The following is a 114,002-nucleotide window of genomic DNA, read 5'->3' on the forward strand; positions in this document are numbered from 1 at the left end:
AACCAATAAGAATTATTATAACACTCGTTATAGAGGTCTGGTTTCCCAATGACCGTGAGGAGCTTGTCCTAGGCAAATCTTTTGGGCCAAGAATAGCTTAGGAGAAATATTCAGTAACTGACTCATTATTCAAGCACTTATTAAGCTCCAGCTGTATGCAGGGAAGATTTGTGTGGCAACAAGAGCATAGACTCTGCTGTACGAAGAGCCCGGTTTGCATCTCCAAGGCTCCTTCCTGCTCTAGCATTCCAGAATGTGTCAACTTGCAGTGTAAGGAAGGAGAAAAGGGTACCCTAGAGCAGGAGCAATTCTGAGTGTCATAAACCAGGTAGGATTGTTCCTTTGCTGAGGGGAAAAGATATGACTGGGGGCAACAGGGATGAAAGGGGAGGGCATAGCAGAGAGCCCCACTTCACAGGGAGTCAGAGATAATCCGACCTCCAGAACAGAGCCCATAGGGTAGTCCCCCAACCTAAACCAGAGTAATGTTTGATTTTTTATTCTTTGAGCAGCTTGGAACATACTGGAAGTTAATGCTGTAGAGCAGCAATTCTCAAACTTACATGTGCCTCAGTGTCACCCAGAGAGCTTGTTAAATATATAGATTAGTGGGCTATAGCCCCAGAAAATCTAATTCAGTAGGGCTTGGCATCCACACATTTAACAGATGTTTCTGATGCAGGTGAAAGAAATTCTGCCTTAGGGACTGAAACACACTTCTTCTGACTCTAAATTCTGTTCTTTTTCTATCATCCTAAGCTCCCCTGGAAGGATGGGTAGACACATGGATGGATGGAAGGACAGATGGACAAAGTGAATGACAGTTTCCCCCACATAGGTCCACAAGGCTGTGGGTGCATAACAGAAACTGGGGCCCTAAACTTGTTTGTCATTACTGTCTCCTTAGCATGGTTCTGGGAAGAACCACTGAGCTCTGGAGCGCTGGCCAGAGGATTCTGGGACACTGATCAAAGCCAACTTGTGTGATAGAAAGGGTGTGAGCTATGGAGTTAGAATACGTGTCCAAGTAAGTCTAAGCCCTTGTACTCCCTGGTGTATGATCACATGGAATTCACACCTTTACTGAACCTTGATTTTCTCATTTATAAAAAGACGATAAAAGTGCCCAACCCACAAGAGTGTTAACTACTAAAGTATAATAAATGCTAGCTAATTTATCCAGGTAAGGACACAACTGCCAGTCTTCACTTCTTTTTCCTACCTGATCTGAAATCCTTAAGGGGGATCTAATTACCTCTCGCGTTTATGTACACACCACTTTCAGGTCCTATTTGAGTCCCGCAACAGCGTGTGGCTCTTGTGAGGTGGTTGCTGGTTGTAATTCCCACCTGAGAGATAGTTGAGGCAATCAGAATGCAGAGAAGTCAAGCCACTTATCCAAGGTTACCCTGGCAACGGTTGGAGAACTACAGATCTCAAGCGCATCTTTGGGTTTGAAGTCCAGTGGCTTTTAACTACTCCCCAGTGCCTCCTCCAGAAGAGGGTGCTCTCACATGCAACCTGAAAATCGCCTTTGACATGGCTTGGGAGTATGGCGGGGTCACAGCTAAAATTAAGTTGGTCCCTTACATTTATTACTAAATTATAATTGGAAGTATTTGAATATTCAACTCCTGTGTGTCTACATCTTGCTGTCTAAGACTGGTTGGGCTGGGAGAGTTCCTGGGAACTCTCTTGAAATCCTTTCTTCAAGTCTGTTTCGTGGACTCTTTGCCCCTCTGGCCTTCAGAAGGCATTTGCATCCTGGTTTCTGAGAGAGGAGGCTCTGTGAGGGGACAGAGTCTATTTATTCTAACTTGCTCTGTCGCCTCTAATGTACTGTCACACAAGTGACTTGCTGTGCAATGCTAGAAACAATAAAATGCACGATTAAGAGTGTGGCTAATGCCTCCCAGGGAGTCGGACTCTCTGGAGGTCACATTTCCCTGTGAATTCATCGTCCATGGACAGTTTCCCCACGGCCTTCAGAGGGGCTCTGCTGTGGGGTGCCTATCTTGCCCTTTTTTCCTCTTTTCCATATGGAGTTGGGGGTTAGGTGGAAAGTGGGGAGGGGAGAATAGAGAAGGTAGAGGGACCCACTCCACCCAGTGACCCTCTAGGTGAGAATGGACCTGTCTCACCCTTTCCGTGGGGTTGTCTCTCCTCATCCTGAGTTCAACACTTGCTTCAAAGAGGCAAGCTCTGGCTTTTATGACTCAAATGACCTAGAACAAATAGATCCCACTGTGCTGTTATTGCTCTGATCTTTTTAGTAAGTCCAAGTCTTCCTGGTTCTTTCCTTTTTTGGAGAGACTAAAGGATTCAGGTCTTCTTGGATTCTTTTAACAAACACAATTGACTTAACAAGAATGTCACTTCCCTCCAACCACACAGTCCCAGATATTAGGGCAATATTACCCCCCTATTGTCAAGAGATGGGGGTGGCAGGGACCCAGGAGAAAACTACAAGAAGGGAACCAGCATGCATTGCATATAATCACGTGCTGGGCATTTATATGGCTATCTCCAACCTCACCCAGCCAGATGGGTGGTGGAGCCCCGGTCCGGCTGACTCTAAAGCAGTTTTCTTCCCACTGTACCTGCCCTTGGATGACCCTAAGTGGCCTTCTCTGAGGAGACCCAGCAGGTAAGAGAAAGTCCAACAGCACCACTGGCAATAGGAGCGCGGGACACAGCCCTGCTGGGGACTGTAATCGGGAAACTAGATCTTGCTCAAGAAGCTGCATCTAAGTACCTGCCCAGGTGTCCCTGCCCTGACTCTTGGAGGAGCCCCTACACAGAATCCCAAGTCAAGGGCACATAAGGAAAAATCAGGTACTGGGTAAACTGTGAAGAGAAAGTTGGTTTTTAGTTCTTCTGTTCTCTCGAGGCTGGTTGTCTCATGCTCCCTCCTGCCTCACGTGTACCCTGTTGGCACACCTGTCCTGATCCTCAGGACACCAGGTACCACATAGTCCATCTGATAAACTTACCTGAGGTCCTGGGGGTCAGCAGGAGAGCCAGGGAAGCAGCGTTAACTGGGGCCTTCTGGAGCTGAGATCAGCGTCTGGCATGCACCCTCACTGTCCCCTACTTGGGAACTTCAAGACAAGGGGAAACCAGCCCACAGGGAGAAGGGGCTCTTTGGCACCCTTCACATCACATCCTGGCAGCTCAGGGAATGCCACTTCCGGCTCCTGTGACTCCTACCTGTCGGCTTATGCCCTAAGGGATTCCCTTACTGTCTCTCGGCCTCTGACACAGGCTCCTCCGAGGTTTGAACAGAGTGCTGGGGTCTTTATCTCCACCAACAGCCAGCGACAGCTGTGCAGGATGCTGGGGCAATCACCTCCAAGATTCTCTGTCTTCTGTGGACTCCCCTTCTCTCTCATCCACAGCCCTTGCTACTCCCAACCATATCCAGCCCTGGGGAGAGGGGGTGCAAACTCAGCCCTGCCCATCTCCCGCCCTCCCAGCCAAAGAAGGTCTCCTTCAGGAGCTCATCTGGCCCCAATCCTTGAACGCTGGGTTGTAAAGGGGGCCCATCCCTGAGGAGGGCTGATTTTGAGCAAAGCCAAGCCCAGCCCACTTGCAGGATGAAAGAGGCTTGGATCTGGGGGTAAAAAGAATTCCAGCAGAGCTGCTGCTCAGCCCTGGGCTGGAGAAGCGGTCAGAAGGAGGGGGCAGGGCTTCAGAACGGAGGCACAGTCCCCCTGGACGTTGCAGCTATCCCGTGCTTTCAGAGAGATCACTTAGGGGCTGTCTTACTCATAATAAAAAGAAACTGCACTTGATAAAAGAAAAAAATGGAAAGAGTGACCACAGGGTTCTCTGAGTAGCGACTACCCGCACTCTTTCCAGACCCGCTTCCAGTGAAAGCAAACTCAAGTTTGGGGTCAGTTCTCTCAGCCTTGTTTCCAGGCCCACGCCTATGGCATTGGTGCACCCACACTGCTGGGGCTCCCAGGAATCCGAAGACACCCAGAAGGTTTCAGGGCAAACCAGGCTGGGTGGATTTCAAGACACGAGCTCTACGAAACAAACCCAGAAGGCGCTTTCCGGAGGTGACGGCAGAAATGCCACAATGCAAATTGTGAAAAATCAGACTAGCGAGTGTAAGACAAGGCACAGCGTATTATTCTCCCCTTTATGTGCTTAATTTGGGGGCATCTCAGTCAGCGCTGGGTGGGCTGGAGCGGAGCAGGGTTACGGGGAGATGGACTCATGGCTCAGAGCAAAAGGTAGAAAGACCAGAGAAAGAAGCAGAAGAAACAGCCAGGGGGAAACAAAAAAGCAGGGGGGACTCCGTGGGGCTTGCCGCTGCAGAGCCAAACTTGCAGCTCCGACAAAGCTGACTTTAAGCCGACCTTCAGCAGCGCTTCTTAGCAATGTACACCCGGCAATCGCTGGTAAATCTTTATTAATTTTAATTGGCGGTACCCATTTATAAGAACCATTAAAAAGGATAAATTGAGCCCATCCGGCGTAATGTCTTTTGTTAATTAGTTTGTCAGCACTGTTTTAATAGCCCCTAATGACTTCATATTTCAGACCTGACATTAAAGGAGACGCTGTGAGAAAGGAAATGGTCTTATCACCGTGTACTGTAACGTTTTTCTTTTTTGAACAAAAAGTGTCCTTCCAAATGCTGACCAAGGTTAGATGTCATGTAATTCTCAAAGGTAGGTGCCCGAGGACTTCTGAGGCCCCCAAGTCCTGCCACCCAATCATTTCTCAACTTGCCTCTTTCCTCCAACCATCTCCCATAGGCATTCCCCAAACACCCATTCATTTCTTCCTTCCTCTCTTCATTTATTCAACAAACAGTTATTGAGCCCCTCAGAATCAAGGAAGTATTTGGGGATGAAGTCAAGTGAGACACAGATACTTTCTAGGAAAAAAGACTTAAACGCTTTGCATTCTCCATCCCACTGAAGGGCTTTACTCTCAAGTTCAAGTCCATCATTTTGGGGGGGCAAGAAACAAAATATGGGAGGGAAGAGAAAGAAAGACACATACTTCAGATGGGCCTTGACTCCTGGTTGCAAAGAGTTTTGCTCTAAAATCAAAACTCACACACAGGTAATCTCCCAAGGAAGGAGCACGGGGAGAGAGAGAGAGAGAGAGAGAACTACGTTTGGGTCTTAGCACCTTTTGCCGTGGGGTTCAAAGGAGAGGGTATAGGATGAAGCACTGAAATGTTGGAAGCTTTTAGAATTATTTACACATTTCTAAAATCTAAACCAAAAAATAGGAAATTAAGCTTTGCTAATGTGTAGTGAAAGTTTCACACCTTCACTCTGCCTTGGTCTGCGTGTCCAAGGGCCCCTGTGACTCAGAGTAAGGGGTGAGGGAGGAAAGTCAGCAGCCGTGTCCACTCGGCTTTCTGTGTGTTGTCCGCTCAGTTTACCTTTGCCTCGTTCAGTGAAGTTACGGGAATATAATCCAGGTTTACCTGAATTACTCTCACAAAAACCACAGTGAGAAACTGTAGCTTAAACTGCAAGTTGACATGAAAAATGACAGAGCTGAAACTTCTCCCAGTCCCGGTACAAGCTCTTTGTCAACCATATTATGAGGTAAAAATAATGTTGCCCTAATCACATTTGACAAGCAATTGGCCAAAAAAAAAAATGTGTGAAAAATTATCAGGAAGACTATTTGAAGTGTGGATTTACATCCACTATTATTCACAGTAAACTTTGCCCTGGGCATATTCTGTGCCTTGAGATATTAACTAATTAGTCCCATAAATGGGACTAATTTATGCTTTATGGATAAATAAATAGACATCAGTGGAGGTGCATGCAAGTTCAAAAACATTCTTATTGGTAGGGTATGCAACCATAAAAGTCTGGAGACCACCCAAGTGTGGGACTCTCGGCAAGTACTTAACCTGCTGGATCCTCAGTTTTCTCATCTGTAACCTTGTAGGTTGTTCTAATGACTAGAGATAAAGCATTTAAAGTGCCCATCCCAGGAGCCTGGCACTGGGTGGAGCTTTCATCCTCATCCTCTTCATCACATCAACCAGCAATAAGTTATGATCCCTTCCAACAGAGTCTACAGCAATTATGGAATCACTGAAGATTAGAAACAAACAAACAAAACCAAAGTCTCCTTAAAAGAGACAATAAGAGTTTCTTGCAGGGCTTAAAGCTCTCTGGATGCACTTTCTCAGAACTTTCTCCTCTCTCCTACATTGTATGGATGCTGTAGAGCTGGGCCTCAGCGGCTCCAGCAGACAGGTCATGCACAGGGATGAAGAGGGCCTCAGGTGGACCACCTGTCTAGAGGAGTGGCTACTTCTCAGCGCCCTGCAGTAGTAGCCTTGTAGGAAGGTGGGAAGATCAGAAAGGCAGCTACCCTTAGGTGAAATCTTTCCATGTTTTAATCTTGTATCTGTCTGTTATAGTGCCTAAAATAGCACTTTGGAGGTGCATTTTTGGGGTTCTTGCAGGGTTTTCAACTTAAGGTGTCCCCTATTGAAAAACAAATATTCATGAGTGCATTTGGTCTCAACTAACATCTAAAAAGAGATTTACAAGTCAGTCTTTTGAGAGTGAAATCAAAGCCAAGAGGGGGAGTGGGGAGCAGGGATAGAGTGGGAGAGGAAGAGGAAAAAGGGCTAAAAGACAAAGTGGGGGACCCTGAGAGTGTTTAACATTACCCACACCCCCGCTTTGCTGAGGCTGACCCTTAGTCTTGGAGAGGGGATTATTTGCTTTTGCATATCTACACCTCCTTTTCCTCCCTATATCTTCTCACTTCCCAACCCTGTCCAATCTCCTCTCCCCCAAACACACACACACACACACACACACACACACACACACACCTCAAAGCTTCTAGACCTCCAAATTTAAAAAAGCAAAAAGCAAAAAAGCAAAGGTTATGATGTAATAAACAAGATTTGAAAAACCACTAGATTCGAATACAGGACAAATTTGAATGGAAAAACATTGTGTGTACATGTATGCATGTGATGTGTACTGTTTACAACTTTCAGCAACAACTAATCCTCTCATTCTCCAAAAACAAACCTCTATTAGCTCACACTATGAACTAGACCTCATGCTAAGTGCCAAAGGTACTATGACAAATAACTAATAACCCTTGTCCTTAAGGAGCTCACCATTTAGGTAGCAACGTCAACAAGCACATCAGGACAGAAAAATCGTCATACGTTTTAACAGAGGTAAATCTATAGGAACATAGATAAGAAGGGTCCCCACCTGTTCCACTGGGGAAGTTGGTTTGGGGAAGGCCTCATAATAGGAGTGTCCCATAAAATAGATCATTCCTAAAACTTTTTTTTTACTGTGTGATGCATCATAGAGAAATGAATATAAATGATGCACGTGTTCCTTTTAAAAATAATAAATGAACATCTGTGAACCCATGACCCAGCCTAAGAAATAGAACAGCTTCCATACCTTTGAAGTCCCTCTGCATGCCCCTTTCTGATATAATACTTATGTTTTATTAATCAGTCCTTTGGTTTTTACTTATAATTTTACCATATATATATCTCACTAACCTATATACTTTTTTGGTTTGCTTGGTTTTGAATTTTATATAAATGAAATGATGCAGTATTATGAGTTTTTTTATTCAACCTTTTGTGGGTTTTTTGAGAATTATCTACATTCATATATGTAGCTACAGTTAATTAGTTTTTATTGATGTATAGTAGTCTGCTGTATGAACAATACCCTAATTTATTGATCCATTTCACCATTAGTAACTATTGATATTTGGTTGTTTCCAGTATTTTGCTATTATAAACAAGGACACTATGAACATTCTTCTATAAGTCCCCTGGTACATATGTCCTCTGCAGGAGGAATTATTACGTTGTCACTGGTATGTACGAATGCAGTTGGCTTAAACTTTGATTTTGTATCCAATAACTTTGCTAGATGTTCTCATTAATTGGAGAATTTTACCTGTAAATTATTTGGTACTTTTTTATAGACAACTATATCATCTGAAAATGATGTTTGTTTCTTTCTTTCAAATCCTTATATATATTCTTTCTTATTTTACTACAATTGTTAAGACTTCTAATATGAACTTGTATGGAAGTGATGATAGCTGACATCTATGTCTAGCTCCTGATCTTAAAGAGAATGCTTTCAACATTTTACAATTAATTATGCTATTGTAGGTTTTAAAGAATACATTATTAAGATTCCTTTATTAGGTTAAAGAATATTTCTTCTATTCATAATTTGCTAAGAGGTTTCTTTATCATGATTGAATTTTTAATTTGCCAAAAGTTCCTCTGCTTAAAAAAAAAGCTGTATGATTTTTTCACCTTGAATCTGTTAATTCCTTAAGGTGAATTACCTTATTCAGTTGTCTAACATTAAACCAACCTTGCATTCATAGGAAAAACCCAACAGTTATTATCTATGTTAATGTGTGTAGCTACAATTAATCAGTTTTTATTAATGTAGAGTATAGTGAACTTAGTGCCTTTTAGTCCTAGCTGGCAGTGCTTTTGCCAATAAAACTCTCATAAAGACTTTGTGGGTTTCCAGTTTATTTGATTCTGGTTTGCTTCATGCCATAGAGCTACATTCACAATTCTTTTTTAGATAGGGCTCTCCCTATTTTTGGAAAATTAAAACCTTTTTGTCTAGCTGAGGAGGTCTAATAAAATCATCATAAACTTCAGAAGTCTTATCTAAGGGTCCTATAGCCACACTCTTGACTCAATCTTTACCCTGAGGCCATTACTTTGAAAATAATTTACTGGCTTCAGGGACTGGAATTAAGATGTAGTTTTGGTTCCCAGCCCATTAAGTCCTGGCTTCTCTATAGTCACTCTAAACTCTTCTTGCAAACTGAATAATTCTTTCTTCAGCTTATCTCCCTCTTCTCATACCTTATCATAGGCAACCAAAAGAAACTAATCAAGACTGTCCACATTCTGCCTGGAGATCATCTTATCAAAGTCCACTTTCTCTGCATCCTCACCAGCTTTTGATATTGTCACTAATTTGTATTTCAGCTGTTCTGATACATGTGCAAAAGTTTCTCATTGTGGTTTTAATTTACAGTTCCTTGTGGTTAGTGCTATTGAATATCTTTTCATGTACTTATTTTCCATCTGTATATAATTATCAGTGGAATGTCTCTTTGTATATTTAGCCCATTTTCTAATTGAACTGTTGGCTTTTCTACTGTTGAGTTTTGAGATATATATATATATATATATATATATATATATATATATATATATTTTATCCTCGTGAAGTCTAGCTTATTGACTATTTCTTTTATGGGTTATGCTTTTGGTGTCATATGTAAGAACCCTGACCAAGCCCTAGGTCCCAAAGATTTTCTCCCATGTTATCTTCTAAAAGTTTTGTGACTTTACATTAAAATATATGATCCATTTTGAATTAATTATGTAAGTTATGAAACAAGGTGAGCTTCATTTTTTGGCCTATGGATGTCCAATTGCTCCAGCATCATTTTTTTTTCAATGTTAAGAGACTCTGAATCTTGCACACTATTATATACAGAATGGATAAACAACAAGGTTCTACTGTATAGCACAGGGAACTATATTCAATATCCTGTAATAAGTCATAATGGAAAAGATATCAAAAAATATATACATGTATAACTGAATCACTTTGCTGTGCACCAGAAAGTAACACTAACTAAACTAACATTAATATTGTAAATCAACTATACTTCAATAAAATAAATTTAAAGAGAAAAGAGAGTCTCTAAATCGTATTTAACTCCTCTGTTTTTGAAGACAATGCTTCAGTGGGAAAAATGGGGTACTACCTCAATACTGCCAGGTGTGAGTGGAAGTTTGGATTTCTCATCTCATTTGACATCTGGGGGACCCTGGGAAACATAGCAGGAATCAGCCCCCAGTGTAAAGAGCAGAGTAATAGATCACAGAGCTTGCGGGCCCAAGATCAGTTCAAGAAAATACTTAGAAATATTAATGCCTTGTACAAATGTTAGCTATGATACATGGATATGTGGTGTGAGGTGCACATTCATCACCCCTTAAGAGATCATCCATTCTAAAATCCCTGTTTTACAGATGAGCCCACTGAGGCTCAGAGAGAGACTCAAATGAATGCCAGATATACTCATAAAACCTCAAAAAAATTTAAAGTATGCAGTCATGACTAGAATTATTGCAGGGAGGAACAAGGTGTAATGGTAACTGAGCCAATCACCAGTGAACAGTGTGATTCTGAAACTGGGGTCTTAAAAGACATTGGGATTCCCTTCTTGTTTTCTCTCTCAGTTCACTCACTCTGAGAGAAACCAGCTACCATGTTGTGAAGATACATCAGGTGGCCGTGAGGAGAGGCCCACATGGCCAGGAACTGAAGTATCCTACCAACAGCCAGCAAGGAACAGAGACTTCCAGTCAATGGCCCTGAGTGAACCATCTTGGAAGCAGCTCCTCCCTCCCCGTTCAGGCCTTCAGACAATACAGCCCCACTTGACATCTTGAACACAGCCTCATGAGAGACCGTAAGCCAAAACCACCCAGCTAAGTGGATGGTTCCTCACCCACAGAATCTAAGGTAATAAATATTTGCTGTCTTCAGTCACTAAGTTTTGGATACAATTTGTTATGCATCACTAGATAATAGCACAGTGAATTATTATCATAAGACCTTTTAAAACCTGTTCCCATTTCCATTTCTTGCCACCTCAGCGATCATGGCTGCCCCAGTCAATTCCAACCCGTGTCAAAATCTCAAAGTAAAGAGGGCTGAGTCGTGATCCCTTCCTTTCCAACTTTGCCACGTCTCAGGCAGCAACTGCTAAGCTCCACCCACCAATGCATATATGGGAGTGGCAATAGGGTCCCACACCTGCACAGCTGGACCTCAGGAACTGACAACTACCTTCCAGTAACAGAAGACTGCCTGCAAATTTTAGAGATCAGCTCTCCGATTTCAAAAACTAAAAAACTTTTTTGGAAGAAGTGTTTCTATTAGGTCACACTTGTGAAAATGTTTCCATTGAACTACCCCCTCAGTAACAGAGCAGAAAGTTTTAACTGGCCCTTCTGAGAGATGACCAATTTACACATCCACTGCTCCCCGACCCAACACACAGACACACAGAGGTAACAGGTAATGCACCACTCGCCACTGAATAATGGGGCGTCTGCCATGGGTATCTGATAGTTATTCTTGGGGGAAGCCAGGCTCACCTCCCACCATGGAAGCTGGAATGAGGACGTGCGACCTAATCTCTGGCCCGTGAGGATACAGAGAAGTCAGAACCATGGAGATCCTGCCTTGGTGGCAACATCCAGTTTCCAGGGCCAGCAGATGGCCGTGCCCACAGCCCCACACCCGTGTCTGGCAGTGAGGCCAGGCAAACAGGGCGCCCAGTGTTTAACAGTGGTGGTGACAGCTCTGTCATCATTGGGCTTGTCCATGGTGCTATCTCTGCACTTCTGGGCGCCTGGTCTCCATATATGCCCAAAATGACTGCCCAGCCTTCCCAGACAGCCAGGGGTTTCCCAACATCCCTTCCAAAAGAGCCACTTTCTGTAGCTTGCAACTAAAACCTCAGATGAGAATACATTTCTTCCCTAAATCAGACCAAGAAAACTTCGATGTAAATTCAGGGCTGAGTAAGTGAATTCATGAAAACCAAAAAGCCTAAATTAACTGTCATCATCACCAATTAATAGTTGTTTTCCATGAACTGCGTATTGTTTTAGGCAATGCATTACCCTAGAAATGACTTTTTTTTTTAAGTGTAACCTTCTTTTTCAGAAGAAAAAAAAGGTACATGGGTGACGACTTGGGAAGACAAAATCCAGAAAACCAAAGCAAAAAATGACACGTGATTTATGAACTTGAGTACATAAAAGGCACAGAAAAACAGTCTTCAAAGATAGTGCAAGAAAGAGGAGAATAAAGGAAAATGTTGCTTCTTTATTAGATGGGGACAGAGAGGAATGAGTAGCAGATGATAGGAAAAAAATATGAAATAATATTTTGATCTGGTATGAGCTTGATCCATATCAAAAAAAATGATAAGGTGCAGAAAAGCAGAGTTAACACAGGAACCTGGAGAAAGGAAGGACAAAGTTGCAGGCTTGAAGCTAGGGCAGAAGCTAAGAAAATTCATTTGAATGAGCTGAGACATGAATCTTAGGAAACTAAGTGCAGTCGTTGCCGGCAACTGCAAACTCAACAAACATGTATGAATTATTATGTTTGCAGTGCTGGCAACTGCAGACGTATTCCACTCACAACAATGTTTTCCAGTAAAAATTCTTATCCCTTAATCTGCAGGTAAAGAAACTGGGTCCAAAAGTCATGTGATAGGAGTGGCATGGTCCTAGTGCATCTTTCCCACAGCTACCTTCCTAGGTGGGGAGATGAGGAAAGAGACAAAGACCCCGGAAGAACCAGCCTAGACCCTGGGCCAGATTCAGGGTAGCAGGTATTGGAGGTAGGTAGTGTGCTAACTGTTGGCAGAGACAGAGAAACCAAAAGTGCCCTGGAAATCAGCTCTAGAGCCTGCCTACTAGCTGTGTGACCTCGGGAAAGTTAATCTCCCGTTCTGGGCCTCAGTTTCCTAGTGAAATGAGGAGACGGGTCCGAGGGATCTTTGCCGTTGCTTCATATTCAAAGTCTATGATCCTGGCTAGGATTCGAAAATTCATAGAGGGATTCTAGGAAAGCTCGTGAAGCCTAAGAAAGACTATAGTTTTCCATTTACAGAGCACATAGATATTTGTCTGGATTTCTGCTGCGTTACCAACACCGCTTGTGTCCTGAGTTTAGCACCCTGCTCCTACCCCCCGTCTTTCCTTTGATGCATTATTGTTCCCACATTCCATGGAATTCTGATGGGGCTGCCAATCACAGTAGTGACCCCACCCCTGGCCTAAGTGATTGGCCCAAAGGTTGGGCACATGACTCAAGAAAACCAATCAGAATCTTTCCCTGAATGTTTATGGGTGGATACAGGGGGAAGAAATGAACTGACTCCTGGGGTTGTAGGACTGAGAAATATATACTGGAAATATTCTCTCATCACCCTCATCCCTACTACCACCACCCTTCCATATAGATATTTCCTCAATTTTCCACCTCACTGAGGAGGTTTATCTAGGGTAGAAGAGAAGCAGAGGCAGGAGGTAATGGGAGGAAGGGAGAACAGGCACTGTGGGACCACATTGCATGAGGACCTTAAAGTCAGCTCCACTCAAGGCTTCTTAGCATGGGAAGCCCCAAAGTCTACATATTTGGGGGTATCATCTTCCTATGGCTGCTATAAAAATTACCACAGACTTAATGGTTTAAAACAACTGAAATTTATTCTCTCATAATTCAGTAGTCCCAAAGTTTGAAATCAGTATCACTGGACCAAAATCAGGCTGTCAACAGGGCAGTGCTCCCACCAGAGGCTCCAGGGGAGAGTCTGCTCCTTGCTGCTTCTAGCTTCTGATGGCTGCTGGCATTCCTTGGCTGGTGGTAACATCACTCCAATCTCAGCCTCTGTGCTCACATTGCCCCCTCTTCAGCCTGCATCAAATCTCCCCCTGCCTTCCTCTTAGAAGGCCACTTGTGATAACAACTAGAACCCACCTGGATAATCCAGGATAATCTCCCCATCACAACATCCTTAATTCACTAGCACCTGCAAAGGCCCTTTTCCCAAATAAGTAATGTTTACAGGTTCTAGGGATCAGGACCTGATATCTTTGGGTGGCCATTATTCAGTCCATTATGGGGTGTTGTTAACCAGCTGGAATTCCATTTCTACTATTTGCTGCAGAAAGTGTTGTAACATAATGTTGATTGCGTAAAATTAGGGAAATAACAGATATAAAGAAGAAAATTAAATCCCACCCCATTTAATCATTCAACTATTAACAAATGCCTAATATAGAACAAGATGCTGGTTAACAGGAACAAAAGTGGCCTGATTTCTAACCACTGGGGCCTCATAGTCTGATGAAAGAAAAAGAAGCAAGTAAACAAGCAAATATAAACTGCTCTGATGGAAACTATGACAATGCTTCATTGCCTTCCATTATTTTCCTATGCACATTTTTTGCTATTGCTATATGCAGTTTTATTATCTCACTTTCTTCACTTGATTTTATATATGTAATTAGCATTGCCCATGTAATTAGGCATTCTCCTAAAGCAAAATTCTTATATTGAAATATTCCTTTATCTGAACATGCTGTGGTATGGTTAGTCATTCTCTAATATTGTTTTAAATTCTTTTTACTCTCACAAACAATATGATGAACATCTTCACTGGAATGACTAATTGCTTCCTTAGAAAACATTCTGAGAAAGGGAGGGAGTTACTAGGTCGGAAACCATTTTTTAAATAGCTCTGGATGAATTCTGCCAGGAGTCTCTCCAGAAAGAACAGCAGTACACACTCCTACAAAATTGTTTCACAGCGTCTTTCTCTACATTTCATTTTTTATTTTTAAAAATTTATTTAGTTAATTTATTTATTATTTTTGGCTGCGTTGGGACTTCGTTGCTGCATGCGGGCTTTCTTTAGTTGCGGCGAGTGGAGCTACTCTTTGTTGCGGTGCGCAGGCTCTCATTGTGATGGCTTCTCTTGTTGCAGAGCACGGGCTCTAGGCACTTGGGCTTCAGTAGTTGTGGCACGCAGGCTCAGTAGTTGTGGCTTGCAGGCTCTAGAGCACAGGCTCAGTAGTTGTGGCGCATGGGCTTAGTTGCTCCATGGCATGTGGGATCTTCCTGGACCAGGGCTCAAACCCGTGTCCCCTGCATTGGCAGGCGGATTCTTAACCACTGCGCTACCCGAGAAGCCTGTCTACATTTTATTTTAAATTTCTGTCAAGTTGATGGATAAAAATTATGTCTTTTTTAAATATGTATTTTTCTAATTATTAGAGTGAATCTTTTTTTAATCTCAGCAATCAACTTTATTCCTTCTATGAATTTTTTTCATGTCCTTTGCCATTTTTGCCCTTAGATTATTAGGGTTTTTTTTCATGAATTGGTAACCAAATTGTCATGTCTGTGGCAAATAGTTTTTTTCTGGTTTGCCATCTACCTTTTTATTCTGTTTGTGATACTGATTTTAGACTTGTGGCATCCAGAATTATGAGAGGCCACCAAGTTTGTGGTAATTTGTTACAAGGGTCACAGGAAATGAATACCCCCCAAAGGGGACCCCAAATGTGAACTTTTTAGCTGAAAGAGCTCTGGCTTTGCCTCTGGAGTTACCTCCATGGCTGACAGTGGGCTTACTGTGAGGAGAGGGTCAGCACTCCAGAGGTCTTGACTCAGCCTCACAAAACACAGAACTGAAATGTGACGATGTTCTTTTGGAGACAAAAATGCAAATTGCTCTTTGGACTGGCCTTCACCTTCATTTTACGATTTATCTGTTTTTGGTACACATATGGTTCATTCTCAAGATCTACAAGGTCTAAAAACCAGTTTTGTAAAAAAATTCCCATAAGTACAGTAAGTTCTCCTCTAAGTTGACACACTTCCGACAAACCTACCCCACATGGTGAGAAAGATCTTGCCAGTTGGAGTGCAAGGCCCAGCTGGGAGCATGCATAGATATAGGACAGTATGTCGCTACTCTCCATCCCCACCCCTGGAAGAGCATGAGGGTTTTGTCATCACTATTGCTGTTCATCTGCCTTTCTGTGTGTTTTGGAAATCATTTAATATGACACATGGCTGAGTGTACAAAGACAGTCAAAGGGTACCCAACGGCACCCAAGCTGAGAGCCAGAGTTCAATTGCTCAGGATAAGAAAAAAGATTTGAGAGGCCATAAAAGCGTAAAGAGAGAAAGAGAGGAAACAGGTGCCTGGCACCTGGAAGGAAACTGAAGGAGGAATGGAGATGTTTGAAAGATTTCATGAGTTTTATCACGAGGAATGTGACGCAAGCCTTCTTCCTTCAGGGAAATATACACACCCCACAGGTGCACTTGGAATGGAGCCATAGGGTGAGAAGTGAAATGGTGAGAACAGCCTTGAACTGGATGCTGGTTGAGCACCAAGATGGAGGGAGAGGGCCAGCCAAGCCCGGATCACAGAGGCCCGGGGCACTCGCTGGCAGAGGGACGGTCACTCTCCGTGATGTGGTCCAGGGCAAGGCAGCACTCTGGCTCATCAGCTCACACTGGGCTGGTTGGCAGGATGACACTCTTTGTGCCTCTTTTGGCTACACTGACCAGAGTAAGCTCGTGCCTCCATCCCTTCCCACCCGGAAATTCCCAGCAGCCTCTCACCTGTCCCACCCCCAGCCACCAGTGTGATCTCTAAGTCACAGGTCTGATGCATTTCTCCTGGATTATAACCTTTGATGACTCCCACTTGCCAGCCCTCTCCTGTGCACGCAAAGGCTGGAGACATCGTCCCGTCCAAGTTTCCATCCTCGTCCCCTCTTCCCTGTGCACAGAGCCTCTGTTTCACCACGCACGCACGCTCCAACCTCCACACTCTGACACGTGCCCTTCCCCACCTGAATGCCATCCGGACTCCTAGGTTGCTCTGACAGATTTATGCACCCCCTTCTCTGGGCTCTCAAAGCACATCAAACCTACATGGATTCTTGTAAAAAACAAGTTAAGCCTCCGAGTACCTATTACACACCAGAACTTCTGCTAAGTACTTTACTGTATTAGCTCACTGACCCTACAACCTTGTGAGCTCAGTCCTACGGTTAGCTCATCTGAGGAAACTGAGGCCCAGAGAGGTTACATGCCTTGACCAAGGGTATATAGCTAGTGAGTAGCAGTTCTGACGTTTAAGCCCTGGCCTCTTAACCATCACTTTATATGGCTCGAAGCACTTCCCATATTGTTTTTTAATTGTGTGTCTACAACAGGAGCTCCCAACCCTGGCTAGCCTCAGGATAACTTACTCTTAGCCTAATGAATTGGAATGTCTTGGGGTAGGGCCCAGGAGTCTGTCATTTTTTAAAACCTGTCCAGCTGGTACGGGTGCTCAGCCGGGCTTAGGAGTAGAGTGACCAACCATCCTGATTTGTCTGGCACTAAGAAGCTTCCCAGGATGTGGGAAAATCCTGGGCAAACTGGGACGAGTTGACCACCCACTCGGAAGGTAAGTTGTGCCCTTCAGTCTCCTCGCAAGGACTGTGGGCTCCCTGTGGCTGAGAACCACGTGTTACTCACCCTGTATCACTCTGGCACCCAGCAGTGTCTGGCTCAGAGTAGGAGCTTGATAAATGGAGAGACATGTGTCGTGTGTCGAGAACTTATCAACAAGCCAGAACAATTAGCTTCAGGCTCCGCTGGAAAATCATCTTCAGGGGCCCTGAGCAGGGTGGGAGGTCAAGTCAGAGACAGTCACCCGGGTACAGCCCTCGTCTTGTTCACGCCACACTGCCCCACTTTACCTTCCCATGAGAAGCCACTCTGGCTTGGGGATAACCAGGTGGCAAGGGTCAACTGGAAGACTACCCCCAGGAGACCTCAAAGGGAATCCTCCTTTTCCAAGCCATGTGTGAGCAACATGGGGCTCCCAGGAAGACTCAGAGGGTGAAGGCAGAGGCCTTGGTGAACACTGGCCCAATCCCCTGCGTCACAGATGAGGAAACTGAGTCCCAGCCTAGTGGATTTGTGTTTGCTCCTTGTGAAAGAAGGAAACTAGCTCTTTGCCCACGATATATTTGCAAGTGTATTTCCTCAGTTTGCCCCTGGTCTTTGAGGTATGTTTATGGTATTTTTTTCCCAGAGTGATGTTTTTTAATTTTTATGTAATCATGTACTATTAATGTCTTTCCTTTATGGCTTTGGGGTTTTATGCCCTACTGAGAATGGCTCCCCTACTACTTACTTTCTTCTAGAACTTTTATAAAATATTTTGAGTGTGAAGACTGTTAGGGATCCAGCATTTTCCCCCAAAATTAAACCCAGACAGGAGAAATAACTCTTTCAAAGTCACAAAGTGGGTCTGAGGTCTGCTGAGATTAGGGTGTCCCATTCTGAGCTCACCACACTGTCATTATCCCCAAATTGCATAGAGATCTTGTCTTTAACCACTCTTTCTGTGGTTAAAGAGAAGCCCCAAAAGAATAACTTTTCACAACTTGTTTTCATTGTATTCTGTCTTGAATTATAGTCATTTGTGAGTTTGGATTTCCTCATACTCATTCTGTAACTACATTCTGTTCATCTGTGGCTCCCACCAACCCTCAATACCTTGCCCAGTGCTTCGCATAAATAATTGGGAATTAAACTGAGTTGTATGCTGCAACTGGCTGTGTGGAGTGAAGGGCCCTTGGATCTCCTCAATGCAGAAACAAGGGAGCTGGTTGGGTCACTGACCTGTAGACCCTTCTATTCCTAAGGCTCCATGACCTTGGCAGGGGTTGCCAAAGAAAGAGATGCACCCAAGTGTGACCTCTGTCTTCTCTTCCCATTTGTCATGATCGGGAGCCTGCCTGCCAGAGGGCTCTGGAGCAGGTGCTGGGTTCACAGGATAAAGGGGCTTGATCTATGGGGAAACACAAAGAAGGGATTAGACAGGAAGAGAAACTGCAGCTCCTCTGCCTGATCTTGGGTCTTCTCTTGTCAGCCCACCTCTCAGATGGGAGTATTTCTTAGACCACAAGGGACAGAATGGCAGAAATTGAAGAAAAGTGAGAACTGAATAGGCAAGAGGGTGCTCTGTGTTTCTCGAGCCTTCAGAAACTAGAATCTGCCCAGTGTCCTTTGTGGTCAGCATATCCCACAATTCAAGGCCAATACAAGCATGTCCCAATTCTTTAGAATGCTCAAGGAATGCAGTGTCCTGACATGTTGCAGACCCTTATGCGTAGAATGGCCACCATTACTGAAGGTGCCTTGTTCGCTTACCCACTCAACAGTTACAGGATGCCTGCTGCGTGCCTGACTCCATGCGCTGTTCTAGGTGCTCGGAGACAGCAGTGAAAGAGAGAGAGAGTTGCCTGTTCTCATGGAACTTACTTTTCAGTAGAAGGAGACAGAGAGCAAACAAGTAGACCCAAAATGCACAAGAAAAGATCAGATACTGATAAATGTTACTGGGAAATGCTATGCCAGGCAGTGTGTTAGTGGGGAGTCAGGAAAGGAGGGGTCATGTCACCTGAGACCTGAGGGATGAGAAGGACCCACCCACCTTGTAAAGACAGAGAGGAAGAGTATTTCAGGCAAAGGCACAAGTGGAGATCCTGAGGCAGGACCTAGTGAACTGGAAGAAGGCCAGCTGGAGCATGGTGAGTGGGGAGGAGACGGGACAAAATCGAGAGTACTAGATAACAATAAAGTACACTTCGCGTGCACTGACAATGGCTGAACTTGTCAACAGCGATTCCGAAAGATCTTTATCACCTATGCCTAGAGGGACTTCCCATGTCACAGGTGACAGGGTCTTCAGCCAGCCTCTGGTCCAGTGTGTCTCAAACTCAGGAACTCTCTCTGACAAAGGAGAATAACAGCATATCCCCAGAGTTTCTAGAAGTTTTGCTTTTTGAAGATGTGTGTTCTAGCTTTGAAACAAAAGCAGATTTTGCATTCAATTCCCCGAGATATCCATATTTGCTTTCATGTTTAAAATGACGTTCCGAATAATCACATTAAATGAATGCTCCAAAAGGTTGGCCATGTATGTGCTCTGTGGCCTTACGGACCCCCTGGCATGCCATCAGGTACCCCAGTTTGAGAAACACCAATCACTTGGCAGATGAGAGAACAAAAGCCCAGAAGGACAGGATGAGGTGATTTTCCCAAGTTCACCCAAGTTGTTGGAGAAACATAAAGTGCTGGTGTCTTGTGCTTTCTGAATATTAGGATTCTAATGGACAGCTGTTTCCTGCTCATTTGAATATATTTTGAGGGCTTGTTTTATTTCTTTTTTAATTTTAATTGGAGTACAGTTGATTTAGAATGTTGTGTTAGCTTCAGGTGGACAGCAAAGTGGATCAGTTACACATATACATATATCCACTTTTTTTAGATTCTTTTCCCATATAGGTCATTACAGAGTATTGAGTAGAGTTCCCTGTGCTATACAATAGTTCCTTATTAGTTATCTATCTTAGATATAGTAGTTGTATATGTCAATCCCAAGCTTCCAATTTATCCTTCTTCCCTTTCCTCCCTGGTAACCATAAATTTGTTTTCTACATCTGTGACTCTATTTCTGTTTTGTAAATAAGTTCATTGGTACTATTTTTTTTTGAGATTTTCTTTTCTTTTTTGTAAAACTCTTTATTTTATATTGGAGCATAGTTGATTAACAGTGTTGTGTTAGTTTCAGGTGTACAGCAAAGTGATTCAGTTATACATATACATGTATCTATTCTTTTTCAAATTATTTTCCCATTTAGGTTATTACAGAATATTGAACAGAGTTCCCTGTGCTGTACAGTAGGTCCTTGTTGGTTATCTATTTTAAATACAGTAGTGTGTACATGTCAATCCCAAACTCCCAATCTATGCCTCCCCCCAACCCTTCCCCCCATAACTTCATTCCCTAAGTCTGTGAGTCTGTTTTGTAAATAAGTTCATTTGTATCATTTTTTCAGATTCTGCTTATAAGCAATATCATATGATATTTGTCTTTCTCTGTCTGACTTACTTCACTTAGTATGATAATCTCCAGGTCCATCCATGTTGCTGCAAGTGTCATTATTTCATTCTTTTTTATGGCTGAGTAATATTCCATTGTATATATGTACCACATCTTCTTTATCCATTCCTCTGTTGATGAGCATTTAGGTTGTTTCCATGTCTTGGTTATTGTAAACAGTGCTGCAACGAACATTGGGGTGCGTGTATCCTTTCGAATTAAGGTTTTCTCCAGATATGTGCCCAGGAGTGGGATTGCTGGATCGTATGGTAGCTTTATTTTTAGTTTTTTAAGGAACCTCCATACCATTCTCCACAGTGGCTGCACAAATTTACATTCCCACTAACAGTGTACAAGGATTCCCTTTTCTCCACTCCCTCTCCAGCAAGAGCTTGTGTTATACCCGGCTTGACAGGCTCCTCTCTGTTCCCAAGCTAGTCCTATTGGCTTCATCCTAGTCACTGCATTGTCCTTTCAGGCTGTGGGAGATGAAGGGCATGCCAGCCCTGTGAAGGGGATGCTGGGGGCCAGAGACACTCCTTGTGCAAAGCTGCCTTCCCAGGATCAGCTTCCCCCACGGACCAAGGGAAGCATCCTCAAAATTCTTCTGGGCCCCCACTCACGAGGTAAGAGAAGCCATCTCTCCAGCAAAGATGAAACTGTCTTCCCATGGCTTTAAAATCCTTGCACTGGCCGCATGCAATGTATTGTGCCACTGTTTAGCATGAGACTTACAAAGAGGTTGACGTGAAGGGAGAAAAACTTATGTTTTAACGTTAGTTAAAGCAACAGATGACAAAATTAAATATGCAGGGTAAACTCAACTAAACTTGCGGGGGAAAGCATAGCAAAAAGGAAAGACTTGAAAGAATTAGGCCAAAAGGTTAACAATAGTAGTCACAGGAAAATGAGATTGTGGAGAATGTGGGGATGTGGGATTTGGGCTATTTTTATGATTTTTACATTTTCCAAATTTTCTCTGTGTGATGGGGTAGAGAGGATTGAACAGAAGGTGTCTTTCTCAAATTCCAAGCTCAAGAAAATATCAATATGAACATAGAATATTTTTTAAGTCTTGAAGGTGAGTATTCAATGTGTTTATAGAGAAAGCCGTGTGGAACTTACTGGGCTATTGTAGCTGCCAATTAATTAATGGTGATAAAATAGATACGAATAATTTATGATCAGCAAGTTGATTGTTCTGAAAAGAGTGCTTCTAAAATTCTGGAACTACTTTCAAATGGACTAAACATTTTCCATATAATCCTGTTCATATTCCTTACCATTTGGGGAAATCCTTTGATAGTTTAAAAGGGAAAGCAGCTTAACCCTTATCTAAGTTATCACAAATTCATGGAACCCATGTACTACGATTCCAGGGCACATCTGGCTTGACCTGTCCACCCCAGCCTGTGGCAGAGGGGAGAGTGTCCTGGAGAAAATGGCCAGGAGGCTCTCACCCCTGCTGTCCCGGTTCCCTGGGACCTCGTAAGGGGTCAGCCCCCATCCGTCCCCCCTGGACTGAATTTCTTGACCTGTAAGATGAGGAGCATGGCCCAGGCATATCAAATGTCTCTCCAAGTTATTCATTTATTCACTTTTACTTATTGAGCACCCACAGGGGCCAGGCATGTCTCCAGGCACTGGGGACAGCATTGAATGAAGCAAAATCCCCATTTTCTTGGCATTTCACCTTCTTCCCAAACATGTGGAGCTCTGACCTTCTCTAACACCTGTTATAGACAGGGCTGCTTTCTGCACGTAATCACACACCGCCTGTCATGTGAGTTTAACTGACCTGCCAATGTAATATGGAAGAACCTTTTGTATTCTATTACAAGTTAATCACTAAAGGGATGTTGCCTATAAGCTTAAATTATACATAATGGCCCATCTCTGGAAACCCTGCCTTTCAGGCAATGAGCATTAAGCTAAAATACCTTTGTTCAGTTCACAGGAAACATCCAGACCAGGCTCACCTGTGAACGACTGCAGGGAGGAAGAAATTAATACATGGCCTCTGGAGGCTAACCGGAACCGGGAAATGTTTGACTTTACTCCCTTTCCTTTTAGTATAGAAGAAGCCTGGATTCTAACTCAGGCAAGATGGTCCTTTGGGGCACGAGTCCACCATCTTCTCAGGCTGCTGGCTTTCCGAATAAAGTCGCTACTCCTTGCCCCACCCACTCATCTCTCCATTTACTGGCCTGTCGTGAGGCGAGCAGTACGAAGCTCGGTAATGCCAACTCGATTATAAACCCCAGGGGAGCAGAGACCAGGATCTCTTTCACTGTGTTTCCACAGTCCTTAACACAACCCCAGCACCCTAATTTTTCAATTAGGAAAGCACAGTATCTGCACACTGTAAGGACTTGATAAATGTTTGTTGGGTGAATAATAAGGATCATACAACATGTTGGACATTTACAGACATTAGCTCCTACAGTCCTCATGAAAGCCCTAAAAGGTGCAATTTATGATGGGGAAAGAGAGGTTAAGTGACTTGTTAAGACACACAGTAGGTGGTGGATCCTGGATACAAGCCCAGGTCTCAACCTTCATAAAATAAAATGTAACACGAAACAAGGCAGTTTCTGAAACATATCACATGCATAGTGGGAACAGTAAGTTCTTCAGAGAAGGGAAAGATTTGTGAGGCCAGAATGGGCAGGGAAGAAATTATGGCAGAAGTGGGGCTTTGGCTGGACTTTGAAGGATGGAGGAGGGGAGAAGGATGGCAAAAATGACAGTGAATGAATCCATGAGGTCCAGAGCACCCAGGCAAAGACCTGAGATTGGCCTCAGCTGACTCAGGGCACCTTAGCCAACTGAAGGGTCTGGTGCACGTTTCTCTAACAGCTGGAAAGTGATGAGAAAATAATTGTTCAATATGTGCAAAAGATCACTAGCCTAACTAAGCATGTGGATGAGCTTGAAATGAAGCCAGACACCCTCCCCGCTGTGAACACCAGGCTGCAGAGCAGACCTGTTGCTGCTGCAGCACCTGAGCCTGACCCTGAGCAAAGCAGTGGGGGTTGGGAGCAGGTGCCCCTACAAGGCCTTCAGTGAGGTAATGGGGGCCCTTCATACACTGCTTGTTTCTGCAGAGGCTTGACCTCTGCCATATGCACTCTGACTCAGTGACCTCTCAGGAAGAGGTTATTTCACACCCACAAGATGCACTCGCAGGCCTTCCAAAATGATGCAGGGAAAGCACCCTGGCCTTTGATCCTGGTGACCAGAGTTCTTGACCTAGCTCTGCCATTTCTGGGTATGTGACTTTGAACAATTCATGACAAGACTTGTGGTCTCTGAATAGTAGTACGGGACAGTACAGTGACTTCCTCACATCGTGTGGCACTCTCAAACCAGTTGAGATCAATATAGTGCATCAAGACCAGGACTTCTTAGAATGATATGAAATGGAATAGCATCAAAAACTCAACATGCCCAAAGATGACACGCAGGTGGACAATGGGCACATGAAAAGATGCTCAACAACGTTAATCATCAGGGAAATGCAAATCAAAATCACAATGAGATATCACCTCACACCTGTCAGAATGGCTGTCATCCAAAAGAACATAAATAACAAACGTTGGCAAGGATGTGGAAAAAGGGAACCCTCGTACACTGTTGGTGGAAATGCAAATGGGTGCAGCCACTGTGGAAAACAGTATGGAGGTTTCTCAAAAAACTAAAAATAGAACTACCATATGACCCAGCAATTCCACTCCTGGATATATATCCGAAAAAAACAAAAACACTAATTCGAAAAGATACATGCACCCCAATGTTCATAGCAGCATTACTACAATTGCCAAGATATGGAAGCAACCTAAGTGTCCATCAACAGATAAATGGATAAAGATGTGGTGTATATATACAATGGAATACTGCTCAACCATTAAAAAAAATGAAATTTTGCCATTTCCTGCAACATGGATGGACTTGGAGGGTATTATGCTAAGTGAAATGTCAGAAAAAGACAAGCTCTGTATGATACCACTTATATGTGGAATCTAAAAATAAAACAAATGTCCCTATTGGCAATCTGTATGTCTTCTTTGCAGAAATGTCTATTTAGGTCTTCTGCCCATTTTTTGATTGGGTTGTTTGTTTATTTGTTATTGAATTATATGACCTGTTTGTATATTTTGGAAGTTAAGCCCTCATCAGTTGCATTGTTTGCAAATATTTTCTCCCAGTCCATAGGTTGTCTTTTTGTTCTGTTTATGGTTTCCTTTGCTGTACAAAAGCTTATGTTTGATTAGGTCCCATTTGTTTATTTTTGCTTTTATTTCTATTGCCTTGAGAGACTGACCTAAGAATACGTTGGTATGATTTATGTCGGAGAACGTTTTGGCTATGTTTTCTTCTGGGAGTTTTATGGTGTCATGTTTTATATTTAAGAGTTTAAGCCTTTTTTAGTTTATTCTTGTGTATGGTGTGCATGTTCTAACTTCATTGATTTACATGTGGCTGTCCAGCTTTACCAACACCATTTGTTGAAGAACCTGTCTTTTCCCCATTATATATTCTTGTCTCCTTTGTTGAAAATTAATTGACCATAGGCATGTGGGTTTATTTCTGGGCTCACTATTCTGTTCCATTGATCCATATGTCTGTTTTTTTGCCAATACCACACTGTTTTGATTACTGTAACTCTGTAGTACTGTCTGAAGTCTGGGAGGTTATGCCTCCAGCTTTGTTCTTTTTCCTCAGGATTGCTTTGGCAATTCTGGGTCTTTTATGGTTCCATAGACATTTTAGGATTATCTATTCCAGTTTTGTGGAAAATGTCATGGGTAATTTGATAGGGATAACATTAAATCTATAGATTGCTTTGGGTAGTATGGCCATTTTAACAATATTAATTCTTCCAATCCAAGAGCATTGGGATATCTTTCCATCTCCTTGAATCATCTACAATTTCCTTCTTTTTTTTTTTGGTTTTTTTTTTTTTTGCCTCACCACATGGCTTGTGGGATTTTAGTTCCCTGACCAGGGATTGAACCTGGGCCCTTGGCAGTGAGAGCATGGAGTCCTAACCAATGGACCACCAGGGAATTCCCTACAACTTCCTTTATCAATTTTTTATAGTTCTCAGCATACAAGTCTTTCACCTCCTTGGTCAGGTTTATTCCTAAGTATTTTTTGGATGCTATTTTAAAAGGGATTGTTTTTTATTTTCCCTTTCTGATACTTCATTGTTAGTGTAAAGAAGTGCAGGACTTCCCTGGTGGTCCAGTGTTTAAGACTCTGCACTTCCATTGCAGGGGGCACGGGTTCGATCCCTGGTCAGGGAAGTAAGATCCTACATGCTGCGCAGTGTGGCCAGAAAGAAAAATAATTGTAGATCAAGTACACTTCAATTAAAAAACAAAACACCAAAAACAAAACAAAACTGATTTCTGCATGTTAATCTTGTATCCTGCTACCTTGCTGAATTTGTTTATCAGTTCTAGTAGTTTTTGTGCAGAGTCTTTAGGGTTTCCTATATATAGCATCATGTCATCTGCATATAATGACAATTTTACCTCTTCCAATTTGGATACCTTTTATTTCTTTTTCTTGTCTGATTGCTGTGGCTAGTACTTCCAATATTATGTTGAATAGAAGTGGTGAGAGTGGGTATCCTTGTCTTGTTCCAGATTTTAGTGAGAAGGCTTTCAGCTTTTCACCATTGAGTATTATGTTGGCTGTGGGTTTGTCATAAATAGTTTTTATTACGTTGAGATATGTTCCCTCTATACCCACTTTGGTAAAAGTTTTGATCATGAATGGATGTTGAATTTTACCAAATGCTTTTTCTGCATCTATTGAGATGATCATGGACATTACATCAAAAAAAAAAAAAAAAAAGCATAATACACATTCTTTTCAGGTGCACATGGAATATTCTCTAGGATTAACCACATACTAGGACACAAAACAAGCCTCAACAAATTTAAGAGGATAGAAATTATTTAAAGCTTCTTTTCTGACCACAACAGCATAAATCTAGAAATCAACCACAAATAGAGAAATGAGAAAAAAAACAATTATATGGAGCCTAAATAACTTGCTACCATTGTACATCAACTACACTTTAATAATAAAAAAAAATGTGCATCTCATGTTTGATGAAACTTATATTCATAGAAGGTGATCACCTTAAAATGATTCCCATTGTGCACCATGCTCAGAAAAGTCTGAAAGCTCCTGGCCTAGTGGCTGAGGGTGAAGGGTGTGGAGTCAGATGGCCTCAGTTTGAATTGGGCTCTGCCACTTGCTAGCTGTGTGATTTGGGGGCAAGTTATTTCACCTCTCAGTTTCAACATCTATAAAATCTGGAAGATAATATTACTAACCTCATAATGTTGTTGAGAGAATTCAATCATTCAATCAATAAATCAATATATATAAAGCCCCTAGGACCACACCTGGCATTCAGTAAGGAATCTGCTGCTGCTGTTTCCGTGTTGGTTGTTGAGGCAGCTGGACCAGAAACAACTGAAGTCCAGGAGGTCCCAAGACTAACTCAAGATCCCTTGGTTTTCGCTCAGTTCAAAGAGCCCAGTATCATTTTTCTGAAGCTTTAGCTTGGGTCCAGGCAGGCCTGGGGGCCAGTGACAAAGCAGGGCATGGAGAGGGCCCTGGTTCCCTCTGCCCAGGCCCTGAGATTCCCCCCGGAACTGTCCTTCACTCAGAGGCAAGAAGCACCAGAATACTCTGACAGCAAGCATGTCTTGGAGCTCCAAAATGAACGCACCAAACTGCAACAGAAACTGCAAAGACACCCCTCACCCCCTTCACACACACCCCAGGGCCGGGAGAGCCAATGTCAGTAAGAGAGACAGCTGGCAAACTGGTTTTGCTTTTGCTTGTTTGTTCCTGCAAAGTAACTCACAATTTGACAGAAAAATAAGATAGAGGTCACAGTCTGTTAACGGTCTTAGAGCATGTGCTAAACATTGTTAAATTGTTCTCCTCAAGGATAACACTGAGTTACAATATGAACAGTTATATACATACATATAGTCAGCACATATACGATACAACAATAATGTGTAAGTATTGTGAGTAAACCTATTTCCTCACAGCTTTCCAGCATTGGATTTTACTACTTTATATTTGCAAATTTAATAAGTATATAGGGACACCTATTCTAACTTACTTATCTTTAAATAATGAGGCTGACCTTTTTTTCCAGGTGTTCACTTCCTACATCATTTTCTCCTAACATGCAACCCCCGGCCTTTCAGTCAGCAATGTGTATTATGTAATTGCTAGGGGTTGAGTTTTACATTAGGTGGTAGAAAAGCAATGTTTATAAAAGCTGCAGATAAACTTCCTGTTCTCAAGGACATGGCTCCGGAATGGTCATGACAAGAACCAGCTTCACTATAACTGTATGTGCCGGCGAATGTCACTTCTAACAAGGTCCAAGCCAGCCTACTGCCAAATGCAGTTTTATAACAATCACTTTGCCTATGATTCTTCCTGCTATCCAGAACTGAACATCTCTGTCTATAAGTCAAGCCTCTGGGTCATACATGCAACTGAAGAAGCCAGAGGTGACACCATCACAGCCAAAATCAATGAGACCATTTTCTAACCATCCCTGTTCTGGGAAAACAACCTGCGGCCAGCAATGCCTTCATGATATGTGGTGTGCTGTCTATGACCAGGATGGTGTCCACCAAAACTGAAGAAATAGTCTAAGTATATGCCACCGAAACCCAAAAGGAACAGTACATCACCTCCAGTTCCAAAAGAAGTGGTGAAATGTGACCAACCTGCACTATGGTCCAACTGTCCAAAAACTGTACATGGGCAGTGATGGCTACTGGACCCACTACCATGTTGATTTTTATCATGTGTGAGGAAGACAACAGGAGGGTCAGGCCATGCCAGAGGATAAAACCTCTGGGGCTGGAGATAGAAAAACTAGACACATTTGTATTTATTGGTTGGTTTGCTGCATGTGTGTTTGCTTGTGTCTTCCTTACACAGGAGGCTTTCCTCAAATGTTTGCTGACCTTGGCTGTCTGTTCCCATTTAGGAGCAAGACATTAAAAGTCAGTTAGTACCCTGAAACCTAGAAACTCCACTCCACAGACCTGCACACAAACATGCACCAAAAGATACATATGAGAATGTCCATACCAATTCTATTTGCAATAGCCCGAAGTCTGAAACTACCCAGAAGTCCACCAAGAGTAGAAAGGATAAATAAGTTGTGGCATGTCAACGTAATGGGAAAAAATGCCTCAATGAGAATGAACAATCTACAACTATGTGCAAAAATATAGATGAATCGTACAAACATAATTCCAAGTTAAAAAACAAAACAGAAACCAAAAGGCTCCCATGCTATATGAGTCCATTTATTTAAGAACAGAACAGGGGAAATTATTAATCTATGGTGTCAAAAGTAAAGATGGCAGTTATCCTTGGATGGGGATAGTGAATGTTCCTCCTATGTAAAGCAGAAAAGAAAAAGGGAGAGAAATACACCGTAGGGAGAATTTAACACACCATTCTCAGTATAAGACAGATCAAATGGACAAAAATTGAGCAAAGACATGGAAATCTAAACACCTAATCAACAATGTAGGCCTTTAAAGCCATTTAATCCTGATTTGAGCACACACATGTGCACACAAACACACACATATCGGCACTCTGATTAGAAGGGCATTAAACTTATATATTAATTTTAGAAGGAGTTATATTTTTATAATAAGCTGTTTCATCTATGAGTATGGAGCGAATCTCTCCCTTTGTTAATATAGAGAAAAGCTACGGATTTTTGTATATTTATCTTGTATATAGCCCCCTTTCAAAATTCTATTGGTAATTTTAATAGTTATTCATTTTAATCATTTGCTATGAGACTAGGTTTGCAATCTGGCCTGACAAAAAGATAATTTTCCCTTCTTTAATAATGTTCATATGGACTATTTCATTTCCTGTCTTATTTCATTAGTGAAAATCTCTAAAACTGTTCATCATTAGCAGTGATAACAGACAAACTTGTCCTGTTACTGATATTACATGGATGACTCTCTCAGGCACTGCTCAGAATCAGAAGGAGCCTGTGTCCTGTAGCCCCCTACCCAGGAGGTTACCAAGGTCCTGATGCAATAGAGAAGGACAAATCTGACTCCATATTGGATGTTTCTTTTACTTTAACCTTTGTATTCTATTGCTTTTGCTACAAGTTAAGAATGTTGCCTGTAGCCTGAAATATATAGGATAGCCATTCTCAAGACTCTGACCTATAAAGGTATAACACTTTTCCATTCACATAGAGATAAAAAGTTACAGAACAGAGAATAATAATTGTCTTGTTGGAGGTGTATAGGAACACTGTGACCAGACCTACATAGACAGCTGCAAGAACGAAGGATTCAGCACCAAGAAGCTTGCAACAATCAACCGCACCCCCTCCCCTTTTAGTATAAAAGCTTGAATTCTTTTTTTTTTTAACATCTTTATTGGAGTATAATTGCTTTACAATGGTGTGTTAGTTTCTGCTTTATAACAAAGTGAATCAGCTACACATATACATATATCCCCATATCTCCTCCCTCTTGCGTCTCCCTCCCACCCTCCCTATCCCACCCTCTAGGTGGTCACAAAGCACCTAGCTGATCTCCCTGTGCTATGCGGCTGCTTCCCACTAGCTATCTATTTTACGTTTGGTAGTGTATATATGTCCATGCCACTCTCTCACTTCGTGCCAGCTTACCCTTCCCCCTCCCCGTGTCCTCAAGTCCATTCTCTACGCCTGCGTCTTTATTCCTGTCCTGCCCCTAGGTTTTTCAGAACCATTTTTTTTTTAGATTCCATATATATGTGTTAGCATATGGTCTTTATTTTTCCTACAAACAGCTCAATTTTGTTTCTTTTTATGGCTGAGTAATATTCCATTGTATATATGCGCCACATCTTCTTTATCCATTCATAAAAAGCCTGAATTCTTAACTCAGGTAAGATGGTTCTTTGGGACAGTAGTCCTCCATCTTTTCCGTCTGCTGGTTTTCCAAATAAAGTCACTATTTCTTGCCCCGACAACTCGTCTCTCGATTTATTGGCCCATCAGGCAGCGAGCAGTACCAGCTTAGACTCAGTAACGCTGACCATCACAACCCTTCACTCCAGGAGCCTACAATAGCCCGGAGCTGCAGTCCCTGGGGAGGCCTCTCTCCACTCCTTTCTCTTCTATGTCCCTAGCTCAGGCCCCCGTGACCTTGTTCCCAGGCTATTACAGTGGCCTCCCAATTGGCTTCCCTTCCTCTCCTCCTTCCCCTCCTGTGCCCTCCTGCAGTCTGTCCAGCACACTACAGCCAGCGTGAGCTTTCAAGATGCAAATCTGATCATGCCCTTCTTCTTCATCCCATTCTTCTGAGAATAAAGTGGTACAAGCCTGTGTGAGCACAGCACCCCCTCCAGCTTCATCTCCTCCACTCTCCCACCCCCTCAGGAAGAACCTACTGTCTTTCAGTTCCCTGAATGCACCCTGCCCCTTCCTGTGTCACCACCTTACACCTGCTTTTATTACTTCCTGTACCACTCACACACACACACACACATACACACTCCCTAACTCACACATATCACCAGTGTCATCAACTCCACAGATGTATACATACAATTATCCATTCAATGTCTTCACCTCTAGACCATAAATTCCACCACAGTAGAGACTGTGCGTTTCTGCCACCCTTAACCCCAGGACCCGGTACAGGGCCTGGCCCCTAGGAAATGTCCAATAATTATTTTAAATTAATAATTAGTAGGCCAGTGGTTATTAGCCTTTCATATTTCATAACCCACCGATTCCTGTTTTATCCCCCTAAGAGATAGGTAGACATAAAAGCATCTTTTATCCTTATTTTAAAAAATAGTTTTTGGGAATTCCCCGGCAGTCCACTGGTTAGGACTTGGCGCTCTCACTGCCGTGGCCCGGGTTCAATCCCTGGTGGGGGAACTAAGATCCCACAAACCAGTCAGCGTGGCCAAAAAATAAATAAATTGGGGCCAGGCACATGATATTATATAGGCTGGTTTCTTTCGAGTCTCAAGGCTGGGTACCACAACTCCAGTTTCCCCTGCCGAACCTTGGTCATGCCGTGCAGTTTCTTTACCAACCAGGAATGGATTATCTGTTGAGATTTCATCCCTCTGTGATTCACCACAAGGCCCCGAGCAGGGACACATGAAGGAGGTATAACTCTCAAGAACCTACAGAATGTGTGTTTGTTCCGCAGTCACTGCACACACTCACCTGCAGCACCCGGCCGCTTCTTCCACTGAAACCCAGCTCTCAGTGCTACTCCCCAGCTCAGACCTCTTCCATGCCCAGGTCCTCTGCCCAGAGTTTTGTTCTTTGCTACGTCGATGGGCAGGGGGAGAGCTCCGACAGTCCCACTTTTTTTTTTTTTTTTTTTTTTTTTTTTGCGGTACGCGGGCCTCTCACTGTTGTGGCCTCTCCCGTTGCGGAGCACAGGCTCCGGACGCGCAGGCTCAGCGTCCATGGCTCACAGACCCAGCCGCTCCGCGGCATGTGGCATCCTCCCGGACCGGGGCATGAACCCATGTCCCCTGCCTCGGCAGGCGGACAGTCCCACTTTTAAAGATATGCTGTAGGAAGGAACTCCAGCTGGCGTCCCTCCCTGGAAGCTGAAGCCTTGCGGCACAGACAGAATCTTACGGATACTTATAATTTCGGCTTCCTGTTGGTCTGCTGCAAGTGCACCCTGAGGGCATGCCTGAGCCTGAAGGCAGAGTTTTGGAGCACTTAACTATGAACGCAAGAGACCTCCCCTCCCATGTGGTCAGCCAAACCGCAAGTGTATTCCCTTCACTCATTATAATGTAGCTAAGACAGTTAAGTATGGTGACTGTGGCACAATTAAAACTCATGTAATTAAGGAAAGTGGGGGTGAGAAGAAAAGGACTGGTTCTGAAAGCTCAGCCCAAGAGTTGAGGAAGAGAGCAATATTTATTTTCACCACTAGATGGCAGGCTTCCTGCTTTATTACCCCGCTAGTCCAATTAAATTGAGAAATGATCCGCAATCAGCCCTGCCACAAAACAATCCTCCAAAGTACCCTCATAGAGACTCAGAATGTTACGGGCCGACAGTTTGGTGAGGTTTTTTTAGCCAGACCTTACATTAACAGAAGAAGAGAGAGCCCAAGAGATCAGTAGATCCCAGGTTTACAAATTCTCCCGGGCCACCCTGCCTCTTGACAAAAGCCATCCAAAAATTGACTTAAAAAGAGATATGATATGGATATGCTCAGTTTCTGAAAAATTCGTAGAGCCGTGTTATGATTTGTGCACTTTTCTGTGTGTACGTAATACTGACAGAGAGAGAGAGAGTAACTCTTCCACAAATGGAGTGGGATGTTTGCCTAGATTTGGTCTTGTTTATTTGTGAGCTTGGCTAGCCCTTGGCTGGTGAGCAACTTGAAGTCTGGGATCCTTTATGCAGCTCTGTGCTCCCACAAGCCTTATGCAACAACTGACAAAAGGACAGATGAGGCATCTGAATTGTTTGGAATAAATTAAAGTGACTGCAACCAGCTGGGTGACTTTAGCCAAGGGACTTGCTCCTCGGGACCTCAATTTCAAAAATTCAGCGCTGAATTACACTATCATCTAATCTCTGAGTACAGAATAAATCCGAGAAATACCTAGTAGAGTGCTGCAAATGTTATAAGACAGTGTTTCTCAAAGTGTGGTCCAAGGACCCCTAAGGGTTCCCCTTCCCTTTCCCAACCCTTTAGGAAAAGGGCTGTTTGTAAGAATAGCAGTAACGCCAAGGAAAATGATAACTTTCCATCGTGGCTGTAGCTATTCAACCATGTAAACTTTTTTTTTTTTCTCTTCAAAAGACATCCTTAAGGAATCCTAAGTATTTAGCTGGAATCTTGTGCTGGTGGCCAATTTTCTCCTTGTGTGTGTTTGGGAGAATAAAAGGAAATGAACTGGTTTTCTTTCAACACTGTCCTCACAGATCCTCATGGATTTTTGCTGCTGGCGGTAGATAAAACAATCAGGGTGGGAGGATGGTTTTCTTCATATACTTCCATCAAAACAATATATCACAAGACATTCAATGCAGAAGTGGATATGAGAATGTATAAACTAAAATTAAAGAGATTTGCAAAAATGTAAAACAATGTCATTTTTATAAATTTCTTTAATTTGGAAAAATATATTGTTCATAAAAATTATGTAATTTATGTTAACATGCAATGGAGTCTTATTGTTATTTTAAAATATATTAAGTATTTAGATTTTTCTCAGTTATAATTTATAATAAAGTATGGGAAATATCAGAATATAGAAACAAAAGCTGTTTGGGGTTCTCAATTGCTTTTACGAGTGTAAAGGGGCCCTGAGAACAAAAGATTTGAGAACTGCTGTTGTAGGAGCTTAATTAATCCCTTTATTAGCTCTCGGTTATTTATGTTTCATTCTTCAAAAACAGAAAGTTATATCTCACAATGTTAATTTCAGCATTATCAACACTAGCAAAGAAAAAGAAAAAAGACAAGCTGAATGTCTAATATGATAACATATGCTCCATTAAGGCAATGGAATTATATCATATAGTATTGCACAATAAAATGATTATATGACATCATGTTAAGAGTGTAAAAACATAAATCGGTATTGCCACTAACTGTAAAAATATGAGATTGGAATCTGATATATAAAATGAAAACAGTAAACACCTATTATATTATGTTGGGATGTTGAGACTATAGGTGCTGTCTTTCTTTAATTAAACTATTGGCTATTAGCATTTCACTGCATATTTTTTAAAACAGCATTTTTAAGTGAGCACTTTAAGACCTGGCTTCCCCAGGTCTCCCACACTAGGGCCAAAGAGGCCATCGCCTCTTTCCATTTAACAAGCCAAAAAGGTTCCTGATTTTGAAAAGCCAACTTCCTCCAGCGGACCCCCAACAAAAGTCCTTGTCTCGCAGGCCTCTGGGAACAACCTCTGACAAATGGCAAATCTGTACAAAACACAACTGCCCTGGCCGTAGCAACACTTGAAGAGAACCAGTACTGAATGGGAAGTGGTCTGGCGTTCAGCGCGTCAGCAAGCAAACAGGAGTCTTTGTGAAGGGAACAAAATTGCATCTGCCCCTCACCAAGAGGGTCTCCGGCACCCCTCCTCTCCTGCGCTGCCACCCCCACACACTCACAGTGTGCATTTATGTTTTGCTTCATAGGCATACTATAAACTCCCTCTTAAGCCAACTGCTTCTGAGGTTTTGAAGTGAAAAACATGGCCAGAAGGAGGATGCATGCTTCAAGGAACCCTTACCTCCAGTCCATTAACTGGGTGCTGTTCACATCTTTCCCAAGACCAGCTGGGGTTATTCCCCTTCCTAACTCCAAATGTGCTTATGGTTCTATTTCAGACTCCCAGGATGGGCAGCACAGTGTGAAAGAAATACACTGGATAATTAAAGAGATGATCTTATTCAGGCTCTAGCAAGAGGGAGGTCATTCATTAATGCAGAATATCTCCGAGAAAAGGCAGGAGGGGTTTTACAGAGGCAAGAGAGTGGGGAGGAGAGTGGACAGCAGGTCTCATCTGAAGGCTGGAATGGATCTCATCTGTAGTGGGGTGGGTCTCATCTGAAGAGTGGGATGGGAATAAGCTGAATACGTGAGGGCAGGGTTGTCCTTTGCAGTTTCTCCACTGTCCCAGCTCCCCGGCTCTCTGGGAGCACAGGGCTCAGATAAACTTCAACATGGTCAACAGATTACTAAAAATCTGGACTCGCTTGTAGCAGAGAGGGGAGGAGGTAAGTGGTGAGAGTGAGGTCCCAGATGCCTCCGGGGAGGTGGTGAGGGGAGAGAAGGAAGGGCGGGAGAAGCGGACACCCCTCTAGACAGTCTCTGGGCAGCTGAAATTTTGTTTCTCAAATTCAGAAAGCTTCTCCTTTTCCCCTCCTGTTCCTCTCTCCCTCTTTCTTTCTCAGGTGCCAGGTGAGTGAGGACAGTGTTGAAAGAAAACCAGTTCATTTCCTTTTATTCTCCCAAGCACACACATGGAGACAATTGACCACCAGCACAAGATTCCAGCTAAATACTTAGGGTTCCTCAAGGATGTCTTCTGAAGAAAAAAAAAAAAGTTTACATGGTTGAATAGCTACAGCCACGATGGAAAGTTATCATTTTCCTTGGCGTTACTGCTATTCTTAACAAACAGCACTTTTCCTAACATCTTCTTTGACGAAAGCAAGCCCTACCCTGCTTCTTTGCCCTAAAGCCCCTCTTTTCAACCAATCCAGCCAGATGTGTGATTTTTTCCATTCACACAGCACAGGGTTTAAGGATGGAAGAAGGGATGAGCTGTTTCCCTCATTAGTGGCTCTTTCCACCCCTACAGAGACTGTTTGTGGAGGATTTGTGTTGCTGGCTGTAGATAAAACAATCAGGGTAGGGGCCGCTTTGGAAATAGGGGGAGGGATGGGGATTTTTCCATCTGGAATCACAAGGCTGTCGGTGGCAGGGCCAGATGGAACCACAGTCTGTCTGTGGAAACAAAGCTTCTCTATAAACTGGTCATGCAAACAAGAATATGAGGTTTTTGACAACACGATGGCCAAGAGATAGGAAACTGAGACTGGTTATGAAATGCCAAGGACAGATCCCTCCAACTTGGGTGAATTAAGCCCTGGATGTAATTCAGCAAGGAGCTTCCTTGGGCTGATGAAAGCAAGGACTGTAAAGCTTTGAATTCAAACTGGGACACTAGAAGAACAACTCACGGTCAGCCAGTCTCCATCCTCTGAATTTAAGTCATCTTTCAGCTGGGAGCGAACATGCTTCCTTAACGCACCAGAACAATGTTGGGACTTAGATTACCGTAAAGAATTTTATAAATGCTGAGTGTCCCTGTCAGCACTATTAATGAACATGCTCTAAGCTGCACTTGAGCCAAATTCCAAGGTATAATTAGGGGTTCTAAGCAATGATAGAACATAGATGGCAAGTTTGAAGCTTCCAACATCCAATTAGAGGGATGGGAGCAGATTTCCCAGAGCACAGGAGATGAAAACCACCTGTTTCAGCCTGCTTCCTAAGTCCTTCCTTCCAGGAGAGTTCTTTGTGTCACCTAATAATGCCAAAAGGAATGCTTCTTGGCCCTCAAACCCCATCTTGCAACCAGAGGTCAATTAACAAGCTGTGTGCCCTAGAGCAGGTCACTTACCCCCTTCGAGCCTTAATTCTGTCTTCTACAAAATGCAGCCATTGGACAAGGATCCGTGTTCTCAAGCTTTTTAAAGCAGTGGAAACTTTCGTTTTTCCCCTGAGGAAACCTTTATGATGGAACTCAATTTGTAAATATCCTATGTCACTTGGAGGAACTATAGTCAATATGTCACAAATCAGAATGATGAAGGGAAATAGCTCAAGTCTTTGTAACTTAAATCTCCAGATAGACTATCAGTTCCAATGTATTCAATCACTCCTTGCAAATATTAAGTGCTTTATAAATATTGCGTAGGGAAAAAAATGTGCTTCAGTGGAAAACTATTCATCATTTAGAGTATACACTTCCAGGTTACCTGAATGTGATGCTACAGGGACTCTTTCACTGTCTTTGAGCTATTTTACAACTCTGTAAATTGTAGATAAGTGATAGCAATGCAAATAATTCTTGTTTATAGACATACAAATAAATTCTGTCCTATGGAAATGCCATTGACTTCCCTCCCAATCCCCCAAGGGAAAAGCCAGTTTTCATCTATTTGTAAATGTATTTCAACATTCCTTTACTCCATATACATTGAGGCTTCTTTAACTTCTCATTTGAACTGGTTGTAACATCTCACTAGCTCTCATTAATAACGAGCTAAATAAAGACTTTAACATGTGTTCATTTATATTTGTATGAGTGTCATGATTTTTAGCTTTATTTGAAAATTACCATATTTTGAAAATTTTCTAATGTTATATCACAATTCTTACCAATCCTGATCAAATGTGTAACCTCCACGTTGAAAGAGCCACCCAAAGCCAGTCTTCAAAGTCTCAGTAAATCCTCCAACTTGGCCCTCCCTCTGTGGCTGTGGTTCTCCCCGTCACTGTGAGCAATTTCCCTATCAACAGCTTGTTTCCGTGATTTTGGGGAAATGGGAAAATATATGTGGAGGCAATTGTGCACTAGGCCTAAATCCCTCAGGAGGGCTTCTGCCCGGGGTCAAGTTCAGTGGGATGGTGGCATTTGTTTTCCCATGTGGATACAAAATCTAGAGTTTAGGGGGCTGGAAAGGGGATGAGCTCATCCCTTCCTTCCTTCCTTTATGGATGAGGTCACTGGGACCCACAGAAATAGGTCAGCTAGGGGCTGGGATATGAATTCGACCCTGCAACTCCAGGCCAGGTGCCCTGCATTCATTTATTCTCTCACTCGTTCGTTTTTTCAACAACCATTTCCTGAAGGCTGGGCACTGTGCCATCTGATGAACGCTCGGAAGTGGGGTCCCATTTCTGAGATATCTGCCCCTGTGGCCCTCTGTCCCTTTTAGGCAAATCTTGGACTCCATGTTCTTTTTCTCAAGAAACTAGTGAGAGGGGAGGAAGCTGAGAACTGCCTCTGTGAGAACATTCAGCTTCCAATCCCCGAAGTCTAAACACTTGGGAAGAACAGAGAAGCCTATAGGTAACGACTGAAAAGTCCAGTAAAGGTTTTCCCTGAGCTAGTATCAGAGGGGAGAAGAAAGGAGTGGCTGTGCCCTGGTCTGGGGCAAAGCCCCAGGGATGCCCACAGCAGAGCCGCAGGAGGGAGTGCCTGTGTGGACAGGGCCCCAAGGAGGGCTCCGAGTCTCTGCGACACAAAGCGGTGGAGAGCCCCACCCTCCCCAAGGCCATGCGGACAAGACTGAGGGACAGCTCAGGAGTGACCTGGGGAACCAATACCAGGACTGGATGACCTGGCACCATTAGGGTCTTGGCTCCATTAAGACTCTGAAATTTAAAAAAAAGGGGGGGAAGGGGGAGTTGGTGTTGCAGACAGAGGGATGGGCGCTCAGAGCCAAGGAGGCTCCAGGATTTCTCCCCAGATCCGGGTCAAGAGGACAGTGTTTCCTCACTCTCCGCCCAGACTAATCAAACTCCCAACCAGCACTGGGGGTGGCCACTCCCGAAGTGGGGGCCACCCACCCTCCAACCCACTCTGGTCATAGGAGAAAGAAAAAAATTCTTCCTGAGTTGAGGTTGTAAGGAACTCCTCAACAAAGAGAAATCCTGGGCAGAACGATGCTGGGATGGTGGACACTGTCAGTGCTTTTATGTCAGTGTTTGCTGACTGTTGCCACAGCCAGGAATTGGGACCAGAGGGGATCAGGGGGGAGGCGCAAGGAAGCACACACAGCCTCACTTCCTCTCTTCCCACGCAGCAGCGGATGGGACCCCGGTGTGGCCCCCCCGGTGCTCCCCTCTCCCCTGCTGGCCTCCAGCCAGATCCCAGATTCCAGTCCTTTCCAGTGCCCAAGAGGACCCAACTTTCAAAAGGGGGAAGGAAGGAAGGAAAGAAGGGGAGGGGAAGAAGGGCTCATAAGAGAATGGAGGGTTTAGGCGAGGAGGAAAGCAGGCATTGGTGGGGAAGGGGAAATCAGACAGGAGGAAACAAAATGAGTAACTAATTGTGAAATGGTGGCACCTGAGGCCTTGGGCCCTTTTGGTCAACTCTCGCCCAGGGTCCTATCACAGGGAGCTCAGGAGGGCTGTTTCCGGTGTCGCTCATTCATGTAGTAGCTCAAATTTAGATTTACAAAGACCTCCAAATGAAATACTGAGAAGCACAGACCTGCGTTTTAAGAAGATGCTGCTCAACCTTCAGCTTGAAGCTTGTCTTCATCCTGGTCACCCCAGATGTCGTGTGCCATGAGTCAGTACTGCTTACCGATACAATGGTCCTCCTGTCCAGTTTCACTGCAATGTTTTCTTTGTATTTAACGGGCTAATCTGTTGAAGGCAAACATTTAAAATAAATCGCAAATTTTATAATGCTGTTAAGGTTCTGCTCTTTGTTTTTTAATTTACAGGGAGGCTTTAAAACCAGAAGTGATCCAAGTCTCCCTCAGTCCCTGAGAGGCTGTGGTACCACCTCTCACAGCCTTAAGCCTCTATGGGGCCTGAGTTTCCCCTGGAGGTCGCCCACGAGAACAAGGACAGCCCCTCCAAACGCTCAGGAAGGAAGCAGTCAGGGCACCATAACTGTTGAAGAAAAAATTATTCTGACACCTGTTAAATGGGAAGGAGTGTTTTATTTAGGACTATCATAGTAGGTGTCAAGACTATTGCAAGAGGGAAGAGCGATTGGGCTCAACTCCTAATACAACAAGAACAAGTGGGGATTTATAGCCAAGGAGCCGGGAGGGGGAGGGGGTATCAGTGGATGGAGAATTACTAAGAGGAGACATGGGGTGCTGATCAGGAATTCTTGCTAAACCAACTTAAACAGGATTCTTGCTCAAGGCAGCCAGGGTGATAGGCCCTCAAGGGTGGCGGTATTCTCCCTAAACTGACTTAGCAGGATCCTTGCTACTGCAACTGGGCTCTGCAGGCCCAGCAAGGACAGGCTGAGGTCGAGGCATAGTTGTGAAGTGGGCTCAGAGGAGCCTGACTCAAGTTTGGTCAAGGAGTCTTTGTCAGTCACAGCCTCTTTATCCCAGAGGGTCCCACAGCTATTGTGACACCACGTGAATTAGTTCTTCATGAGAGACTAAGAGGAGGGGAGAAAAGACATTCTCTGGGATGCCAACTCAGAGAAGATTTGAGCCCTGACAAAGTGCCCCCATTTGTTGGTGACCCACACAACAGCCTTTCCCTGACTCCCTCCTCTCATAGGAGGAGTTGCAAACACCAAAGACTCACTTTCCCAGCCTCCTTGGTAGCTAGAAGGAGCCTTGCAACCCAGTTCTGGGCAAAAAGGGAGAAGGGAAATTCTCCTGAGTGGCTTTTAGGAAATATTTTCCTCTCTGAATGAGGGAGTGGGAAGATAACACGCCTGGTGCTGGGGCAAGCATCCCCCATGGCGAGATGCAAGCCCAAGGATGTAGTGTCCTTGGAGCGTGCTGAAGATGGAGGGAAAAAGGAGCCTGGGTCCTTGGTGACATTGCTGAGCTGTTGCACCAACCCCTACTTGTCTATGCCCAGACTTCTAACTATGGGAGATTTAACTAAGCAGCTTTTTGATTTAAGCTACTCTTATGCTGGTGTTCTATAACTTGCAGCCAAAAGTACTGCCAACCCCCAGGGCTGTGCTAGGATTTGTAAAGGACACAGAGACATCCAAACATCAGTCTCTTCCTTCTATTCTAGAAGTTTACAGTCAAGGTGCGGAAACTAGACATATGTACACATGTACCATGTCCTTAAAAATTAAACAATTTAGAATATAATCAAGATTTAAACTGAAGTCACAGCAATTCCACTCCCAGGAATTTTTCCCCAAAAGTATATTAAAAGATATCCACTGAACTTTAACATATAATAGAGAAAATATGGACATACCCTAAATGTTCAACAATAGAGGTTGAAATTACAGCCCATACATAATACATTAAAGATGATGATGTTGATCTATACTTAATGATAGGCATTCTCCAAACAAAAATTGGGTAAAAAAAAAAACCAGGTTATTAACTGTGCATTAAATAAATCCACTCTTGTGCAGAAAAACACCTCTGAGTCTAGGTTAAATGTGAAGCTGTCAGCAGTGCTTATTGTTATATAGTGCAATTATGATTGAGTTTTATTTTCTTTATGCCTTTCTGTACCTTTTGCATTCGTTGCAATAAACACATATTTATTTTATAATAAGTCCACTCAGAATGTTTAGAAATGCAACTGATTAGTAAGTCTCTATATACTAATAGAACACCATGGAGAGCTTTACAAAATCTACCAACAATTTGCGGAACAATATGGTATATGAGGAGGGAAGTTTAGAATAACAAAGATGATTCACAGTCCCAGACACAGTTCATGGCTTTAAAGAACCAGGTCCCAACTTGGGGGCACTAAGGACCCAACCTTGGGTTCACTCACCCATATGCAGTAAAGACAATCTACTGACACCAGGTGGTGGTAAAGAAAAGTAGAGTATTTACTGCAGGGCTCCAAACAAGGAGAATGGGCAGCTCACGCTCAAAAGAGCAGAACTCCCCAATGGCTTTCAGGGAAAGGATTTTAAAGGCAGTGTGAGGGAGGGGTTGCAGGGTGTGGGATCAGCTCATGAACAATTCTCCGACTGGTTGGCATCAATGTGGTTCCAAGTATCATCAACCTTCTGGCTTCAGCTGGTCTAGGGTCTATGTGCTTGCAGTCAGCAGTTTTCATATGGTAGGGGTTGGCTTCCTGTAAAAACAACTTAGGAGTGTGTGCCAGGCCTGTATATCTATATCCTTCAGGGAACTGGGAGTTCAGTGATTCTGCTGTGTGGCAGATTTATAGTCTAAATACCAGTTTCCCAGCCCAGGAGCTATTCTTTGTTTCTACATCTTTACATTTCCTAATTATTAACTCTTGAGTCACCCTTTTGAGACTCATGGGAGGCCTGGGAGACTAAAGCCTTTTACTTCAAAAGACAGGGACATGGGATTGTATATGGTTTCAGACAGTTTCTGAAATGGTTCTGTCCAGTTCTATGAGCTGTAGAATATTCATCACATATCTCACCCTCCCCAATGATAGGATGTATACTGAAGCAAAACACTGAGTGGTAACTATTTGACATTGTGGAGAATAACTCTAAACAAAACTTTTTGTATTGTACGTGGTATAGACAGAGTATGTAATTCAGGCATTGTGAAATACTTCTAGGAAATGCTTTCAGGCTCTTTTCCAGGCTTTTGCCTAGGAATTGTTTGAAAAGTCTGATTTAACATTCCGTCTATAATATAGAAACCTAGTTCACACCAAAACACTTTGTATTTCTTAGAGGCACAAATACATCAAAGGCTCTCTCAATAACTAAAATACTTTCAAATCATAAAAAGTGTTATCAGTTGAAACTCTGTGATATTCTGATTGGCTTATTGCTCACTTGGTGTGACTCTGATGCTGCCCGCGGCACAACTTAATTCCGGAGGTTGACCTTCTTTCCCTGTTTCCCAGTATATTCTAGCAAAATAGGTAGCATCCCATCACTCCTTAGACAGCGTTAAAATAATTGTGATTGCATTTAACATTTGAGTACAGAAAAAGATGGTGAAAGGTGGCAGAATGTGTCACCTCAAAATACGCCACATTGTGGCACAGTGGTTGAGAGTCCGCCTGCCGATGCAGGAGACGTGGGTTCGTGCCCTGGTCCAGGGGGATCCCACATGCCGCGAAACGGCTGGGCCCGTGAGCCTGCGCGTCCGGAGCCTGTGCTCCGCAACGGGAGAGGCCACAACAGTGAGAGGCCTGCGTACCGCAAAAAAAAAAAAAAAAAAAAAAAATGCCACCTTGGCATAAGGGCTGTTTTGAGCTAAAGAACAGCAGATGCAAGAATGTCATTCTGACCTCCCTTTTTTCCCTGAAGGCAGGCGTTAACACTCCCATGTGAAAGATGCCCTCCTGTAACAGAGCGGAATAAACCTGCCTCCATATTGGATCTATTCCTTTAGCTCTAACCTTTGTGCTCTGTTGCCTATGCTTAGTCATGCTGGCTCTGCAGCTTTTGTAAAAGAATGTTGCCTATAGACGGAAATACACAGGATATACACAGGATAGCCCATTCTCAAGGCTCTGACCTTTAAATGTATAACACTCTTCCATTCACAGAGAGATAAAAAGTTGCAGAACAGGGAATAATATTTGTCTTATTGGAGGTTTATAGGAACATTGTGACCAGACCTACATAGACAGCTGCAAGAAAGAAGGATTCAGCACCAAGAAGTTTGCAACAATCGGCCACACTCCTGCCCCTTTTAGTGTAAAAGAAGTCTGAATTCTAACTTGGGTAAGATAAATTGTTGGGACACTAGTCCACCATCTTCTCAGTCTGCTGGCTTTCTGAATAAAGTCACTATTCCTCGCCCCACCAACTCACCTCTCAATTTATTGGCCTGTCTTGCAGCAAGCAGTATGAGTTTGGACTTGGTAACACTCCCTATACCAGGAGGAAAGAAATATTATCACCAGAGATGGGGAGTCAAAGCAGAGAGAAATCCATACAAACAGACCTTGTTAGGATTACTCTTATCTCCTTTTAGTATCCCCATATATTTTAGTAAACTTGTCCACAATTGCTACTCTTTGTTCAACCTAGTATATGAGCACTTGGGCCTATCAGCTTTCTTGGGTCTTCCTTTTCCTCTGGCGGCTCCCATGTACATGCAAAAATCTATATGCTTGTCTCCTCTTATTCTGTCTTATGTCAATTTAATTCTCAGGACCAGCAGAGACCCTAGAAGGGTAGAGATAAAGTTATGCCTCCCCTACAATGATCTACGTTTATTTACCAAACCGAGCCACCCAAGATTTGGGTGACATTCATCCATCCCACGTTCTTGTGGTCACTCGCCTCTGGGATGCTTCAGCTGCGTTACTTGACTTTCGGAATAATCTGGCTGTCCTGTTCATATTGCCATTGCCCTGCATACCACTGACCCAGGCACTGGACTTGCTGGGACTCATAACAGGCTGCCCCAAGACATGCCACATTGATTATTTTGAGTTAAAGTTACTTAAGAAACAGCCCGTGGGAAAAATGATATAAAAACACACAATGACACCCCCTCTTTCCCCTTGAAAGTAGGAAATAAATCTCCCATGTAAAAGTAACCTCCCTACATCAGGAGGGTAGAAAGTATCCTCATCACCCGAGTTAGGGAATTCAAGGCTGAGAAAACTGTATAAACAAACGTTGTTACTTCTTCATTAGTCTGCTATCCCAAGCACAAGGCCCTTTGTTAAATCTTCACACAAAAAATTGTTTCCTTGTCGAAAAATGATATAGAAACAGCCTGCTTTGGTCGCTTCAAGGGTCCTATTTCTATGAGACCTCCATGCATACAAATTAAATTGGTTTTGTTCTCCTGTTAATCTGTCTTGTGTCCATTTAATTATATGACCAGGCCAAAGAACTGCAAGAGGGGTAAGGGAGAAATTTCCCCCTCCCACATACTCAAACTACTTTCCCAGTTTGGGGTGTGTGTGCGTGTGTTGAAGGCTCTACTAAAAATCAGTGCATGTGTCACATGTATAATTCCTTTTTCATTTTGATTTGTAGAATAGCTTTACAGTAGAAACACCAGCAAACAACTTTTAGACTATTCAAAGGCTTTCTTCCCTTCCTAAATGTTTTAATTGTGCCAAGAAGCTTTTTGTGGACCTTGCAACTTTGTTGCTAGCTTCAGGTTGATTATTGTGATTGTATTGTTCACTGTGCGTAGAAATAGTATGAATACGATTTACATAGATTGTTCAGTTTTTAATATTAGCCATAGAACTGGTTAGTATCTCAGTAGTTCAATGAAACGTTTCCTGTATTCTCATGTATTTTGAGAAATTCTGTGGGGTTTTTTTTAATTGTGTCTTATGGTTCAAGTTTGTAGATTTTAATAAGCAAAAATGTTTAAAGATGTGGTAATCTTCCAACTAATACTTATCTGTCTTTCATGACCGCACAAACTGCATCTTTAAATCCATAAATAAGTTTCCTTAAGTATCATACTTTTCTGGTCTTTCATGCTTAGTGATAAGGGGGAAGCACAAGAAAAAATTCAGTAGAATACAGTTTTTATTTTGTAAACACTAATGTATTAAACTTGCTATACATTGAAGCAAGTAATATCTATTTTTATTTGAATTGTATATATGAACTGGATGTTATAACTAGTTGATTTTTTTCATTGCGTTAGAGGTATTTTCACTGAGCAAGGTCAATTGGTTACCTCAGTATTACAACCAATATAGTCCAAGGGACCACTTCAAAATAAATAAATTAATTAATTAAAATAAATCCGTGCGTGGCCTCTTGCTTCCTCTTTCCTCCCACCCCCCCAGATACAGGAAGTGGTTTGTCTCTCTTTTGTTGCTTACTGGCCAGGGCCTTCAGCATCTCAACTTCTTTATTCAGTCAGTCAATAAATATTTATTGAAGGCCTGCTATGTGCCAGGCACTGTGCTAGGTGCTGGGGGAGAGGCAGTCACGTAGCTTAACTTCAGAGAGCTTACTGCCTCATGTCAAAGACAAACCTTATTCAAAGAATCACACAATCAAATATAGTTCCCTAAGTGCTTTTTTCTTAACTTCTTATTCTGAAATAATTTTAGATTCACCTAGAAATGCTATAGAATTCCTGTGTACCCTTTGCTCAGCTTGCTTCAATGACAGTACCCTATGTAATCACAGTACAATGATCAAAACCAAGAAATTAACATGGATACAATACTAAGCTACGGCCCTTATTGGATTTCTCTAAGGGCTTTTTATTACATCAATTCTTTAGTAATTATAACAATCTTGGGAAGTAAATATTGGGTTGGCCAAAAGGTTCATTTGGATTTTTCCCTAAGATGTTATGGAAAATCCTGAACTAACTTTTTGGCCAACCCAATACTACCATCACCCTCCATTTTATAGATGCAGAAACTGAGTTTCAGAACAATTACATAACTTGGGCAAGATTCCAGCTTGAAAGTGGCACAGTGAGGACTGCAGACCCAGGCAGCCTGGCTGTGAGGGGTCTGCTCCCCACCACTGAACTACACCTCCTCTTAACATCAGCCAAGTAAGTTTCCTTGTTCAAACTCAAAGAATCTTACTATCACAGCACTACAATAAACGGCTGGGGAGCTATTAGAACGAGTTGTAACTCTTGGATGCCACCTTTAAAGTCAAAATATTTGCTTCCAAAATCAAAGTTTGTTTCAATGGCAAAGGCTTCCCAAAGGAAATTACTGTTTCAATCACTATGGATGAAACAATGTTCTTTGGGTTAACAAAGGCTGAGCTCTCAAACATTTCCCTCTGGTTGAAAATAACTTTAGTTGAAACATTTTGACTCACAAAAGGAAGTTTCTTTGTAAGAAACTGCAAGAAATCCAGGTGCAGTTAAGGCTCACCCCGAACCGAAGCCTTCGGAAAAGCCAGCTTCCTCTCAAAATCATACCGTTTCCAACTGTCTCACCCCTGCATAACTCAAAGCCAAAGGAAATCTGCAAGAATAGAGGTATGTTGATTTGCTTTGCATAGGAGAATATCAATCCCAAAATGCGAGCGAGGGGGAGATCAAAAATAAACTGAACAAGGAAAAATACCTTTCTTGCTTAACTATGCATCTGTGGAATTTGTACTTGTTACCAAAATGCAGAAGTTACTTAAATGACCGCAGAGTTCCACTTCTCCCTTCTCCAGCACTGAGATGCAGTACTACTGAGCATGTCCCAAAGGCAGTTCAGTTACTATAAAGAGGAGTCTCTTTTTTAAGATATCGCTGTTAACAGTAACATCTCGTGATTCCGTCTACAATGGATTATAGCTCGGGTTTGCTCTCCGCTATTTTGTCCTTCCTCTGATTTCGAGCCAGTCGCCAGGCCCTTTGGAATGGCTTACTTTCTGGATTTTGCCGAGCAGAAAGCAAGGAAGCTGCAAATCAATGACTCCTTTACATTTTGGGGAGGTGGAGGGTTGGGGAGGGGAGAGACAAGAGCTAAGGAAATGTAGTGAAGAGGTGTGTCCTCAGAGTGGAGTAAGAGTAGCAAGAGAGAATCTTCCAGCCTGCACTGGGGAGCCATGCATTGCTTTCCAGCAAGATCTGAAGGGATAGCCAGCTATCTGGTGCACCTAGGGGTGCTGAGCCCCAGACACCAAGGTTTCAAGTCTTCTCAAGAGTCCCTTACCCCAAATGTGGCACAGACACAGCAAGTGCCTAAAGGAACATGCAACAGGGACATAGGGGTCCCAGAGTAGCCAGTGGGACTCAGGACAAGCAGAGTATTTCAGATGAGGCTTTAGAGCTTAAGGTTTCAAGGTCTTCGTATAACCTGGAGAAGGTGGGACACTGTGGGGAAGACCCAGTTATCACTGAAACTTAACTTCCCACCAGTTCAACACGTGGGATAAACCCAAGATGACTTAATACAAAGAAGTTTAATATTTTTGAACATCTGAGTTTGTGAGCTGACATACACACCAACTATACATTCATTTATACATCTATACATACATTCAACTATACATTTGTTCATCTGAAAAATACATCATACACTGAGATGGGACCTGAGGACATGGTGGTTCCCCAGGCTCCCCGTGACCAACAGTCAGACGTGTCCATCCTAAAGCAAGGAGAGGCTGCTACACGGTCACTAACGGTAAGATAAAGTCCTGGGGTGACTTACAGGTGTCATTATAACCTTCCAGGGACTTTAAAGCATCCCCGTTGGACACAGCCTGGCACCCACAGCACTGCTGGTCTAGCCCAGCAGGATGGCTTCCTGCTATAACCAACCAACAAGACAGAACCTCTGGTTTTCAGAAAATGTCACTCTCCTGCTTACCAAAGAGAATGGGTCCACGCCCTGTCCTTCACCCACAAAGATGACACCACCAATGCACACTGGCTTTATTTCTCCAGGGGTGGAGATGGTTAGCCATGTTCTAGCCACACTCTCTGACCCGGTCTGACAAGCATATAGGCAAAGAGGGCAGGCTTTGGTAACTCTGGAAAGGCACTAACCAGCTCTTTTAGAGTTTCACTCGTGGCACGAACGTGTCATAAACCGGTGATGTTTGCCCAACTGTGAAGCTTGTCAAGAGGTTCTATTTTACAAAGTCAGCCTTTCAAGTATGGATTTTTAATTTATACATTCACGTATTTATTTCTGTGTTTGATATATATGGATTAAGCATCTCCTCAGTGCCAGGCACTGTTTTAGGAGCAGGAGACATGGTGGTGAACAAGACAGACACTGGCCCTGTTCTCATGTTGCTGGAAGGAGAGACACTGAACAAGGGTTCAGAGGGCTTTGAAGAGGGAGAAGCAATGGGTGCATTGTGTGTGTGAAAAGGAGGCTGCACCCAGTCTAAGGAGGCAAGGATCCATGCTCCCCAAAGAGTCAGAGTTTAAACCCAAACATGGAAGGTAAGTAGGAGTGAGCCAAAAAGGGCGGGGGGTGGGGGGCGGATCAGGAGGAAGAAGAATGCATCAGGCAGAAGGATGTGCTAATGGCCAGAACCTAGGACTGCAGTCTGTGCGTAGCTAAGGAACTGAAGGCGTCCGAAAGGGTTGGTGAGTATGGACGAAAGTCAAGCTGGAAAGGCAGGCAGGGGCCAGAATGTGAAGGGTTATTTTAAGTCCAGTTAAGAAACTGAGGCTGTCCTTACTCCAATGGGAAAGCATCACAGAGTTTTAAGCAAAGGGGTGCTTTGCTCCCAGGTGGAGAATGGATTGCCTGAATCTCCAGTAGTGGCCCTGAGTCATGAGTGATGGTTGTTGTGTAGCATAAACCCTATGGAAAGGCTTACTGCAGCCTGGTTTAGACAACTGAAAGAAAGCAGAGATGCCCACCGGGACTTCTATGCTTCCCACACTCCCCATCACAGCTTTCAGAACCATACAAACAAGGACATCTTAAAACAAAATGGAGTAGAGGCAGGAATACCACACTGTCCTAAGTACTACAGATTTATAATACCTCTTGATCCTGCTGGCATACATCTTCCAGCTTTCTTTTTTTTTTTTTTTTTTTTTGCTCCGGACACGCAGGCTCAGCGGCCACAGCTCATGGGCCCAGCCGCTCCACATGTGGGATCTTCCCGGACCGGGGCACGAACCCGTGTCCCCTGCATCGGCAGGCGGACTCTCAACCACTGCGCCACCAGGGAAGTCCTCCAGCTTTCTTTTTCTTCTTCAAGATTATCTTTACTCTTCTTGGCCATTTGAATTTCCATATGAATTTTAGAATCAGCATGTCTATTTCCACAATGTAAAACCTGCTAGTATATCGATTGGGATTGCATTGAATCTAAAGATGAATTTGGAAAGAACTGACCTCTTTGAAGTATTAAGCCTTCCAATCTATGAACATGGCCTAGACCTCCATTTATTTAGGTTTTCTGTAATTTCTTTCAATAATGATATGATGTTTCCAGTGATGAGGTCTTGCATATGTTTTGTTAGATCTATTCCTAGATAGGCGATGTTTTAGGTGATTGTAATGGGCAAATATTAGAGATGCTAATTAAAGGAAGTAATGTCTGGGGAAAGTACTTTGCAAAATGTAAAACTTTATACAAATCCAAGATATACTTTCTCACCGACACTACTGAGCACATCACTTTGGAAAGCCAGTCTACACACCCATAAGGCATCTTTCCCAGTAGCTATGGATTAACCAAGACGCTAAGGCTCTAGAACCAGGAACTGCCAAAAAGTGACATCAGAGGCCGAAGAAGAGAATTACTGGCCTGGAATAAACTCTTAGAAAAAAACAACTTCTCAGTCTGAGTCTGAATTTTACCCAACAGCCATCAGATGGCCTCAGGGGGGAAAAGAGCTCAAAAAGCACATCCTTCATTCAAAACTCAGGGCCTTGATACAAGATCTTATTCAGTCTATGAGCTCCTGACACTGTTGCTGAAAATTAGCATAGACCAGCCCTCAGTGGGAGCTGAGGTCCTGCTTCAGCTTCTCATCTTCACAGGAATTCTGCGCAGAACCAACGAAGGGCAGATCTAGCTTCTTCCTGGGAACAGTCCCTGGCAATGCTGATGCTCTCACTTTCAGCTGCCTCTGAGTCTGAACTAGTGACTCACAGCCGCTTCTCTGAGCCCAGCCTCACAGGCACCCTCCCCCTCCTGCCAAGCGCTGCCTGCCACAGACACAGCTCGGGTTCTCACCTCCTTCCTCCTTCCACCAGTCTGGAGGAGACAGTGGCCAAGCATGAAATCTTCAGGATATTAAGAGTACTTATAAAATACAAAAAGGAGACAGACTTTGCTGTTATTTACCCCCAAATCATTCCATTCCAGTTTCTCGGACTCCTCTCTCCATTCATCAGTGTAGCAATAATCATTATTCACTGAATCAACAAATATTTTTTGAGCATGTGCCACATGCCAGGCAGTATTTTAAGCACCCAGCAGTGAACAGCACAACTAAAGTCCCTTCCTTCGTGCAGATTATACCACTGCGGGAAGGGGTGACCGCGTCCCCAGGGAAGGAGGAGAGGGGCAGGGAACAGGGCCATCAGTTGCAAATCGAAAGGATTTTAGAAGCCCGAGGTCTTAGTTTGGGTTCCCCCCAAAGCAGACGCTAAGATAAGGATTTGAGAGCAGGTTGCTTATTGAGGGAGTGATCCCAGGAAGTATAGGTGAGCAAATGGGGAAGTGACAGGAAAGAAGGAAAGCCATAGTTTGTTAATGAGGGGGGTAAAGCTGTGGGCAACTGAGGCCCAGTCCTGGGTGTCCCTCATAGAGATGATATAAAATGTGCCTCAAAAGTATCCCTCTGCAGGACAAGGAAGCTCAGGGGTTTATCCACCAACTCCCACCCTTGATTAGTCGAGGGTCACTCCTAGGATCTTAACTCCCTGGCATCTCTGGCAGAGAGAGGCTGGAGGCCACGAGCATGTACAGGAGCTGTCTGCAGGTCACCTCTGAGATGCGCTCTGGGGATGTGGGTGGCACCGTTGGCATCCGCTACTCCCAGTCATCTTGTTCCATGACATGCCCAGCACCTAGTGTGGTTTCAGGTGCACGGCAGGCACTCAATAAATATATGTGGAGTAACTGGGTGTCTTATCACCTGAAGATGCCTTTAAAGCTGTCCCAGAGTCAGCAGGAGAAAGGGCCCTGAACGTGAACTTGTCAACAGTGGGCTCCAGGCACATTAAGCTAATGATCTTGGGCAAGTCCCTAACCCTTTCCAATCTCAATCTTCACAGCCATAAAAAGGAGACTCTAGCAACTTCCTTGCCTGCCTCATTGGACTGTGATGAGACGCCAATAAAAGAAACGCACTGAAAGTGCTTTGGAACACCAGAACATGCTAGAACTATCTTTCTTGTGGAAAAAGCCTGGAATATGGAATGTGGTCTGAAAAAGTAGATTCTTGGTCAAGTCAATTGTGTGTGTGTTTCCTCAATTATAAAACAGGCACAATGATAATCAGGCCACGACACGTCTCAGAGTGCTGTGATGGGGCTCACGAGGCAAGATAATGGATGTAGCGTGCGCCACTTCCTTCTGAAACTCTACAAAAATGACAAAAAGGGATGTGGATTTTTAAAGGGGGGGGGATCATAAACCCATGATGACACGGCAACAGGAGAGGAAACGATAGCAACAAAACTTGGGAAGCCGGAAAGTAAACGGCCAATTAGCAAATGGCTTAGCCAGCAGAGCAAATTAAATACTAAAATAGTGCTAGGGAATGAAGGAACGTAGCTTGCCCCAAACTTTAGGCACCAGACACCTCTGGCAGTGAGGGTGAAGGTGGGGCAAAGAACAGGAAGATTGGCCGAAAGTCTTTTTAAGAAGTCAGAGCTTCAAACCCCTCCTCAACCCTGGCAGAAACTCTGGGGGCGGCCCCCAGCCAGCTGTTTCTACAAGCCCTCCAAATGATCGAGGGGCTCTCTGGAGATTATCTAATTCCACAAGGGTGCACATTTACAGTTGTCTTTCTATGGCCTTGGCTAGTTTACAACCCTGTAAGGATAAAAGTTTAGTTGTAGAAAAACTGAGAGCAATGCAAATGTTTCTTGGCCATAGAAATGCAAATTAATTTTTCCAGTAGAGATACATTGGTTTTTAGAAAAAAAATAACCCCATTCCAGTTCATTGCCCTATAGAATATTAACTAGATTTACATCCATTGGCAAATTCGTTTCAGTATTACTGATTATATAGGTCTGTTCAAATTTTCCCCTTAACTGGTTTTAACAACTTCCTAGTTCTCTCATAATTAAATATATAAATCTTTAACACAAATTCATTTTACATATGTATGAGAGCTACTCTCACCTTTTGGAAAAGTATGCTTTAGCACAGTGATTCTCAGAGTGAAGTCCTGGACCACCGGGGCATCACCTGGGAACTAGATGCAGAGTCTCAGACCTCACCCAGACCTGCTGAATCAGAAACTCTGGGGGTGGAGGCCAGCCACTTGTGCTGTTAGGAGCCCTCAGGTTCTAATGCACACTCAAGTGTGAGAAGCACCGCTTTAGCACTTCCATCAAACGCTACCAAGATGCTACCTTAGTCCTGACTCAGTTGAAACCTTGGAACTTGACAGTCTACATGGTCTCTAACATAGCTCTGCCTGTGACAGATGAGAACAGGCCAGGCCATCCTTCTCTCTCATCTCCAGGGATGCCTCAGCTGTCCCGTCACTCACTCCCTGTCTCCTTGCAGCACCAAGAGATTGAACAAGGGTCCTTCGTGAGCTGGACAGAACATAAAATTCAAGATTCCTTGAGAGGATTCGTTTAGGGCCCGTTGGCACCTGCTGGTCTGACTCTGTGGGACTAAAACCCTCAAGCTTCGGAACTAATGGTCCCAAAGGGACCATTACCCCAAAGAGAAGGGATGAGCATGAAGGAAAAAGCTACCTCAGAACCCAGCCCCAAATGTTGTGTTATTTATTCTCTGCCTCCTGCAATAATAATAGAGTGTTATTTCATTGCTGACAGATGCAAAATAACAAGCCCGTTGTGTGCTGATCTGGAGCACATATGCCACCCATTTGTCTTGCAGCCTGACCAGTCGCTCTGCCCTGTTCACAGGCAGCCCTCCCTGACAGCCAAATGCCATACAAGCCCGATAATTGCCCTTCACTGGGGGGAGGATCCCCTTCATCTGCACAACTGATGCTAACGTGTAGCTGGGCTTGAGAACCATGGTTGTAATCTGGTCAGACCAGTGAAGTGAGCTGCTTGAGATAAACTGAAAACCTGAATCAGCATGGGTCTGACCTCCATTCTGGGCTTGTATGGGGAAGGGCATTCTAGCCACTCCTCACTACCACAGCCCCAACTCTGCCACTTAGCAGAGGGGTCAACTTGGACACGTTTTTTTCCCCTCTTCTAGCCTCTGTTCCCCTGGTAGAATGCAAATAATAGAAACACCTTCCTCTAGGGGTGCTGTGAGGACTAAATGAACTGAGGATTAGGATTATAACACCCTTAACACAGAGCCACTCCCCAAATAAGTGTGGGTGTTTGTACTTGGTGGTGGGGTGTGATGATGAAATAGATTCCCTAACAGCCCCTTGGAAGGGGAGTAGGGGCCATAGGAAGAAAAGCAGGCTGAACTAACTGAGGCCAGGAAGGAGCTGGTTCTAGAGGACCCGCTCCATCAATGAGAAGCCCCCAGCCTGCACTGAGGTCCCTGCACTGACAGTCCCGTGACTGTCCTTTGCTTTGCATATGACAAGAGTGAGCCACAGGGCCAGTGGGAAGAGGGAAATCTGAGTGGACGCTCTTTGTCAAGCAGGAAAACACTAATTAAATGATTTTTTTCCTCCTTTCTTCATTGCCAAAATACTTGTCTTAACAAGATCCTTCTAGGTCCAGGTGGAAGGCCAGTGCTTACCTAAAACCAGTGGTTCCCAACTGGCAGTGATTGTCACCAGTGGGAACTTGCTACTAGCTTCTAGTGGGTAGGGGCCTTGGATGTTGCTAAACATCCTACAGTGCACAGGACAGCTCTTCACAATAAAGAATGGTGCGGCCCCAAGCGCCAACAGTGCCCAAAACCCAACATGGTTGCCCATATTAAGCGAATCTCTCCCTCCACTATGCTCTTCAGACACCTCGTTTGAGCCTGTGCTGGGGCACTGGCCTGACTCTGCCAGGTGTGGTGGTTAGCTGGTGGCCTCCTGGAACAGCAGAAAGGGCAGAAGCTCTGAAACCTGGCTCAGCCACCCACTGGCTAGGACCCAGAAACAGTCATTTAGCTTCTCTGAGGCCATTTTCTCATCTGAAAATGGAACTTAGAATCCTAATTTGCAAGGTTATGGTCAAGATTAGATAAAATACTCTGTGTAGAGCACCTGGCACATGGTAAGTACTCAGTAAATTTTAGGGTCACATCTTCCTAGATACAACCCAGAGGGCCACAGTGATGTCTTGCGTATCTTTACATTGCCTATAGCATCTCAGGCTATGCCATGCACACAGTAGGTGCTCAGAAGTTGTTGAACTAAAGTGAAGTCTTGCCTGGAAGCCAAGGCTCAAGAAATAAACCTAGCCCACCTCATGGACCTATAGTCCTGCCACTTGTAAATGGTTTTAATTCAGTCCTCAGGATGCACCCGTATCTCAGAACAGGATCTGTTTCTCCCTGTCACCAAGTCCTGGGTCCTTCCAGTGAGCAGGGAGGCTGAGCTTGGCCTTTGATTCTTTCAGGGACAGCCAGAGCCTTAGCCACTGCTTGGGAGCAACTACCACAGTCCAGCCATTCCCAGCTGACCAACTCGATAACCTGCCAGTAGCCAAATACCTGCCACAGTACCTGGAGAAATAAGTCAAAGGAAATGCCAGTTTCCTAACAAAGGAGGGATGCAAGTCTGGATGAGTATGATTTGCTTGGAAAATGAGAGGGGCCATCACCCAGTCCTCCAGATTGAACAGAGCCTTCCTAAATACACACCCTGCCCACACCCACCCGCTGACACACACAGCTCGGCCAGAGCGGGAAGCAGATGTGAGAAGACCATCTCTATCCCTTTCCACTGAAAAGCTTTCAAGGGTTCATCTACCACCAGCTTCTCCCCTGCTAGAGAAGACATCAGGGAAGGCATATTGGACCAGGGGGGAGACCTGAATGCAGGTGTGATCCCTGCCAATAGCATGTTGTATCATTTTGAACAAGTCCTGTCACCTCTCTAAGCCTCAGTTTCCCAACTATGAAATGAAACCTGACCAAGAAGGGCCCTTCCGGCTGTGATAGCCTATGCTCTTTCTATGGCCAGTCGTGGCTTCGCTCCCACATAGACCTGCTGAATGCCACGCAGACAAACGCTGATCCATTCCGAGTCCAGCCCTTGCTGCTCTCCAAGGCCTGGATCTCCTATTACTTTACCAGGTGGCCCCCAGCGAACGGCAGGGGAGCCCTATCTCCCCCTCTGTTAGAGTTCTTTGGAATGGACACAATAGTCCTGCCCCTCCTCAGCACCCCACCCCCACCCCGGAGGCCAGGCCAGGCTGCCCAGGAAGTATCAGGCAGGGACTCAGATTGCAAAGATACACGGTGACACAGACACTCTGCCAACCTCCAGGAATCCTGGCCAAGAACAGGTAATGCTGACACCAAGCAGGCACCATAATTGCTAGGTGTCTAAGAGCTAACTGCTCCAGGCGTAACATTGCTCTAGGCTGCTTTCTCCAAATCCCTGGATAAAAGGAATCTAGGCACAACCATCAACAAAAATGAGAACTCCACTCCAAATCCCCTCTCCTGTCCTATTCCTGAATCTTCTTCCCTCCAGGCCCCAGTACCCTCTCTGAGTACAGTGTCTGGGTCCCATTAGCTCAGGGGCTTCCCCTGACACACAAAGGACTGCATCTCACCTGCACAAAGCTTTCTTTCCTATGTGATGCAGAGCAGTACACAACTGTCTGCCAGCTGCCCTGCACTCTTGGCTACGGGGGAGGCTCAGGGTGGGGAAGCGGAAAGGACACCAACTCCGGAGTGGGAATCCCAGCTGTGCCAAGTAGGACAATTTATAATCCTCAGTCTTTTTGCATCTTAATTTGCAGATCTGTAAACTGATATTAGCAAAACCTACCTTACAAGAGTGTCCTGGGGATTAAATGAACTGAGCTACCCTAGGTGCTCGGGAAAGGGCGCTATTTTTATAAGGGGTTTCACCAACTTGGCTGAGCGATACAGTTCCAGGCACAAAACACTCAAAACAATTTGTAAAAGAAGCATTTGAAAACCAGAGTTCTATTGGCACTTTATTGGAAGTGAATCGGATTCCCTTTGGACTAAGGAAGAGCAGACTTCTTCTTCTCTAAGAATTGTTCATTCAATTCAGACAGATGCCAAATGCATGGAGAACTTTGATTCTGTTTTAAGAAGCCCAGAATGGAGGTCATGGGACCCATGCTGATTCAGGTTTTCAGGTTATCTCAAGCAGCTCACTTCACTGGTCTGACCAGATTACAATGGTTCTCAAGCCCAGCTACACGTTAGCATCAGCCCAGGAGCTGTTCCAACCTATGGGTGTGCAAGCCCCATCCCAAAGCAATTTCACCAGAATCTCTGCCAGGTAGGGTGAGGTGTCAGTACTTTAAAGAGCTCCCTGGATGCTTCTCATGTGAGATCCACTGGACCAAGAGATCTCCATGATCCCTCCCAGGCATCCTGGTGTGTACAATAACGTATGATTCAGAGTAGACATTTAGTATATGTTTATTGAATAAATGGATGAAGATTCTGACTCATCTTTTTTGCTATTTCCATATTCACCAAAAAAAAGAAGAAAATAAAAAGAGCTGAATTCCAAGTAAGAATCCTAGAGCAGTACTGTCTAGTAGAAATTTCAGCAATGATGGAAATGTTCTATAATCTGTGCTGCTCAGTACAGTAGCCACAAACGGTCTGTGGCTACTGAGTACTTGAAATGTGGCTAGTGTGACTGAGGAACTGAATTTTAAATTTTATTTAATGCTGATTAAATTTAAATAGCCACATGACTTCTGGCTACCACACTGGACAGTGCAAACGAAGAGTATGTACCTTTCATGAACACATCTACAGCTGTGTGCTTCCACGTCCCTCTTTTACCAACAGCACCCCATTTTCATTTAGGGCAGCCCCCTGTCACCACCACCTGCAGTCTTTTGGGGACAGCTAATGAAGTTGCCCTGCCCTTCTCCAGCCAAGGGGTGAGCCCAGGACACAAGCTACATCAACCTCTCCAGAAATTTTACTCTAGCTTCAGTGTCACAAGAATAGTAAATGATGGGCTTCCCTGGTGGCGCAGTGGTTGAGAGTCCGCCTGCCGATGCAGGGGATACGGGTTCGTGCCCCGGTCTGGGAAGATCCCACATGCCGCAGAGCGGCTGGGCCCGTGAGCCATGGCCGCTGAGTCTGCGCGTCCGGAGCCTGTGCTCCACAATAGGAGAGGCCACAACAATGAGAGGCCCGCGTGCCGGAAAAAAAAAAAAAGAATAGAAAATGAGTTGGAGTAGATAAATACCAATGTTAGTAGTGGCATTAAGACACTGTGTATCGGTTTCCAGAACATTAGTCCAGAGTTTGACGATCACAACAGTGATATATGAGATGGGCTAGGCATTATCATCACCATCCTTGTCATCATCAAAGTCCCTGGTACCTAGAAGATCTGATGTGCCAGCTTCTGAACTAAGTACTTAAGTTGCCTAGCTTCCCTGTGCATCATTTCTTCATCTGTAAATTGGGAATTAACTCCTCCTAACCTCTTCCAGCGTTTTTGTGAAGACAGATCAGGTCCATAAGAGCTTTGAGCCAAATAAGGAGTTACCCAAGGTTTCCCTCTCTGGGCATTAGTGTGGGGGAATCATGAGAGGATTTGATGCAGGACACAGGATCTAGGCCCAGTTTACAAGCTGTGTGACACCAGGCAAGACACTTGTCCTTTCTGGGCTTTCAGTTAAAATGAGATTGAGTTAGACAACTCCCTTTCCAGTTTCTCCATTTTCTAACTTATTTGCATGCCCCTCCCACCTGGACTGACACCTATCCCTTCCCACTTCTAAGAACACCCCCCAGAAAACTCTCTAGCCAAGACCATGCTGGCCTTTTGGCCAACTCATTTCTTCTTTCCCCGACACCCACCTGACCAGAAAGTTGCCCGGGGTAAGCACTCCCGTACCTTCCTGTACTAAGCGTCTGGCAAAGCACTTTACTGGAAACATGTTTAAACATCTCCTCTACTAGTAGACCATAGCCCTACTAGGGCAAAGACCATGTCCCTCTTATTCACCACTGTATCCCCAGTGCCTAGTACAGGGTCAGGCACATAAAAGGTGCTCAGTAAGTACTTACTGTTTGAATGAATACCCCAAATCTATCTATTTCATTATTTATCATTTCAGGAAACCCACAGTATTCATTATCTAATGCTGTGTAACAAAGTATCTCAAAACCTACCGGCTTAAAAACAACAATGATCACTTCTTATCTCCCAATTTCTGTGGGAGAGAGATTCAGACAGGGTACGGTGGGGTTGGCTTGTCTCTGCTCCTTATCTGGAACGTTGGCTGAAAGACTCAAAGGCTGGGGGCCGGAATTGTCTCAGTTCACCACCTAGCTGGTGGTTGAGGCAGGCTGTTGCCTGAGAGCCCAGCTGGAGATATCGGCCAGACCACTTCATGTCACCTCTCCCATGTGGCTTGGGCTTCCTCACAACATGGTGGCTGCGTTCCAAGGGTGGGTGTCCTGAGACAGTAAGAAAGAGACAGGAGGAATGTCTCCTTTTTATGACCTAGGTTTGAGAGGTACATCCTATCGCTTCCACCACCTTCTATTCATTAGAAGCCAGACACTAAGTCCAGCCCACATTAAAAAGGAAGGGGATTAGACTCCATCTTTTGAGAGAAGTGGTAAAGAACTTGCAAACATATTTTAAAACCATTACAACCATTTAGCTAGCACAAGAGGCAAAATGCATGGTGAAAGCTGAGTGTCTGAAGAAGCAGGAATTCAGGTCAAATTATTAGCTGTGTGAACGTGAGGAAATGACTCTCTGAGACTGGGTTTCCCTATCTAAACAATCAGTAGGTTGCAGTTATTGGTCCCTGGTGGTATTTACATGCTTGGAGTCTTCTTGCCTCAGTCATCTTAAAAGGATCCCCTCGTAACTTTCTTGACATCCACTGACCCTGGCCATCATTGATCACCCTTGGTTTCTGACAGTGGAGGCAGCAAGAGTTTGCTACTGGAGCTAGGGGACCTAGGATTCAGACACCAGGGGCAACTTTAAGGAACAGATGTTGAACCATTGAGGACCTCGGGATTCTCCAAGGTCTTCTCAGTCCCAGCCCAGGAGAGGTGAGAAACGCAGCAGTCACAGACCTGAGGAATCTGAATCTGCCTGCCGGGGCCCAGGGATCTGCATTTACTTTTTCACACTAACTGCTGCTGGGGGGAGGGGAGGAGTCTTAAAGCACGTACCCCGGCTGTCTCACCTTAGTCAAGTTCCTTGCTTTTGCCCCCAGTTCGAGGCTTTTCCGCTCCACCACTCTGTGAAAGGGGGAGGGGGAGGGTGCCTTGAGTCTCCGCAGTCCTGGGCCCCTCATACAACAGTGAGCCGTACTTTCGCCTTTTTCTGGGCCGGCTGACCCTCCCCAGCCATCGCCTCGCGTGGGTCATGGTCCTAAGACTCGGGCGGAGCATCCCCCTGCCGTGTGCGCCCGGCGCCCAGAGCCGGGTCCTGGGAGGCCCACAGGGGCGAAGTCAGCACACCCCGCTATCACTGGTGCAGGTTATGGGGTGGAAATGGGTGACTTTTAACCCTTTCATTTTCAAGGGGTAGTGACCCTGACCCCTTGATAGCTTCCTTTAAGGAACACGCGCGCCGGGAGATCTCTGTGCTCACCCAGTGTGAAGACCTCGGCTGACAGATGGGGAAACCGAGGCCCATAGAAGGCAGTGATCTGTTGCATGTCCCACACGATCTAGAACCCTGGATTTTCAAACCATAGTCTGGTTTCTACACCCTGAGGGAAATTCAGTCAGGCAGTCCCCTTAGGAAATTCCCGACCGCGGGCCTTCCGAGCCCGGAATCTCCATGGAGTTTGAGTTCGTTGCGAACTTCGCCTGCAGCTCTGCACCGGCTTCGCGGCGTCCTGAGAGAGGGGTGAGAGGGGAGCGCAAGCCCACCGGCATCCTAGAGGTAACTGGGGGCAGAGGAATGGCTGAGGGAGACGGAGGCCCCGGCGGGAACGCACTGGCCCTTTAAGGGGGGGACGGAGCGCATGCGCGGCGCGGGCCGGAGCCGCGCCGGGTGGGCGGCGGGCCGGCAGTGGACCCCGCCGGCAGCTGCTGGGTCCTGAGGCGGCGGGGGTGGCGGTGGCCTGATCTTCGCCGAGCCTCGGAGAAGCGACCTGCGCGTGGACCCCGCGCTCGGCGGGCTGCTCTCCGGGGACTAGCGCAGCCCGCGCTCGCCGAGGCTTTGTCACTCGCCTCTAGCTTCATCCGCGGCCGTGGCTGCGCGAGCCTCCGGGCTTGCTCTCCCCGCCCAGCTGTCCTGCCTCCAGCCCTTAGCTGGGGGCGTGGGGTACGCAGCTGGAGCCCGAGCTAACAGCCGCGGAGCATCCTTCGCCCGTCCCGGCCGCGCCACCGCCCATGCTGCAGCCAGTCCAGGGCGGCGACCCTGTGGCCGCAGCCCGCCGCTCGGTGACCCTGCGCCCCGCCCGAGCCTTCCCCGCTGAGCCCCGGGCCCGGGAGCGGGACCCGCGCCCCGTGATGGCTCGGCTGGCGCAGGTTGGCGCTGGGTGCCCGCCATCCGCCCGCTGAGACGCGCCCGGCTGGGTACCGACGGGGCCTTGGCGCTCCCCGCTTCTCTTCCCCGCCGCGCCCTTCCCCCTTCTGGGGGCTCCGCCTTTCCTTCCCGGGGGCGAGGGCACAGGGGGCCGAGACAAAGCCCACTTTGTGCGGGGAGTTGGCTGCGGGCGTGGAATGTGCGCGTCGGCGCGCGCCCCCTCCCCGCACCCCGCCAGCTGCGAGTCTTGGCTCCCAGACTCCTCTCGTCGGAGAAATCGCGCCCCCTCACCGCCCTCCGGTCCGGGGGTCCCGGCTCGGAGCTGACGCGGCCTGGAGTCGGGTCGGTCCCCCACCCCGGAGCACAAGCAGGTGTGAGAGTACGATATTTTGTAGTGGAATTTGCTTGCCTTCAAAACTGGGAGCTGGGGCGCCCAGTCGGCGTGGGCACCCGTGCCTTGACCCTTTCGTGGCCGCAGATCTGAGCTGCCTGGCCTCAGTTTCCGTCTGACTTTCCTCTGCCAGCCCAGACTGTTGTCCGTTATTGTTCTCGCCGTCAAATGGGGGTGCTTTGTGAAAGCTGCCAAGTTGGGAAGTATTCTCTAGATCCCGTTTTTCATAAAGAACAAGGCCTCTAAGGCTCATCCGGGACAACCAACCCCCTCTGCCCCGCACTTCATGTTGAGGCACTGATTTTTTTTCCCCCCCCATCAAGTAGTATTTTATTGTACGGGAGCCACGCCCTGGTTTCTTAAAGGCGCCTTGCACTCTGTTTGGCCATGTGTTATCTCTGCAGCTGGTGTGTGGGAGGCCTCCTGTGAGCCACCTTTCTTACCCCTGTCCGCTGAGACATCCTCCCACCCCCGTCAAGGATTTGGGGATGCCAGGGGGGAAGAAGGTAGTCGGGGGCAGCAGCAGCGGTGCTGCCCCCACTGCCGCTGCTGTCCCCTCTGGGGCCAGGCGTTTGGAGACCAGCGAAGGAGCCTCAGCCCAGAGAGATGATGAGCCAGAAGAAGAAGGGGAAGAGGACCTGCGAGATGGAGGCATCCCCTTCTTTATCAACCGGGGTGGGCTGCCTGTGGACGAGGCCACCTGGGAGAGGATGTGGAAGCACGTGGCTAAGATCCACCCCGATGGAGAGAAGGTGGCTCAGCGGATCCGTGGGGCCATGGACCTGCCCAAGGTGAGGGGTTTGTGTGTGGGAGGGGAGCGGAGAGCTAAGATCTTAGTGACCTTGGGGCTTCCAGAGCAAAGGGACACTTTCTGTGTTGGGGTGGGGAACTACTGGCATGGTGATATGTTAAAAATATAGGTAGGTTGAACCTGTCCAGAAGAACTTTGTCTCAGTTGCCGTTGAGGTTGTTCTGTGAGGTCCACATGCCCTGTTTCCAGGAGGCCCTCCTCTGTCTCTTCTAAAAAGCCCATGTTTTGGGCTAACGAGTACACTAAAGTGGCCTGACATCTTATTTGCTAAGTCAGAGAACTGTGGGCAGAGAGAGAATGAATGACTAAGGAGGCTCCAGGGCTTAAGATGTTGAGAAAATATTTTCATGTGTTGTTTTGCTGAATTCTCCAACAGCCTTGTGCATTAAGTGCAGTTTGGGGACCCATTTTACAGACAAGAATGCTGAAAACTCAAGTAGGAACTAGGGGTCCCACAGCCAGTAAGTGGCAGAGCTTGGGTCTCACCCCCAGGTCTTCCGGTTCCAGGGCCTTTGCTTGGGGGGACACGAGGTTCAAGGGCAGTTAGAAGAGGGCCTGTGGAGAGGGGCAAAGTTCAGTCATTTATCTGTGTACGCCTGGAACTTCTCCATGACAGCTCTCCTTCAGTTGTGTCACCGTGGAGGCTGAGGCTGTCTCATTCATCTTTGTCTTTCCAAGACCTCCTGTGTGCTTGGTACAGAACAGGCACTTGTAAGTGTTTGCTGAATGAAAGGGTTCTTGAGACTTTCTGTGCCCTATAGTGCTAGGTGGAAAAACGTGCCTGATTTTTTTTTTTTTCCCCAACGTTATGGTTAAGACTAAGAAAGCACTCTCCCAAATGCAGAGTCCTGAAATCCCCCAAGAAAAGCCAATTGGGCAGAGGTCAGAGCCCCAGGCTCAGGTCCTGCCTGCTCAGGTGAGAAGGAGGGGGCCAGGGAGAGCAACAGTTAATGTGGATTAGACATGGAGACAGGTGGCCTATTTTGTTTTCTTTTTACCAAGTTATTGGTAGAACCATCAGAGACTATCTTCTGGGACAGGCTGAATTCAGAGGTTGAAGGTTGAGGAACTGCCATATATTTCCAGGGGAAATCAAATGTGGTTTGATTTTGAAGGCTACCTCATCGCCTTCTGTACTAATTTAGAATTTAGCTAATTCCCTGTGTCTGGACATTGTTTGCGATAATTTACTCTTAAAGTGAACACTGTGTTGCACATTCTAAAACATGAGTTTGGGTGTCCATCTCTGATTATTTCCTTGGGATAAATGCCTGGAAAAGGAAGTGTGACGTCAAAGGATATGGACATCTGTTCTGATCACCCACCTAGCTATGAACTCAAGCAGGCCCCTTCAACCTGTTTGAGCCACAGTTTTCTCATCTGTAGAATGGGGTTGATTGTAGTGAAGCTTAAATGAGAGAATATGTTTTAAAGCATTTAAGAAACTGTAAAGCCTCAAACCAGTACTGGTTACTGGATGTTCATTACCTCTGTTCACATCCTTCATCAGGAGAGGAGGCTAGATCTCACTCAGCATTTGTTCCAGTGAAGCTAGAACCACATGCTTCTCCCACGTGAGCAAGTTGGGGATTAGCAGATGGCTATCCAGCCATCCTGCTGATGTCTAAATCAGGCTACGAGAGAGTGTGAATGGACCCCTGCAGAACTGTCACAACTCCTGGGGGCTGAAAAAAAAAACTGACAACCTCATTAGCAACTGGTTTGGTAATGTCATCTTGTCATCTTCAAGCTTCATACATAGGAAAGATAATGATGAAGGAATGAAGCTATTGTCTGTTGGGGGGTGTCATGACTGACAGGAGTGTGCAGGTCCTGAAGGAATTTTGTGAGAGGATTGGGAAAATTGAAACTTCTCCTCCTCAAACCACAGGGAAAGTGTTCCTCCTCCAAAGGAGGGTTCCTCCTCCACCTCGGCCCAGAGTAGGAAGGAGCCCCAGAGTCTGGGCAGGGTGGAGGAGGCCGGGAGGCAGCAGGGTCAGGTCCCAGAGTGCCAGCAGTATGCACCCGGTGCTGGGCTGGCCCCTCCCTGAGTGGTCATGCCCTTGGAGTTGACACAGAGGCATTCACAGAAGAGATTACACTGTGGTGAGACTAAGAGTTTGGGGATGGCATAATGGGTTTTTTTTTTTGGTTATTTTGTGTTGTTGGTTTTTTTTTTTGGCTGCGTTGGGTCTTCATTGCCGCGCACTGGCTTTCTCTAGTTGCGGCGAGCAGGAGCTACTCTTTGTTGCGGTGTGCGGGCTTCTCATCGCAGTGGCTTCTCTTGTTGCAGAGCATGGGCTCTAGGAGCGCGGGCTTCAGTAGTTGTGGCACGCAGGCTCAGTAGTTGTGGCTCGCAGGCTCTAAAGTGCAGGCTCAGTAGTTGTGGTGCACGGGCTTAGTTGCTCCGCGGCATGTGGGATCTTCCCGGACCAGGGATCAAACCCGTGTTCCCTGCATTGGCAGGCGGATTCTCAACCACTGTGCCACCAGGGAAGCCCTGGCATAATGTTTTAAAAGGCCACTTGAGCCAAAATTTAAAATAGGGAGATTTCACATTCAAGGTCCAGATTTTTGGCATCTTTTCAGAAAATGAGAAGATCTGGAAACAGAGAATCTGTGACCCCACATGGCAGCAGGCAGCTGGAGGTGAGGGCTGGTTCCACTCCCCCAGGTGGCCACGGTCCCCACCACTCACTCTCAGCCTGCTTTCCCTGTGGTTACCTGTACGGCCCCTGCAGGTGGTTGAGTCTGGGGCCCCTGCAGTGTAGTGTGATAAAACATCACATCCACCATGTTCAAATCCTGGTTCTTCCGTAACTACTTGTAGGTGGAAGGTATGCAAACTCCTTGTGCCTCAGTTTCCTCAGCTGTGAAATATAAAATGGGCATAATAGCAATACCCACTTTTGAGGGGTTATTGGGAGGAACTGATGAAGTAAAGCATGTGAAATGGGTGAGCATGTAATACGTACCCAGCAAATGGAGCAAGGAGGTGAGGGTGCAGCAGACCACCCCACAGGCGCTTTGGGGAAACGTCCTTTAAAAGGATGATGCCAGTATGTTAAAGGGGAGCAGTTTCTAAAAGGATCACAGATCCAGGAGCAGTTTGTGCCCCTTTGTATGAATGTCTCCTTGATGTTTCAAGCTGCCACTGCCTTTTTTTTTTTTAATAAATTTATTTATTTCATTTATTTATCTTTGGCTGCGTTGGGTCTTCATTGCCGCGTGTGGGCTTTCTGTGGTTGCAGTGAGCAGGGGCTACTCTTCATTGCGGTGCGCGGGCTTCTCATTGCCGTGGCTTCTCTTGTTGCGGATCACGGGCTCTAGGCACACGGGCTTCAGGAGTCGTGGCTCACGGGCTCTAGAGCGCAGGCTCAGTAGTTATGGCGCACGGGCTTAGTTGCTCCGCGGCATGTGGGACCTTCCCGGACCAGGACTCAAACCCGTGTCCCCTGCGTTGGCAGGCTGATTCTTAACCACTGAGCCACCAGGGAAGCCCCTGCCACCACCTTTGTGAAAACTCAGTGGCCACTGGCGGGGCTCTGGACACCGAGCTCCTGCAAAATGCGAATTTGGACATCTCCCCCAAAAAAGCCAGCATTGCCAGGGTCCTCATGGGCTGGCACGCACAGGAATAACAGTGACCTTGGGCAGGACCCGAGCCTCTGCTGTGTACAGAGGACTGTGTGCAGGGCCTTAGGCCCTGTCCTAAGGCCTGGACATGCAGTGTCTCATCTAGGCTCTGAGGTTGGTTCTGTTATGGAACCCACTAGGATCCTGCTGCCAGGCAGTGAACGGCAGGCTTGGGATTTAGACAGAGATGGACCGGTTCCAGATCCAGCTCCATCAGCCTTTAGGCTATCGTACATCTTGTCCACACACTCAGCTGCAGGCTGCCCCACCTCCCCCAAGCCTCCTTTCTGTTCTAGTCTGAGATGGACCTGTTCTAGATCCAGCTCTATCAGCCTTTAGGCTATCGTACATCTTGTCCACACACTCAGCTGCAGGCTGCCCCACCTCCGCCAAGCCTCCTTTCTGTTCTAGTCTGAGATGGACTCCGCCGGGGGAGAATGTCTTAATAGAACTCAGGACTTTAGGGGGTTCCTGGAGCAAAGGTAACCCTTGGCCTTGGTAGTGGAGGAGGAGTCATCCCTGAATTGATCTGGGCCAATATCACTTACCTCCACTGTGACCCCACTTAACCCCACAGCTCAACAGTGAGGGTGCATTTCCTGGCTTCTGGTTTGGGGTTGGGGGCTGTGGGCAAACCCAGGCTGCCAGCCCTCCACTAGGCCCGATCATTTGGATGTACAGAATCTTGCCTGTTTGTTTTGAATGAATGAGTGTATGCTTGTGTGAACATTCAGAAGAAAGGTGCCGGCCTGTTGGCAATGGTTAACGTGAGTTAATGTGTCACTGAGCCGCTGGACAGCTCCCTCCAGCTAAGCCTCAGTGATGGTGGCCTTTAAGCCCCTGCTCATGGATCCCAGGTCTTTTTTAACTTTTTCGGAGCCGTTTAGTTTTTGCAGAGCCGCCAGTTCCTGGGTCCTCTGTCTGGGTAGCAGGGGATGCCCTCGTGGGTACCACCCGGCCCTGGCCCAGGGCTGGCTCCTGTGAGCTTAGTCTAAGGACTCTTGGACCACAGTGCCCTCCTTGTTTGGAGTGTCTCCCGGGAGGGTGTACTTACAGTCCCTACCCAGGCTCCTCGAAGTCACTGGATGCCCTCACGGGAAGTGGGAACGATGTGCCTGGGATCGATCTTCCACCTGAAGAAGCCACGTGCCATGCTGTTTATAGTAAATTGTGCAGTAATTCCTCTCCCACCCCATATCCTTGACACGGGGAGGCCAGCCAGGCCCTCAGAGAGTTCTGGAGCCCGTCTGGCACAGGGTGGTCAGGCAGGCAGGGGGAGAGCCCACCGTCCGGGGCTTTTATCCCCCTGCTGATTGTAAGTGGTGGCGACAGTTTGGGCAGCAGGGGGTGGTGTGAAAGGGAAAGTAGCTTCCTCCCGATGAGGTGTCAGTGGCTTGGGACTGCCCAGACCGGAAGGAGGGGACGGGCAGGGAAGGGGAGGAAGTTCACGCAGAGCTGCCTCCTGGACCTGGCCTTCCCTCTGTGCCTCGGCCCCTTGGGGCAAGTAGGTGTCTCTTAGAGGCTGTGCTGTGCCCCCTGCCATCTGTGATCACTGGTGTGTCACTTCCCTTCATGTCAGAGCCCCAGCCGCTGTAGCCGCGTTATTTAAAAGGCTGTGCCTTCGCCACACCACAGGGAACACCTCCCCCAGCCCAGCCCTACCTGTGGGCTCCTGCTTTGCCCTTTCCCTTCCCCACCTGTGCACACTGACACTCTCAGCAGCCCCTGCCTGCTGGGGGGCTGGGCAGAGGCCTGGGGGGAAGAGCGTGGGACCTTTTCGTGTGAGGAGCCTGAGGCCACCTCACAGCTGGCAGTGCTGGTAGCCAAGGGGGACCCCAGAGGGGTGGGCCTTGGCCCTGGAAATCTGGTTCTTCTACCCAGTGAAGGCCGTCCTGTAACCCCGAGGACCCGGTTGATGCTTCCCTTGGCTTCTGAGGCCTCACTGACTTGTGGCAGCCAAACCGCCAGCCATCGGGCTCCCCTGGCCAGAGAGGGTGGCCTGGGGGTGCACACCTGGTGGTGGCCTCTTTCCTGGCAACGGCTTGGTTGCCGAGGGACAGCCCTGGGGGTCCACAGCTCCTAACCTGACTCCCAGCATCCAGGCAGCCCACGCTGGCGGTTCCCAGCCCTCAGGAGGCCCCTGCCCGACACCCCACCTCTCCCCTTCCTGGGTCTGGCTCTGGAAAGTCTCTTCTGGTGAGGAGGACTGTACAGTTCCCTGGTTACCTGTGCTGGTTACAGGTGTGGAGCTGGTAGGACAGGGGGCTATTGAAGGGGAACCGGAGTTCCTGTGCTGCCGTGGAACCCCTTCAAAGTGGCTACTCCATGGCAAGACCTGTCCCAGACCACGTGCCCCCTGCACTTACTCCTGGACAGCTTAGCTTGGAGCTGGAAGGCCTGGTCGCTGTGCCGTGATATGGGGGGTGGTGCGTGACACCACCTGCCGAGGGTGTGTCCGCCTCTCACGGAGCGCTCCCCCAGCCCAGGACAGGGACACCTGATAAACCGATTTTGATCCGGCCCTTGAACCAGAGTGAACACCACCCCAATACTGACATTCCTGTTAAGCCTTGAAGTTAATGAAATTTAAAATTCAAACACCTGTGAGTCAGGTGAGTCAACCTGTGTTTTTCTGAAATCATTAAAGAAGCATAAAATTGGCACATGGACGTAAGCTCCAAATTAGAAATGCTGTCCAGTGCCAGGAGGGAGAGGAAGGGCTGTGGTGGGGGCCTGACGGGAGCCTCTGGAAGGGGCTGCCGAGGAGAGAGGCTCGGCCGAGGAGAGAACCGGGGTGGCCCTCTGTGGGATGTGGCTTCTCTGGGGGCTAATCTGAGTGTTGGGTGGGCTGGAAGCTCCACGGTGAGCGTCCCTCTGTGACCAGAGCTCTTTCTCCGTCCCCAGATTCCCATACCGAGTGTGCCTACGTTCCAGCCCTCTACTCCTGTCCCTGAGCGCCTGGAAGCCGTGCAGCGCTACATCAGGGAGCTGCAGTATCCTCCCTGGTCAGGGTCATGGCCACCGTCCGGCTGGTCCAAAGGCCAAGTGGGGCTTGTTTTCGGACAGGGCCAGAGAGGGCCCGGCAGAGCAGCCTCACTCCACAACTCCAGGGGTGCCGTTCCCATGGCATCTCTGTGCCCCGGAGTCGTGTAAGCACAGCCTGTGTCCACCCGGGTGTTGGAGGTAGTTTGATGAATGCCAGACGCACTCCAGCCTCTCTGCCACCTGCTTCCTCCTCTGTGTGATGGGGTAAATGTCTCCTGAGTAACCTGCTGGTGGAAGCCTAGTCCAGGTCCGCCAGGCCAGACCTCTGCTGACCATCCAGCGCCAGCAGAGGGAGAGAGGGGAGTTTCCCTTGGGGCTGTTTAAAAACTGGTCTAAAATGGGGATGTGGTGGGAGGGCGGCAGGTAGATGGAGAAAAAGGATTTTATGCTTCGGGAGGTAACTTCCCCATCTTGGAAGTTTCTCCCATTTCTTCACCTTTTTCTTCCCTGGCAGGAGGCCAGTTGCCCAGCATGGGAAGAGCCTCCCCTGAGCGCAGGATTCCCCAGTGTCCCTGAGTTGGGCCCCTCCACCCCTGTGCCCTGCCTGGAGCTATGCGACCTAGGCTCTCCCCCGCCCTCCTAGCTGCAGATTCGGTCAGAGATGGCAGGACCAGGCACCAGGCGCGGGTCCTGAGCAGAAGAAAAGCCAGGCTGGTGACTGAAAACTGGGTCCAGCCCTTCCTTTGCCGTGGGGGGGGTGGGGGCGTTGGGGCCCAGAGAGGGAGGCGGTTGGCTTGGGAGCGGCACTCAGCAACGCAGTCGTGCAGGAATCCCACCCCAGCCTTCTCCCAGTTCACGCTGCTTCTCACTGGTTGGACTATGAAGTACTGCAGAGAGCTGCCCAGGGCTCAGCCTCTTTCCCAGCCCTGGCTGCCTGCCCCATGGCTCCCTCCCTAGGAGAGCAAGGGTGGCAGCAGAGGATGAGAGGGAAGGGGGCAGAGGGGCCCTGTGGGGCAAGGAGAAGCAGCGTGCTGCGTCCCCTTCTCCCTTGACAGTCAGGTCTTGAGCATCCTCCCAGGTGCCTTACAGAAGCATTTTGTGGGGTCCTTACCCAGCCTGCACCCCTGGGAGTGCTGGACCCCCAGGTTCTGGATGAGGACAGAGGGACACACCTCTTCCAGGTCAAGCCAGGAAGCCCTTAACCGGCACCCACAGGTACAATCACACAGGGACGCAGTTCTTTGAAATTAAGAAGAGCAGACCTCTGACAGGGTAAGTGTGGGGAGTGCCTCGTCCCCCTGCACCAAGGTAACAGCGCCTGGTCCAGTTGGAGCCCTTCGGGCACCTGTGGGTGGAAGCTTATGAGGCAGGCAGGGACTCTTCCCAGGGGAGCCCGCCAGCAGGACAAGTACCACCGTGGGGCCCTCCTTAGGACATCCTAAAGAGGGGACTCTGGCCAAGACGGGCAGCTGGGGCTCCCTTGAGGATAAGGAACCCTGACATCCACACTGAGCCAGGAAGGTGATGGCAGCCCCCCAGCTTGGTGATGACAGAGGGCAGTCCCAGGTAGATGTCTGGGTATGAGCCTCGCTTCTTTTTAAGAGAGGTGGGCCTCGTAGGAGAGAGCCCTCCGCCTCTCTCCATTCCCTGGAGCTGCCTGTGCACTCCCCACGGCAGGGACCTGCATGTCACCCCAGTGGCCTTACTGGACTCTCTTCTGGTCATTTAATACAAGGCCCAGTTTCTGAGCAACAGGGACCCCACTGGAGAGAACACTGCATCTCTCACTTCCCATTCTACACTCCAAGTGTTGACCCCTGACTGGATCCACCCCGAAGAAACCCTTAGGGCAGATCAGAATGGAGACTGAATGCCACAGCTGGGTCTGGGGGCCCAGCCCAAAGCTGTCCAGGCGTCTAAAACCCTATGCTTTTAAAATTAATGTGAATTTTATGTCTTGCTCCACATATAATCTGTCCATGTTCACTGCCTTGTAAAAAATGCTTTAAATGGCCTATTAGCTAATTACTTAATTACCCCCTTTCCAAGCCGCCGGGTGGAATGCAGCCTTGCTCACCCCAAAGCTTTGCTCTTGTTGTCCTGTGGCCGCTGTGTGTGGGGGCCCAGCTCCAGCCTCATGGGATGGAGGAGTCCAGCACCCTCCCCAGCAAAGCCAGTGGCCAGGCTGCATTCCGAGGCCCAGAGGGCAGCATTCGGTGAGGAGGGAGGAACCAGGCTTCAGGGATAGTCTGTGTTAAAGTGGCCTGAATTCCAAGTTCAAGAAGCAGGCAGGGGAGTCACTGGGCAGCTAACTTCCTGAGATCCCATGTCCAGGCCCCAGGCAGCTGGCCAGCTGCGGGGCAGCAGTTACAATCAATTACAAACTCTTCAGAGAAGTCAGAGTTGGGTCAGGGGTGTCCACTGTGCTGTGAAGAGACAAGATCAAGATCAAGGCCAATGTCTCCAGCACCCTTGGCATGCTTTCCCATGGGCCCCCCAAACACCACCTTCAGAGGGCCCCTAGCCCAGTGGCTGTCAAAGATCTGCCTACCACTGCATGCCCCCCATTCACCCTCCCCGCCAGAGGTCTTGGAGCAGAGCCTGAGGGGAGGGGGAAGAGGCCTCTTTCCTTAACTTCAGTGGTTGCCTCTTCTCCCATCCCCTTAGGCTCAGGAAGGATGTGAGGGGAAGGAGAGGGAGGTGCTGGGCCTGAGCTGAGGCAGCTTGGAAGGGAGGGGAGCCTCTGTCCATCTAGCATCTCTAGTCCACCTCGTGATACTCCTTCACCGGAAGGAGCCTCTGTCCTTATGACTCTTGCCTCCCTTCCCCTCAGGCTGATGGACCTGGCCAAGGAAATGACCAAAGAGGCTCTGCCAATCAAATGCCTGGAAGCCGTGATCCTGGGAATGTATCCTTCCTCTGAGAGGCCTGGGTGGGGGTAGGCACGTGCTCAGCACCTCTGGGCCAGCTTCGTCCTCTGGAAGAGGAGGGCTGAGTGAGCTCCAGGGCCCTCCCAGCTCCCTCTCCCAGCAGTCATGAACTTGGCCCAATGTGAACGAGCTTGACGGGGACTCAGTCCCTTGCATCTGTTGCTAACTTCCGAGGCTTACTGGGCAGCTTTTTTTGAGTCGTGGACGCGGTGGCCCTGTTCTCAGAACCACAGATCAGGGCACATTGTTTCATAAGGCTGTTGTGCTATTTCCCAGAACCAGAGTCTGGAAGAAGCAGGTTGGATGCCCAGATGTTGGCATTTCCAGGACATGTTAATTTGTGGAGATAATGGATGGGATCTTTGATATAAAACTGCCTATTAAAAAAAAAGCAAACAGGGTTTCTCAGTCTCCCCCACCCAAAGGGTAGAACTGGGACCTATGGCTGGGTTACAAGAGTAGCTAAGTGGGACATATAAGCCCCCCAATATCCCCAGTTAGAGCAAAGTAAGGAGACAGGTGTTTATGGCCAGTCCTCTGTCATAAGTGGACCCTGCCTGAGCCCTACCCTGTTTTGTTTTTTTGCAGAAAATCTTAACCTTGTAGAAGCATAGATTAATATAATGGAACCCATGTGCCCATCACTCAGTTGTACCAATTGAAGGCCAATCTCGATCCATCTCTGCCCACCACCCCTCACATCACCCTCTTTCCTGCACCTACCAAGGCTTTTAAATATTCTGTTTGCCACCCCTGGTGCAGGCACCTGGCTCTGTGCTGAGCAGGGCAAGGTGGCAGGTGCCTAATGGGACGGAGGAGTCCACTCGCTAGGGCAGGTCCCGGAGGAGAAGACAACGGTCAAAGGCCAGGAGCACAGCTTCTTTGAGGAGGACTGTGATCTGAGGGGGACACTCCCCACCCCCGTAGGCATACCTGCCTTAAACTATGTGAAGACACTGAAGGGGTGCCCCCCGGTCCCCCTCCCTGAGGGGTCCTCAGAGCTAAGCCTACTGTGGCAGTCCTCTATGGACCAAAGAGCCCCACGAGCATGGCCCTGTCCAAAGGGTTCTTTGCTGGGACGAGTGTGAGGCCAGCCCAAGAACTCCAGGCTGCTGCCAGCAACCCCTTCAGAGCCACACACCAAAGTGGAGGTTCCCACCCCATCGTAAGAGGGAGACTCAGTTCCCCTTCCCCTGAGCACACAGAGAAGCTGGTCCAGACGGGATCACGTGGTCCTGCAGGCTTTTCAGGGGTTACCTGCTGGCTCGTATGTAGGCGGGAAGAAAACAGGAGCAGCCCTTATCTGGGGGGACCCCTCCCCACTGTCCCCACAGGACCACCACGGGTCCCTCCTACACACGTGGTGAGCACTGTATTGGGTTTGTCCCTGGGCCTCATCCTCGCTGCACACTGAGCCTGCGCCTTGCTCATCTGTGTCCCCAGTCACTCGCTTGCAAGGAGTCGGGCTCCGTAAGCATCGTGGTGACTGAGAGAACAGACTTCGGGGTCAGGCCAACCTGGACCTGAATCCTAGCTCTGCCGCATCCTCACTGTGTGACGCCGAACAAGTTCCTTAACATCTCTGAGCCTTGGAGTCCTCCTCTGCAGAAGGGGACGATGGCAATCCCATCCTGCAAGTTTGTTAGGACAGTTGAATGAGCGGGTGCGTGTAGGACGCTGGATGCAGTGTCTCCGTGGTCTCTCCTCCAAGCTTTTATCCTGTTTATCTCATTCTACCCGTTTGTTCAAGAAGAGTTTTGAGTGACTGTTATGTGCCCACCTCTGTGCTGGGCCCCAGAGATACAGCAAAGAACGTGACAGACAAGGTCCCCATTCTCAGAAGATTACATTCTAGTCGGGGAGACAAAAAATAAGCAAGTAAACCAAGAAGTAAGAGAAATAACTACAGATTGTGGTGATGTGCTGTGGGGAAAATACGTAGGGCAGACTTGCTTTAGAAAGGGAGGTCAGCGGTGCTGGCCAAGCCTGAGGCCTGAGGACGAGCTGGCAGCTGCAGCGGGGGGTGGAGGGGGCAGCTAGAGGAAAGAGCTGGCACAGAAGGTCCCCCGTGGAGGTTGCAGTGGGCCGCTGGACCAGGCTCTCGGCCTCCCAGGCCACGGGGGCGAGCTTGGTTTTATTTGAAGAGCAACAGGCAGTATGTCTGTGCGTAGGGGGTGGAGAGAGAGAGAACAGGATTGTCAGTGCATCTGTGAGGAAGTGTGTGTGAGAGAAAGACGGTGTGAGAGGCAAGGTAGAGGTGAGGAGGGCTGTGTGACTGACAGGAGGAGAGAGGGAGACGGGGTGGTGGGCAGAGGGCCCTCTTACCCTTCCTTCAGCCCAGGACTCTGGAGGGCCCTGTGGTTTGGAGTGCCGGCCTCACTCTTAAGGTGTTATTTGGTGAGCCCTGCTTGAGGTCATAGCAGCAGCTGGTAATCACTGAGTGCCCTGACCCATAGAGATTGAGTTTATTGAGCACCTACTCATGCCAGGCCCAACCCTGACGACAGGAAGTGGAGGTGAGCAAGACCTGTTGCCAGCACTCAGGAGCTGGGGTGCAGGGCCGCTCACTTAGCCTCTCCCAGGTTGGGGTGGAGGCCGTCCCCGTCCTGCCCCTGCGCGCTGGCCCTCGGGCCTCTCCCTGGCTGTTTCCTTAGCTGGGGCGGCGCGGCCAGTTACCTCACCAACAGCATGCCTACCCTGGAACGCTTCCCCATCAGCTTCAAGACCTACTTCTCAGGGAACTACTTCCGCCACATCGTGCTGGGGGTGAACTTCGGCGGCCGCTACGGGGCGCTGGGCATGAGCCGGCGCGAGGACCTGATGTACAAGCCGCCGGCCTTCCGCACCCTCAGCGAGCTCGTGCTGGACTACGAGGCCGCCTACAGCCGCTGCTGGCACGTGTTAAAGAAGGTGAAGCTGGGCCAGTGCGTGTCCCACGACCCGCACAGCGTGGAGCAGATCGAGTGGAAGCACTCGGTCCTGGACGTGGAGAGGCTGGGCCGCGAGGACTTCCGCAAGGAGCTGGAGCGGCACGCCCGCGACATGCGGCTCAAGGTCCGTGTGAGCGGCCGCCCTGCCCGCAAGCGTCCAGGGGTGTGAGCATCCAGGGGCCGACAGGGGTGGAGACGGAAGGGCTTCCGCTTCCTAGGGGGTCGCTCTTCCAGAGAAGCTCCCTCCCTCCTCCCCTGTCCCCCGCCCCCGCCCCAGCAGAGGTGGTGCCAGGATTAAGGGAGATGAGGGGGAGAAGTTTCCGGGCTTTGCTCAAAGGTCGTCATCCATGAGACAGTCCCCTCCGGTGAGCAGGCCAGGGGAGGCTCTGGAGGGGGCAGCAGACGAGCCGGGTCTGAGCACGTGGAGGAGGGCAGGGGTGCCACAGGCCAGGTGGAGGGGGCTGTGCGTAAGGACTGGAGGGAAATCATAGCCTATCTGGAGAATGGTCGTGTGGGGTGGGCAGCAGCTGTCATCACCCCCGTGTATCCTGACTCTTGACCCCTAGCCCCAGTGAAGGGCTAGGAGGAAGTCAGAAAAAGGAGGAGGTTCAGACTGTGGGGACACAAGGCGGGGTGGTCCCTTCTCCCGCTTTCCCACACCCACTGAGCAGGGGTCTTGGAGGAGGGGGAGGGGCTGCTGGACCCAGAAGTAGTCGGGCTGAGCTGCTGAGGAGTTGGTCCCCAGAGCCTTACAGGTGAGTAAAATCTTGGCCTCTCCCTGGTTTCCCGTGGATGGGGGTGCCTCCTCTGGGGCCTGCCAGCCCCTCCCCATTGCCCAGTCATGCAGCCCTGTGCGCTGCCCCTCCGGGTAGCCTGGGGCCGCAGCCATGACTGTGGCAACTTTGCATCCACTGCTGCTCCCCAAAACGCCGGGAGGGCAGCGGGCAGCGGTGGGTGCTCCCTTTTCAGGGTAAGGAAGTGAGGTGCGGGCAGCCCAGAGACTTGCTCGCGGGCTGTGGGAGGCAGATGGGACTGGGGCTCAGTGTCCGGATGGCGAACCCAGGCACATCACAGGTGCTTTCAGGTGTCCCAGCGGGGATGCGGCAGAGCTAAGGCAGCCCTGCCCCGCCAGCCAGCCCCTAGGCCAAGACCGTCGGGCAACAGTGCCTTCCCCAGGGCAGAAGCGGGCTGTAGTTGACCCTGCCGCTTTCAGGGGCTGCCCTCTTCCCCTGCAGAGCTCTGGGTGCCCAGCTGCTGGAGTGTTACTGCGTCTTCAGGGGAGCAGGTTGGATCTAGAGTTGGAGGCACTATTACCTAGTTTTTCGTGCTGTGTTTCCCAATCTGTTTGGTGCTGTGCATTTCCCATGTTATTTGCCCCCTTCCAGTACCACTCCCGTATACCCCAAGTTTTGAAGATTCAGGTCAAACGGACAGTGCTGCATAAATTCACTTGCTTTTCTCATTTTTTTCCTTAATCAGAGATATAGCTGCTAGTCTGAACTTCTGATTGACTCGAGATAACCAGTGTCACCCTTGGGTCTGGTAGGATCCCAGCCCATAGCTCAGACATGGGCTGTTTCCCCAGCCGGCACATCTACCTGGCATGGGTAAATGGTCCTTTTCTCAAGGGCCACCATGAACCCTCAGTAACTTCCACCCAAATCCTTGCTATTTCAGGGGCCAACAGAGATTAGGCAGCCCTGCTGTGGAACCACTGCCCTGGCAGTTTTAGTGCCTGGGAAACAGGTTTGGGAAGACCCTGGGACGGCAGAGCATGGCTCGAGGCTTCCTGGGCCCTGCCCAGGGCAGCTTTGGGGCTTGTGGCTCCTGCCGGGCAGGACGGGCTCTGGGGCAGTCCTGGAATGAGTGTTTGTTTCTTCCTCCCCACCAAGATTGGCAAAGGGACCGGCCCTCCCTCCCCCACCAAGGACCGCAAGAAGGATGTGTCCTCCCCACAGCGGGGCCAGTCTAGCCCCCACCGCAGGAACAGCCGCAGTGAAAGGCGGTGAGAAAAGGGTTTCGCCTTGGGTGGGCGGCTGGGGAGACAGCAAAAGGCGTTTTCCTTCCCTCTCACCTTCCAGATCCCTCTGTTCTTCCCCCCACCTCTTCTCTTTCTCACCTTTCTCTTTTTTGCCTCTGCTGGAGGGAACTTAGGATGGTGTGTTTGTTTGTGTGTTGATATGGAGGCAATGCGATCCCATTTCTCGAGAGAAGACATTGCTGGCCCACTGGTCATCCTATGCGGGGCCCAGATGCCAAGCCGGAGACCCACAGGGAAGGCTGGAGGCCAGCTGCAGAATGGGCTCTGTGGGAGGGAGGGTAGAAGGGGCGGGGCCCTGCCTACAGTGAATCCTTCAGGAATATCACTGGAAAAGGTTTGACGTCAGATGGCAGCTGGTGGCTGGCTTTGAACGAAACTTTTGCCCCTGTGAGTCTGTGGTTTCTGCAGAAACATCCCGTTAAGACACCAGGCTGCCTCATCCGATTTGTCTCCTACACGTCGGCCTGGCTCTTGCTTTAAATGTCCTTGTCATTCTGGAAGCACCTCTCTGGTGTAAGGGCCGCCAAGCTGGCCTCCAATATCCAGCATCCTTCACTTTGACCTAGGAGGTTTTCAGAGAGAACAGAGCCCCCTCACAGAGACGGACGCATTACACTGTTACTTTCTTACTTAACTGCAGCCGGAATTGTTGGCCTCCGTGAAAAGCAGTACCCTGCAAGGGAGTGCAGGGACCACACTCAGGACAGCAAGGCGTGTGGGCGCTCCAGAAGCACACTTCCACAGGGGCTCTACCGATTCCTTTGGGACACCTTGGAGACTGGGGAGGTGGGGAGCCAGCAGGGGCAGCCACCCCTTGCTCCCTGCTCCCGCACCTCCCTGACGGGCCACTCACCCCTTCCCCCTCCTCTGCTCTCTCCTCCCTGCAGGCCTTCTGGTGAGAAGAAGCCTTCGGAGCCCAAAGCCATGCCAGACCTCAATGGGTACCAGATCCGGGTGTGAGGCAGGCGGCAGTGCCCCAGCCGCACCCACTTCTGGGGGCCGGCATCTACCTGCCAGAACCGGCCTCGCTCCTGGGGAAGTTGGGGCTGATGGTGGGGCAGGGTGAGGGGCAGCAGGAAGAGCGTGTCCCAGCTCAGCCACCCAAGATGCTGCCCCTCCCGCTGGGCCAAGCCCCCTCACTTTGGACCACGAGGCAGTGAAGAGTTTAATTTTGAGTTTTTAACTCAACAACTGAAATTTAAGGTATTTGGGAAAAAACTTAAAACGAATGGATCTGCCAGTGGCTGGAAGGCCAGTGCTTAGAGGATCTAAGCGCCACAGGGCTGGGTGAGGAGGGGTTGCTGGCTCTGCTGGTACCCCTGCCCCAAGGTCTCTCTGGGATTTGGGTCCATTCCATCTATGGGAAACCTCCCAGCTCTGCTAGGCCTGTGGCAGGATGGAGGGAGGGGTGTTTCTCCAGTCCTGTCTGCCCTGGCAGAATCTTCACCCAGGGAAAGGAAAGCAGGGTAGGAACCACCCTGAGAAAGGGCTGTATGGCCCACATCAGGAGCTTAGCACAGGCCACATCTGCCCCGAGAGCCAGAGCCCGTGGCTCAGAGGGTCCTCGGGCCCTTGCAGCCCCATGGACAGTGTTTTGTGGGCTGACATTGCCTCGTGGCAGGGCCCGTGCTGGGATGGGCTGGACGAGAGCCCAGGAGAGAACCACTGGGGGAAGGGTTCCCGGACCCCTACCTGGCCTCCTTGCTCAGCCCAGCTCTGCCTGTTGCTGAAGCCGGGGCCTCCCTGCAGAGGGGCTGGGCTGTGCCAAGGGCCCAGATATGCACTGGGCTCAGCATGACTGTGGGGACTGAATAGACCTGGTGGGTCCAGGAACCGTGGCTGGGGATGGGGTGGGCCACTCAGGCCTAGGTCTGTCCCCCTGGTAGGTAGTCCCCAGGGACTGCTCCCCCTTCCTGTTACCTTAGCCCTTGCTGGGGAAATGAAGACCAGATCGGGCTGCCTGTGTCCCAGCCCTACCTCCCCTCATTCAGCAGCCTGGGTAGGTGTGGAGGGCCCAGTGATGATCAGGCCTGTTGTGTGAGGCAGCTCATCAGGGAAGAAGCTGAGCTGCTGGCATCTGCACAGCCTGCCTGGCAGGTGTGAGATACCTGGCGGGCAGGTGAGAGGTTGTGGAGAGAGGTTGGAGGGCCTGCGGGAAGGTTCTGGAGGCCCAAGTAACAAAGAGGTGTAGGTCAAGGGGGCAGTGCGGCCACTGAGGAGAGGCAGGGCCCGAGAACTGGGGAATGTAAGTGAGAAAAGAATGTGGGGGAGAGTTTAGAATCAGGCGGCTTTGGGGAGTAGTGAGTTCCCTATTGCTGGAGGTATTCAAGCAAAGACTAGATGGCTGCTTGTCATCTTGAAAGCTATAGAAAGGATTTAGGTTACGGAAGGATAACTGGATGAGATGACCATTAAGGTTTCTTAATACTGAGAGGCTAGGATTCAGCCAGGGGCAGCTGGCAGTAAGGCTGCAGTGGGGCTGGGGGCCTGGAAGAGGGAGGACCAGAGCCAGAATTGTAAACTCAAATGCCTGCGGGGCCAGGCAGATGACTAAAAGGAGGGCTGCAGGGCTGGGTGGGGATTGTGGCAAATTAATGAAGACATACCCCATTAAAGCAGCCGCTGTTGCTCAGCCATTCTGAGCGCAGGCCCTGCAGTATCAGATTGCCTGATTTTTTTTTTTTTGTTGAGAGGCCAGAACTCTGAATTTTTATGTGAAATATGCTGATTTTTAAATGTTGGCAGTCAGTTCAGAAAATTGTAAAGCCCAACGTGAAAAAGAATGCTGGTTTGTAATCTCTGAAGCAGAGAGAGCTTGGGCTGGGGAGAGGTCCACCAAGGTACTTTGAGGTGGAAAGCGTGAAAACTTGTAGGCCTCTCAGAGCAGGCCGGGCCAGGGCAGCATCCTCGCTGCTCACGCTGCTCAGAGTGGGCAGCTACCCCACGTTCATGTTCGCTCTCCCTGCAGACCAGAGACATACCAGGAACTGCCTGCGGTTGCTGAGACACCAGAAGGGGTGGAGTGGAATTGAAATAGTGCAATTCTCAGCCTGCCAGGGAGATGGATTGTGCCTGAGAAGCAAAGAAAGGGAGAGAGGGAGACAGGATGTGTTTGCTGACGCAAGTGCCCGCCAGGGAAGGCACCAGGCTGGCAGCTCTTAACACCAGCAGCTCTTGGCCCAGAGCCAGACCCAACAGGGAAGCCGGCTGCTCAGTCCCCTGGCTTTCTCATGGGTCACTGGGCCCTGGGGAGGTGCCTAACCTGTCCCCCGGACTACACCCCAGCCAGACCAATCCGAGGGCCACTGTGAGCTCTAACTCACCATCCCATCCCATCCCAGTTTTCAGGGAGAGGGGTGGTGGGTCCCCACGTTCACACATTCGCCTGAGGCAGAGATGGATCCGTTTGGGAGGCGTGAGGCTGAAAGTGAGGACTTTTGTGGGTCTGGATGTGGGTGCCTCGTGCAGGCTGCTCATTGGCAGACACCCCAGATGCCCCTGTGGACCACAGGGCTTGAGGGTGAGATGTGAGGGAGCCACTCCTGGTGTGGGAGCCCAGCAGGGTGCTCTGACCCTCTGGCTCCTTCCTGAGCCCTTTGGGGAGAAGGAAGCAGGACGAAGCCCCAACCCCTACTGCTGTCTTCCAGGGAGGGAGCCGACCACCCACAGCTGATAACCCCCTAGCACTCCCCCTTCCTCGCTCAGACCTCGGGCCTGTGGACACCCACAGGATACAGCGGTGCTTTTTAATTTAACTGTTTCACAGATGTAGCAACCCCTCCTCCCCTCCTGGGCGTGTTTACACAGGCTCTGCTCCCCAGGGCTGGCCTGGCTGCAGAGTTTCTGGGGAGGCAGAGGCAGGGACTTCAGGGCCTTAGTCACCATCCTCAGTATCACCTCATCTCAATTCCTGTGAGGGACCGGGCCTCGCTCCTCCCGACTCAGGACTGCCTTCCAGCTCTCAGCGTGGGTTCCTCAGGGGTAGGGGCTGCTGGCTGGGGAGGGGTCAAGGGAAGGGCAGAGAAAGCTGCTTGATGAAGGGGGCTCGGCAAGGGCGGGCAGTGATTGCTCCCCAAGGCCTGACTGCTTGTGCTCTGTGCTGAGTGCCGGGTCAGAACACTGGGAAACTGGGTTTCAAGTCTTCCCACCCACCTACCTGCCAGTCCTCTCCCTCCCGTGGCCTCAGTACGGTCATGGTCCCCTCGCCCATCCCGCCAGCCAACCCATCCTTCCTGGGCGTGGCCAAGTGGGGAGAGCGGCGCCCCCAGCCCCCAGGTGCCATGATGAAGCCTAGGGCCAAGGTTCTGAGCAGCAGAAAGAGCCTGGAGATTGGCCGTATCTGGTTTCTGGCCCACTCTGTCATCTTATGCCCCCTGCTTATGCCCCCATCTTATGCCAACGCTTCCAGCTCGGACTGGACTTCCCGGCCCAGGGACGGGGTCTAATTCTGGCTGGTGGCGCCCAGAGGCCTGTGTGCCTGTGCGTGCCTCGGTCTCCTGCCTGGGTGGTTTCCAGCTTAGCTACAGTGGCTTCCCCAGGCACCGCCCCCCGGCCTCTGAGTATAGGGAGGTGTGAGCTGGGCCCAGCATATCGACCACGTTCTGTGTGCCAGAAGTGGGCTGTGTTGAAATCCCCACTTCCCTTGCTCCACTGAGAAACCAGTGGGAAGGGCAGGGAGATCCTCTGGGGGAGCGTGGGGTGGGAGGTGAGGTCTGCCCCCGGCCAGGCAGGGCTGCTGCGGTGCTAGCTCCAAGTCCATCAGTATTGACCCGCTCGCCCCATCTTGGTGCTCCAGAGTCCCAAGTTCCCCTTTTTCTTCAAGTCTGATGAGAGAAGAAATCGGGTGCGCTTGGCCTGGGGCCTAGTGATGGTGCACGGCCCCTCCCTCGAGCTCTGTGTTGGCTGCCATGTTGTACTGGACTTTGTTCCCCCTCTTCTCATATCAGTGTTGGCCGTCCCCCTTTGACTTCTACACTTCGTCTCATTCCTGTTCTCACTTTTTCCTTGAAATGAATAAAGTCTCCCCAGCTCAGCTGTGTGGGCTGGGAGGAAGCCCCAGTTTGTAAACCTTGTCTTCTTCTCTCTGGGAGCTGAGGCTGGAGCTGCCCCACCCACCAGTGTCCGCCTCGGCAGCTCCGGAGAGAACCTGCCCGGAGGTGAGAGAGCCCCAAACAAGCCAACGGGACACCTCACAGCCCCTGCAGTCATGATAAAACTTCTGGGGTCCCAGGCTGTCACCCTCAGCCTGCTGAAGCCACTCAGCTCTTGCTAATCCTAATCTGGGAGATCTTTCCTGCTGGCTGTAAATGAATGCATTCTCCCTCACACAGCCAGTTCAGCCCCCAGAGGCGCAGGATGCATTCCAGAGCCCTGCTCTTCCTGTCCTAGTCCCCAGCAGTCCATCAGGAGCAGAAGAGGAAGGCTGGGTGTTCTCCTGGGAGATGAGGCTATTTCAGGAAACCATAGCAACAGGGATCTGCAGTCCCTTCTCATCACAGTTGCCAGTGCAGAATCTATGGTGGTTAAAGCCACAGCTTTGGAAAACACCGCTGGTTCCACCCTTCTTCCTCTACACTGTCCCTCCAGCTCTGGACCTCTTCCCAATGCTTTAAGGCAAGTCCAAACAATTACAACCAGACCTGCACAGAAATATCTTTTAGACCCCACAGCATTTTTTACCTTTAACCCTTCCTCCCTGTTTCTCTGGTCTCCTTTCATTCAGCTTGGGAGTAAAACCTAGACTCATAAGAGGAGGGAGTATATTTCCTACTTCTTATCGCAGCCAATCCCCATAAGGTCCTAACTAGAAGTGTTGTTTAGCACAGCAAGAGTCCCTCACTTGCGGTAGCGTGGTGGTGAGGCATGGCCACTGGGAAGAGGAGGGGTGGTCCGGTGGAATCCATGAACATCTTAGACTGTACGCCATTAAAAAGAGGCAGTTATGTTAATTACAGGTTCATTTAAATCCAGCTTAAACGATAACGAAAAAGAGCCTTTCAATAAACCAGAGTTTGTGAGTAACTCGGATTATGCACCCTTACACAAAGGCAGTCTTGAAATGCACACACTCAAGTCCAGCCAAAGTACCAAGTAAAGGGCCTTGTGGGTGGACTGCGATGAGATGGGCTCATACACAGTAGGAGTGCTCTCGTGGAAGGAGGGCTGGGTTAAGTGCGGTGAGTCTGTATGAGTCAACCAGGCTCACCGGGGACACTGCCTGGCCACTTTCTTAGAATTGACGCAGAGGTAAGTGCCAACTGTGGACTCCCAAGAGGACCAGAACGCAGCTTGCTGGGGGCATTACCGCACTTCCTTCTGCTCCCTTTCTTTCAAGCTCACGGCATGTGCCTGCCTAGTTTAGGCACATGACTAGAGTGGGTCGGGCCTTTAAATGCAGGTGGCACTTCTCAGAGCCCTGGACGCGAAGAGATTGAAGCTCTGCACCCACATCTGCCAGGATCTGACATCTTGACCACGACTGTGGAGGGCAGTGATGACAGGAAGTGCTGGTCATACCAAAGACCAAGCCGACTGGGCCACGTGCAGGCTGCCTGGTAACCCTTAAAGTGTTTGCCAAGGGGGTGAGGGGCCCGCTGAGGCCTGGCAGGTGGTTGGAGATGGGCCACCTCAGGTGGGCTGAGGGACAGCGCTCTGAGCAGCCCACATGGGAATGTGCACTCCCTCCAACCCCCAGCCAGAAAGGACCTGGTCACGGGAAAGACAGAACCTCCAAGAATGTTAAGTGTGGAGACTCCACTCTTCTCTCGGCAGCTGTGTGAGGCCTCTGGCCTTATGGGCACAGGAACTGACTAGGGATGGGGCAGAAGGCAGAGTTCCCAATTAAGGTCACGTTCTCCTAACCTGGGAGAGATCACCCTACCAGGTTCTCATCTGGCTGGCTGGCCCTTGCCTGGGATAGTTTTGTTTTGCTCTCTTTCCCCGGGGGGAAACTAGAGGAGGTGGGCCCCTGCTGCTCCCAGAAGACGGGAAGCCATGCTTTGCCTTATGTAACCAATCAGAAAACAATCCTCTAGTCCAGTAGCTACACCAGGGCAAGAACTGGGGAGAAAAACCAGGGTTTAAAAACAAGCCAGCAGAGGACTGGTTGGTCATTTCCCTTCTCCCAGCCCCAGCCCCATGTATCTGCCTTAGAAGACAACCTGTCTCTTCTACTCCCAGGAAAGGCTGTGTTCTGAGGAGTTGGGTGGCAAGAAATAAAGGAGGTTCTCAGTTTACCTCTTTGGGATCTGTTTCCTTGGATATAAAGGTAAGATATGCACACCTGAACTGCCACCTTGTAGTGCAACTGTCTACTGATCATGGAAGTGGAAGCACTCGAAACTGAATCAAAGTGCCGTGCAGATGCTACATGACTCACCTCAACCAGGGGGAAGCCCTCCAGGCCAGGAAAGGGGTCTCTGGGAACATACCTCAAAGCTTAGGAGCTATAAAATAATTCCAAGCCCCCAGGGCCAATTGTCCAGGCTGACTAGGGAGAACTACCCACCCTCAATTCCTATTGTAACCAGTAATTACCAATTATTGTCATTACCAATAATACTCTGGGATTTTTAGCATCCCTTCAAATAACGTAATTTCAGATCTGAAAATTCCTCACACGTGGAAAAGAATATTACTTTTAATTTCTCTTTCACCAAGATATGTGCAACATAGGGAGGGGTTAACTTACCCACAATCACCAAGTGACCAGGCCAAGATGACAAGTGGTGTTCCTAATCCCTGGCTAAATCCCAGCCCAGGCGGTTCAACTGGTACCCAGGTAGCTTTAAATAACCCAGCTTCTCAGGTACTGATTCAGAGGTGTGGGGTCTGGGATTCTGTTCAGGTAAGGCAGAAAACCACACCTGTCTCAGGGCTTCTTCCCACGGGCACAGGGGCTGGTGGACCTGCTGCACAGGAAGGCTGGAGGAAGAAGAAGTCCCAGCACAGTGAGGCCCAGGAAAGATGAGAAACCTTGCCAGCAACAGGTGGCTCACAGCTCAGCCCTGGCTCCTGAACACAGAAGAGATGATCAAAAATAGAAGCGCGGCAAGAGGCATCTGCCACGTGCATCGTGCCTCACGCAGCTGCCATGGCTTTGACCAGGAAAACACTTCTCATCCTGCTTTCGCCACAGATCCTCCTCTGCTTGGACTAGGCAGGTACAGGGGCAGCAGATGGAATAAGAATGAGAGCAGCTGAAAGCAGTATTCTCCTCTAGCTTGGCAAGGATGGAGAAGAGAGCTGCACCCCACGAAAGTCCGGGCAGGAGGCTGCGCTCAAGCCGTTCCTCCCAGGCCTCAGAGTAGTGGGCATCTGCTCAGTTACCAGAGGGAGATGATAACCCTTTTCTCTGGTCTAGATCTCAGGTTTGAGGCCCCACCCCAGTATCAGTCTCTTCTTCTCTGCCCACCTCATTCCCCAGGCCTTCCCTCCCCCATGCCTTTCAGGATCCTAATAAAATAACCAACAGTAGGGGGGAAAGGTAAACCTTTATTTGGAAAAGAGAGTTCAAATGACCATTTAAAACCCCCTTTCATTTCCAAAACAGAAAATAAGAAAACAAGGAAAAGATCATCTATCAAGCTCCTGCCCTCTGCCATCTTTAGCCATTTTTAAACTACGTTTCCTGGCAGAAAAAAACAGTGATGGGCCCTAGTCCTACAAACCAATAGGGCACTGTCTTGAGACCATCTCAGGAGATGCCCAGGGAGAGACAAACAGAGTGGATGGTGGAGTGTGGACAGATAGGCCTGGGGCTCAGACAGGCACATGCCCAGTACCCAGGAAACAATGTTTAAAAATATACATGAATAGATAAATTCCCCAGAACCCAGGCATGGAAAGCTTATAACCATGAACGCAGCAGCAGAATTATTCAAGCTGGGTCTTCGGCTCTCAAAAAAAAAAAAAGGAGAAAACATTAACCTCTAGCTAACTGTCCCGAACTCCAGCCTCTCAGCTATATCCTCCAGTCCCATTCTGGAGGCCAAGTGGGCCAACAGCAAGTCAAGTCTGCAGGGCCAGCAGCTACACCCAGCGATGCAGGATTCAGGCATGCAGGTGACTCATGTGGGCAAGGGAGCACCCCCTGGAGGCCCCAGGGTGCTCCTGCACCAGGAGAGGGAAAGCAGAGGCCATGAGCCGCCTTGCCGGAGGTGGGGCACCACCACCTCCAGTTTGCCCAGGGCCACCTTTCTGCTGAGAAGGTCTGGCCTGAGCTAAATACCAGGCTTTTCTAGTGGAAAAAAGGAAGGGGATGGGGGAGGCAGCAAAGAGTAAAAAGCAGCGGGAGGAGAGGACCAGAGAGCTGCAGCTTAGCTGTGCAGAGGGAAGGGAACAAGTCCCTGAGGTCTTGCGTCCCAGCTGAGGCAGCTGCAGAACCTGCCGGCTCTCTCCCCGCTGGGACTCCCGCCCTCGCTGCAGTCCTCCAGTGAGATAGGAGCTCCCTGACAGTTCTTCCTCCTCATGCTTAAAGAGTTTGGCACCTCAGTCCACTACCCCTGCCCACCGACCCCACACAAGGGTTCAAACTTTGGCCTCCCACAGGGCAGCCTGGGGAAAGGGATGAGCCCTGGAGGAAGCATGCCAGGCCTGTGGGGAGCTCTGGGTCAAGGGCATCCCTGAATCCACTGCTCCAGCTCGTGGGGCCCACTTGTTACCAGAGCCCGGACGATGAGGATGCCCTGGTTGGCAGGATGGACACCTAACGAAACACAGATGATAAAAGGAGAGACGGGCCCACGCTCCTGCCGCTGGCAGCCAGGTGCCCATGTGCCTGGCAGCACACAGCTACCCGGTCACGCCCTCCACCTGCCCCTAGGCTGACAGCCCCAGTGTGGAAAGTGGGCTAGTCAGAGACAGGCATGACTACGCAGAGCAGTCCCACCCCGAGAGGATGCACACACAACACACATCTCACGCGTGTGTGTCTGGCAAGAGGGCTGGGCCCAGGGGTCTCAGGCAGGGAGAAGGTCAGGTCAGAAGGCACCCCACCAAGAAACGGCCTGAATACAAATAACCAATGAGATCAATAGCTCCCGCAACCCTGGTAATTAAAAATCAAGGGGGAGCACTGGATACATGGAAGGAAGGGGAACCCCCCCTTCTGCCTCTCCCAGGGCCACCCAGTATGTGGCACAGGTTTAGGAAGAGGCTGGGGCGGGGCAGGGACCACAGGCAGAGAATGTGGACAGGCCTGGAGGAAATCTAGCCATGGGAGAAAGGGAACGAGGAGGGGAGGGGAGGGGAGGGGACGTAAGTTTCTTGGAGCTAAGTTTCCAGAAGCATGGGATATTTCCACAGTCTCTGATCCAGGTGGCTCTTCTGGAAGAGAAGCTCTCTTCCCCTGGGAGACCGTCATAGGGCGGTGACTTCCATCTCGAAGCTGGCCAGTAGGCAGAGGTGGTCTGAAGAGCAGAAGGGGTTGGGTAAGCCATTGGCAGCCCAGAGGATCTCTTCAGAGAGAAGCGAGAGCCGGCCCAGGAGCTTGAGAGTTCCATCGTGACAAAGCCTGCGATCTGGAGCACAAAGCAGAGGCCGGTGGGTAAGGCAGCCGCAGCCAAGCTGCATGGGGTGGGGGGCCCCGTGGGAGCCACACCTCAGGAGGCTGCGTCTCCTAGGCAGCCCTATCCTCCCTCACCTCCTGCCGCCTCTGGCGGAGGGCTCATTTTCTCAGATATGCCATGATATGTCAATGAAAGAAGCCAGGTGGCTTCGGTGGGACTGCAGCAAACTAGAGTGCACGTCCAAGCCCAGCATTACAAGATCTTCTGATTTTCCAAGAGAAGCCGAAGTCCAGATTTGCTATGTAAAATTTGATTTCTCAACAGAAAATCCAAACATTTTAAAAGACATGCTTTAAACAAAACAGGCATGGGGCTGATAGACTGCTATACTGTGACTATTGTGAGAGGTGAGAAGACAGGAAATAGGGTTTCTAACCTAACCAAGTCCCTTACTAACCAGCTGCCACTGAACAAATCCAATAGAGCACTTCCTGGTGCTCTATTTTCATCTTTAAAACGGAGGGACGGGGCTTCCCTGGTGGCGCAGTGGTTGAGAGTCCGCCTGCCGATGCAGGGGACATGGGTTCGTGCCCCGGTCCGGGAAGATCCCACATGCCGCGGAGCGGCTAGGCCCATGAGCCATGGCCGCTGAGCCTGCGCTCCGCAACGGGAGAGGCCACAACAGTGAGAGGCCCGCGTACCGCAAAAAACAAAAAACAAAAAACAAAAAACGGAGGGATGGCTTGTTCTGCCCACATCTCTCTAATGCTACAAGGATAAAAGAGAAGGCGGGCAAATGGCCTAAGGGAAGTATGATGAGGATGACCAGTGTCAGGTAGGTATGAGATCTGCTCCTTTGCTGGTCAGGTCCCAGCAGCCCAAGCCATGTGATCAAATGCCTGACCTACCATCAGTTCCCAGGGACTCTTGGGGGTGGCTTCTAGGAATCCAGGATCCACCAAGCTTACCAGTTCTGTTCCCATTCTTGCAGGACTCAGCTGAGAAGAAGATGTAATCTACTGTCATTCCAAGACCCAAGGGCATTGTGGTGACCTCTGGGCGGCCATGCTGGGGCAGGAAATGAGTATATACCGAGGTCAGGTGGAGGCAGTGCTGGATGGTGCCTACAGTCCTTCGGGGATGGAGGGGAAGATGTCAGTCAACAAACATTACTGAACTTTTCCCAAGGTCACTTCTCTGTGGGTTTTATCAAGTTTTTTAAGGGATGATCCCAAATAACTCAACCTCAGCAAATGCCTTCCCATGCTAATTAAGAGGCTGAGAGTCTTAGCTAAAATTAGCCTAGAAACAGACACATTTATATACAGTCCTGCTGACATTTCTCACCCCCCACTCTCCTCTTGCTACCTGGTGAAGTATACCTAATGTACCCTTGTCCATGGGTCAGCAAGCTCTTCTGTGAGGCCTTACTCCCAAAGGAAAAGGGCAGGGGCTTTTCATCTGCAAGAACCTAGGCGGGTCACCTCTGGCCTCTGCACACCAGTATGTTCCTCCATAAACTTAGCACACACAAGGGGAAGAGAGAGCTCAGCAAAATGTGTTCGCCCAAATCAGCCCCAGGAAAGCCAACAGGAATCTCTCTAATACACCTCGATGGGGCTGGAATGCAAGCAGAAGGGAACTGGAAGAAGATTACCTGGGGAAGTCAGGCTTAGGCTCAGATATGTCTTCCTCAATGACAGGCTCGGCCCAGCCAGCAGGTCGCTCTGTAGAAGACCGGAGACAAAGGGTTTTATCAATCACAGACAGTGAAGCAGGGTTAGAACCTTGCACCCTGAAATCCCACTCAGATCCTTGACTGGATTGTTCCAGAAGGGAAAAGGGAAAGAGAAAAGGTGAGGAGAGGAAGAAAACAATGGACCAAAGTCAAGAACCTCAGGAAGCAGACAGACAGAGGTCTCTAACACAGACATCTCTTCCCTGGCTCAGCAACTTCTTAAAAAATTTAAATTCATTCTTTAGGTAACACAGTCACATGGTACAAAAATCAAAATGTAGAGAAAAATATCAGTGAAAAGGCTCCCTCCCACTCTGGGACCTTGCCACTCAATTCCTCTCTCCGGAGGCAACCAATGTTAACAAATTCCTGGTGTATTCCTCCAGAGATTTTCTATCACCCACCATCCATTGTGTGCATATATGTATCTGTGTATGTATGCGTATACATATGTAAGCACACACACGTATCCATACTTATACACACCTATACATGTACACACACATACACAAAGAAAAAAGACACACATTACCAATATCAGGAGAGAAAGAGGGAATATTATTACAGATCTTACTGACATTAATAGGTATTATGAACTAAATGTTTGTCTCTCCCCAAAATATGTTGAAATCTTAACCCCCAGTGTGATGGCATTAGGAGGTGAGGCCTTTAGGAGGTAATTTGGCCTTGAGGGTGAAGCCCTCATGAACAGGATTAATGCCCTTATAAAAGGGATCCCAGAGAGCTGTCCTTTCTGCCATGTATGGATGCAACAGTAAGCTGGCAATCAGCAACCCAGAGGAGGGTCCTCACTGAAAATGCACCATGCTGGCACCCTGACCTTGAACTTCCAGCCTCCAGAACTGTGAGAAATAAATTTCTGTTGTTTATAAACTACTCAGGCTGTAGTGTTTTGGTATAACAATCCAAACTAAGAAAAGGATAACAAGGATCAACAAAATTGACAAACCCTTAGCTAGACTGACCAAGAAAAAAAGAGAAAACTCAAATTACTAAAACCAGGAGTGAAAGAGGGGGCCATCACAACCAACCTTAAGAAATAAAAAAATTATAGGGATACAATAAACAATTGTATACCAACAAATTAGATGACTTAGGTAAAATGGACAAATTCCTAAAAAGACAAAAACTACACAAACTGACTCAAGAAAAAGAAGAAAATCTGAATAGTTCTATAACAATTAAAGAGACTGAATTAGCAATTTAAAAATTCTCACAAAAAGCCCAGGCTCAGATAGCTTTACTAGTGAATTCTGCTAAGCATTAAAAAAGTAATATGAATCCTTCACAAATACTTCCAAAATATAAAAGAGGGAACACTTCCCAACTCATGCTATGAGGTATTATTCTGATATCAAAACTAGACAAAAACATCACAAAGAATGAAAACTATAGACTAATATCGCCTATGAATGTAGATGCAAAATGCCTCAACAATTACAGTTCTGTGATTTATAAGAAATGTATATTTGGTCATTCAGATGACCAAATATATATTTCTCATATATAGTCAGTCTTCATATACAGTCTTAGTCCACAGTTGCTGGTTCAAAGCTCCCCAAACCCTTAGAATTTCCTGAGTGTTGAGAGTGAGCAAGGTGCCTTTTGTTATGTTCATGAGGCAATTTTGGAAAATACCTAAGGTTGGGGGCTGGTTGCCAATGGAACCAACCATGTGATCAGAGGAACTTTCAGTCCCACCCTATGACCTCTAGGGAGCGGAGAGAGGTTGGAGGTGGAATCAATCACCAATGACTAAGGATTTAATAAATCATGCCCATGTAATGAAGCCTTCATAAAACCCAAAAAGGACAGGGTTTGGAAAGCTTCCAGGTTGGTGAACTTATGGAGATTCGAGGGAGAATGGTGCACCCAGAGAGGGCATGGAAGCTCCACATCCCTTCCTACATACCTTGCCCTATGCATCTCTTCTGTACAGCTGTTCCTGAGTTATATCCTTTTATAATAAACCGATGATCTAGCAAGTGAAATGTTTCTCTAAGTTCTGTGAACCACTCTAGCAAATTAATCTAACCCAAGGAAGGAGGGGATAGTGGGAACCTCTGATTTATAGCCAGTCGGTCAGAAGAAGCACAGGGAACAACCTGGTCTTTTGACAGGCACCTGAAGTGTTGGAGGGGTGGGTTTTGTAGAACTGAGCCCTTAAGCTGTGGAATCTGATGCTATCGCTGGGGAGACAGTGTCAGAATTGAGTTGAATTATTTGTTGGCGTTGGGGGAAACTCCTCCTCTCCCATGTTGGAAAACGAGTCTCAGAACAATATACTGGCAAACTAAATCCAGCAAAATAGAAAAATGACTATATACTATGACCAAATACGATTTATCCTAAAAATGTAAGGTTGGTTTAACATCTGAAAATCAATTAATATAATACATCATATTAACAGAATACTGAAGAACAAAAACCACGTGATTATCTGAATAGTCACAGAAAAAATATCTGACAAAATCCACTCCTTTATGACCAAAAAACAAACCCACAACACTTAAAAAACTAGGAATAAAAGAGAACTTCCTCAATCTGGTGAAGGGAATCCACAAAACACAAACAAATAAAAAGCAAACAAAAAAACCTCATGGCTAACATCATACTCAATGCTGAAAGACTGAAAACTTTACCCCTAAGATCAGGAATAAGACAAGAATATTCGCTGTCACCACTCAACACTGTAATGAGAGTTCTAGCCAGGACAATTATGGAAGAAATAAAATGCATCCAAATTGGAATGGAAAAAAGTAATACTATTTCTATTTGCAAGGTGACATGATCTTATATATAGAAAATCCTAAGAAATGCACTAAAAAACTATTAGAACTAATAAATGAGTTTGAGGGACTTCCCTGGTGGTGCAGTGGTTAAGAATCTGCCTGCCAATGCAGGGGACACGGGTTCGAGCCCTGGTCGGGGAAGATCCCACATGCTGCGAAGCAACTAAGCCCATGTGCCACAACTACTGAGCCTGCGCTCTACAGCCCGAGAGCTGCAACTACGGAGCCCACGTGCCACAACTACTGAGCCCACGTGCCACAAGTACTGAGCCCATGAGCCACAACTACTGAAGCCCATGCGCCTAGAGCCCCTGCTCCACACAAGAGAAGCCGCCGCAATGAGAAGCCTGTGCACCACAACGAAGAGTAATCCCTGCTCATCGCAACTAGAGAAAGCCCACGTGCAGCAATGGAGACCCAACGCAGCCAAAAATAAATAAATTTATTCATTTAAAAAAAATTGAGTTTGAAAGATTGCAAGATACAAGACTGATATACAAAAATTGCATCTCTATACACTAGCAATGAACAATCCAAAAATGAAATTCAGAAAATATTTCCATTTATAAAAGTAACAAAAGGAATTTTAAGTAGTTACAAATAAATTTTACAAAAGAAGTATAAGACACACTGAAAGCTATAAAACATGGAAAGAAATTAAAGATCTAAATAAATGGGAAAACTTCCATGTTCACTGATCGTAAGTAAGATAATACTGTTAAAATGGCAACACTTCCCAAACTGATCTACAGATCTGTAAATCCCTACCAAAATCCCAACTAACTTTTTTGCACAAATTGACGTGGTGATCCTAAAATCCACATAGAAATGTATATGAGACCCAGAATAGCCAAAATAATCTTGAAAAACAACAATGAAGTTACAAGATTTACACTTCTCTATTTCAAACTTATACAAAGCTAAAATAATCAAGGCAGAGTGGTACCGGCATAAGGCTAGGCATATAGATGAATGGAGTAGAACTGAGAGTCCAGAAACCCATAGGTCCACTGTTGATTTTTTACAAGGGGAGGGGTAAAGGGAAAATAACTGCTAATGAATATGGGATTCCTTTTGGGGGTGATGAAAATGTTGTAAAATTATATTGTGATGATGGTTCCACAACTCTGAATATATTAAAAGCCACTGATTTGCACACTTTAAATGGGTGAATTTTATGGTATGTGAATTCCACCTCAATAAAGTTATTTTTAAAAAAAGGTAAGAGAATGTTACGGACAACTTCATGCCAATAAATTTGTTAATTTATATGAAATGAAATATTCCTACATTTTCCCTGTTAAATTGTTTTCTTTTTGTTGCTATTATAAATAGGGTCTTCTTAAAATTACATCTTATAACAAATATATCATTATTTTATTATATGAATACTATTGATTTCTGTATATTAATATTCTGCCCAGATACTTTCCAGAATTAATGCTAATAATAGTTGTTAGGTGATTCTCTTGGATAACCAGTTATATAACCATATTAACAGCAAGTAATAGTTTACCCTCTCCTTTCCATTGTTTACTTCTATTTTCTTGTCTATATTTCTATGTTCTATTTCTAATTCTGTGGCTGGTGTCTCTCACAGTTGAATGACAGTAGTCATCCCTATCTTGTTCCCCACTTTGACAGGAATGCTACTAGACTGTCTTCTTTAAGCAAGATGCTCATTTTTGGATTGAGATGAATGCTTTTGTTTTTTTTTCTTTTTCAGGCATCTGGCGGCTCCACGCCCCTTCCTCCATGGTGCACCAAAGCGCTGACTGACCAAGATAAATGTATTTTAAGGGTATAAGGAATTATCTATTTTTTCCTTAAGAAGGTTCTTTTTAAAAGAATCCGGAATAGATGTTGAATTTTAACAAACGTCTCTGACATCTACAGGATGACATGCATTTCTATTTTTTAATAGATTTCATATATTTATTAGCATGATAAATACATTAATAGATTTCCCAATACTGAACTACCTTCATATTTCTGATATACTCTATTTGGGCATAGTATATTGCTCTTGAAATGTGATGTTAGATTCTGTTTCCTGATCTTCTATGTACATTTTTTGCATCAATATTCATAAGTGGAGAATATTAAGGTCTGTAGTTTTCTTTTCCTGTGTAACTGTTGTCAGGTGTTGGTGTCAAATACTTCTTTTGTAAAAATAACTTGGCCCCCTTCTGCTGTGCTCTTTAACAATTTAAACAGTAATGGAATTACAAGTTCTTTAAAGGTTTGATGATGTTCTCCTATCAACATGAACATGGTGTTTTTGTGGGACTGTATCTCTGAGAACTTTCACTATTTTTTCACCCTGTGGTAATCTATTTATGTTATGTCTCTCTTTCACAATCAGTTTTAGTAAATTACATTTTCTAAAATTAACATAGGCCATCTAAGTTTCCAATTTCTTTTGCACTCAGTTGAGAAAAGAACCCCCTTATAATCCTCTAAATTCTTCTGCATCTGAATACTTTTACTTGCTCCTCCCCTGCCCCCTTAAATAGGTTAGCTAATCTGACAGCTGTTTTTCACCCAAAAAACCGATTTTTAGAGCTTATTAGTCCTACTGTTTTTCTGTTCTCTAAATTATTTTCATTTTCATCTTCTGCTTTCTTTCAGCTTGTCCTCTTTTCTAACTTGGGGGATACTTAATTTACTTACTTTAATTTTTTCTTACCAATATAATTCTCTGATTCAAGATATTCTATATAATTCTATGAATTTTTCACTGAACGCTATTTTAGCTATATACCACAAATATATGGTATTTTCATTATTGTTATTTTCTACACACTCTGCAGTTTGTTTAAATTTCATCTTTGACCCAAAAGTTGTTTGAAATTTTTTAAATGTCCAGATGATAGCATTCTTTTAACTTCTATTTTTAATGCATGTGTGATCACAGAAAGTTGGCTATACTATTTCTACTGTTTGAAATTTACTGATTTTTTTTGTGGTAGTCTAATATATGGCCAATTCTCAGGAATTTCCTGTGGATATTTTAAAAGATGTCTTTGCTCTGCTTTCAGTGCTCAGAGTTTGATATTATCCATCAGATTTACCATACAACATGTTATTTAAGTCTTCTATATTCTCAGTTATTTTTTATCTACTTTAACTATTGTGAACTGAGAAAGATGAATTAAAATCTTCAACCATTAGTTATTTTCTGACTATTATTCCTGTTAAATACTGCAGTTTCACTTTGTGATGACTGATGTGATGTTATTTGGAACATAAATGTTCCTAACACTAATATCTTCATTTTGAATCAGAAAAATCACAGTGACCAGCAGGATATTGAAAATGGTTTTCTCTTCAGCAAGAGGCAAGCTAATTTAGGCTTCTGAATCATGTAAGAGGTCAGGAATCAGAGGTACCATTACTCCAGAAAAGAGGTGGGAGGTGAAAATCAAAACTGGCACAATGAACTCACCAGTCAATTAGAACCATCCCTTACACAGAGCCATTACGTTTTCATGTCTCATTCCTAAATGTGAATGGACACCTGATGGAATCTTTGGGAACAAACAGTGGGGTAGGAAGAAACTAACTCTTAATTAAAAGAACTTTGGGAAAAAAAAAAAAAGAACCTTGGAAGGAACAGATGGAATATTAAAAATTATCATCCTCAGTAGTAGAAAGGCAATATTGCATTCATTAAAAAAAAAAAAAAAAAAAAACAATGGTATAAAAAAAGAAGGAACTTTTAAAAGGAGATTTGGAAATTAAAAATATAATGGCAGGGCTTCCCTGGTGGCACAGTGGTTGAGAATCTGCCTGCCAATGCAGGGGACACGGGTTCGAGCCCTGGTCTGGGAAGGTCCCACATGCCATGGAGCAACTAGGCCCCTGAGCCACACTACTGAGCCTGCGCGTCTGGAGCTTGTGCTCTGCAACGAGAGGCCGCAACAGTGAGAGGCCCGCGCACCGCGATGAAGAGTGGCCCCCACTCGCCACAACTAGAGAAAGCCCTCGCACAGAAATGAAGACCCAACACAGCCAAAAATAAATATATATATATATAAAATGGCAGAAATTTAAAATCACTAGAAGGAATGAACAAGCTGAGAGCATCTCACAGATGGTAGATTCTAATATCCAATTAACAGTAATTCCAAAAAGAGAAAGCAGAAGATAGGAAATTATTGAAGAAATATTACCAGCAAAATTATGTGATTCGAAATAAATTAGTTTCCATTTGAAAGGGCCGTGGAGTATACAAAATAATGAATGAAACCAACACCCTGAGTAGGGTAAACCATCATGAGATTTCAGAAATCAAGGGATTAGAGATAAGAACCAGAAAGTCTCAGAGAGGCAACATACGTGATATACAAAGAAAGGATCAAGAATCAAAATGGCAGCAGACTTCTCATTAGCAATGCTGGAACCTGCAAGACAATGGACTGATTTCCAAACTAGACATTTACACTTGGCAAATTTTCATATTAGTGTGAGGATAAAAAAAATCAAGTCTTTTTTTAGTACATGAAAAGAAAAACAAAAAAGAAAGAAAGAAAACTGCTTCTCTCAACACCAGGTTCTACCCATGCAGCACTATGTACAAACGGCACTGCTCCAGCAGTTACATGGGACTCAAGGCCTCTGCCTGTCCCACCAGGCCACATGAGCACATGGGCCACAACTGCCTCTACCTGAGCTGCAACATCTTCCTGGACCATTCAGCACTGGCAGCAGCCAAGCAAGTAAGTTCTTCTGCAAGTGCACTTGGGAAGAGGATAATAAGTTGTGCAGGGATGGGCCAGTGGAGGGGCTGGATTCAGAACTTTCCTGGTTCAAAAACTGATCAGACAGCCTTTCCTCTGTGGCCATCTGGTCAGTTTGTTAATAATAGTTTACGGAAGTCATTTATTAGCAACTGTTTTTTCCTAGAATGCACTTAATTGGGCACATGGTTTATTTTTACATGTTAAAAGACCTGAAGCTCTGGAGATAAATGGAAATGTGCAAGTGCTCATGAAAAAGAAAACAGAGTAACCCCTTTCAGTGTCTTTAAGAACCATACTGGAAAGAATAAACCACTAATAATTAAAAATATTTACAAGAGGGGGACTTAAAATTTAGATTCCCATCTTATGAATTATTCCTTCACAAAGGGAGTTGGGGAGAGTGAGAATCACAATTTTTTTTTATTATACAACTTGTGTGATGTAGAACACTCCAGCACAATGCAACGTCAACTTGTTGGAAAGTTAGACCATCACTCCCCAGCACTGTAGCTACTTTGGCAATTCAGATGCTTCCCATTAAAGTCAGTGTCACAGTCAACTTGGCAAGTTTGAATGTCTACAGTTGAGTTGGATGACTCTGGTATTGGACTGGAAATATTATTTGTTAGCACATCTAAACAAATCCTCTAGAAAAAAAGATCACACACTATGATCTCCTTGTACTGCACCTGAAGTCTTTCTACTCATGGTCTAAAACTGGTGGTAGGTTTTTAGATTTGGAGTCCTTAAAAGAGATTCATCAGGACCCTATTCGGCCCTGGGTGGGGATACTAAACAAACGGAAGGGTACGTTCACAGTATGTGGAGGATGGGTGTGTTTACCCAAATTTAATCTCAATTTTGAAAATACTGCTATTATTGGGTACTGTTAGTGAACTGGATATTTTCCCCCATATAATGATTCTACTTACAAAGTGATTGTCAGTGTATTTTAAAGGTTCTTATTTTGTTATTAAATTGAAATGCTTATTTTATGTTTCAAGTACAGTACTGATTTTTTTTAAATAACCTATTCTTAACATGGAATTACCTATGTGGGATCCTACTACTGTTTAACTTTAGGATTTTGTATTCTTTTTTTTTTTTTGGCGGTACGTGGGCCTGTCACTGTTGTGGCCTCTCCTGTTGCGGGACGCGCAGGCTCAGCGGCCATGGCTCACGGGCCCAGCCGCTCCGCAGCATGTGAGATCTTCCCAGACCAGGGCACGAACCCATGTCCCCTGCATCAGCAGGCGGACTCTCAACCACTGTGCCACCAGGGAAGCCCAGGATTTTGTATTCTTAAAACATTGAGCTACTGCTTCCCTGCCTGAGCCCAAGTGATCCAAGCACTTATCCCAGTTCCTAGCACACGCCAGTCGCTCTATGCATGGTGGCCACCACTATTATTATTGCTATCACCACAGTTGTAATAATACACTAGCTTTGCAATTAAAAAAAAACAACAACAAAAAACCAAGCCATTGAAATGTTCACTGCTCTTTGCAAAATGCCAATTCAAGTTAAAATCCTTCAAGAAAAAAATGAATTCATTGCTTACCACCAGTCCTTTTACTATAGTTTTTTCAGTCATTGCTTGGTTGTCTTAAGTTTCTTGGTTGTCTAGCAGTTTCTTCATGAAAGGCTTTGGGTTGAGTGTAAAATTTTTGACCATACCGTCTTTCTTTGAAACCTTGCTCTCCTGTGTTCCAGAGTCGAACGTTAATGTTAAGAAATCTGAAGCCTACCTGATTATTTTTACCTTTAAAAATAGCCCAATTTTTTTAGTTCTGCCCAAACGATTCTTTTATCTTTGACTTCTGTTAACTTCACTAAGATGTCTTACTGTTGACTCTCCTATGTCATTTTTTACTGAGACATGGTATATCCTTCTCAATGTGGAGTCAGATCTCTTGATTTTGGGAAAATCTTCCCTGAACCATACCTTTAAATATTCCCTTTGTGCTATTATACTGGATTTCTTCTTTGTGAACTCGAACTATGTGTATGTTGAATCTCTTTAACTTCCACTACTGTTATTTTCTTTCTAGTGCTTTTTATCCTTCCTGGCCTCTGCCTCTTGCCTTGTTTTCAGCAGTGCCTATTCTCTCTTGGACTGCTTCTAATTTTGTATTCATTATGTGATTCTTAAATTTTTTATTCCACTTTTTTCCTGAGCTCTGCAGTTTACATTTCATCTACTGATGTCTTGCCATGTGCTTGAACTTATTTTATAAAAGCAATTATTTTATTTTTGCACTCTTATGTTATAAAGACAATTGCTTAATTTTTTTTATTCATGGGAAAATAATCATAATGTTTATATGCTCCATGGCAACAATTTTTATCTTCGAAGTATTCTTTATCTGCCTTTTACTTTTCCTGCTCTTCCACCTCTTTTTCTTATAGTATTTTAGTACAGATCTCACGCTGGCTCCTTTTGGGCAGCCCAGCTTGGAATTAGTTGAGGTTTTTATGTACAAGCTATTGGTACAAAGCTTATACAAGCGAAGACCTGGGTACGCATTCCAAGTAACAGGCATCTTTCCTTATGACGCAGGGTTGTGTGTGAGTCCTGTTCATCTTTACTTCCCCTAGCCAAAAGAAATATGCAGTTTAAGTGTTACACCTCCCCCCACCACTTAAACAGACTGCTTCGTGCAAATTTGGCTTGATTCCTTGATCAGTCTTTCCTCTACTGCCTCTTTGGACCAAAAGAGGTTCAGACAATATCCTTTCACAACCTGTGCATCTTATTCTTGTTGATGAAACAAGGGATTTTGACTTCGTGCCTCGGGGTACACTCCTCACCTTGGAGAAAGGCACACTGCTGGTTCTTTTGGAGATCCATATGGCCCCACAGACCAGTCTCTCCATACCTGCTCCAGCACCCCTGCATGACCTCCAGTGCTTCTTGCAACCATTCCACCTGTGCTGTGGTTCATGATTTCAAATATCTTCAGGTCTCCTAGCTTTCTCAAAGATGGAGTTTGCATTTCTCTTTTTCATTCTCCTTGTTGCTTTGGAGTGTTTTCAGAGACAAGAAGGGGAGAACATCAAGCATACTCTGCTACTTACAATCTGGAAGTTCTCAGTAGGAGTAACTTGTTATCACACCCAGGAGTACTGTCACCTTATGATTTTCAAAGCCATCAAGTGTATTTTCTCTCTTAAACATGCTGTATACATGCTAGTTATTAGAAACTTAATACTAAAAAGCTTGTGGCTTACTCAAGGTCTCAGAGCTAGTTAGAACCCAGGTCTCTTGATTCCTGGTCCATGTTCTGAACACATTGCACATGGCTGGTGAACTCCACTGACCTTCCTCCTAAGCATACTTATTACCAGAAGCTGATCTCTAAGAATTATACCTAGAAAAGACTAAGAAACCACATAACTGACAAATATCAGAGGTGCAGAGGAAAGAGGACCAAGCTTAGTTGGAACAAGTTAGGGAACAAGCTTAGTTCCCATTACCTGGCTTAGTATCTGTCACTCCTTCCATAAGAACCAGTCCTACAGGTCGCTGACAGGCGATGCTGCAGAAGCGGAAACGTAGCAGGAAGTCTCGGCTATACTTACGTTTCTCTGTAAACCAGGAAAAGCCATACAGTGAAAGACAGGAAGAGGAGCCACATGCTGAGACTTCCTTAATACCAAGAAGCTTACAAGTAGGGACACAGAGGAAGTCTGGCTCTGAAGACAAGGAGATTTTCCAATGGCTATGATTTAAAGTTGTCCATTTCACTGGGTGACCATGAGGAGGACAATGAAAAAAACAAAGGAACGTGCTAAGAGAATTGAGGGAATTACACTTTCTCTTGTCACTGAGGTGCCAGCTTTCTCCCAAAATGGGCATGGAGGGACAACCAACCAAGAATGTGGCATGTGCTCACCTGATCTCTTGGGGTGACAGGAGGTGACATACTGACAGCAATCAGTGATGCCCAGGGAGCCGGGCCATAGTGGGGCCTGCAGCTTCCTCTGATAAAGCTGATGGGAGAAGTCTTCCTGTCCAGATACCTACAAGGAAAGAGCAGATGGGAATAAGGAATCTGAGATGGAAAAAGGAAATAGCCCATGTTTTGGGACATGCAGACAAACATACACACACACACACACACACACACACACACACACAGTCACATACTAGGTACGTAACACAAGCAAAACACATAAGTCTCAGGGGAAAGTTAAAAATAAGAAGCTATTTAAAACCATTATTTTATTTTTTTTACTAGAAACACTGAAATATCTATGAGACAGGAATAAGGGGTTAAGAGAGTGAGATATGTGAGTCAAAGAGAACAGAACTATATGAACATACGGTCCCCTAAATTTCAGCTCAGAAAAATCTACACTACTCTGCCCAGGGAATGTCAACTTTCAGGGGCTTTAATTTGCAGTGGGAAAAGGTTTATCCTGATCTTTGGATCTTCTGGATCAAAGTCTAGCATCTTAAGCCTATTAGTGGGAAACCACGGGGTCAAACCAAATGGGAAATTCACCAAAGCACTTTACCGTATCTACGTCACCATCCTCGGTCAAAGCCAATGAGCAGCCTGGGAACGGACAGAACGTAGTAGGGGAAACATTCGGCAACATCAGTCATCTGCGTATCTCCAACGTGTGTAGCAAAACCCCCTTTATTTCATTTAACAACAACAAATATTTGAATGCCAAGTATGTGCAAAACACTAGCTAAGTGCTGGGGAGAGAGCAGTGACAGACACAATCTCTCTGCCCCTCGAGGACACACATTTTCAGAATGCCATCAGAAGTAAAACACACCTTCAATTTAATGGCCATTTACTAACTGTGTGACTTTGGGCAAGTTAGTTAACTCTCTTGGGTTCAACATGCTCTACTATTGAATGGGATAATAATACCACATACAATTAAGAATCCTGGTAACCATAACTACTACCAGTTACTGACTGCTTCCTTTGAAGCAGAAACTGGAAAACACTGTGTGCATTATTTTATGTAATCCACCAAAGAAAACCCTCTGAAGTAGGTCCCATTATATCCCCAGTGTATGACGAGGCAAATGGGGCTTACGGAAGTGAAGTAACTTGCCCAAGGTGGCAGAGCAGGCATCTGAACGCAGGACTATCTGGCTTCAAGATGGTGCTCTTAATCACTATGCTTAACGGCAGCTGTCACGTGGTAGGCACTTAGTAAATTCTTCTTCCCATTCCCTGAGCCCCTTGATAACAGCAGCTTCCTGGCAGGATAATGCCTTTCTCTGCGCATGTAGCAACCAGGACATCGCTGGCACTTGAGTAACCTCATTAAAATAAAAGCCCAAAGTGCTCAACAATAATTCAGTCATTTTATGTCTTTTCTCTCCTGTGCCTTGCCAAAAGTTAAGCAACAAATTGGATCAGCAGGGGCAAAAGAGAGGAACAAGGAGATTAAGTGACATGTAAAGAAATCAGCACAAGCTGAATGCTCCTCAGTAGGGCTAAATAAACTACAATAAAACTATAAGATACCTAGGTTATAAACATTCAGCAGTTAAAAGGAATGAGACAGACACATATGTACATTGTTGAGTGAAAAAAAACAAGCTACAAAATGAAATATACATAATATATCCCATTTATAAACACACACAGTACATTATATACCAGCTGTTAGAAGCAATCACAGCATAGTATTGGAGGGCAAGAGCTCTGGGGCCAGACTACCTGGTTACAAATCCTGGCTCCACCACTCACTACCTGCAAAAACTAGAGTAAGCAAATTGCCTAACTTCTCTACACCTTAGCTTTTTCATTTATAAAATGGAAGGAATGATAGAAATTGTGAAAATTAATGAGTTAACACATGTAAAGTGCTTAAAATAGCACCTGGCACACAGTAAGTGCTTAATAAATGTAGATTATAATTACATCATCACAACAGCTTAGATACTACTGCAAATGCATAGAAAATGACCTGGAGGAACACCACCAAACATTGAACAGTTATTACTTGACTCTAAGTGGAGACGTGGGAAATGTAGGTAATAAAAGGGGCTTTGGTCTTATTTTAAAATGTCTGAATCCTTAAAGGGATGCACTTGTGTACTTACATGCACTTACATATATACTTATGTACTTGTAAATTAAACATAATGATAAAAACTGAAAGGATTCCAATATACCAAAGGCACTCACGAGCTCCTAACTTCCAGGCTTGGGTACCAGATATCAATAGAACAAGAAAAAGCCAGAGGAAGCCAGAACAGGTGTAACTGAGGTCCCTGCCACAGAAGCAACACCAGATGCCAACACCAAAATCTCTCCCTAAGCCAACCCCACAGCGGCCTCTCCCATTTCACCTTCCAGGCCGGCATCCCATGGTACTGGAGTTCTCCATCCCTGATGAAGTTGTAAAGAGGTGAATCAGGGACAGAATTCAGGTCCCCACACAAGATGATGGGGCAGTGGCTGCCATCTGACAACCTGGCCACCTTGTCCACTTCAGCCAAGAAAATGGCCATCTGGGCTAGCTTGACATCGCCCCGACGTGGGTTGTACAGGACGTGAGTATTTGCCACACATAAGGGGGCCACTGAGACTTGCCCCAGGCCTTCTGGGACTAGTGGCTGCAGCAGCAACACTAAGCCCACATTGTCCCGATTGAGGAGCTCCAAGCCAGGCCGAAAGTACTCCACAGGGCTGGCGCAGAGCAGACGGAATCGCGTGGGCTTGTAGCAGACAGCACAGCCATCTGTCTTACACCCGGTCCTCCTCTTGTAGAAACAGGTAAAGCCTGCAAGGAACACCCCACCAAGGAGATGGGTCAGAGTCCTTGAAGATGGGTTAGGGTCCCTCTACCCAGTGGCAGTAGCCCAGGCATGGGTGCCTAATGCACTGCTCCTGCAGTTCAATAAGGGGAGTCCTTGCCCTTGCCAATTCCTTGGTTCTGCAGAGGCTCCCTTACAGTTGTAACCACATGACTGAGTGGCTAGAAGGGGAAGAAGGGACAGAAGGGTATGAAGCAATAACCTGACAGGAAAAGCATGGACTCTAGGGTCAGACAAGCTGGAGTCCAGGCTCCACAACCTATGAGTTTCATATTTATAGCTTTGTGACCTTGAGCTAGTCACACAAATTTTCTGAACCTCAGTTTCCGCACTGTAAAATGGGGATAATGATATTCAGCCTCACAGGGTTGGTTACTTCAAGGATTAAATGGAAATATGTCAGAATTGCTTTAAAACTTCAGGACTCTCCTCACCCACACAAAGAAGCTAGCTCACAGATGAGACTGAGGGTTTACTGAGATGAAAGAAAGATACAGTGCATTCAGGAGAGAGCAGACAGGGCTGCAGGAAGAAAGACTGGCAAACGTGCCAGGGAGCGGCATTACCCATCATTCTCAGAGAGGGCTCCAGCTGCTGCCAGTAATGGTCTTCCTGGACTTCCTGGAGACACAAGATCTGGGAAATGACAAGGAATCCAATCACTCCAGAGTAATGGAGGGCCCTGGAGTACGACCCCCACCCCAGGAGCAGGCACTGAACCCACATGGGAAGCTGCTGTGGGTCTCAGGCTGGGTCACACTGAAACTTCCCCTGGTGCTGACTCTTCCCTGATAGCCACTACCAGCAACAACAGGCCCAGAGTTAAGCTGAGATCAGATACATGCGCTGGATCTTCCTGCTCCTTGAATCCCTCGCGTCTCCCTGCCTGCACAAAGGTGCTAGAAAGTGTGCACCCACGGACAGTCTTCTTAGCATCTGCCCCAAACTCATTACACCAGGCAGGCAAGCACCAGTCCTAGGCAGGAGGCCAATCATATGAACAGCTGTGGGGTTCAATTCATTTTCTAAGAGCATTGGGACAGCCAGGGTCCAGGGCAAATGCAGGATGGCACATCTCCCCATCTTCACTCACATCGGGGTCCCAGTGTTGGAATTCCTGCATGAGGTTCGCAAAGCGGTAGTTCCAACTGAGGATGTCTGGATGGCAATGCAGATAGAGCTCTGAGCTCTGCTGCATCAGGTCCTGAGCCAGGATGTTATAGGACATCAGAGTGAACTGGAACTGAGGGCCATCCCCCGCCACCAGGCCCTGAGCATCTGGCTGAGTGGAGAAATCCTCCCATTCTCGCCACAAGATTTCTGCAAAGGCGTCGGGAAGAAGAGGTCCATGGTAAGTCCATGTTATTCACAGGGCCCACCATCTCCACTCCTGACTCCATGATACTGCGACGAGTTCCTTTTTTCATTTTCCCTGTCATTCATCCCTTTCTGTGGTGATTTGAACAACACTCTAAGGACATTCTCAGACGAGACAATAAACTCCACAAAGCCTAAAATAATCTTGGCCTGTTCATCACTGTATCCCTAGTACCTAGCATAGTACCTGGCACCTAGTACAAGTTCACTAAATATGGCCAACAATTTCTCACTTCTGATAAATCCATGGGTCTCTGGGGAATCACTCAGATGAATGTGCTTAATAGTCATCTGAGATTAAAGACATTTCTAGAGTAATCTCAGCCTTGGGTGTTTTCTGACCTCTAAACCTGAAAATGCCTACAGAGCCAGAAACCATAATGTGTCTCCCATGTGCCCTCGAGCAGGGAGCTGCAGAGTGGAGTTCAAACCTATGTGAGCCACAGCACTCGTTCTCCAAAGTCTAATGGAAGCCTGACATATAACACAGATAAAAATGGAGTCATCCTGGTCGAGGCAGAGAGTGGAGCCCTGAGCGCTCTCCACCGCTACCCCAGGTCACCTCCAGAGAACCAATAATGTAGAGAATCAGAGCTATGGTCTGCTTTCAGTTCTGCCACTACCTAGCTATGTGACTTTAGGCATGTCCTGCTACCTCTCTGTGCCGTGATCACTTCATCTGAAAGGCCACGGGGCTGGATGAAATGCTCTCTAAGGCCCCTCTGGATCTGCCACTGCAGGAGGCTCAGAAAAACAGAATGCAGCAGCAGAGCTCCACACAAGAGAACTTTAGCAGTGACTGTGTGCACATCCGAGACAACCTGCTGCCCCGGCTCACCCAGCCGGTTGTCAGACTCACCATGATATGGGATTTCCACTGGGGGAGGCTGCAACTGCCCCAGGCCCTCAAAGGACCAGATGGGAGCCTCTTCCTGGGGCACAGGCTCCGGTGCTATGCTCCAGGCCACAACTGCGGGGTCCTCTTCCCACTGCTCTGCAGCCAGGGCACCCACTGGGAGGACAGCACAGTCTGCATACTGGGGGCCAGTCTGCACCGGGACTTCTGCCCACATTGGGCCCTCGACCTCTGGCAGTGGCTCCTCTCCTAGCACCTCAGGGAAAGACTCCTCCAGGTTCTCTGCTGCCCACAGGTCACTCAGCTGCCTGCTGGACCACTTGTCTTCTGAAGCAGCATCCTGTTCTCCAGGATTATCCATCAGGTGTGCCAGGCTGCTCTCGGCTACTCCCTTATCTACAAGCAGACCCTCGCTCACAGTTGAGAGTGCCTGGCTTGACCCTTCTTCTTGCCACTGCTGCAGCAGGCCCTCACACTCCTCCTGGTCGGGGCCCCGAGGGGCCATGGCAAAGTCACCGTCTACCTGGGGGGACGAGCTCTTCGCCAGGAAGGCATTTTTTCGACATGTGAAGAAAGCATCTAAGAAGAAAGCCAAGATACCATGTTATGACAGCATCACCCAACCCATGCTCTTCTCCCAACTTCTAGTAAGTCTCATACAAGCAAGAATCATGTCCACCTTGCTCATCACTGTGCCATCACTGAGCCTGCCCATTTTAGTGCCTGGAACATCATCATCATCAGAGCAAAGTGCCTACTATGTGCCAGGCACTGTTCTAAATGCTCTACAAGTATTAACTAATTCATATGGTAGGGATCTGATAAATATTCAGTGTGTGAATGAAAGAATGGCTATCCCACATAATCTAGGACAGAGATGGTCACATACAACCGCACTCCTTTTATCTGGAGGTTAAGATTCCTATTAACATCAACTCTCTGGTTCTAAGAGCCGCATTACACTGGAACCAGCACTTGACCATGAGTCAGAACTGTGGGTTATGGCCTAGCACTGAAATTAACAAAGCTATGTGACCTTGGACAATGGCCCTAGTGAGATGGACTCACTCTTGACTGTAAAATGAGGACAAGGGAAGTTTGAACTAGATAATCCCCAAGAGCTTTTCTAGTTCTATAAATCCACTAATCTATGAATGCATTCTAAAAGAAAAAGGCCTAAAGTAGACAAAAAGGGTGTCTCAAAATCTGTACAATCTCTCTCTTAGCAAAGGCCCTGGGTCCTCTTCTCAAATCTATTTATTCTACTCATAAATCTTCACAGACTTCATTATCATCTTTCCCATTCCATAGTACTCTAGCGGCTGTAAATCGGAAGGTGCCAACAACTGACAGCAAGAGACAGCTGCCACCTCTCTGCTACGGCAGCCACCGTGACAGCCAACAGGCAAAAAGCAGGTGGGAAAAACTATAAAACTGGAGCCCCCAAAATCCAAGCACAGTATTTTGGTGCAAACAAAACCTCCGCCCACCAACACACACTAAGTCACTTATTTTTAGCGTAGGACAAGTGACATGTATGATGATGACCCTCAATCACCAGAGATTTATTTTATCAGCTCTTTTTTTTAAAAGGCAAGAAAAACTTCAAAATGGTTCAAACGTTGAAAGACACTATCTTATTTAGGGTCTATGTGGATTTCCGTCCCTCAAACCCATGGTTTTTCAACCAGGGGTGATTTTGCCCTCAGGGAACATTTCTGCATTGTCTGGAGACAGTGGTCGTCACAACTGTGGGGATGCTACACTGGCATCTAGTGGTTATAGGATGAAGATACTGCTGAATATCCTACAGTGCAAGAGACACCTCCACAACGAACTACCCAGGCCCAGGCGTCAACAGTACTGAGATTGGGAAACCCTGCTCTAAACCCATGGGCTGGGGTGCTGGCCTTAGTCTCAGGAACTTATTAATTCCCTGCCCTTTGAAACATCCTCTATGTGTATCGCATGGCAGAAGTTCTTTGATTTATATGTGTGAGGTTATTAGTTTTCAAACTCAGCAGGTTTTGGTTGGTGGTGGTGGTTTGTTTTTCAGCAGCAGAATTCTTTTATTAAAAGAAAATCTGTAGAAACCAAATGCACAAATACAAATGGGACTACTTTAATAGGTGTGTGCAAGTGGGTGGGGGGAGGCGGCCCTTCCTCTGACATACCTAAAACTCTGACTACTGGTCTAGAAACCTCTGGACTACTATATGTCACTACGGCTGCCATTATGGACACTGGCAGAGCTCCAGAAATGACAGCAACATGGTTAGAAGAATATGCATTAGTTCTCTGAAAACAATGACTTCTGTGGAGTTCCTCATTTCTGAGAAGTATGTACACACAAGACATTCCCAAACTGAGTGCCTGCATTCTGGGCAGTATGCTAGCACTAGATACAGTGAGCAAAACAGACATGGCCCTGCCCTCCTGGAGCCCGCATTCTAGTGGCAGATACAAACATACACATACATACATTAAATGTTTTATATGAAATATATAGGAACAGAAATTACACACACAAACACACACACACATATTGTGTAAAGTTCCAGAAAGGAAAAGCACAGAATGCACACAGTTGGACATCTTATTTCTAAAAGTCCTTCTTGGTCTGTCCTGCCCCCTAAAATGCCAGAGAAAAGTCTGGGGGTTCTGCGGGATCTCCCAGAGGAACTGATGGTCTCATAAGAGCCTCGGGAACGTCAAAGACCAGGAGTGGGGAGCGCAGGTAGATCATGGCAAAGTTAAACAATAACTCTTCTCTAAGTACCCGCTGGGCACTGCCTCCACCCCACCACATCTCTAAACGCACGGGACATTGCTTCAAAGCCGAAGTTTCAATGTGTCTCTGGATTCTGGGCATCCGTTTTTTCAACCAGACTCCGCTGAGAGGCGGCTGGGAAAGGTGAGTGTGGAGTTGACCCAGGGGAAAAACAGGTACGTCTAGGTCTTCAGTCCACAGATCCGCCCCCAGGGCCGACTGGCCCCTGTCCACAGAGAATTCGGACATTAGCCTAGGCCCCGAGCGGCCAACCCTCCCCGACCCCCAGGGCAGTGACTCAGCGGGACCGGAACCTTTCCGCAACCCCGGGGCCAGAGAAGGGCAGCTCTGGCCCCTCCCCAAGCCGCCTCACGTTAACTGTGGCCCGACACCTCCAGGTCACAGGGGTGAGGAGGAGCCCGCCCACGACGCTCGCCGGCCAGGCCCGGGCCTCGTTTAGTCCAGGACAGGCACGGCGGGGCCGAGGGCCGCCTCCCCACACCTTGGCACTGCCGGGGGAAAGTGGTCGTGAGGCCGTCCGCGACGCACGCCGTCCCAGGCCCCGCGGGGCGCCGCCGAGGCACGCCCGGGCCTGGCACCCGCCCGTCAGGACACAGGGCCGGTACCTGAAAGGGCGCGGAAAAGGCGCGCGGCCGGCAGCAGCAGGTAACACAGGCACGACGCGATCATGGCCGGCCGCCTGCGCCCGCTCCCGCGCCCGTTCCAGTGCCCGCCTCCCTTCCTCGCCGCCGCCCGCCAGGTCGCCCTCCGTTCGGCCCCGCCCCCGCCCCCGGCTCGCCCCACCCCCGGCTCCGCCCCCGGGACGGCTCACATGGTACCACTGCGCTTCAACAACAACTTTATTAGGAGCTCAGGGCCAGGCGGGCGCCCGCTGGGCGGGGAAACCAGTTCCCAAGGCAACGGAGCATAGCGGGCCGGGCCTGGCTCTCAGCTGCGGCAGAAGCGCCGGGATTTGAAATTAAACCCCTCCTGGAGGCACCATAGTATTATTTAAAGTCCACAGTTTTATTCCCGCTTCTGCCGCCTCACTACGGCTCCACCTTGGGTCCACCACGTAACCTCTCCGCCCCTCAGTTCCCTCATCTGTAAAATGAGGAGCTGGACCTTGTCTAAGGCCTCACCCAGCTCTGACTTCTATGATCTTGACCGGCTTAGCCCAGACTGGAGAGAGCCAGCTCTTTCCCATTTTTCTCCTTTTCCTAACTCTCTTCCCCAGCTCAGATTTAGGTCAAACATTGAGTCCACACCTTGCTTCAGCACATAAGATTTTATCTCCTCATCCTGTTCCAAATGGGCCCTTTTCCCCCTAATCTGGAAAAAAGGGGTGTCCCACTGATAAGGGGGCCAAAAAGGGGAGGGGGTGAACCCTCCACAAGGGCAACGGGACCACGTCTGGTTGGTTGGTTGGTTTTCCTTGAGGTATCTCTTCTCTCCAGTGTCTATGACAGTGTCAGGCACATAGTAGGGACCAAATAAACCTTTGTTGACTGAACAAAATATATGTCACTAAAAGAAGGCCAGTTCTTCCATCAACTCTGTGCTACCCAGACCTCTTATTTCTCTCCTCCCCTTTCCCACTCTCAATCTTCTGCCGCTGTAAAGAAGGAGGGACCACTTAATACTCCCAGTTTCAGTACCCAGTGTATGAGCTGTGTGATTTCCAATTTGTGGCTGGAGCCTCGGTTGTTCGGGGAAGCCCTCTGCAGAGTCACCAGATCTGGGACCATCTGGATACATCATAACACTGAAAGGCGGAAAGGAGGAAGGAGAGAGTCAGTATTGTGGCCTTCCCACTCTGTCCCCTTAGCTCTAGAGGCAGTGTATGCCTTCAGGCAACAGCGCTCTTGCCCTTGCCAGAGATGAGGCAGAGGCTCCAGGGGCAATCTGAAGGTTGGGAAGCCTCTTAGAAACTAGCACACAAGTGTTAACTCTACCTAAGGAGGCTCCAAAGTCAGATCACTTCCTTGATATGGCTTAAATAAACCTTCCTTGTATGCCCTTCCATGTTGTCCCAATAAGTACCCAGAAGTCCAAGTTCCAAATCAGATCCTAAATCAAGGCACTTATCTAGAGACTAGGTTTTGTAAAATGATGGTTCCCTTAACACTTGCAAATGTTTTTACTTATTTTTTTATACAGCAGGTTCTTATTAGTCATCCATTTTATACACATCAGTGTATACATGTCAATCCCAATTGCCCAATTCATCACACCACCACCACCACCCACTGCCACTTTCCCCACTCGGTGTCCATACGTTTGTTCTCTACATCTGTGTCTCACTTTCTGCCCTGCAAACCGGTTCATCTGTACCATTTTTCTATGTTCCACATACATGTGTTAATATACGATATTTTTCTCTTTCTGACTTACTTCACTCTGTACGACAGTCTATAGATCCATCCATGTCTCCACAAATGACCCAATTTTGTTCCTTCTTGTGGCTGAGTAATATTCCATTCTTTATATGTACCACATCTTCTTTATCTATTCATCTGTCGATGGGCATTTAGGTTGCTTCCGTACTTGGCTATTGTAAATAGTGCTGCAATGAACATTGGGGTGCATGTGTCTTTTTGAATTATGGTTTTCTCTGGGTATATGCCCAGTAGTGGGATTGCTGGATCATATGGTAATTCTATTTTTAGTTTTTTAAGGAACCTCCATACTGTTCTCCATAGTGGCTGTATCAATTTACATTCCCACCAACAGTGCAAGAGGGTTCCCTTTTATCCACACCCTCTCCAGCATTTGTTGTTTGTAGATTTTCTGATGATGCCCATTCTAACTGGTGTGAGGTGATACCTCATTGTAGTTTTGATTTGCTTTTCTCTAATAATTAGTGATGTTGAGCAGCTTTTCATGTGCTTCTTGGCCATCTGTATGTCTTCTTTGGAGAAATGTTTATTTAGGTCTTCTGCCCATATTTGGATTGGGTTGTTTGTTTTTTTGATATTGAGCTGCATGAACTGTTTATATATTTTGGAGATTAATCCTTTGTCCGTTGATTCATTTGCAAATATTTTCTCCCATTCTGAGGGTTGTCTTTTCATCTTGTTTATGGTTTCCTTTGCTGTGCAAAAGCTTTGAAGTTTCATTAGGTCCCATTTGTTTATTTTTGTTTTTATTTCCATTATTCTAGGAGATGGATCAAAAAAGATCTTGCTGTGATTTATGTCAAAGAGTGTTCTTCCTATGTTTTCCCCTAACAGTTTTATAGTGTCCGGTCTTACATTTAGGTCTCTAATCCATTTTGAGTTTATTTTTGTGTATGGTGTTAGGGACTGTTCTAATTTCATTCTTTTACATGTAGCTGTCCAGTTTTCCCAGCACCACCTATTGAAGAGACTGTCTTTTCTCCATTGTATATATCCTTGCCTCCTTTGTCATAGGTTAGTTGACCATAGGTGCATGGGTTTATCTCTGGGCTTTCTATCTTGTTCCATTGATCTATATTTCTGTTTTTGTGCCAGTACCATATTGTCTTGATTACTGTAGCTTTGTAGTATAGTCTGAAGTCAGGGAGCCTGATTCCTCCACCTCTGTATTTTTCCCTCAAGACTGCTTTGGCTATTTGGGGTCTTTTGTGTCTCCATACAAATTTTAAGATTTTTTGTTCTAGTTCTGTAAAAAATGCCATTGGTAATTTGATAGGGATTGCATTGGATCTGTAAATTGCTTTGGGTAGTATAGTCATTTTCACAATATTGATTCTTCCAATCCAAGAACATGGTATATCTCTCCATCTGTTGGTATCAACTTTAATTTCTTTCATCAGTGTCTTATAGTTTTCTGCATACAGGTCTTTTGTCTCCCTAGGTAGGTTTATTCCTAGGTATTTTATTCTTTTTATTGCAGTGGTAAATGGGAGTGTTTCTTTAATTTCTCTTTCAGATTTTTCATCATTAGGGTGTAGGAATGCAAGAGATTTCTGTGCATTAATTTTGTATCCTGCAACTTTACCAAATTCATTGATTAGCTCTAGTAGTTTTCTGGTGGCATCTTTAGGATTCTTTATGTATAGTATCATGTCATCTGCAAACAGTGACAGTTTTACTTCTTCTTTTCCAATTTGTATTCCTTTTATTTCTTTTTCTTCTCTGATTGCCATGGCTAGGACTTCCAAAACTGTGTTGAATAATAGTGGTGAGAGTGGACATCCTTGTCTTGTTCCTGATATTAGAGGAAATGCTTTCAGTTTTTCACCATTGAGAATGATGTTTGCTGTGGGTTTGTCGTATATGGCCCTTATTATGTTGAGATAGGTTCCTTCTGTGCCCACTTTCTGGAGAGTTTTTATCATAAATGGGTGTTGAATTTTGGCAAAAGCTTTTTCTGCATCTATTGAGATGATCCTATGGTTTTTATTCTTCAATTTGTTAATATGGTGTATCATATTGATTTGCGTATATTGAAGAATACTTGCATCCCTGGCATAAATCCCACTTGATCATGGTGTGTGATCCTTTTAATGTGTTCTTGGATTCTGTCTGCTAGTATTTTGTTGAGGATTTTTGCATCTATATTCATTGGTGGTACTGGTCTGCAATTTTCTTTTTTTTGTAGTATCTTTGTCTGGTTTTGGTATCAAGGTGATGGTTGCCTCATAGAATGAGTTTGGGAGCATTCCCTCATCTGCAATTTTTTGGAAGAGTTTGAGGAGGATCGGTGTTAGCTCTGCTCTAAATGCTTGATAGAATTCGCCTGTGAAGCCATCTGTCCTGGGCTTTTGTTTGTTGGAAGATTTTTTTTTTTTTTAAAGAAGATGTTGGGGGTAGGAGTTTATTAATTAATTTATTTATTTTTGCTGTGTTGGATCTTCGTTTCTGTGTGAGGGCTTTCTCTAGTTGTGGCAAGTGGGGGCCACTCTTCATCGCGGTGCGCGGGCCTCTCACTATCGCGGCCTCTCTTGTTGTGTAGCACAGGCTCCAGACACGCAGGCTCAGTAGTTGTGGCTCACGGGCCTAGTTGCTCCACGGCATGTGGGATCCTCCCAGACCAGGGCTCAAACCTGTGTCCCCTGCATTAGCAGGCAGATTCTCAACCACTGCACCACCAGGGAAGCCCTGTTGGAAGATTTTTAATCACAGTTTCAATTTCATTACTCGTGACTTGTCTGTTCATATTTTCTATTTCTTCCTGGTTCAGTTTTGGAAGGTTATACCTTTCTAAGAATTTGTCCATTTCTTCCATGTTGTCCATTTTATTGGCATAGAGTTGCTTGTAGTAGTCTCTTAGGATGCTATGTATTTCTGTGGTGTCTGTTGTAATTTTCATTTCTAATTTTATTGATTTGAATCCTCTCCCTCTTTTTCTTGATGAGTCTGGCTAATGGTTTATCAATTTTGTCTATCTTCTCAAAGAACCAGCTTTTAGTTTTATTGATCTTTGCTATTGTTTTCTTTGTTTCTATTTCATTTATTTCTGCTCTGATCTTTATGATTTCTTTCCTTCTGCTAACTTTGGGTTTTGTTTGTTCTTCTTTATCTAGTTTCTTTAGGTGTAAGTTTAGATTGTTTATTTTAGATTTTTCTTGTTTCTTGAGGTAGGCTTGTATAGCTATAAACTTCCCTCTTAGAACTGCTTTTGCTGCATCCCATAGGTTTTG

At 46.8% G+C, this 114,002-nt stretch overlaps 2 protein-coding genes and 1 long non-coding RNA gene across 5 annotated transcripts; 1 reads left to right on the plus strand and 2 right to left on the minus strand.

Annotated features, from left to right (window-relative positions):
* Nucleotides 1-31,496: 31,496 nt before the first annotated feature.
* Nucleotides 31,497-60,409, minus strand: LOC117197704 (uncharacterized). The gene is made up of 5 exons (XR_007475397.1): nucleotides 60,162-60,409; nucleotides 59,752-59,806; nucleotides 58,715-59,002; nucleotides 39,443-39,600; nucleotides 31,497-35,740 (listed from the first exon to the last, which is right to left on the minus strand). It is a non-coding gene; the product is annotated as an uncharacterized LOC117197704 (long non-coding RNA).
* A 164-nt stretch (nucleotides 60,410-60,573) lies between these two features.
* VASH1 (vasohibin 1) lies at nucleotides 60,574-85,342 on the plus strand. Of its 2 annotated transcripts, XM_049705626.1 has the most exons (8): nucleotides 60,574-61,417; nucleotides 61,842-62,228; nucleotides 68,789-68,877; nucleotides 70,085-70,141; nucleotides 71,703-71,777; nucleotides 74,472-74,853; nucleotides 76,622-76,734; nucleotides 77,658-85,342. In XM_049705626.1, the coding sequence occupies exons 2-8, from the start codon at nucleotides 61,926-61,928 to the stop codon at nucleotides 77,728-77,730; spliced, it is 1,092 nt and encodes a 363-aa protein (XP_049561583.1). In that variant the 5' UTR covers nucleotides 60,574-61,417; nucleotides 61,842-61,925; the 3' UTR covers nucleotides 77,731-85,342. The 2 variants fall into 2 exon arrangements, with proteins under 2 accessions (XP_049561583.1, XP_004262317.1); XM_004262269.4 differs by having other exon boundaries at nucleotides 60,574-62,228.
* On the minus strand, nucleotides 85,244-109,145 carry ANGEL1 (angel homolog 1). Of its 2 annotated transcripts, XM_004262270.4 has the most exons (10): nucleotides 109,000-109,145; nucleotides 105,607-106,182; nucleotides 104,464-104,690; nucleotides 103,937-104,006; nucleotides 102,903-103,336; nucleotides 100,471-100,597; nucleotides 100,052-100,162; nucleotides 88,936-89,005; nucleotides 88,247-88,410; nucleotides 85,244-87,290 (listed from the first exon to the last, which is right to left on the minus strand). In XM_004262270.4, the coding sequence occupies exons 1-10, from the start codon at nucleotides 109,061-109,063 to the stop codon at nucleotides 87,130-87,132; spliced, it is 2,004 nt and encodes a 667-aa protein (XP_004262318.1). In that variant the 5' UTR covers nucleotides 109,064-109,145; the 3' UTR covers nucleotides 85,244-87,129. The 2 variants fall into 2 exon arrangements, with proteins under 2 accessions (XP_004262318.1, XP_033266317.1); XM_033410426.2 differs by lacking the exon at nucleotides 100,052-100,162.
* Between the last annotated feature and the right edge of the window lie 4,857 nt (nucleotides 109,146-114,002).

The sequence above is a fragment of the Orcinus orca genome, chromosome 2 (genome assembly GCF_937001465.1).
Source record: "Orcinus orca chromosome 2, mOrcOrc1.1, whole genome shotgun sequence".
NCBI lineage: Eukaryota > Metazoa > Chordata > Mammalia > Artiodactyla > Delphinidae > Orcinus > Orcinus orca.

Excerpts from the sequence above, each read along its gene's own strand:
- VASH1 (XM_004262269.4), top strand. The coding sequence starts at position 61,926 with ATGCCAGGGGGGAAGAAGGTAGTCGGGGGCAGCAGCAGCGGTGCTGCC. Across the intron at positions 62,229-68,788 it reads GGGCCATGGACCTGCCCAAG|ATTCCCATACCGAGTGTGCC; the intron begins GTGAGGGGTTTG and ends CTCCGTCCCCAG. Across the intron at positions 71,778-74,471 it reads GAAGCCGTGATCCTGGGAAT|TTACCTCACCAACAGCATGC; the intron begins GTATCCTTCCTC and ends CGGCGCGGCCAG.
- ANGEL1 (XM_004262270.4), bottom strand. The coding sequence starts at position 109,063 with ATGATCGCGTCGTGCCTGTGTTACCTGCTGCTGCCGGCCGCGCGCCTT. Across the intron at positions 103,337-103,936 it reads GCCCTCTCTGAGAATGATGG|GCTTTACCTGTTTCTACAAG; the intron begins GTAATGCCGCTC and ends TGTTCCTTGCAG. Across the intron at positions 89,006-100,051 it reads AGTGACAGATACTAAGCCAG|AGCGACCTGCTGGCTGGGCC; the intron begins GTAATGGGAACT and ends GGTCTTCTACAG.